General features: G+C 37.0%; 1 protein-coding gene across 3 annotated transcripts; it reads right to left on the bottom strand.

Moving 5' to 3' along the window:
* Positions 1-8,174: 8,174 nt before the first annotated feature.
* RSPO3 (R-spondin 3) lies at positions 8,175-100,924 on the bottom strand. 3 transcript variants are annotated; one of them, XR_008629790.1, is made up of 6 exons: positions 100,285-100,924; positions 65,736-65,927; positions 64,098-64,244; positions 59,255-59,452; positions 8,682-10,080; positions 8,175-8,507 (listed from the first exon to the last, which is right to left on the bottom strand). XR_008629790.1 is itself a non-coding variant. In XM_055135760.1 (6 exons), exons 1-5 carry the CDS (start codon positions 100,379-100,381, stop codon positions 9,887-9,889), a joined length of 828 nt encoding a protein of 275 aa, XP_054991735.1. In that variant the 5' UTR covers positions 100,382-100,924; the 3' UTR covers positions 8,175-8,507; positions 9,884-9,886. The 3 variants fall into 3 exon arrangements, 2 of the variants coding, with proteins under 2 accessions (XP_054991735.1, XP_054991736.1); XM_055135760.1 differs by having other exon boundaries at positions 9,884-10,080; XM_055135761.1 differs by having other exon boundaries at positions 9,911-10,080.
* Between the last annotated feature and the right edge of the window lie 21,168 nt (positions 100,925-122,092).

Raw genomic sequence — 122,092 nt, 5'->3', positions numbered from 1 at the left:
AGACTTGTTGTTACTGTTTTGCCATATTGAATATGCCACGGGTAGTTTGCCAGGCTCTGCCATGCAGGCAGGCTACTCTCGGTAGCTGGCCGGGTTCTCTGAGAGGGATGGAAGAATCGAACCCGGGTTGGCCGCGTGCAAGACAAATGCCCTACCCGTTGTGCTATCGTTCCAGTCTGGATCCCTACACTACTAGACAAATACTTAGATAAAATGTAATAATAGTGCTTGCCTAGCTTTTGTGTTTCTTCTCCTATAGATTCAAATAACTATGACTTGTCGACTTATGTTAGGAGTATTAAAATATTATCTGGCAAACAATGGGTTTATAACTATCATTAATTATATTATTATGTTAAAATTAATTTTTGAGGGATGTGTATTACATATGTTCACATACGTATATATTTGTGTACAACAAGTAAGCCTCTACTTCAGGATAATTTGGAAATCCTGGTTATTTTAAGCAAAGCATGCAAAGATGATTGTAATAGCAACGATCCTCTGATGATTTGGAAATCCTGGTTATTTTAAACAAAGCATGTAAAGCTGGTTGCAATAGCAACAATCCCACCATGTGCCCAGCATGCCACAAACTTTTTTCTCTTAATTTGTACAAATCTGTACAAATTAATCTACAATAATTTCTTCACTTTAGGTTAGAGGATACCAAGATTAAGGAATTGTTTTTCCCAGATTGCACAGTTTCAGTAGGTAGAGAAAATTCATGACAGATTTTCCTCTCTCTAAACCTTGTGCTCTTTCTTTCACCAAATAAGCCTATTCCACTCTTGTTATAAATTCTCCAGTCATTCCATCTATATATTTTGACTCTTATGAATTCAGGTGGATTATGATGCAAGGACATGAAGCTACTGAAAGGGAGAGAGAAAAGAACCAGGAAGCATTGACGAAGGCTGTCAGGGAGTGGATGAAAAGATCTGTATCAAATAATAACACTGGGTTCAAAATTCCTCTGATTTCCTTTTCTTGAGATTATGGAATTTTGGTGGGAATAGGATTGGGATGAATATATTTTACTTTGCTATGCTTGACAGCTAATAAAATAAATATTTTTGAAACTTACCATCTGAATGCATTTTTGGTTTTGTTTAAGTTTTGTTTGTTGAAAGACAGGAAATGGTTAATCACTGAAGTGGAGGATGAGTCTTTTAAATTCATTACAACCTGTAGCCTGACCTACCTACAACCTTTGCATTATCTGATGAAAGATTGGAATTTGCATGAATCTTTATTCACTCTGGCTACAACTGACATTTTATTTAATAAAGAAAGGGGGAAAAGATGTCATGAGATATCTATTATTTTCAAAAGATATATTTTGTGGAGGGCTTGGGGCCACACCCAGCATTTTAAGTCATGTGAGAAATGCAATAAATATTTGCCACTAGCAGGAGACAGCAGCTGAGGCAGATTATTTCTCAGTATTTTTATGGAAAGAGAAACAAATATACTTTAAGAAAATTATAGGAGATCAAAATCCTTACATATTTATTTGGCTAATTTTAAATATTTATCATCTCACTAGTAATAAGTGGATTAAAAAAAATTTAAAGCTAGTTGAGCTAAGAGTTGGAGTATAGTACAGCTGGTAGGACATTTGCCTTGCCTGGGAAGATCCCTATACTCCATATGGTACCCTGAGCAATACCAGAATTGATTCCTGATTACAGAGCCAGGAATAAGCCCCAAGAACTTAACAATGTGTGGTCCCCCCCCCCCCCCCGTTAAGATATACAAACTGGGAACAAGAAACAACCACTGACATATGATTCCGAAGTAAATGCTGATTATTATAATTTACTATAAATAAGGCATAAAGAAATTTTAGGTTGTATTTTTACTATTACAGGAGTACTACAAACTACATAAGTATATAGGTTTTTTTTTGTTTTTTGGGGGCACTTAATACAGAATAATTACAAAGGCACTTGCCAAACCATTATCAGAGGTACACAAAACAAGCAAAGTTACTCTCAGGCAAGCATCTACAAAGAAATCTTTAAATATAGGGGGAGAGACCCAAACATTCCATATAATTATTTTGTTACAGAAAGAAGCCTGACCCATTACAGTAGGCTAAAAAATGTAATGTAATGGGATCAAGTTGAATGCATGTGAAGTACATACGCCTTTTGGTTGTCAATGAGAAATAACAATTAAGTGCAATAATTACTATGATATTCTTTTAGACTACACGTGTTATGTTACATTTCCCTAGTATATTACACTAGACATTTTGGTTTCCCAGACAAAAAAGAATGTAGTCTTCTTGTCTACAAGTACAAATAATAATTAGGATTAAATAGAAAACATTTTCATATTGAAATGAAATAGTGAGTAATGGAACACATTCTGCTAGTTTCAAGTAGAAAAAAAAGAACTAAAAAATTTCAAAAAGATTAACCCAATTTAATAAGGCATTATGAGATAGTATTGCATATTTGTTATTTTAAAGGGAAAGAAAGCATGTGTTTGGTTAATAACGGAGAACATTTCTTAAATTTGAAAAATGAAACCCATCGTGATTAACAGCATTCGAGAGAAGTTAGCACTCCCTCTCACCCCACCCCTCAAAAGTGTTGCCTCCAGATGTTATTTGGTATTTATTTTGCAGTGTTTATTGTGACAGTCCAAGCCGTTTATGTTTTAAAGATAAATTGGTCAGTTTATTTATAGAAACGACAGCTTCTTGAAGTGAGAACGATTTATTTTGGGTTTGGGTTAAACTGCATAGCCTAGAAGGAATGGGTACAGACAATTTCATGCACTTTCTCCACTATTCTTATTATTTTTGGAATTATAAGGTCTCTGTCTCCCCTCTCCCCACCCTTTCCCTTAAATTCTATAAGAGTTTACATGATTTTCCCTCTGGGAAATAGCTGAGCTCCTGGAGTTATTACCTGAGCCTCAATACACTTGCTTACAAATTTGGGCCAGTCAAAGGAGAAATACTGGACTAGTTTGAGATTTTCCCAGGGCAGCTGGTACAGAGTAGCTGGCCATATTTGGATAAATGAGTTGCGCATCTCAAACCAGGTTTCAGATCAGCTAGTGGACTGGAAAGGGGGCTGGCATTTGCACCTAAGGATTCTTTGAAGGTTTTCAAGGCCAATGCCGAAAGATTCCATGATTCCTTTCCTTTTTGTGTTGCGAAATAAAATATGAAACTGCAAAACCAGCATAAGAAACTTTCAAAAAGCTCTCATTTCCCCTTCAACACTACTTCAATTCTACCAAATAGTGTTTCTTCAAAAATCGTTTTGTGATAAAAGACTTGAGGGCTGGAGTGATGGTAGGGCTTTGGCCTCTCCCTCCCTTCCAACAAACCCTCCAGTTTAAAAGAATCTGGAAATAGATTTGTTACCAAAACCCCCTCTTACTTTTGACTTAAAAATGTTGAACCTTTGTAAGGTGTATCAAGTGTTACAAGGATATTAAGAACAATAAAATAGCCTTTCTTTAGAAAACTGAAACAATCTTACTGCTGGCTACTTCTCTGACTGAAACACTCTTCAAATGTATGTATTATTTCTCAAAATCCTTTGAAGCACTGCTTGAATAGCTGGCCAAGAGTTTAGTTTTTTACTAGCTAGTTGAGTCATGATTGTTTTTACAGATAGTGATATTTTCTTTATAGAGATAGACCCCAATTTTTCACATTTTGTTTTTTTTTCCAGAAATGTCACATAGGTTAAAAAAATTTGTTGTATAACTACAAAAGTTATAGGACTAAAATGTAATTTGTATTTTCATATCACTTTTATAAACTAGAAACTTCCAGTTTGTCATGGATACTAGCACTGGTAGAAGAATTATTATAACAAAGGTTTGGATTCCATCCCCACCCCAACCCCGCTCCTCAGCACCACTGGGTGTGGATCTGGTGGTTCCCATTTCTGAGCACTCTGCCTGAGAGTTGCCTTAAGGTTTCTGAGTAGCTCCCACAACCCCAGCACCCCAACAGGAAGAACAGTGCATGGTTTGGTCAAGAATTACCAGCAATGGCCCCAGATCTCAAGCACAAGTCATCAGCCTCCTCCCCCACCCCCAAATAACACAAGACCTAGAGACCTAATTGAATATTTTAGGAGGATATATATGTATAGAGTCTATGCATATGAAAATAATTAGCGCATTTGGGTAGCTCTATTGGTCTCCTCAAAGCACTGTGTGCTATTCAGCTGTGCAGTATCGAGGTGCCAACTGTATGGTTGGATTACTTAATATGTTTGTTTATGTTTGTTTATATAATATCTCCTTAATAGATAGTGTTGAATATGTTCCTCCCTCAGCTACCCAAGCTACATGTCAAAGTGCCTGTAACTCTTGTGATGGTTCTAGAAAATGGGCCCATGGGAAGTGCTAAGATCATGAGGTTGCACCCTATGTTTGGAATTAGCAGGATTCTAAATGAGTCTTGGGAAAGCTCCCTAACCCCTCTCACCATGTGAGGATGGAAAATAGGATACTGATATTGGCCCTTAACTCCAATTGCTTAGGCCTGTGGAATGTCTATGATCAAATAATCTATTTTGATGGTCATGGAAATGATTTTCATAATAAATTTATAAAATCTGGAGATCTTAAAACAGCACATTCTAATGGTCTGTTCCTTTCTATAAATAATACCATTTTGGGCTTAATTGGATCATATGGATATACAAATTAAGCTCTATTCTCTTGACCCTTTCACATGTTGCATATTATGTATGCTTTAAATATCCCACAGTCAACAGGCGGAAATGCTGGTTTACCACAATAATTTATACTTCCCGCCTTCAACCCTTAAAAAAAAAACCAATGTTTAAATAGGGACTAGGATGGCAATCAAGAAAGCTAAATTCATTTGTATGAAAATGACTCACTTTTCTAAACTGACTCTGCTTGTCTTTGTCTTTTTGGAATCATAAATTATTCTCACTGCTGGTTTGGATAAAACTGAAATCTATTTTCTTGTAACATTTTGGTGTGTTCCTAAGGTGAGTCATAGGCTTTTTTACTAAGGGAAAAAAAGATCAGCAGGGGCAAAATTAGTGATAAATAGGACCTGGTTCTAAATAGTTACCACATGAGGACAATCTCTAGTGTGATAAATACCAAGTGTTTCCATTTTTGTTTCTCTGTATTAAAGTGACACTTTAAGAAATGCAAATAATATTTTTCCTTAGTTTTATATTAAAAGTAGCAGAACATGGGACAAACTAAGATACTTTTTCTAACTTAGTCTTGTAATAGTTTTTTTCCCCGTTTTATTGTTTTGTTTTTGTTTTGGGACCACACCCTGCAGTGCTCAGGGGTTACTTCTGACTCTGCATTCAGGAATGGTCCTCCCTGACAGTCCTCAGAGAACCATATGGGGTGTGGGAATTGAATATGGGTCAGCTTCAAGCAAGGCAAAGCCCTAGTTACTGTACTATAGTTCTGCCCCCTCTTACACTGATATTTCAAATGATTCGTTGTATTTTTCTCTCAAATGGACCAATTAAAAACCAAACACACTGGAAATATGGCATGGAAACTATGAAAAAGACCAAATAACGTTGCCACCAGGGACTGTCTAGTTTCTCAAGGCTAGGGGCCTGGCTCTTTTTTTCTTTGCATGACATTCAGCAAGGGAGGTAGTACATGAGTGTCATTGAGTTGTTATGAGGATGAAAGGTTTCTTATTTATAGAAGATGCAAATTTTTCTTCCATTTTTGTTCTTTCTTTTTAATAATCCCCCACCCCTCCATTGAGTCTTTCATGGGCAGCGGGTTGGCAACTGCTGCAGAACTTACCTGTTGTTAAAATTTGAAACTGACCCAGAGTGTGTGTTTGGTGCTTGGTCTGAAGAGAGTCACCCAAAGCTTTATGAGGGCATTCTGACTCAAAGATATCTCCAGTATAGATTTCAGATTTAATGATAGTTTAACCTATTGTGTTTGGACACCACAAAATTTGCTAGGTAAAGTGGTTTCTCCTCTTTTACCTTTGACACTTAACTTAGATGCAAGCAGTTACAGAAAAGTATGCCAGAAGGAAAAGATCACATGTACATTCCATCTTAACTTCAGCAACTAGCCTTGATTGGAATTGGACCGGGGAAAAGCAGAGTTGGAAAGGTGATAGGCCAGTAATGCTGAACTTGTGATTGGACCTTCTTGTGAGCAGAGACCCTCTAAAATATGTGTGTGTTTGGCAATAAAATGCACAGCCATCAGCTTCTCCCAGAGGGTGTTTCTCCGGGCACTGGTGATCCTTCGCCCAACGTCTGCAGGACCTGGTGCGCAACGTGCCTGGGCACGTTGGGGGTAAACTGTTCCCCAACACCATATGGTGGCCCACATCAAACCTGACCTCCCCATTCTCTAGCCCTTTGAGCCAGCTCCGTGGCCCTTGAGTTCTTCATTTTAAAACAATGCAGAGAGGATAGAATTAAACAATAAAAGCTACTCAAAGGGTATGTGGCTGCTCATAGGTTGCATCATCTCTCTTTTTTTATATTTTCTCATACATCTAGAATAATACAAATGATTAGATAAGTGAAAATGAATATTTTTGATTGCTTTGGGGACAGTCTTGATCCAAGTACCAGTTTATCTGTCCAATTCTCTTTTTTTAGAAAAAAATTGATTTTGAGCCATATCCAGCTCAGTAGTTAGTGGTTGCTCCTTAGTCCTACAAGGATTATGTGGTGCTGGGGATTGAAACCAGGGCATCATACATGTCAAATATATGCACTACCACTGAGTCACATACATGCCTGGCCCTTCATTTCATTATTTTAATAACTAGTAATATGAACACATTTTAAATCAGTAACAGACACAGCAGCAAAGTTCACTTTGTATCCATCCGCTAAGAGTCTTTGTATATACACATTTCTACTTTGGACAAAAGCAGGCATGGACAAGCCAAAGGGCACTGCGACTCCTGAGGACTTATTAGGATCATCAACCTAAGCCCAAGAAAGAGTTGCGTACTTTGTGCCTGTGAGCATAGTGATCACCCCCGCCCCTTCTTGCATGTTGCAGGTAAGAAATAGGAATGGAGAGCAGTTAGATGATTTTCTATTGGTCTGTGTGTAACTGGAAGCTAACCTCCAACAGAGCAGGTGTCTGCCCTGAGTTATAAAGTGAAATTTGGCGTCAAAGATGGAGTATGGATCAGAAAGAGCCAGATTTTAGTTGTGCACTCTCTCAATTACTTTTTTAATCAACAACTTAGCAGACATCTATTGTTACCAATAGTGTACCAGAACTTGAAGGTAGAATTGACAGAGAAGGTTAATGCCGCAAAGTTCCCATTTGTTGATATGTGTTTCTGCTCAGAATTTAAAAGGCTTAGTTTGAAGATCATAGTGATTTCATGTGGTAATAGATCTAATAGACGCTGATTGGTGCTGGAGAGATAGTACAGCAGGTAAGGTAGATACCTTACCTTGCATACGGCCAACCCGGGTTCAATCCCTTACATCCCATATGGTCCCCTGAACACCACCAGGAGTGATTCTTGAGTGTAGAGCCAGGAGTAACCCCTGAGCACTGCTGTGCGTGACTCCCTTCCCCCCAAAAAGACCTCGATTTGGGCTTATATTTATCAATAATGCTATCTTTGTTTTTTCACTTATTTTTCACCTTATATATGAATAATAATGGTTGTTTATATTTTTCATTGTTTTAGCTTTCTTCTATTTCAGTGCTGCATGAAGGATTTGGATTGTCTTTAGTGTATGGGGGAAACTCAGGATAAAAAGCTCAAATCTATGGGAACACAGGATAGTCATATGTAACATTGTTGCATCACCCTTTCCCCGTGCTGGGTAGACAGGCTTAGATCTTCCCAGTAATTGCTTATTGAAGGAATGAACACAGCGATAAGCATAGGAAGATAGGAACAAATAATCTGGCCATTGATAATTCACTGGATAAGACTGAGAATGAATATGGTGTTTGAAACCAAAAATTATAGTACATGGGAATGTGCATCCACCCAACATATTTCTATAGGGAACTATTTGATTCTCCTTGGGGACTAATTGTAGCGAGAGGCTGAATTAATTTAAGAAATTGGGAACACATACGTGACATGTTAAATGAAAATAAAAACACTTATCCCATGCAGACAAGGAGAAGAAACACCAAAGGAAGAAACAGGAAGAACAGGAAAACATCATTCAAAATGTTTATATTTGGGAAGAGGAAAAGAGGAGTGGGAAAACTGCTTAAGCTGAGCAGTCGACGTGAGCTGTACAGTTGGAGGAGGAAGAGTGCTCAAAGATGGGGTTCCAGGCTCACTGCAAATTCTTGATAAAACAGTGATCTGCAGAGGGCAAGAAGCATGAACAGAGCAGCCGGGCGTCCTCCCAGTATGACAGAAGGCTAGGGTGGGTCAGGAGAGTCTGTGCTGCTCACATGGAGGTGCCTCGTCCTGCCCTGGGCTGTGTCCTCTGTCGAACACGGGCGAGGCCTTCAGCTAGGTGACTTCAATCCCCAAAAGAGATCTATATATGGAGAAAATACGAACAAGAAGAGGCCAAATGTTCAAGGAGCAAGAGGAAGTGACATACAAGAAAAGATGTTAATTTCTAAGCCATAAAGAACAGTGAAATCATTTAGGGAGGCCCATGCAACCATAGCTAGACTTTAGTATAACAAGAAAAACTCTAAATAAATACCTCCTAATACTCTACAAGGAAATCTCCATGGGTCAATTGAAAAGCAAACAAAAATTCTGAGAAATAAATGCTCTGAATGGCACAGATACACGATCTTCTTCCCAAATTCATGAGTCTCTAAGAGTTGCATTTTTTTCCCAATGAAACAATGAAACAAAATGAGCAAAACTTTAAAAACTATCAACAAATATATTTATTGTGGTGGCTTTCCCCGCTACTAGATACGCCTTGGTAGAAAGTAGTATCCCTTTTAGTTCCAGGTGGGCTTTGAGCACATAATGAAATTGCTTTTCCCTCCTTGAGAAAGGAAATACATGACTTTGCAAACATGTCATTTTCTCCTTGCTCTCACTTTTGTTTTCTACACCAAAAATCGAATTTTCTTCTAAGAAGTATGATTGTTGTTTCTGGAAATAAGAAACAGGTACATGTTTACAGATTCATATAAGCCGAGGGGTAGCAGAGGCTGAACCACACAGCGCTGACACAGATTGGAAAGCTGCTCCAGGTAATCACAACCCTTCACAGTTTTGTAAAACACAAAAGTCCTCTCCAACTCTACGGTTTCTTCCATATTTTCCTTTCATTTCCAATCCCATAAGCGTATTTTACTCTGGTGTGCACTCCCATGCTTCTTGCAGAAGGACAGGATGTGGGCAATAGAACCGATCTTAAAACAGTTGTTTCTGTGACGATAATTTCTATGATTCGAAGTGCCAGCCCCTAACATCTGAGCATTTTCTAGATCTCAGGACAAAACAACACTGTCATTTGAATGATGTGTCTTTCCCCTGATCTCCTATTTGTTTTGAAGGGATACTGAACCTTTGAATTTTCAGAACTATCTTTTGCTTCTTAAAACAATAGCTTGAAAAAATATTCTAATAGGGAAAAGATGCTCCTTATTCAGATGTCATCATTATGTTGTTATATTTTATAGCCTACTGATAATTATGTACAAAATCTCTTGTCTCTTTAAAATGCACAGAAGCTCAATAATAATTCAAAAGCATCCCTTCTTTGAACTTTGGGCTCTTTGTTGTTAACTATGCTTTTATGAAGAATATAGCAACTATTCGGAATGTTGTTTAGACTGAGCAGTAACTGACACGTTGTCCATTTCTGGTCCTAATGACTAGAGCACCTGTCCTGGGCATCTGGTTGAGATAGCAGCATCGTGAGTCTTAAACAATCTCACGGACCCTCTAGTGTACAGTGCTGATTGATACCGATTTCTGTTGTTTATCTTGGACCTTTCGCTTCTTCTGCTGCTGTTTGTCTTTGTTTTCTCGTTGTTCTGGAGTTTCTCTGCTGGGCTCTAGACCCTTGTTTTCAGGAATTGGGTCCTTACTGTCTTCTTTCATAAGTTTTTTTCTTTTCCTCTCTCTTCCTTTCTTTCCTGTAATAAAAGAACATACCTTTTAAATATATACTCAATTATGCTTAGTCTGGTCATTCTAAATTTAAAAAAAATACTAAATTTTGTTTAATACTAATATTTAAATTAAATTTTGTTCAATGTTAATATTTAAATTAAACAAATATGTGGAAATTAATAGATAATCAATAATTCTGAACTCTAGAGGGTTCTATGTTAAAATATTGGTAAATAGTTGTAACCTGTTGATATTTGACAAAATTTTGAATCAGGATTTTAACATATGAGAAATTTATTAATGTGTGTATGTTATCTTGTACCCACTTAAGGGATTATTTTCTATTCAAATTTGCTTTTTTCCCCACTTTGGGCTTCCCAAACAGTGTTCAGGAAGGCTAGGGTGAGGGGGGCGGAGGTGGATGTGGCCTGGGGAACTCCTGAAGATACTCAGCCAATCAGGGTTGAAGGCTTAACAAATGAGACATTAAAATCTAACTCAGCACTGTGTGGGGCCACTAGAGACAGGGACCAAACTTGAAACTTTTGCCCCTCCAAGGCATGTGCTCCTGACCCTCGAGATACTATATCTCTGACCCCAGGTATTCAAAATTTTATCTTTATTTGACAGGGGTAGGGGGTGGGAAAGTGCTCCTCAGAAGGCCCTGGGGACCATTCTCAGCAATACCAGATCAACTGGGCTGACTGTTCAGTAGTTGCACCTAAAGATGCAGTGGTCCACAGTTCCAGCTATTCTAGGGACCTCCAGACCACTCTAGCCATGCTCAGGAGGCCCTCTGGTGCTAGCTATTGGACTTGGGTAGGGCACAAGCAAGGTTGGGCACATGGAAGAGTTAACCTCTGCGCTCTCTCCCCATCTTTACTCAAAGTTTACTAGCACTTACGTACTTGAAATATGTTGATATAGCTAGATGACATATCAGCAGATTTATATTTGCAAAACAAGACTTATTTGAATAAAATATGCAGAAATCTCAAAGGACCCGGGGCAGTACAAAGAGCTGGAGAGCATGCACAGCTTATGAGAGGCCTCGAGTTTGATCACCAGCATCACTTGGGGACCAAGACTCACTTGGTGCAGTCTTGGTGGCCCCTGAACACAGCTGGGGAGGCCCACCTACAATACAACTTAAAAACTCATGAGGTTTGTGGGATATAAAAAAAAAACATAGCATGAGACTAAACCCAAGGACAGTAGAAACAAGGACCAGAAGGATTGATCCACCATTGGAAGCTTGTGTCAAGGGCAGTTGGGCTAGAGAAGACAATGATTGGTTGAAAGGGACTGCACTGGATGGGAGATGTGTGCTGAAAGTGGGTAAAGGATCAAACATGATGATGATGGCCTCTCAGTATCTGTATTACAAGCCATAATGCCCAAAAGGGGAGAGAGAGAGAGAGAGAGAGAGAGAGAGAGAGAGAGAGAGAGAGAGACAGAGACAGAGACAGAGAGAGAGGGAAAGAGAGGGGAAGAAGAGAGAGAGAGGAAGAGAGACAGAGACAGAGACAAAGAGAGGGACAGAGAGAGGGGGAGAGAGAAAGAAAGAGAGAAAGAGAGAGACAGAGATAGAGAAGGAGAGAGGGGAGAAAGAGAGAGAGGGAGAGAGACAGAGACAGAGAGAGGGAGAGAGAGACAGAGAGAGACAGAGAGAGACAGAGAAGTTCCTACCTTCTAGAGGCAGGCTGGGGGTGGGGTTGCAGGAGGGATACGGAGGATATTAGTGGTGGGAAATGTAAGTGGAGGATCAATCCTCCTGGTCCTTGTTTCTATTGCCCTTGGGTGTTAGTCTCATGCTATTTTTTTTTAATATCCAACAAACCTCATCAGCTATTGAGTTATATTGTAGGTGGCAGGATGAGATGGGTGTTGGAACATTGTATGACTAAAACCAAATCATGAAAACTTTGAAATTGTATTTCACATGATTCAATAAAAAATAAATAATATTTTTATAAAGCTCATAAGGTATACCTGGATACATGCAGCTTATTATAATTATTGGCGATTAATATTGAATTTTTTTTATGATTTTGGTTTGGAGCCTCACCTGGCAGTGCAGGGGGCTACTCCTGACTCTGTGCTCTGTGGTTGCTCCTAGCAATGTTCCTGGCCCACCCTGCTAGGGACTGAACCCAGGTCTTCTAGGTAATTGCACTTAATTTTTAATTTTTTTTTATTTTTGGCTTTTTGGGTCACAGCTGGCGATGCTCAGGGCTGACTCCTGGTTCTGCACCCAGGAGTAACTCCTGGCGGTGCTCAGGGACACCATATGGGATGCTGAGAATCAAACCCAGGTCGGTCACACACGAGGCAAACACCCTACCCGCTATACTATCACTCCAGCCCCGTAATTGCACTTTAAAACAAATATTTTGCCACAGAAGTTGGGTGCAGAGGTGGAGGAATGGAGTGGGGGTGGTGGGAGGGATACTGGGAACATTGGTGGAGGAGAATGAGCAGTGGTGGAAGGATGGGTAAACGATCATTGTATGACTGAAATGCAAACACGAAAGTTTGTAAGTTCATGACTATACCCCATGGTGATTCACTAACAAAAAATATTTTAAAAACCAAATATTTATATGCTTAAATTAATTTCTATGGCAGTTTTTCTGTATGCAGAGGTGACGTGACTATAACTTATCAAAAACCCTGTGATAAAATCTTTAAGGGCAGGGGCATTATATTTCTCTGGCAAGCTACCCATGGCATATTCAATATGCCAAAAACAGTAACAAGTCTCACAATGAAGATGTTACTGGTGCCCGCTTGAGCAAATAGATGAGCAAGGGGATAACAGTGATACAGAGATACAGGTGAGCAGATGTTTTTGGGTATGCTTGATTTATACCACGGGAGTCACCGGATTTGAAGTATAGCTTTTAATTCAGATTCACACTACTTGACATTTAAACACGAATCAACAGGACTGCAAAGATTTTTAGGTGGGAATTTATATTACAAGGTAGACTACAGACTACAGTTGGAGAAAGAATTGCATTTCATTCTGGGACCTGAGAATTAGCACAGCAGGTGGGTACTTGCTTCACACTAGGCCAACCCAGATTCTATCCTTAGCATCCTATATGGTTTCCCAAGCACCACTAGTGCAGTAATTCCTGAGTGCAGAGCCAGTAGTAACCCCCGAGCACTGCTAGCTGTCCTCCCTCTGCTCCTTCCAAACTGAAATTTCATTCTGTTGGCTTTAGAGAACTGCTAAGAATTTTTGAGGGAAAAAGCCATTTGATCAAAAATGCATGAACTAGTACCAAATTGAAAGGATTGTTTGTATTTGTTTGTTTATTTATTTATCTATTTATGTTTTGGGGGCCATACTGGTAATGCTCAAGATTTACTTCTGGATTTGTACTCAGGAGCGATCACTCCTTTGGGGGGGCCATATGGGGTGCTGAGAATTGAACCTGATTTGGCTGCATACTGAACTATTGCTCTGGCCCTGCTTTCATTTATTCTTAAATATTAAATGAGCTGGATTTTTACACAAATATTGGGAGGAGTTCTCCCTAGCAAAGCTCAGTGGTTTTGGGGCCACTTCCAGTGACACTCTAGAGATGTGTACCTAAACGTTCAGTGCTTGAGTCTGGCTCAGTGGTGCTGCCTGTCCTGGGGGTATGTGGGGCCACCAAGGGCTGGGTCTGGTGGTGCTTGAGGCTATGTGGTGCTTGGGATTGAACTTGTGACATTCCACATGCAAGTCATATTCTTTAGCTCTTTGAGATATATCTCCAGTTTTATCATGGAAGCACTTCTATTATAAACTCTTTGATTACATGGTTCTATTAATGCCCATTGATATAACTGTCAGTGGAAAAACTACTGATTTAAATGAATATCACAGAAAATGAACGCTTAGTCCCCCACCTTTTTCCCCATTTTTTGGGTCACACCTGGTGATGCACAAGGGTTACTTCTGGCCCCGTTCAGGGGACCATATGGGATGCTGGAAATCAAACCTGGGTCAGCTGAGTGCAAGGCACCCCCCTGTCCGATGTACTATTGCTCCAGCCCCTTAGCCCTTTATTTCTTAATGTAGAACAAATTCTGGTTATGACCTTTCCTATATAATGAAGCATATAATGTTTGAAGTAAGTTCTTATCAATTAAAAGTCACTTTGTGACTCATTTCACTCAAGATGATACTTTCCATGTTGATCCATTTATATGCAAATTTCATGACTTCATGTTTTCTGACGGTTACATAGTATTCCATTGTGTAGATGTACCAGATATTGCACTCATATGTGGAATATAATGTAACTGAGAAGTACAAGTTGGCAACGATGCAAATTCTGTCAGATATCTCTCTGGACTTAGTTACTAAAATACTGAAATACAGAAACCCAAAACCGAGAGGCTGCTAAGTGTGGTCACTCGACCTCATACCTCTTCATCCTCAGCAATGGAAAACAAATTATCTAATGCTTCCTTTTCAGCAGGTCTGACTTTAGGGGAGAGACTCTCCAAACAATAATAGTGAGTTTTGTTGAAATATTGTATGCAATCAAAGTGAAAGTAAAGTGAAATTTATTAGTTACACAGGCGGGAGGGCTAAGGGTGGGGGGGCTAGGGGCGTGGGGGGGTTAGGGGTGTGGGGGTGCGGGGTGGAGCTATACTGGGATTCTTGGTGGTGGAATATGTGCACTGGTGAAGGGATGGGTATTCGAGCATTGTATAACTGAGATTTAAACCTGAAAACTTTGTAACTTTCCACATGGTGACTCAATAAAAAATTTTAAAAAAAATTAACAAATTTCAAAAAAAAAGTCACTTTGGATAAAGGTATGTTGGAGAAACCTTTTGTATGAGAGAACAAAAATATTTTCATGTCCTGAAATAGGCTGTGAATATTGAATTCAGTGGTTTGGCTCTTCTTTGAGCTCTGGTTGTGGAATCCTGGTATGAAATCGTCTTAATACTAAAAATGTATATTCAGCCAATACAGTCTCTTTAGATTAATGATTTTATGCCACAACTACCTTTGTCTGAGCGTATATTTACAGAATCTTCTAGTCTCTTATGAAAACCTGTATTGTCAGACTCAACATAACACATTTCCAAATTCTAGAGTCTAAAATTTCAGTTAATAAAAATAAAAATCCAGACTGCTGTAAAACAAATATCAGTAAAATTGTTTTGGATATCTAGAGATGAATACAAAATATGAAAACTGACCGCTACACTCAAAACTCTTTTTTTGTAAGCTGGTTCACAATTCCATGGAGGCCCTTGACTTTGAAGTGGGGCCTTGTTTTACTTCAAAGAATATTTGCTGGGTTGATAAGATTTCTACAGAAGAAATCTAGGTGTCCCTACCCCCAACTAATGCTAGATTTAATTACTACATGTTTGAAATGTTACATTGAACTTGGTAACTAAACAGAGAAAATTTCTGAATAAAGTTAATCTCTAAACATGTATCATAATAGAATTTTTTTTGCCAAGCTGCACAATATGGACAAGAAAAGTGATGGTTTTTATGGGATGTGCTTGGTTTTTCAGAAGGACATTATTACAAAGGTTAGATTGCATAATATTTCCACTTGGGGGCACATTTTAGAGGTGTTCAAGTTCAGCTCTAAAAAGTTGTCAGTGAAAATCCTTCCAAAGTTCTATAAAAATTACTGACCCCAAACAAAATATTATTTTTATGGAAATCATCCAAAAGTTCAGTGTTTGACATTGTTCTCTTGATGATGATCCAACATCTTACAGCTGTGATCCCAACCATAATGTTTTGGACACATAAGAAATATATTGTTTCTTTCTGGTCACAGCAAGATTTATGTGTTTTTTATCCACTTGTGACAACATACTCAACATGCAGTACATATCTGCTTATTAGCAAATTGATACGATTATTTATAAAGACAGGCAGAAACATTTTTGGAAGTAGATTGAAACTTAGTATTATAGTTTTATTATCCAAGGAATAACTATTTAGTCTGGGCGGTGAGTGAAAAGGGAGGCCCTACTAAAGTAACAGGAAACTAGCACATTGTAGAATGTTGTTGCCCAACAGAGAGCTATTGCACAATAGAAAAATGGGATTATTATTTTTTACAGGCCATGTGTTAGTGGTTGGAAATCCTAACTACCCTTTGCATAAATAATATATTTTCCTCTTGTCCAGGAAATAAAATAGAAATGCAGAAGAGTGGCTGTAATCCATTAAAAATCATGTGCAATTTGGGAAGTTCTGTAAGGTTTCCATTAAATCAGGCTTCTTTGTCTAATTGTTGACGTTTCATTGATGTGGTAAATATTTTTATGGGCTTTTGGGGGTGAAATTTGTAGATTAAGCATCCCAGTTATCAGATTCCAACATACATATTTGTACTTTGTCATTCGTTGTTTATGCATGTACACATGCACATGTGCACGAGAACTGGATTATGCAATGCTCCAGTGATTAAATGAATGCCCGTCTTCCCTCCGTTTTTTGTTTTTTGTTTTGTTTTTTTGGGCCATAACCAGCAGTGCTTAAGGCTTACTCTTGGTTTTGTGCTCTGGGGATCATTCCTGGTGGGCTCAGAGGACCAGATGAGATACAGGGGATTAAATCCAGGTCCACCCTGTGCAGAGGAAATGTCTATCTCTCTGTCTTCTCAGTTTTCCAGCTCTGAAGGTGGTGTTGGAAGAGATCATCAAAGAGAAATTGCTGTTAGTGATCAATACAATCTGAGAGCCCTTGCAAGGAGCACTAAGGTATGTGTCATTTCAGTCTTCTGAGAGGAAAATGGTGTTTAAATTGCAACCCAATATGTTGAATCTCTTGGAAAGTTGATGCCCTCAGGTTTAATTTTCTGATATTTAAAATGTGGATAACCATTGCTTGATAAACAATGTAAGGCTTACAAGAGAAGCTTGTGAAGCACTTAACATTGTGCCTGGCAGACATTAGTCACAGGAAAAATGAAAGCTAATGCTGTAAACTCATTACACAAACATGAATTAAGTCTTCACTCCATGCCGAAAAGTATGCTTGCTAAAACCAAAGGATACAAGTGAGATATAGAAACACAATAATTATAGTCACAAGCTGATGTAAAAAAAAATAGAGGCATGCACAACATCCCATTGAGGAAAGCACTGAGTTTTTTCAATTGCCATTGGAGATAGTTGAGACTTAAAGAATAAGTGTTTTCCATCTGATGAGGGAAAGAGGGCCTGTTGGACAGTGAACAATATGTCAGTGGCATGAAGGCATGCAAGGACATGGTGGATCTGGAGAACTAAAGTATACTTGGGTTTGATCACGGTCTATATATAGGATATTACACAGTGAATCTGGCATGTTATCTGGGACTCAATTACGAAGTTGGGATTATATTCTGAGGACTAGTGTTACTAAAAATTTGAAGACAAGTATCAAAATCTGAGAGAAAGAGAGAGTCTGGATGTTTCTGTGGCTAGTTCAGAAAAGGTCAGAATAAAATTCTGATATATGACCTTAGTTCCTATTTCAGACAATACTTTTTAAGAATCCAGAGATGGAATATAGATAATGACTGACTTTTTTTTTAAACTTAACTTTTAAGATAGTAACTAAAGGTTTTGTGCAGTACGTATGGGCTGTGTTATTTAAGATTATGTTGCAACTGATATTGTACAATTGGATACATGACTAACATTTTTGAGAATCTGAAATTATTTCCTGTTAACACAAAATTAAAGTTATTTATACAAGCACCGCCAAGGACTTGTGCAGACCAGCTTTCTAAGCATAAATGATTTTGAAAAATAGAGATACCCAAGGTTTATTCCTGGAGACTATGATTCAGTGGTACTTGAGATAATTCTAGGAACCTGCAGTTAATAATGAGTTCTGCCTGTTAATTTTCTGTACAGCATATTTAAGAACCATTGCTGGAGGTAAGTAGAAGATTCAATTTTCTAAAGCAAATAATTTTAAAATTTATTCATGTCAGTTGGTTTATAATTTATTATTTTCTCTCTTGGATATCAAATACATGGCTTTTGCTCACTGTAGTTGTGAACTTTTAATAAAAGTTTTTGGCTAGGTATACGTAAAATAGATATCTAGATACAAAATAAAATCTAGTTGCAAATTGTCTTAAAAACCTGTTCAAAAAAAATAAAGCTAAAAAGGACTAAAAAGAATAAATGTGTGCAAAATAACAAAGAGAAGATGATTCTGAGTTAGTTTTCCTAAATTAGATTTTCTATAGTTTAGTCTAAGTAAAAATAGAACTTAAAGAAAATTCTCAATAACCTCATTAAAATGTAATGAGATTATTCATAAAAGTTGCTTTTTCTAGATTCATAAATGATAGTTATTGAGAATTTGCATATTTTGAGTTTATGATTTTGTGGGTATTTTAAAAATGGCTTCTTGGTGAATTTATAGTAAAATACCACTAAGGGGAGCCATTGAGCTTTACACAAAAAGCTGACAATTTTTCACAAAAAAAAATTTCATTGATTCAGTGATGTAAACAAATCGAATAAATATACCATTAAAATATAAAGTTTATTCCCAGCTTTTATCTGCTTGTTAGGTGTGGAATAAAATTCAAGTAGAAACTCATACGTTTAGAAAGCATTAAAAAATGGTGTGAAAATTTGGTTTAATCTGATTTCTGAATCTAGACTTGAACATTATATTTATTTACAGATCATGAAATTCCAAACGTTGTTCCTTTTACTTAAGAGATTACTGAGGAAAACTTGCAATGGAGTGAATATCGCTATTCAGCAATTATGATCGATTATACAGATACATATTTAAAGACCTTTGAACTGTGGTCATATTAACATAGGGCAGCCTGACACAGTGATAGTGAAGAAAACTCAAAGTCAGCAAGACCACCTTTCTCAGTCATATTATTACCAAGTACTTAAGAAATGCATCTAAAACTTTAGTCTTTCATTGGTTTTGATAAAAGAGGAATAGTTGCTTCCTTGATAATATTTTAACCTGGGAGTTTAGAATAATGATGATATAATACAGTGAATAACCTGTAGGGTAAATAGGCAATTTCTCCAAACTGAAACTGAAAAACATTTTTTTTTTTGGTTAAATCATGATGAGATAAAAGTTACAAAGTTGTCCATTATTTGGTTTCAGTCTTACAATGTTCCAACACCCATTCCTTCACCAGTGTACACTTCCAGCTATTTATTATTAATGTCCCAAATTCCCTCCTTTTACACTCCACTCCAGTCAGTCTCTAAAGCTGACACGTCTCTCTCTCTCTCTCTCTCTCTCTCTCTCTCTCTGTCTCCCTCCCTCTCTCTCTCCCTTTCCTTTTGATCATTTTGGTTTACGGTACAGGTATCATAGGGTTATCACCCATATCCCTTAAAAAGACACCCGAATTGTTTACTTTGTAGTTTAATACATGAGTTGAGTCTAGTGCATCTTTATTTAACTTTCAAGTTGCTTCTGAGTTACTATTCAGTGGAAATAATTTGGCAAATCGTTACATACTCTATTAAATGCTGTTAATTTGAGAAAGTAACTTGAACTCATTTTTTTCCAAGGTGCTTCTAATCAAATACATTAAGATTAAAATAACAGTTTATTGCCAATAGGAAAAGCTAAATTTAAGAGATATAGTCTATTTGTGTCACATTCTTCTGGGAATCTTAAAACAAGGATGTCCTGACTATCAGAGACTGTCAATTTGAGGATGTGAACGTGGATAAAACCAAGTTATGTGACTCAGGGCATTCAGGGTCCTTGTCCTCTGTGACCTGGCCCCTCTTACATACACAGGAGAGGCTCTATTTATTCCTGACCTTCACTCACTACAATAATGCTTTCTGATGTCATATATGTGATACATTTACCTAGAATACAGTCTCCGGTTTCTCTCTCTCGAATTCAGTGCCTAATAATCTACCCACATGTTACTGATTCGTGGAAATTTCCTCATTTTTCCAATTTTTCCTGCAGTTAGTCTATTTTTGTTTCTCCGCTCATTGTCTCTTAGAGTCCTACATAGAAACCATTTGTAATAATCATGTCTTAGGCGTTCTCTTTAAAATTAGTAGATAAAGTGGTAGTCAAAGTTCACTGGCCACTTCTATATATCGGGTCTATTCCATCAATGACTGTCACTCACTGTCACTGTCATCCGTTGCTCATCGATTTGTTTGAGCGGGCACCAGTAACGTCTCTCATTGAGAGACTTATTGTTACTGTTTTTGGCATATCCAATACGCATGGGTAGCTTGCCAGGCTGTGCCGTGCGGGCTTGATACTCTCGGTAGCTTGCTGGGCTATCCGAGAGGGGTGGAGGAATCAAACTCGGGTCAGCTGAGTGAAAGGCGACCGCCCAACCGCTGTGCTATGGCTCCAGCCCTGTCAATGACAAGGGCTGTAAATTCTAGTATGAAGCCCTATTTAAAAACAATGTAACCAACAGCTCTTCTGTCTAGACTCTTTTGCCTCCACATTTTATCTCCATAGAATACTCTGTATATCATTTCTTTGATTTACTTTATGCTTAATCTACTGAGTTAAAACAAAGAAGTAGGGAAAGTGTCAGTTGAAACAAACTGACAGGAAAAATATCCAGGCCTGCTTGAACTTATTAAAGCAAGAGTTGAATGAAAAATTAATATTTAGGACATAAATAATTTCTTCAAATTTCATCAGAAAATTGCTTCTCAGAACCTAATTGAGAACCCAATGGTATTTTGAAATGAAATAGCAGTGTTATGTCACCATCATTTACCACATCTTTTACTTGCCTGGTTTTACTGCTACAAATCTATTGATTTTTAAAATGTATTGAGAAATTACCTTGAACTTGTCATTTGAACCAATAATCATACAGGCATTAACTGTATATGACTTTGGAAATTATGTACATATTTATATGTTGAATTTAAGAATGTAGTTATATATTTTCTACCATTTTATTTCTGAAATTTGTATAAACTTTTCAGATTTCTACATTTTGTTGCACTTGCTACGAAAAGGAAAAAAACAAACTATAGATTTTAAAATTTAAATCTCACAGGTTTGCATGTGGTCTTATTATAAATTATTTATAGCAAACATCATCAATATCAATATTGATTATAATCTGCTTTGGTATAATCAACTTGCTTTTGCCAAATCAAATATAAGATGGTTATAAAATGGTTATTGTCAAAAGGCTTTTGTGTATTTTTCTTCTTTGCCTAAGTAATTTCATTACTCACTGGAAACTCAGGATCTGAATTACTTTCTTTTGACTATATGTTCAAATGGCTATATTCAGAGTCTTTTCACCGTATCTTTATTCCACCCCATTTATTTTGTTGCTGAGACTCTTAGTCTGGAACCTTGAATTTAACAAGGACAGAATCCAAAAGAAACTGTTAGGAATTGGATATTACAATCTAGGAAGTCTTCGTGTTTTAAATAATCAGTATTAAAAAACAGTTAAAAGTGTTGAGGGGAGAAAACCACAGACTTTTTACTATTTGCAATATTTATAATTTACTCATTATAAAAGTAAGCAGTATATTGTATTTTATTTTATAATATTTTTAAAATATAACAAGACATTATAATTTATATTGCATCACTATTTTAACTTTACTTTTCCTTTCATGTGGGCTTACTTCTCTTGAATCAACTACCTTTTGGTTATCCATTAATTTGAAATTAGTAGTTTCAATTTCCTTTTTTTTTTTTTTTGCTTCAAAGATCTTAACTTGACTTTGAAATTTTATCTACCATATTAGGTTAAATCACAAAACTCTGGGAAGCTAAATTATATTCATTAATTTGCCTGTTGAAAATTTCTTGAATTAGACCTGTTTGCATAACATGTCTTGAACTAGATCTTGGATCTCATAGAACTGTTATCAGTTGTAAAACATAAATTTATTTTGAGTTTTTCCTTAAATTGTTAAATGGTCTGGTATACTTTGTTATTAAATCCCATCAACTTTTAATTACTTTTGCAGTGAAATTAATGATTAGCTTATGAATGAATAATATTGCACTCTTAAGAGTGTGTAAGTACATATATTATGTATAACACATATTTTGATTGTTATATATTATCTACAAAATTTTAATATGTTATATATTATCTACAAACTTTTAAAACTTTTAAAAAGTTTTTAATAAAACTTTTACTTATATATTGCTTATCTTCAAAAATGTAGGCAATGGCAGGGCTTACTCCTAAGGCTTTGAAAAATGTTTACTCATACTCTGTAACTACAATCAGTACTGTACCCATAATTTTCAGTCTGGAAAACTCAAACTATTAATGCCAATCTCTAAAATAAATTGAGTATTTATCTCTTTTTGTATTGCATACTTTTCTGTGAATCCCTCCTCACTGCCATCTCTTCTTATTCTGGCTGCAACTATAGGACACCATTTTATATCATAAATAAGTAAATATATGACTTTATAGAAGGCTTTGATCTATTTTTACTGTTATTTTGGTTGGCTTGCTCTTTTAGTTGGCTGTTGATTTGGGGATCATACAATTCTAAGGAATGAATTCATGGCATATGAGATGTGTCTCAACCTATTTGAACTATATTCTTGGCCCTATAGAATGTTTATGTCAGATGTTTCTTTTATATTGGCCTTCAAAAATTCAATTTATGCAATTAAGCAGAAAAATAATGGAGTTATTTCATTGGAAAAGTGTCCCATTATATATCCATACTTTAAGTATATAAAGTGTTATAGGTAGGTTTTACTACAAATTATTATTGTCTGTACTTACTTTTTGTTCTGAGGGCTTACTTCTGACTCTGGGGTCACTTTGGTGGCACTCAAGGAAGGAATAAATGTGTTACCAGAGATTGATTAGGGTTTGGCTGTGTGCAAGGCAAGCTTCTTTTTCTTTTTTCCTTTTGGCTTTTTGGGTCACACCTGGCGATACACAGGGGTTAGTCCTGGCTGTTCACTCAGGAATTACTCCTGGTGGTGCTCAGGGGACCACATGGGATGCTGGGAATTGAACCCAGGTGAACTGCATGCAAGGCAAATGCCCTGGCCCCTGTACTATGGCTCCAGCCCCCAAAGGCAAGTTTCTTTACCCTTGTATTATCTTTCTAGCAACTAGTTTTATTTTAAAGCAGAATATACAATTGTCATTAGGACTATTAATCAATTTGAAAAATTATTTAGTACTTTATTATGAGTTATGATTCATAATATGATAATTCATATTAAGACAACATGAATTATCTTTAAACATTTTACAATTTTTGTGAAAAGTGAATTTGTATATTTTGCCAAAAACAGTAATAACAAGTCTCACAAAGGAGATGCTACTGGTCCTGCTCCAGCAAAATCGATGAACAACAGGATGACAGTGCAGTGACAGTGTAGTGTCAATTTAAAATTTAAATGTGGCCTTATTTAATGTCACTAACCAACAATTTTAAGTAGTACAAAAAGTACAGATTGATTTAAAAATTTGAATCTGAAAACTTTTTTTTCACATTTTTAAATTTTTATTTTCTTGTTCTAAATCTTTTATAATTGGTAATCATGATACACCAGCCCAAAGAACACATATCAAAGCAACACAATAAGTAACACTTAAACTAATTGGCCTACTGAATTAATTTATCTTAGAAAAGTGGACAGCTCAATTATATCAATATTTGACCCTAAAGGTTAATAATATTCTTTATCTTTACCCATCCCTCCATATTATTTTCATAGGGAAGTATAGTGAGAATATTTAACATATATAGTTTAGACTAGAAAGGGTATTTGAATTTCTCATTTTTCTTTTATTTAGATGTTCAGGCTAACGATTCATTATTTCATCCTTGAAATATAAATTATGGAATCTGTTTATGGTAAATATCCATCAAGTCCATCCTTTCTTAAAACAAAAAAGACCATTATTACATCAAGAATACTGTCTTCAAATTTGATGAAATATATATAATTAACAGGAAAGTCCTTTATATATATAAATATATATAAAGGAAATATATATAATTAACAGGAAAGTCCCTTATTTCAAAAGGCTGAACAGAATGCTACTTGAAAATTCAGTCCAGCTGGTTAAATGGAAGAACTGAAAGAATTCCAAAGAAAGAATATTCTCTTGGCATTTGTTATTTGACTTTCATTTGGATACATTTCCACTTGCTCCAAGAACTTGTCTCAGAATTTTCAGTTTTTCTGCGACAGGAGAAGTGTTGATAGCCATGTTTGACTGTGCTGTCCTTCTTCCCTGCCCCGAATTGCCTACTCGGGCTTACTGAAAGAAAGGGATGGCCTCATACTTGCTGACACATTTGCAGTGATTGATTGTACAAGAAATGTTGATATTATTCTAGGCTCTTTCATCATTATGCACTACTTTACTGCTGTCTAATTCTCATTTTACCACAACCCACTCTTTCTTTGAAGCTTTTTACTGTTCTTTGGGGGAAAAATGTAACTAAATCTGGAATTACATCACAGGCAGGGGAGAGGGACAACTACCAAGTCTTCTATTTACTGCTCGATGACATTTAGTAAAGATGTCACACACATTTATAGTCATACGTTAATGTTTTGAGCAACATAGTATGTAAAGCCCATTTTTATGCACCTTCAATATATTTGCAAAAGCTTTTACTTAGCTTTAGTATTTTTGGTTACAACTCTATCCTAAGCTATTTCTTAGTTTAAAAAACGTAGAAAACCTTATTATTTCATACTAATATTCATCATGTTACTTATTCACAAATTAAAGATCATATCGTACCTATTTTATCTATGACAGATAATGCAAGTTATTTTAAATTCCTTTTTTCTGTCTATTCTTAATTAGAAATCCTTTGTACAAGCATTTCAATATCCAGTAAAAAAAGCTTCTTACAATTGAGTCATCAAAGTGGTTATATATAAATAATCAGAGTATGGCAAGTTTAATTTCTTTTAAATTTTTTGAAAGTTGGCTGTTAATTAATATAGAAATATCAACTTTATAATTAAGCAAGATTAATAAGATTTTACTGTATCTCATTTTATAGCTTTGCACTGTACTTCCTATGTCATTATCTTGATGGAGGAGGAGAGTTGGGAGGACAAACACATGTGCAGCAAATATGTGCATATGTTTATACACATATATACATACACACATATTTCCCTTTTCACCACAGATAGAAAGTTATATTTTTCTAATGAATTTAAAAATATCAATTGAAAGACATCTTATTTTCTGATTTTATTTTTAATTAATCTGAAGAAAGAATCACCGTTTTTTATGAGTTCTTCAGAAACTTAACATAATAATGTTATAACTGACATCTAATGTAATAATTATTTCAAGTTTTTTCTTATTCAGCATTTGCTAAATGTTACATTTTTAGATGCTACATTAGTGTTATATTTGCTAATTTAAAATGTGGGGAAAGCAAAAATATTTTAATAAGCATATTAAAATATGAGAAATGGTGGAAAGAGGGTGGAAAGGAGGAGTAGAGGAAGGGAGTTTGGATGGTTGTAAAATTGGGATATTTAAAAATGTGGTCATTTTGAAACAACAGTGGCAGAGGTCAAGAAGATTTAGGTACATTGGTGCTGTTAAGGAATGATAGAACTAAATAGTCAAACCATAAAGTCAGCAACACTGAAGTCACAAGACCTGAACTTTAATAACCAAACTTATAAGGTGTCTGTGAAGATGGAAGGCTGGGGCTGGAATGGGGATGGTGGGTGGTTGGGGAGGGAACCAGGGAACACTGGTGGAGAGAACTTGACACTGGTCGTGGGATCGCTGATGGAACATTGCATGTAAAACCCCAACTATGAACTCCGGGTGCTTTAATAAAGTAAAATTTGGGGGGAATGTAAATAAAATGTAGTCATTTTGCCAAAGTAATCCTTTCTTCCTTAAATTATCTTCTACCATACAAGTAAATGGTGCTTTATTTGTTGAAGATGAGAGTCTGGTCTTTTCAAATAATGAAATACAACTCTGGCTCATCTTGGATCAGTTTTGGAGCTTTGAAGTGGCTCTCCACAGTCACCGAAGCCTGATTTCCCCTTGAGTTTTGAGTGACTGTGGCTTTTGTTGTAATCTATTGAATTTTACTCTCAGTGGTAATCCACTAACATGAAGGACTTTTGGGTAGTATGATGAAACTTCTAATTTAAGAGGGTGTAGCAAGGGCAGCAGATGGCATATATAACGCAATTAATGGGAAGGGAAAGTCCTAGAAAAGACTTAAGTAAATGAGCTGAAAATTAAAGAAATTGTGAGTGTTTTTAAAGAAATAAACCCTGTCTTATTCATTCTCTAGGAAAATGAATGTTATTTGAGTGTTTTTTCATTTGAGAATCCAATAAGATAATACTTCACATAAAAAACCAAATGAAACAGGAAAAATTTTCAAAGAGTCAAATAATTTTTAATAACCTAGGCTTTCAAAAATATTTTTTTTTCTGAGAAAGATGAATAATCTTTTTGGAAGATCCTGAGCACTGGATCAAGGTGAAAGGGAATATGTGCTTGATTATACAAGAACCTCAACTTCTAAGACATTTTTTTCTGAGAAAAATAACTGACAGAAAATGATTAAAAATATTGAGGAGTTAAATATTTAAAGATGGCAGGAATAAAAAATGAAATATATATCTCTGTGCTGCTCTATGTGCTAGTAAATAGAAGAGCAGTCTCTGTATCCTATTATATCCTGGTCATCCTTAGTCAAGCAAATTTTGGGGCCTGTAAACTCTGTTGGACATTTTTAGCAACAGAGTCCTTGAGGATTTAAGCACAAAACTTCTGGGCAAACTTCCCTAAGTATGAGCAGGTCTGGATATGAATGTGTGAGCTGACCTAAATAACAGAAAATTGTATGGTGACTTCTACAAAGCAGCAAATATCTCAGTCATCACTGAATAGTCTAATAAATTTCCACTGTCATTTACAACATATAGTGTGGGCTAATATACTTAACATTTTTATTTATACGTGAATTAACATATAACAACAGTAACGTAGTTGACTGTACCAGTTTCTACATATTTAAAAAAAATCACCTCTTGCCTTTATCATCTTGTAGTTACATTTCAAAGACTGATTTCTTTATGAAGTCTTTCTCAGCTCATTCTCCAGCAGGTGAGGAGGGATGCAATAAATATAGCTTTCTGACCTTGGACTTTGAAGTCAGATCTGAGTCTGATTCTCTGCCAAATCATTTAGTCATTGTCTATCCTTGGGGGATGATATTTCAACTCTTAAGCATTTACTTTCTAAAATGTGTGCTTAGAAAATGTGTGACATGAAACTTAATTCAAATTTTTTAATTAAACTTTCCTTATGTTTTAGAATCATGTAAGTTTCAGGTGCGCCTCTTATAAATTGATCTCTTTGGGTAATACCTTAAATTCATGACTGAAATTTTAATTTAAATTTGAAATTAATGTGCGAAACTTAAATTTAAACTCAACTATGTTCATCACCACTAATGTGACCTTAAGTAAAGCACTTTCTGTGCTTCATTTATCAAACTAGACGAGATAATTCCTGTTATTTTCACTATTTGGACTGGGTGCGGAAAGACATGAAATTTATAATCCCTAAAACAATGGTGATGATAAGGTCTCTATGAAAACATAAAGCAGTTGAGTGGGTCAAGTCATCTTGAAAAAAAAAATAGTCTTACCCTGACAAGAGCAAAATCTCAGGACACTTAGTTCTTTTTAAACACTTTGGTAAAAGTCCTTAACCCATGCAAGCTGAACCGCTTTTGCAAAAATTAAAAATTTGAATTTGTTATCTCACATATTTCTCAAGTGTGTTATTCTATCTTTACTTTTATTTAATTGAAGCTTCTATAATCCCTAGAATATAATTTTGATAGGAAAGAGAAATGTTTGCTTTGCTTCCAAATATTTTACACTACCCTGTCAATCAGGTTGCCTTCTTTTATGGGACAGGGTGAGGTTGGATCATAACCGGAAAATATTCATGGCTCTCTGCTCAGGGTTCATACCTGGCAATGCTCAGTAGACCATATGTGGGGATCCAACCAGGGAGCAGTACACAAGACAAGCGTCTTAACCCCTGCACTGTTTTTCTGACCCCTTCCTGTTACTTTCCTAAAGCACAGAAGGGAGAATTGTTTCTCCTGTAGGTCTCATTTTAAATACCATAGTACCAAAATTGGGAGTAAAAGGTTTAGAAGAATTTATAGAATCAAGTCCAGCCTATTTACTTATTTATTTTCTTTTTGGGTCACACCCAGCGATGCACAGGTGTTATTCCTGGCTCTGCACTCAGGATTTACTCCTGGCGGTACTCGGGGGACCATATGGAATGCTGAGAATCGAACCCGTCAGCTGCATGCAAGTCAAATGCCCTACCCGCTGTGCTATTGTTCCAGCCCCAAGTCCAGCCTATTTAATAAATAATTTATTTCCGTTAGCCTTTGCTTCAACTACATTATATGACTCAGTAATTGTTGATTGCATTGTGTTTTGTTTTTGACTATGCTTTAGATGCTGTTCCTCAATGAAAAGCTTTAGCTGAAAAAATATTTACTTGGACTACAGAACCAATAAAAGTTTACCTCCTTTGCTTTCAGAAATCATACTAAAATATTTACTTTTCCATTAGCTATCCTTCCTTCATCCTTCCCTCTCTTCCTTCCTCCCTTTCTTTCTGCCTCAACCAGTGGTGCTCAAGATTTACTCCTGACTGTGCTAAGGGATCATTCCTGGTGGACTCCGGGGACCACATGGGGTGCAGGAGATTGAACCTGGGTCAGCTGAATACAAGACAAGCACCCTACCTGCTGTACTATTGCTCTGTCCTGGTTGTTTACAAAGAACTTTTCCAAGAAATTTTAATTCTCAAATGAATTTCAATGTGTATCTTCCTTGTTTTACTTCCAGCATCTAGCATGTAGAAGTGATGTAATATATAAAGTTAAATGAAAGAGAATAAACAAAAAATTCAATGCCAGACTCTAGCACAGAAATGCGAGTGGTGATAACCACAATGTTTAACCAACCAGTTTAATGTCCATTCTATTCATAAGAACATTTTTTTTGGTAGAACTTCAAGTTATTAGATTACTTTTTCTTTGTCACAATTCCATTGCCTTGCAATTTATACTGTTCTAAGTAAAGGAATTTTTGCTTTGGTGATGATGTGATGTAGTAAATAAAACTGTTCTATATGAGGCAAGGCTGTATTACATCACCCCAGCTGGGAGCAGTAAAGATACAAGGCTTACTCACGGTACCATCACATCCAGCTTCCAATTTCTAAGCTTCAGTATGTCCTCTGATTAATATGCACAACACATGCATGCATGAGGTAGAGATGATAGATTTAGACATATTCATCTATAGTCTTTTTATGAGAAGGATTAACTTTATTTTTTTAATTAGTAAGAGATAGAAGGGAAACACAGAAAATAATGAAAGAAATAAGCAGATTTAACTGTGTTTTGTCGACAATTTCCACTGAAGGAAATAATTTCAGTGAGTGCACCTCCACAAAATGAGCAATGGCAGTTAATGTTTGTTCTTGGCTTGCAGACCATTTTCTTAGGGACCATTAAGAGAGAATTATATAAATGGGACTTCTTTCAAATTTCCAAGAAGTTTGACCTGTTTTTCTAGAAGAGTCTTAGGTAGACTAGTAGCCTTACAAAGATATCTAGTCCTCGTCCTAAAATCAGCGAATAAGTACTTTATATGGTAAAAAGGAATTATGCTTGAAGAAGGAATAAAGATTTCTTCTTCAAAGTCAGCTGATTTTGAAATGAAATTATTATCTAGGATTTTGTAGGTAGCCTTGATGAATTATTCTGTGGGTCTTAACAGTGGAAGAAAGGTCAAAGAGATGTTTAGATACGTTCTGTGAAGAGGATTTAACCTGACATTTGTGGTTTTGAAGACAGAGGAAGAGGCCAAGAGCCATGATATACAGGAAAATTCTACAAGCAGCAAAAGACAAGGAAATAGATAATCAGTGAGAGACTTTAGAAATGAACACAGTCCTTTGGATTCCTTAAGCTTAACCTGGTAACTTTTATTTGGGGTTTCCAATAAATATAATAGTAAGGGGATAAAATTCTGTTGCATAAGATACTAAATTTTGAAAATTTATGGTGGAAAGAGAAAAGAAGTATAAATTCAATATTTGCAATGTTTTAGTTTAAAATTGTGGTTTGTAAACATACTCCAGGCTGGAGGGATAGTACAGCAGGTAGGGCATTTGCCTTGCATGTGGCCCACCTGAGTTCGATTCCTCCGTTCCTCTCGGAGAGCCCGGCAAGCTACCAAGAGTATTGAGCCCACATGGCAGAGCCTGGCAAGCTACCCATGCATATTGGATATGCCAAAAACAGTAACAATAAGTCTCACAATGGAGACATTACTGGTGCCCACTCGAGCAAATTGATGACAGTGCTACAGTGTGAAACATACTCCAAACAGCTTTTAAGAACTCCTCTCCACTATCTAAATGGTCTAAACACTATAAATTGATTCTCTTATTTATGAGTGGCACCTGACTAATCTACACAGACTATTATAACATAAGCATCTCAGTCTTCTTTCCAGAAATTTTATTTCATAAAAATTTAAGAAATTGAATTTATTTATTGCCAGTTGCAGTGTGATGGATCAAAGGTGGTCAAGTGTCAGAGAGAAACCACTTCTAAAAATATTTTTGCATTGCTATTATTTATCCAGTTCTTAAAAGAATTTTAAAAAAGTCTTTTTTATAAGTGCTCTAATTATTCTCCAAATTTTGAAACAGTTTTTCAGAATGCTTAGGATCCCCACCTTATTTTTTACGTAAAATTTGGATACATTTTCAGTGTCAATTTGTGAGCAAGGATTCCTATTAAGCAGAAACTCATCTGGACTATATCATCTGCAAGATCAGCTTTAAGAAAAAAAGAATGTGAAAACAGTGAGATTCTTTAAGAATGAAATTATGCCTTCCTTCTGTGCCCACACCAATGTGATTAGAGAACTGTGGGGAATTTATTCTATGTTTTCTCTACTCTTGGTTTTCACTGCTTCAGTTCTTCCTATCATAACCTCGTGAGGTCAGAAAGTGTTGCCCTTTGCAAGACTTTTTTTAGTTGGTAAAGTCTTTTGAGCTAACCAGAAATTAAAATGGGATGCTGCGTTATGTCAGAACTGCATGTTTAGTCTGCCTTCCTAGAAATAATCAAGAAAAGTTATAATTGAAAAGACACAGATGCTCCTTTCTCCGCAATATTTCCATAGTTTGAAGTATAATATGAAAAACCCAGTCAGAACCTAGAACAATGTCTATGTTGTATATCTACATATTTTATTTATAACAGTACATAAAATATAAACATTGGAAATGCTAGGAGCATATGCACATGAGATGCAATAATATTTTTTATATTGCATATAATAGGTAACATAAGTTAATACATTTTATATCATGTTTATGCTGCCACAGCTCAGTGTTTTTCTTCGAAGAACTCATAGGAAACCAATATTTTGCTATTCATTCTTACTTACAAATCCATATATTTACAGCATGAAGAACCTATTTGTCAGACTTTCTAGCATTTTAGGAAACTGTTCAAAGAGAGACCAAAAGCCAAATTGCTGCAAACTTAACCAATTTACTTAAATTTTGTTTTTTGATGATTATAAAGAAAGGTGGGCTCAGATGAAAGCTTCTTGAGGACACACATTCTGTTGAGTTTAGATATTAAGGAGATGTGTGTATTTTAGAGTTTCTCAATAAATTATCTCTGATATTTACATTTTTATCCAGCTCAAATTCTACAAAATGTCTCCAGTTGCCAACTACAATATATAATGTACTTTCTAAGATTCTATACAGTAAGATGGAATTAGCTAACATTTTTTTGTTTGCCTTCTATCTAACAACAAAGACCTTTTTTGAAGATGCAAATAGAAGAGTGAAATGCCTATTACTTTAAGGTATTTATTACATTTTATTTTTATTTCAGAAATGAGTCAAAACACTGTATCCCAGAGATAAGGAGACTAATACTAGTGCAGTAAGACTAAAAGAGTAATTGTTTGAAAACAAAATTAGTAACAGAACCCTACTTCCCCCTCACAAAAAGAAAAAAAGAAAAAAACTAACCAAAATGTGACCACCACTGTGTGGTTCTCCAGGCCTCCTGGCCTTGGACAGGGTTTGTAATTGGCTTTTGAGGAAAAACAAACTTGAGAGAAAAAATAGTTGCCTTCTTCTAAGTCCTTCCCCCTTTACCTTTCATTTCTTTTGCTCAAGGTATATGGAAACAGTATGTGCAAATCTTTAATATACATTTTAAAATACTTTCAATTATTGGTTCACCACTTTAGTTTTGCAACCTGCTTTGATTTTTTTTTGTTCCTATAGTTGTGACCTTCTCTGTCCATACCTTATCACTTATTACAATAGAAGAAACCATTAGGTTCTTGTGACCAGCACTTATTACTGGCATAATACACTTGGTGCCAAGCTCAGATTGATTCCAGATTGCATTTGCATCCACATATCCTTTCTGGCAGGGCACTGCCCTCTCCTGTGCTTGGGGCAAACTCAATGTCCAGCCATCGGTACAGACAGCTGGGTTTAAGAAGATGGTAGCTTCTCAGAGTTGACAGACACCAGTTAAAGATGGCTCTTCCATGATCTGAGATAAGGAATTGTCATTGGTGAGTATTTGGTACAATTTGATAGCTTGAAACGCTGAAAATTCACATTTGTGATATTTAAGCAGATTTTAGTGTCTGGCTTATTCCCAAGAATTGGGTAACATGTTATAGTTTTTGATGATTTGTTGGTTATTTGTTATTCTTTTAAATTCCCAAGGAATGAGCACAATATCCAGTGGGAACACTGACGTGAGCAAAAGACTTAACAGTTACTTTCATGGCCCATCAGCCGTGGTGCATCACATTAAAAACCCAAAAGGCAGGCCAATCTTGGGTCAGAATTCTCCCCAGTTAGAGGAAAGCCCTATTGTTTGAGACTCTTAGCATAGTGGAAGAAAAATAGGTAATTTTAATTAGAAATCTAGGAAAATCTAGATATTTTCAAAAGATCAACAACAAGGAACCCATGTCTTGCAACCAATGTCACCTGAACTAAATGAAACTTGAATTTGATTTCTACCTGAAATTATAGACAGAGATAAAAACTGCAGGTTAACATGTTTTTTTTTTAAATGTCCTTGAACTTCTTCATTGCCCAAATTTCACTTTGTCAGAAATTCATCCTACATGAGTCTCTGATGTCAAAGTGCCCTTTTTCCTTCTTAGACACTAAAACACATTGTGCTCATTTAAAAGCTTATTCTTTCCATCTGCTTGACCATATTAATAGTAATCACGAAAAATAGCTGACCTAAGCAAGTGGGCTTTTAGGACCCAAAGAAGTGGATGGTAAAGGGTGAGTACTTTAGGTCTACTCACAGAAAAGGAAATAGCAAGTTCCCTGAAGTTGGAGCTCCAAACCTTTTTGCTAGAGGCCTCTACTTCAGTTTCCTTTTCTGCTTAGTCATTGCTTTAACTCCCACTCTGAGATTAATTGCATGACCCTTGGAAATGAATGATCTTCCACTTAATCTTAGCCAATGCAATCTGGACAACCTCAGGGTTGGTGAGGCTCCTCTTGGGTGGTTTTCATTTGTTTTAAGAACATTAAAGTATCCCATAAATCTATATTTATTATATTGGTGAGTAATCTGCTATAATTAAATATGAAATGCTGAAGACAATGTTAAGGTAACATTGGGGTCACAAACCTCTTTTTTTATGGTGGTTTCATGGCTGCGAAAAATACTCTGGAATTTGCTTTTGTCTTTATGTCTGCATCTGTTTAACATTACAAAGCATCCAACAGCATATCATTTTCAGATGGGCACTTTGTCAGTGTTTAAAAATAATAGTGATTTTTAAATGATAAATACACAATTATTATATGAAAAGAGTTTAAGATGTATACTAGAGACAATGTGGTTAATAATATCCTCATTCAGTACAATATGTCCTTACCAATACTAGGAATTTGTTAAACTAGCCTTAAAGTGTACAGCCTTTAAGAGTTATTCATGTTTGATACAAGATCTATTCTTATAGCTTCAGACTGTTGTAGAAATGCAAAAAAAAAAATAGATGAATTTGGGATATATGATTCAGGATAGAAAGTGTGTAAGTAAGTGTGCTAAGACTGACCTTTAAAATGATCACCAACGAGAAAAGAAATTATTGAAAAAATTAATATTGAAATTAAAATTTTAAAGAGATATTTAGATGTAAACAAACATAAAGGTTTCTAACACTTTGTACTAATTTATCATGAAAAATAAATGTTGCAGGTAGTATCAGTCGATCATGAAGCAGTTATTGAGCAATTTTCTCTTAGCAGCAACAGATTAGCCATATATGATCAAAGAAATGAAAATGATTATATATTTTCAAACAAATTCTATAACAGTAGCAAAACTCTTCTTTGGAATTTCTAGGTTTCCAAAACTCTTCTTTGGAATTTCAATATTCAGTAAGAAGCATACTTCCTTACCCCCCACAAATACCATAAGTATTATAGAACTTTATCTTCAATAAAAAACCCTGGTTGTTAAATTTACAAATAAACAAAACAAAAACAAATGGATACAAATGACAAAGAGAAAGACACAGTTTTAAATCAGATAATCTAATCTGTAATTAATTTTTCATTTCTGTACAAATGAATTACAGAAGGCAAAGGGTGAAGACTGAGCGCTTTCAGCAGTAGTCTGGAAAAATCACTTATTTTTAAATGGAAATTATTGTAACATTTAGGAACCAAGAGGTTTTAAAACTGAATAATACTCATACACCTGTATCTAAAGACAAGGAAAGAAGTGAAGGAATATGAAGATTTTACTCATGATTTCATGTCTACTTTAACGAGTAAAGATAAAACAGGGGCTGGAACGACAGCACAGCAGATAGGGCATTTGCCTTACATGTGGCCGGCCTGGGTTCGATTCCCAGCAGTCCCCCATACAGTCCCCCAAGCACTGCCAGGAGTAATTCCTGAGTACATGAGTCAGGAGTAACCCCTGTGCATCGCCGGGTGTCTCCCAAAGACCAAATAAATAAATAAATAAAACAGTCCAAGGTATAAAACTTCTTCATAAATCAAAACACTATTTCTGTCAGACATCTCTGCAAACTGACTTAGGAAAATTTTAATGAGTGATCAAATAAAAAATCTATTCTATGATGAGGACATGTATAAATAATAATATAGACTTAAAATATATTGATAAATATGATTCCAGTTTTCTGACTACATGTTACTATTTTTGTTTACATACACAAACACACTCTTAAACTTTGAGGCATATGAAGTAGACTATACCCATTTTAGCATTTCTAAATAATATGGTAGCAATAAGTTCAATCTGAGTAGCCACAATCTCCATCATAAAACAACAGCAACAAAATTATATTAATCATAGAGTAGTTTCATAATGTATTTGTCACCTAGATGTCTTAACATCCCACGTTTCTCTTGCTCTCTTACACCTCTTGGCCTTTTCCTGATGGGAACATATCCACTATTTCAAAACTAGACTAAATGAAGTGTTTGCAAAAATACACTGGTAATGCCAAAATGGCAACCGCCAATTTGTTCTTATTTCCATTAGGCCATCCTTGAATTTTAAAATCTCTAATTATGTTTCAAGTGCTTAGAAGGTTTAATAGACTGCAAGTATTTTTTTTACCACATCTTAATTTTGAATATTTGCATAAAATTTAAAGAAAACAGCCATGGATTCCTCACTTGCTAGTCAGTTTACTTTGTGAGCTCAATTTCACATCAAGAATACTTAAAATCCTATTTCAATGTCTAGGCCTTTGTCAAAAGCAGGGTACACAAAAAAAATACACTATTATAAATGGACTGGCACTGATATTCCAGACTAAAGGGTGCAAAGACATTTCTAATGATACCACAGAAGGAAATAAATGCTCCCATATTTCTGTAAATGCAAAGCCTACTGCCCTCCATTTACCCACTTGAATTAGAATGCTGTATATTTGTATTATTAGAATGAACCCCTTATTGGGGGCCGGAGCGATAGCACAGTGGGTAGGGCGTTTGCCTTGCATGCGGCCGACCCGGGTTCGATCCCCGGCATCCCATATGGTCCCCCAAGCACCGCCAGGAGTAATTCCTGAGTGCAGAGCCAGGAGTAACCCCTGAGCATCGCTGGGTGTGACCCAAAAAGCAAAAAAAAAAAAAAAGAATGAACCCCTTATTCTGTTAGCAGCCAGTTTTGTTTCTAAAGTTAAGCCACTATATTCTAGGAGGAATTTTGCATCATCACCCTAGCATCAGTCTCACGTGCCTACAGCAGATGTCTACAACAATTGAGAGCAGCATGTGATTTTTCCATATAGGCGTGAGTTCCCAAAGAACAAACCAAGTCATGCTGCATCTGCTTTATTTGCACACTGTGTTCTCTCTTGGAACTCCCTCCATTTACAGCTTGCTTCTCTCTTAGAAGCCTCCTGGGGTGAGAAAATTGTTCCATCTCTGGCATATTCTCTGATTCACACAACACTTAGGAAGTCATATATACTTTGTAAGTCCAATAAAAAAAGCCTTAACCTTTGAAGTGCATTTGAAAGTAAATTTCTCTTTATGTCTTACGTGTGACTTTAAGGTAGTTTGCTAGAATATTAATTTTCATCATCTTCTAAAAAAGATCTTGTAAAAATAAATACATCTTTATTAGAACTCATTTTTAAATATAACCTTGTGAAAGTTCAGTAAGGCACTTAACTCTGAAAGCTACCGATTTTATTGATTGTACTGACAATGTCTGTTTTTTTTAGAAGGCATGAAGCCCACTACATAACCATTTACTGCATTTGAAAATAATGTTGGTAATTTATGATAGTCATTTTGTTTTAAAATATGGTGATTTCTGACAAAGAAAATCCTTGACCAATTTACTTTAAAGTTCATGTTTGGTTTTTGAACAACAAAATGGTATAAACTACTGTTTATAGAAGAAAAAAAAAGACTTGGCAGATGTAGTGATAGAAATAGGACTTTGTCAATTTTATCAACAATAACGACAATACTAAGAACTAACAGCTAACAGCTAATTTCAACCACATGCGTGATGGGTATAATTAGAAAAGTTAGACAAATAGAAACAAATGGTCATCTAGAACATGTGGCATAAGTGTTGAAAGAAGCATCATGGAAAAGCAACTGGGTTAATAGGCAGAAGATCCAGGTTTTAGTCGTGATTCACTTTATTACTGGTTGACATTCTTAAGGTAATTACAAACTTTTCTAAGTTACTTGAAATCTCACTGGACTTCGAATTGGTCTGGGTTTGAGTTCTTGTCTGCCACTTGTTACATGTGATTTTAAGTTAATCACATACTCCAAGTTCCAATTTCCTCGTCTTTTGTTTTCTTTTAAAAACTTAAAAAAAAATATTTCAAACGTTGTGATTCAGAATATAGTTAATGATTTGGTTTCATGTGTACAAAGTTTTAACATCACACCCTCCATCAGTGTCTGCTTCCCTTCAGGGCGGTCTCAAGATCTGCCTCCACATCCATTCCCTGTTTCCTACTCCCTATCTTTGACCATTTCTTATTCCTAGGTATAAATGATCTTTCTTATGTATGGGATATAAAGAAATAATGGTCTCATCTTTATAACATAGTTTGTTAACACCAAAGCAGAGATGCTTGAAATATTTAGACTACCTGAGAAAATTATGGAAAACTTTGCATTTAGATTAAGTCATATTATTCAATCACAATTAGGGAAAATCAATGTCTATAAATAGTGGAGCTGAGTAAAGATACAGAGCCCAAGAAAAATTACTTGCCTGTCTTTGGGCTTATTGCTAGTTGTTTTTGAATTTCTTATTATTATCCTGGAAAAAGAATTCTTACTTCCTTTTCATACTCTAAGTCTCATCTCAATTTTAATCATCATAACAGGTTCCCAGGATAACTAACTGAAATACCGTGTCTGAACTCTCTAGTGTACAGAAATGAGTAGATTTCCTGCTAGTTGTAACAGTTTTTCTAATCCAAAATTCATGGAACATTAGGATTTAAACCAACCCAGGATTTGGGGATATTTTAAATTTTCATTATAAAAGGAGTACACATAATAATGATATCATTTTAGGTTATGAAGTCAGTACTTGGGGCATATTGATGATTCTTAAACGTTCTAGAGCAATGCAGACTTTTGAAATAAGAATTTGAATTTAAGAGCATAGTCTTTGATAGAAACAAAATGTCTAATATGATGAATTAAAGTTTTTTTGGAGGTGTTAGAGCAGTAGTACAGCAGGTAGGGCTCTTGCCTTGCACCCATCTGACACAGGCTTAATGCCCAGTAGTCCCTTTGGTCCCCATAGTCCACCAGGAGCGATCCCTGAGTACAGATCCAGGAATAAGTCTTGAGCATGGTAACATGTGGTCAAAAAACAACAGCAAAATTTTTCATGTTTCCCTGGGAACTTTGGTCTGCTCTTTGAGAATTCTAGATAACATGTTGGTAATTTCATTCTTTTCACTACCATATATACACATACAAAAATATATACACATATTCCTCTGGATCTTATACTTATTTATAAATTTAGTGTTGCAGACATATTTTTAGCTATACAATAAACATCTGTCATCTGCCATTTATCAATATTAATTATAAATGGTCAGTGGCTCACGGATCCAAGTGTAGCAGCTGAAGGTTTTCTAAATCTGACCTCTTTAGGGTTTGTGTAAGTGTGCACAGTCATTTTCCTAAGTGCCTAAACAATCTTCTTTTTGGTTGGGGCCACACCCAGAGGTACAGAAAACTTACTCTTGGCTCTATGCTTAGGCATCACTCCTGTACCCTATCCTCTGTACTACTGCTCTAGCTCAGTGCTTAAACAATTTAAGACCAGACCAGTTTGCAATCTAGTGCTTTGATATGTATTTGGGGGTGGGGAGAATGGGAGAATAGTCTTACAGAAATCCTGAGTAAGCATTGTGCCAGGGGATTAGGTGGGACATATGAAAGAAGAGATAGTGTTCAAAATGATATGATGCCATGCATTTAGTATGAATGCATGTTAAAAGTTATATGTATAGTTATAAGTTAGGAATGTTACAAATTTTATGTCATTATCCCCATAGTGTCACAGCTTCACATGAAAAAAATTGCAGAAGTGAAATTTCCATAAAAGAGTATAAGTAAACACAAATTTATGGAGCAAATTCAGAGTAAAACAAATTTAAGATGCTCTGTGAGTTAATACATCCTGAGAGAGCTACTGGTAACTGTCATTATTTCTTATTTCATACTCTAACTAGAGCAGTATATAATATTATAAGATATCTCTATGTGGCCTGTGAATGGAAGCCATTGAGACATATTTTCCGTTCTCAGATTCAATTTATTTTCTTAAGGAAATATAAAACTGTGCAGTATAGAGTCCATAGGGATATAAGGATTTGTCATGAAAAACATAAAAACAATTTAGAAATCCTCTTATTTAATAATTTGAATATGCAGCAGTTTAGCATAAGGCTATTGGTTGATTAGCCCTTACTTTAAAGCAAACACTTCTAATTTTCTTTATTTTAAATTGTGATAAAATATATTCAGTAATATAAAATTTATTATCTGACAATGTTTAAGTGAGAAGGTCTGTGTCATTAAGGGAATTTACTTTGTTGTGCAACTATGACCATCATTCATCTTCAGAAATATTTCTGTATTGCAAAATTAAAACTGTGTTCACCAAATTACAAATGCCCTTCCCCCATCTCCCCATCTACACCTCACCCTAACCCAGCCCTGGTCACAACCTTTATACTCTCTGAAGTTGGATTTATATAAGTGGAATTATACAGAGCTAATCTATTTTGGTGATAAAATTGTTTCACTTAACATTGTTTTCATAACGTTCATCCATGTTGCATAACATATGCCAAAATATTCTTCCTTTTTAAGGCTGAATAATATTTCATTGTTTGATAAACAAGTCTTATTTATTCATTCATTTACTAATGGGTTGCTTCCAGTTTTTTGTTATTGTGAGTAATGCTGCTGCGGACATGAGTCTAACTAATTCTTGGGAAATAGAAATGTTGAATTATATGGTAGTTACACTCTTGAGAGTTTTTGAGGACCTGTTATTTTGTATTCCATAGTGGCCCCACCACTACACATTTCAATCAATGGTGAACAACATTTCTAATTATTCCACATCATTCTATTTTCCTACTGCGGTCTGCATAAATTCAGTAAGCTAAAGGTTTTGGACCAAATTTTATTATTTTTTTTTCTGGTGAAGCAAGATAGTTTTAACTGACTAAAACTTGCTTAGAAAGATGTGAGAGGAGAGAAAGAACTAAAAGTTAATAAAAAATAAATAAAAATAAATTTAATAAAATTTAAAAATAAAAAACAGGTTTCTCCAGAGTGGAACTAAGCAAGCAAAGAAACACAGAGACAAAATAAAAATAAATAAAAATAAATTTAATAAAATTAAAAAATAAAAAACAGGTTTCTCCAGAGTGGAACTAAGCAAGCAAAGAAACACAGAGACAAGCAAACGAGACATGTGTTCAAGGAGAACATGAGCTTCAAGAGAGAAATGAACCAAATTTTAATTTAATCTTCCTTTCTCTGCAGATAGTTCAGAAATACATTATCAATAGAACCCAAAGTTTAGTAAAATGGCTATTTATAGTTTGTCTTTTCCTCTTTAAGGTACCTCTTACTTGCCTTTGTATTAATTTTTTTTAATTGGTTCCATTCTTTTCGGTTCTCTTTCCCAGATATCTTTCCAGGGACAACTCTCCTAGCCTAAAGCCTGGATCTACTTTCCAGAATATCTGGCTCCAAGCCACCCCAGGCTGAGAACAAGCTTTCTGAAAAAGACCCACAGTTTGCCTCTTTTGATGTGTAAATGATGAGAAGTGACACAAAAATAGAGAAAATTACTGTAGTGATCTATTATTAAATATCTGTATTTGTTAAATAAATTAAAAAACATTAACATAATTATTATAAAAAGACATTAGAATAACACTACAGACAATAGTGTGTTCTCAAAGCAGCATGTTAAAGTGGAAAATACAACATACCAAAAAGCTCATTCTCTGCTGTCAACACCAGCTTTGTGATAAAGTTGCTTGAGTAAAATCACTTCATCTTTTACGATACTGATTTCTTTTATTGCCTAAAAAAATACTGGTGGACTAACCGTTTTAAAAGCCCATTTGAACTATTTAAATATGATTTTTAATATGTTACTATGGACTGGAGTGATAGCATAGCAGGTAGGGTGTTTGCCTTGCACCCGGTCGACCCGGGTTGATTCCTCCGCCCCTCTCAGAGAGCCCTCAGAGAGTATCCCTCCTGCATGGCAAAACCTGGCAAGCTACCCGTGGCATATTTGATATGCCAAAAACGGTAACAAGTCTCACAATGGAGACGTCACTGGTGCCTACTCAAGCAAATCATTGAACAATGGGATGACAGTGCTACAGTGGTACTATTACTTTATAAGAAGAGTAACACTAGTTCTAACACACATACTCTTAGTAATACTACCACAGAAGAAAGTGGGTTTCTTGGATGTTGAAGAAGAAAGCATATATGTATGTATGCATGTATACATATATATAAAAATTGATATATATATGTATGTATATGTAATATGTATAAATGCATACATCACACAAACATGTATGCATTTATATATGGCATATGTATAAATGCATACATCACACAAACATGTGTGATGTATGCATTTATGTATCATTGTACTTACAAACAAGTATTTATTCACTAGAATCCCTAATAAATAATTGCTATTCTATAAAATGTTTGAATACCTACAAATATAAGATTACAATAACTAGCAAGCTTTTAAAAATGAACACACAAGAATAAAAGTTGATTGTTTAAGTGATAGTAAAAGCCTATTTAGAAACATAATCAAATAAATAATAGAAGATAAATAGTTGCTATAAAATGATATAAGGTTAATATTAATACTAAAAAGATTTTTTTATAAATGATTCAGAAATTATTCAACAAAAATAACAAAGCATATAAATAAATAAGTATCCTAGAAATCTAAGGAAGTAATAAACAGTTGTTATTAGTAGTTGGGAAAATACCAGTAATAAAGCAACGTAATACCACTGTTATTCCTTAAGACTAATGTTTCTAGATAACTGATAACATTCAGTTTTCTTTTCTTGTCTTAGATTTTTTAAAATCTTGTTCTTCGGTCACACCTGGCAATGCTCAGGGATGACTTATGGCTTTGCACTCAAGAATCACTCCTTGTAGTGCCCATACTGGACCATATGGGATGATGGGAATAGAACCCAGGTTGGCCACCTGCAAGCAACTCTTCCTGCTATACTATCATTTCAGTCTCACATCCGGTTTTCTTATGTTGGCAAGGATATAAAGAAATAGACATTTATGAAAGCATGAAAATGTACACAGTTGACATTTTGACAAGTAATCTGGCATATTGCAGTAATATTTGGAGTGTGTACACTCCAATTTGTCTATTCAACGTTTGGGATTCTATCTCTTATTCTTTCTCACAATTTAAACATACTCAGTAAATTTTCACCCTGATTACTTATTGTACTCATTTTACAGATGAAGTAAAGGGTATATAATAATTATCATTAGGTTATTAAAGTCACTGAGTTATTAAAAATCACAATAGAGATTTAAGAAGAACAGTTTCTGTGGCTCCATTCTGTATTCTAAATACTCAAATATATTGCCTCTTTTATATCTGATAGTAAGTTTGTCAGTCATTTTATGAACATTATAGATATTACTAAAAAAGTAAAAAAATAAGAAAGAAAATTTGATTATTTAAAATTCTACTATGTCTTACTGATATGGATACCATCATGGTTATTGTTATGGTATCCATGCATAATGTAGCATGTATACCATTCTTAACATTAGAAATGAATTCTTTTGTGAGAACAAAACAAAAAAATGAATTCAGAGTTGAATTGGGATGGTTCAGCCTTTTCAAACTATTATAGTACTTTTTTTTTTAAACTTAAGTATCACTGTCATCCTGTTGCTCATTGATTTGCTCGAGTGGGCACCAGTAAGGTCTCCATTGTGAGGCCTGTTAGCTGGAGCAATAGCACAGCAGGTAGGGTATTTGCCTTGCACTCTGCTGACCCGGGCTCAATTCCTCCAACCCTCTCAGAGAGCTCAGCAAGCTACTGAAAGTATCCCACTTGCACGGCAGAGCCTGGTAAGCTACCCATGGAGTATTCAATACTGCCAAAAACAGTAACAACAAGTCTCACAGTAACAACAAAACTTAAGTAGACATTAAAAATATTAAATATTATTTTAAAGTGATGAACATGAAAAGAAACTTTTTTAGGAGTAGATACTTATCTCAAAATTGAGGAAATTCATGGTGAATAAAGGATGAGAATTCAGTATATGAAACATGAAGAGGAGTATCAAGGGCATAAAATATGAGAGGTGAAATAAAGAAAAATGGCAATAATAGAACAATGGAATCCCATGGCCAATCCATTAAACAGCTTTCTACATATTCAAAACAAAATTCGCAAACCGGATGTGTGTGATTCCATAACAATTTCTAAATAAAAATTTTAATCAAATGTCTTAACTACTTGAAACAAACCAAAATAGAACAAATTAATTAAAACAACCCCCTTTATAATTTGGGGATTTGTTGGAAATCAAATGAAGATCATAGTAGATATATCTATATTCATCTATTATCCTGATGAATATTTGACTATCACATGCTCATATTCTACAAAAATAATTCTTTGTCCAATTAGGATTCTATTAATTGCAATGTGAAAAACTGGTTATTGTTCTGTCAACTAGGATAATACCTTTTGTTCACAATTTGTGACTAATTAGATATTGACCTCTGATCCTAAGTGCACATACATTTCTCTCTGTTTATTTTTGGAAAGAGTAATTATTCATATTTCCTGTTGCAGTTTGGTATGTTGATATTTTGTTGCCTAAAATGTGATGTTATTTAAAATGCCAGTGAAAACAGTGTTGTTTGTTTTTCCAATTACATTAGATTTCATGTGATCTGAAGGCAAAAGAAATATCTTATTTAAAAATGTATGTTATTTTTTTTCATTGATATATAAAATGTAATTGGTCTCTGTTTAGAAACTCTTTTCTAAATCTGATTCTTTTCAAAATAAGAAAACCAAGCTCTCCCAGCAGAAACAACAAATAAACAAAACAACCATTTACAGGCATATTTCTCAATTATGGCAGCCAGGCTCACAGAGGCTAGAGTTATGACCGGGTGGTGTATACACAGTATAAACATAAGAGTTCAGTAATTAGGTTTGAGTTAATTTTAAAGTTTCAGTGGCCTGGTGCCGAATCAAGCAAAAGGTCATTACCCACACTGGTACATTTCACACAGAACATTCGGCAGCTAGAAATGGAAAGGAATATGTCTTTACTTAAGTTTGCGTAAATCAATCCCAGAAGCCATTCATGTGAGCACTGGGTTCTTTTTATATTCGTTTCAGAGCCAGTTTACTCACATAAAAAATATTTTTGACAAATCGAACAAATCAGAAGGACTTGTAAGTTTTGTGAGTTTTAGCTATTTGCGGATGATCATTTTCATAGTTTTATCTTCAGTCACTGAAAATGGCCCCAAATGCCAGGTGTCCTTTGATTTCAATCGTGGGGATGTAAACTAGGCAGACCAATCACAGTCCCCCAGATCCCTTGACACAGTGATTGGTTCAAGAGGTAGACACGTGCCCAAAGTAAAATCAATTGCAGTCTTTCATTCAGAGATTGAATGACTTTTACACTGTCCTTTGGATCCTTTTGGATTAGAGCAGTGTGGATATAGATTTAGGCCTATCCAAAGCCGGATATCCAACTAAGTGAAGAAAAACTCTACAGCAAGAAAGCACAAAGCCAATAAATAAGGAGAAACAGGGAAAACAAGGAAAAGTAAGGCCAATAAATAAAAAGAAAGAACAAATAGTAAAATGGTAGAGAGGAGAAAGTGATGAACTTAACAATAAAGTTTGAATACTTAGAGCAAACTGTGCTAAAGCCAATAGTTTTATTGGATTTTTTCCTTGTTTTTTTTCATTGCCAATTAAAATATCCTAATGTATATAGAGGGGCTAACAGGTTGGTACAAAGAATTGTCAATATGCTATAAAGACTGACATACTGGTTTTGTACTAAAACAGTAATTGCATATATTTGCAAATAATTATTTAGGGAAATTAAGAACAGAAACCATAGAAGAATAGTTTTTATTTAACATATAGGTAATGAATTGCTTGCAATAAAAGCCAAAAAGGACTGAATTTAAAATCAAATAAAAGTTTGCCTGAGAGCAATAGCAGAAAGAATTAGAGAGATTTTGAAATCTTTCCTATTTACAACGGTTTTGTACATGTTAATAATAATAATACATGTTAATAATAATAGCCCACTGTGTCAAAAACTTTGCATTTGTTCTTCAGTAAAAAGATTTTACTTTTTTACAGCTCCTTTCATTAATTGTCTAGTAAAATAGCAATGTATAAGGAGTATACCATTTGACCAGTTTCTTTTTCACTTATGAAGCTAAAAATTACATGGCTTATTAAAATTTTTTCAATTTTTTTTGTTTTGCGCCACACCTGTTGGTGCTAGGAACTACGCATGGTTGTGTGTAGTGAGTCACTGCTGGTAGTTCTAAATTGGGGGATAGAATCCAGAACTGCCCACAAGCAAAGTATGCACTCAGTTCAGTGAGCCACTTTTCATGTTAATGAGTCTGAGAATGTTTCCATTTCAAAGTCAAAAGAATGTAATTGTAAGCCAATTGTAGTGTTTAGTCACACCTCTTGGGAGGCCTAAGAACGAGGTACCTAGTCTTTTCTGTCCAGCTCTAACAATCTACAGTCTTTAAAGCTTCGCTGAAGAAGCTGCTTGGAGTAGATAAAAAGAGAACAAGATAATAATCTATGAAAAGAATAATTCTTTTGTGCCTTCAAATGTAGGGAATCTTCTCTGCCAAAGAGGTTTCAGCAACACCAGCAGTTTTAAAGAGTGACTGGAGTAGGAAAGTGGGAAGGAGGACAAGGAGCTTTGAAAGGAGGAAGTGTCTTTTTGCTGGAAAAATGTTTACTTTGTAATTAGCACAGGACAAGAAGGCCCTTTTGGAAACTGTACTTGGGGGTCCAGAATTTAAATTTATGCTGATGCTCTCTGAGTCTCTCTCTAGGGAGCCCTCCTAATTGGCAGGGATCACTGTTGGCCTGGAGAGGCTGCAAATGGAGCCAAGGTCTTGGGGTCACTCCTCCAAAGGGCCAGTTAATTCAGCTCTGTTCCATAGCCACAAGTTGTACCTTTAACCCTGCTTAGCCATCTTACAAACACAAACAAAAACACATCGTAGCACATCAACATGGTAGTCACGGGAAAAATATATATGTGTATGCTCTAAGGCCAAAGCAAAAAGTAGCTGAGATATTTCATTTTCCCAGTATAAACAAATGCCTCAGTAAATGTGTTAGCAAGCTAATGAAGTCTGCAGTTGTGGTGGGAGCAAACCACAAAGATGGAAACTGTCATCATAGGTATTATGCTACAAGTGAGTCGATCATGCTACTTGGTGAAGTGACATAAACCATTACACCAACATCCAGAATATGAAAATTGGTGATAGCAGAAACTCTCGCTTTCTTGGTCAAGGCTATATTCTCAGCACTGAAGAGGGCTTAGTATAACATTGGTGTTTTTATAAATATTTGCTGATTTTTGATCTGGCATTTTATTATTCTACTCTATGCTTCACAAACTGGTATAAGCAAAGTAATCACTACATACTATTGTCAATGTAAATCTGAGTATTTTTTGTATAGGAAGAGATAGTACTGTAGATGCTGGTATTCTGTAACAAACACACACGCACAGCATAGTGAATGAGCAATTACACTCATCCTCTGGTAAATAAGATGCAATCCCCAGGGGATTGTTAGTCTGTAAGAATGGCTACAAATTTCCAATTATTCATGTGAACTCGTGGTATCTTGCAAAATAACTTTAGCTCTTCTTCCACTGAGGTACAAATATATTTGTTTCAATTCTTGAGTCAGGGCTGACCTTCTAATTTAGTCTAATAGAATGTGTTGGAAGTCAAGTTGTCCTGTGACAGATGAATGGATAAAGGGGTTCACTGTATATATGCAATGGGATATTACTTAGCCATTAGAAAGGATGCAATTCTTCATTTTGCTGCGACAGGGATGGAAGTGGAGGGCATGGATGTATGTGAAAAACAAATACTAGATGATCTCATTAATGTGATATTAAAAAAAAAAAGAAACAAAGGAGATAGATAATAGTCTGTGAAAACAAACCCTGAGTACACAGTTGTGGTTATCAAAGGTGTGGGAAGTAGATAATAAGGTCTATTAGACTGTGGAGGGATAGTGGCATTTGTTGGTGGGTGTGGTATATTAGCACAGTACCCCCTAATATATAAATGTTTGCATATATATTACATATACAATATATAATTATATACATTATAAATATATATGTTTACACTTTTTATACTTTTGTAAATCAATATTACCTCAAGAATAGATGTAAAGAATCCATTTTATGCCAATTAAAAAAAATAGCTCAATATGGGAGATGTGTGCTGAAAGTAGACTATGAACCAAACATGATGGCCACTTAATACCTATATTGCAAACCATAGCATCCACAAGGAGAGAGAGAGCAAGAGGGAATGTGTCTGCCACAGAGACAGGATGGGATGGGGTGGGGGTAGCTAGAGGGATACTGGGGACATTGTGGTGGACAATGGGCATTTGGTGGAGGGATGGGCACTCGATCATTGTATGACTGAACATAATCATGAAAGTTTATAAATCTTTAACTGTATCTCACAGAGATTCATTAAATAAAAAAAATAGAGTCTGCCTGTCTTCTCCCTTGTGAAGTTTAATAGCATCCACTAGTTATGTTGATGATGATAGGGAAACAGTGCAATTCCATCAGACTTCCTTCAGGGATGGAGGTCAAAACTGCAGAGTGTATACAAGTCTAAATTGCTTACCAAGATTTATTGCCAAACAAATGACTGCTCCTTTAAGCCACTATATTTGGGATTATTTGCTATACACCTACGAGATGGTCAGACTTCTTCATCAAGAACCTGAATGAATGCTTTGAGGCTCTTTGTGTTCCTGGAGTGAGCAGACACCATTGGGCTATACTAGCATGCAACAGGGACAAATGGAGACGTTACTGGTGCCCGCCCAAGCAAATTGATGAGCAACTATATGGCAAGTGATACAAGTGATCCACAGAAAGGTAACTGAAACAATGTCCTCTTGTACAGGATCTAAACAAAGGCAAGATAATTATTGACTTTGGGAATGAGAAATTTCCTTTATACTACTGGTACTTGTTTTCACAAGTACTAACCAGGGTGTGTTTTATTACATGTGTCAATGTGTTGAAACTACTACATTCATGAATATAAAAGATAGGAATCTCCCCAAATACAGGTATTTGTAACGGTAATTCATTAGTAAGATTAATTTAGAGTAAGATGCCAAAATATAAAACAATGACACACTCAAATCTAAAAATAGTTTTCTTACTACCTTAGTAAAAGTACATATGGAAATATGGCTTATTTCCCACCATTAAAAACATCAACCATGAATTTTGACCGTGATAAATAGTGTCCTACAAATGTTAGTGATATTAAATAAATGGAATAAAAATGAGATATTTGATTGCTGATTTTTAAAAAATGGTTATAACAAGGATTACTAGATAAAAAATAAAATGTACATAGTTTTTTTATTCAAAACTGAGAAATTTGAGAACACAGGTGTTGAGAAATATGAAGTAACTGAACTGGAAGAAAATAACTATTGTTTCATTTTTAAACACTGAGGTGGGAGGGGGCATTGGTGGAAGAAAGTGGACATTGGTAAAGAGATTGGTATTGGAACAATGTATGCCTGAAGCCCAATCATGAATAACTTTATAATTTCAAGGTGACTAAGTTAAAAAACAATTTAACTTAAAGATATTAGAAATAAAAAAAGATATTAAAATTGAACTATATAAGTAGACTATGTTTCTTCTGCTCCATATTACATAATTATCAAATTATGTGGACTGGAGTGATAGCACAGTGGGTAGGGCATTTACCTTGCACATGGCCGGTCTGGGTTTGATTCCTCCATCCCTCTCAGAGAGCCCGGCAGGCTACCGAGAGTATCCTGCCCCCACGGCAGAACCTGGCAAGCTACCCGTGGCATATTCGATATGCCAAAAACAGTAACAACAAGTCTCACAATGGATGCGTTACTGGTGCCCGCTCGAGCAAATTGATGAACAACGGGAGGACAGAGCTATGACAGACAGTGCTATTAAATTATATATATAAAGGCTCATAAAGTTGTCTTCAACCAAAACACCTGGACAACAGAGATTCTTCATAAAGATCTCGTCATTGAAATTTTGAAGCCAGAGAGAAAAATGAGAGAAGCTGGGGCCAGTCACAGAGGCTATAGCATTCTTTTACTTATACGGATAATAAAATTTATTATATACATATTTAATTAGAAAATTGATTTAATGCTTCACAGATAATATTAGAATTGGTGGGTGAAAAATGAAAAAGTGTATGTGGACAAAGGGCTAAAGATAATTAGTTCCCAAGTTCAGTACTTTATATAGTAAGGTCGCTGAGCACTACAGGTACAGCACTGATGCCCCAGAGGACAACCAGACTGAGTATGACAGAACCGCCCCAGGTTCCTTAAGCATTGTTTGGGACTTTATCTCTAGGCCATGCCAGGAAAAACAAAACCCAAAAGTCCTTACAAGTGAAGTAATAATGCAAAGGAGGGATCATTGGTGGAGGTGAATGGGCACTGGTGGAGGGATGGGGAAACGATCACTGTATGAGTGAAATGCAAACATAAAAGTTCATAAGCTTGTAACTGTACATCACAGTGATTCTCTAATATTATTGTATCACTATCATCCTGTTGATCATCAATTTCCTCGAGCGGGCACTAGTAACGTCCATTCGTCCTAGCCCTGAAATTTTAGCAGCCTCTCTTTACTCGTTCTTCCCAGCAGTGCTGCATTGGAGGCTCTATCGGGTCAGGGGAATGAGACCCATCATTGTTACTGCATTTGGCATATGAATACGCCACGGGGAGCTTGCCAGGCTCTGCCAAGGCCCTCTAGGGGTATTACAGAATCAGAATCAGAGCAGTAAATGAGACGCTGATTCTCTAATAAAAACTTAAAAAAAAACATATAAAGCTGGAGATAGGAGGAGATGAGAGAACATGACTGAAAATAATTTGCAGATGAATCACATATTAATTTGGGTTAGTAGTGCTACCCTCTTCAAAACAGCTAACATATTGTTGTTTTGTTGTTATTTTGTTGTTTTCTGGCCTGTTATTAAAAACCCAATATTTGGATTTGGTTGGTATATATAAACTCTAATTTTTCTAACACCAACAACCAAACTCTAGGCTTGTTTAGAGGATTTATAAAACACAAAGAGAAAAAATAAATTGCTTATATTATGTTGAAAATTTGTGTGAGCTTGAGCTATATGAACTGCAAATATTTAGTCATCAATGACCTACCAAAAAAGATATCTGTGTATTGTTCAGCCTAATAGATGGGAGGGTTATAGTCATGTAATTAGTGGCTGTATCCATGTAATTAGTCTGGCTAAAGAAAAAAAAGTAGTAATTAAACACTGACAAGCATCTCTACTGACAACAAAAAATGCAAAATTGGGCCTAGCTTTTTCTTTCTTTTCTTTTCTTTTTGTGTCACACCTGGTGATGCACAGGAGTTACTCCTGGCTCATGCACTCAGGAATTACTCCTTGCAGTGCTCGGGAGACTATATGAAATGCTGGGAATCGAACCTGGGTCGGCTGTGTGCAAGGCAAATGCCCTGCTGTGCTATCGCTCCAGCCCCTGGGCCTAGCTTTTAAGAGGACATAAGTATATTATATAATTAACATAATATACATGTTATGTTAAACAATATCCTTCTACAAGTGAAAAGTATTTGCTGCAATGGAGTACTAAACATTTTAGACATTGCTATTTTTGATCAGGTATGGACATATTTTAAATGAAAAGAAAATTGATTTCAACAAAATTGATCATTATCCTTTTATTGGGGAGCAAATATCTCTCCTCTGTTATACCATGTTGTTCTTGTTCTCCAGACTTTTGATCAGATTTTCATTGGTGGTGACTGGTCTTCCTCTCCAGAGTTTAAACAAATGACTCATATTAGTAGGAACTGGCTAGACCCCAAGAAGGTGAAAAAAGAGAGATTGTTGAATGTATCCCGAGGACCTTATCCTTAGCACTATTAGCAGATACTTCTGGTTGTTGTCAGTCCTGTGCACTGTGGGATATTTACCACTAGATGCCACTAGTATCTTCTTTATCCAAGTCCTGATAATCTGAAGTGTCCTGTTGGAGCAAAATCATGTTTGGTTGAGAGTAACAGTCTCTAATGCCTTTATTTTTTTCCCTTTTTGGTTGAAATTTTAAAGTACAAGAGAGTTAGTAAGGTACAATGATTTATGACTGTAAATATTTGTATTTCTTCGGGGTACAATGTACACCAAGTCAATATGATCATCCCTGTGACTCCACCTTGCTAAGGCAATGACGGTTCTGTTATCTGAATCTAAGAGTTGTTTTAGAAGGTATTGACTATTCCCTCATCTTGTCTCTTTATATGCCACATATGAGTGGAAATCATCAAGTATTTGTCCTCTGACATTGCTTAACTTGATATCCTTCAGTTTTGTCCATAATATAGCAAAAAGAGCAATTTCATCCGTTTTTTATAGTTGAGTAGCATACCACTGTGTCGATATACTGCAATCTTTTAATCCACTCACTTGAATTGATTATAGATCTTGGCTAGTATAAATAAGGTTACAATAAACATAGGTATGTATGTAGCCTTTTGAATTATTATCTTTGTGTTCTTGGGATATCTAGGAGTGGAATGCTTGATCACATGATATATATTTTTGTGTATGTATCATATTTTTTTGAGAAAGATTGTCCCTATTTTTTTTTAGTTTAATTCCTCTTTTATCTCAGTTCTGTACTTTGTTGAATTTTCTACAATCTGTGTCAAAGTATTGAGTGGGTGTTAGGAAAGAGCAGAGAACTCACAGCTTCCTAAATTTCAACAGGAAGTATTTATATTCTACTTCACAAGAATTGATGGTAGAGAAAAAATACCCTTATTCTATTGGAATTTTAAAATATTGAGCTAATGAATTAATTTGGATATTGATGAATTGTTTAAGATAGCTAGGATATGTGTGTGTTTTGAATTTGAATGAATGTTTGTAGCCTTTTTTTAGAAAACTCAATGATTTATCACCAGAAAGCTATGAAAAATGTTATGAGGCAATTAAAAGAAACAAATCTAGTAAAAAACACTCCTTTATTTGCTTGACTATTGAAAACTGAGTATACTATAAGTTTAAATATAGTAGATTCTGACCCATTATGAATGTTTTTTCCCTTTTCATTTTTATCCCAAGATCATGATTTGGGATTAAAAAAATAATGTATTATGCAAATATTTAGTGTCTTCTTTATGCAATTAGTCAAAGACAAAGATATTCTTTGACACTTGTCTTAAAATCATATTGCTATTAGAAATTCCTCAGAGGAATATACACATGTATGAGAAACATGTTTGGTGGTCTTACTTCCTTAGTCCCACTCCCTCTTTTCAACACACAAAAAAATTCACCCTTTTATCTGATGTGTAGACTGTGTGTAGGCTCCTGTACATGTAACTAACACACAAGTATACGTTTCTCTGTCAAGTTTCACTTTTCCTTATCTAGCATTATTGCACCCAGTGTCAAAAGAGCCAGGGAATATAAGTTGAGAATCATTAGAAGTTCATTTTCTACACTTTCACTTGTTTTTTTCATTGTAAGTATTGTTTTCCTGCTTGGTTTTGCTTTGGGGGCCCATCCTCAGTGGGACTCTAGAAATAGTTTCTATTTTTTTTTAGTTTAATTAGTTTAAAGGGATTTTCTTGGGGTAATTTCTTACAGTGCCCAAGGAATAGATAGGGACCATTCAGTGCTGGCTAAGGTAACAAGGATTTCCACATACAAATCACGCACATTATTTCTTTGAGACATCTCCCAGCCCTCAAATATTATTTGTTTGCATAGGTAATACAAGTCTAACTTGGTGTTTATGATTGATTAAGCTACAAGTTATAGACATTTGATATGCAGAAATTTATGTAAATTTCAGTGGTAATAAATGCTTATATAAGCTATTAATTAATGAGGAAATGTAGACATGTGAAAAAGACTGGCAAAAGAAAATACATAAAATAAAAATTTAGATATGAGGGCCAGAGATTATATTTATTATTCAAAATTTTTACAATATTTGTTGTATGAGATTACTAATAAAGAAAAATCCTCTTCCCTCTTCCCTTTGTTTCTTTGTGTATATTTTAAGAAATCAGTTTTGAATCTTTTCATTATTCCCTGGAAACTTTGCCTTTGGCAGTTATAGCACAGCAAAAATATATTGAAAACATCTTCCATACCTTTAAAAATATGAGTTATCTATCGCCATCAATTTTAACTGCTAGGCAGGGAATGATAGACATAAATTTAGATTCAAGGTCTTTAATTATATTTTTAAAGGCTTACACTCAGCTTTGCTCAGGTTTTATTCTTGGTCCTGCACTCAGAGACCAGGTGCACTCAGAGTGCCAGGGATTTAATCTGGGTCTACAGCATGGAAAGAAGTGCCTTACTTGCTATACTATCACTGTGACCTTGAAAGAGATTCTTTTGTAATCTATCAACATTTGCAAATAACTCTAGAGTATAGAAAAGAGGGATTAATCATGTCTTCATCACTTTATTATATTTATCTTCATACATATATGTTCAAATTGAGTAGCACTGTAGCACTGTCAGCCCGTTGTTCATTGATTTGCTTGAGCAGGCACCAGTAACGTCTCCATTGTGAGACATGTTATTACTGCTTTTGGCATATCGAATATGCCACAAGGAGCTTGCCAGGTTCTGCTGTGTGGGCAGGATAGTCTTGGTAGCTTGCCGGGCTCTCCAAGAGTGATGGAGGAGTCGAACCCGGGTTGGCTGCATGCAAGGCAAATGCCCTACCCTCTGTGCTATCGTTCCAGTCAAAATTGAGTAAGAAGAATAAATAATGTTAATAATTTGATTTGATATTTCACATAACGATATACACAGAGATCTCAATTACTTTTTATTTAGTGCCTTTATTTTCTTTCTTTCCTTTCTTGGGTGGGGGGGCACACCTAGAAGTTCCCAGGGGTTATACCTGGCTGTGTGCTCAGGGGTCATTCTTAGTAGTATTCAGGGGATCATATGGTACAGGTTATCAAATCCTGGTCACCTGCATGCAAAGCATACTCTCAGTCTATTGAGCTACCACTCTGGTCCTCTACATTGTTTCTTTATATTTAAATAAAATATTTGAAAAGCTGCTATAAATAAAAATAAAGAAAAATTATAAAGTTAGAATACTAGAGAATGAAGCAAGAGATGACTTTTCAAAAATGTCCAGGTCTGAAAAAAATTTGTTACATATAGAAATCAAGAAAGAAGATTACATGCAAGTGGGACAAAATCTGGAATTTAATTGTAAGTATTATACACATGTCTTACTTAGCAAGTGTACACATTATCTAATTTGAAAAATAAGTCAACTAAATTTTCCGAATTATTTGTATTTCTCTTTATAGAGTGCCATGTCACTATATTTAACTCTGTTGATAAATAAAAAGATGAGAAATTTTCAAGTCAAAGTTATATCATAGGTAACTATTTTAAATTTAGAATGGCATTATATATCAACCTGCAACTAACTTTAATGTCAGATATTTTCTTTCTTTATTTTTTTTTTTGCTTTTTGGGTCACACCTGACTATGCACAGGGGTTACTCCTGGCTCTGCACTCAGGAATTACTCCTGGCGGTGCTCAGGGGACAATATGGGATGCTGGGATTTGAACCCTGGTCAGCCACGTGCAAGGCAAATGCCCTACCCGCTGTGCTATCGCTCCAGCCCCCTAATGTCAGATATTTTCAATGTTAATATTTAAGTCTCAAAAACACATTAAAAGACTATAATATCAAGTAAAAGAAATAAAATAAAATAAACACAGTAATTTAAATTTTCTATTGAATAATATTTTCTTCACTTGGATTTTAAAAGCAAAATAGGATTCTGATTTACTAATCTCCAAAATTGATATGAATGAAACCACCTGTAAGTCATTAAAAAATAAATAAATAATTATACAGTGCATTCTGGAAAGTTTAGCTGGCGGGTAGTGCCAGGCAAGCCCAGGGCATCGAGTGTTTGCGACTGGAGAGCCAGGCACACATGGGAACAGAGGATGGCTCCTGCTTCTGTGTGGGACCCTCTCACACACGTTGTCTTTATTCCAGTTCTTTGGGTGGATGAGCACTCCTGGGAGAGTCCAGAGGAGGGAGACTGCGTCCTGGTTTCCCTGTCCTTTTAGGACACGGGAGTTGGGAAACTGAAGGGAGTTAAGATCAAACTAAAACTGGCAACTAAACTAAAGGGTGAATTAAATATTTGTCTGTAATAGTTCAGTTAGCAGATGGACCTGACTTTTGATAGAGAATGACTTGGCCTACCCAAAGCAACAAGAGAACATCTGGACCAACGTGCCCCAGCTCTGTGTGGACTCAGTCACTGGTTATTATTTACTGATAAGGCAGGAGTTTTTTGCCCATTATGATTTAGGGTTTGTCATATGGACTCATTTTCAAATAAATTGACCAACAAATCCCTGCTGTTGAGCTAAACAGCCTTACCCAAAGATTTCTCAAATACTGCTTTTCCTTGCTAAAGCAAAAAGTCCCTATTTAAATTAACATCCAAACTAGGTTTGCTGTTTGGAGGACGCCCTGTGCTCTCTGCCAGGATTCTTCTCCTTTGTTATTTTTTCCTGTAATAGTGTACAATGTTAATAATTATGAAATTGTCTCTTGCTGACTAGAAAAAAAGCAAATTTCTTGTAGACCCAGATCCTTTAATATACATATCCTAGTGGCCCATGGATTGCATTTTTTTACTCCTTTAACTCTATTTAAAATTGAAAGACCCTGGAAAAGTAATCAGTTGAGTTATTGTTGAATGAGCTAAGTTTCCAAAGCAAGGTCATGTTTTTCAACTTTTAAACAGCCTTTTTGAAGCATTTTTTTGTGGCGATAATTGGAATAATTCCAACTTCAGATCTCTTGTAGACAATGTCAGTTAGAAAAATCAGGTATTAGCAGGTTTGAAAAACAGATTTCCAAACTCATCTGGCCTGTTTTTAGGGGAAAAAAACCCCACAAAACAAGCACCTCCCTGGAAATCTACCCTTCTCTCATGTTTTATTATTATTATTTTTTTCCTTTGGTCCCACATCCACCTGTGCTCAGGGCTTACTACTGGCTCTGTGCTTAGGGATCACCCTTTAAAATTTTTTTTTAGGGGGGACGACACACTTTGTGATTCTTAGAGGTTTACTCTTGGCTCTGCACTCAGAAATTACCCCTGGCTGTGCCTGGGGGACTTACGAGATGCAGGGATTTCAGTGTGCATGACTGTCCAGCCCCTCTGAGATCACTCTTGATCCTGATCACTTCTGACTGGCACATCATCTGTGGCACCAGGGAGCAAACCAGGCTCAGCCATATGCAAGGCCTTACCCTTTGTACTATTTTTATGGTCCGTGGAAATATACCTTTTATTAAGCAGACAAACAGAAAGTGTCCCCCAGATGACACCTGAGGTTACTATCATCTTCTTGCATTGTTCTAGCCCCAACACTGACACCAGAGTGTGGGAGTGTGGTATTTTCAACTTTGAGAAAGTCTGGCTGAAGGAAAGAGCAAAATGTAAAGATTTGTTCATTGTTTTCATGCTGAAAAGTATACTTTGATATAGGGCTATTCTTTGGATTGGAGCAATAGCACAGCAGGTAGGGCCTTGCACGCGGCCGACCTGGGTTCGATTCCTTTGTTCCTCTCGGAGAGCCCGCCAAGCTACTAAGAGGATCCCGCCCGCACAGCAGAGCCTGGCAAGCTCCCCTTGGCGTATTTGATATGCCAAAAACAGTTACAACAAGTCTCACAATGGAGACATTACTGGTGCCCACTCGAGCAAACCGATGAACAATGGGACGACAGTGCTACAGACAGACAGTACAGTTATGGGAGCTTACCAACAAGCAGAGTGATGAAATAGTTGATTATCAAATCCAACTTTTAAAAATCTAAGATGTTTTAAATTAATTGATAAAAAATGCAGGACATTTTAAACTAGCCAACTTTCATTCTTTAAGTCTAATTTTAACCAAAAACTTCCTCCAAATTTATAGAAGATTTGAAGTCCCCTTCTAAGATGAGCCTTGTCTTCATTTAAATATTTAATATTTACAAAAAAAACTCAGTAATGTGTATAAAGATAGTATACATAAAAAATTGGAAAAGATGTCATAAATACTTATAATAAAATATGACTTTGGACATTTAATTTAAATATAAGATCAATATTAAGAATATGTGTCAAAACATCATGGTTATACTCTTGTATACTAATTTTACCTTAGCAAACAAATAATTAAAACATATATCAGGTTATATATTTAAAAACTTTTGTGTAGTCTTTGAAGTATTTTTAGCTACAAAAGCTTCAATCTATTCACAGTACTTTTTTTTATATGAGGTGCAAAAATCAGTTAGTTGATGGCCAAATGGAAATAGATCCTGTGTTTATAAGGTTTCCCAAGAATTTTCTATACACTGGGAAGGTAGATGATAGGAGCAATATGGCCCCAAAGAAAAAATAAAGTTTAAATGCTTATAACACAGTCTCCTTCATCAGGATTCAATTAGCACTCTTCTTTCATAGTTTAAAATTCTGATATAAGGCTCCATTTAAAAAAGAACCACATCTGTGTTCTGTCATTTGCAGCCAACATATTCTTTGGTATACTTCTTAGGGATTTAGACACAGTAATATTACTAATGATTGCTTCTCCTGGAAGGGACAATAAAACGAGCCCCCAAAACCATGCCACCGGACTCTGCACCGTGGGTGCCTCAGAGGAGGGCGGGTGAGAGCCCTCCCCACCCCAAGTGACCCAGCCCTGGCAGCTGACCTCCACTACTCCACCACTGCCATGCTTCAGGCCACTTTCCACACGCTTAGGCTGAGCCTCACATGAGTGAACATATTTCTGGACCATGCAGCTGTGAATCATCATAAAAGGAAATAAATATATATGCCTCTTGGAGAGCCTGGCAAGTTACTGAGAGTATCCTGCCTGCATGGAAGAACCTGGCAAGTTCCCTGTGGTGTATTCAATACGCCAAATACAGTAACAATAACAGGTCCCATTCCCCTGACCCTGAAAAGAGCCTCTAATCATTGGGAAAAATGAGTAGGAGAGCCTGATAAAATCTCAGGGCTGGGACAAGTGGAGATGTTACTGGCGCCTGCTCGAGTAAATCTTAAGAATGAACACAGCTTGGAAACTGGTCTCACATGCTGGGGGAAAAGGCGGCTGAGATAGAGAAAGGAACACCAAGTAGAAAATGTTGGGAGAACCCATTTGGGTTGAAAGATGCATGTCAAAAGTAGACTATAGACTGAACATGATGGGCACTCAATACCTCTATTGTAAACTACAACACGCAAAAGGAGAGAGAGAACAAAAGGGAATGCCCTGCCACAGAGGCAGGGTGGGTTGGTGTGGGTTGGGGTGGGAGTGGGGGGAGGGATATTGGGAACATTGGTGTAGGAGAATGGGCACTGATGGAGGGATGTAAGCGATCACTGTATGACTGAAATGCAAACATGAAAGTTCATTAAGTTTGTAACTGTACCTCACGGTGATTCACTAATGAAAATAAATAAATGAATAAATAAATAAATAAATAAATAGAAAAAAAGAGATTTGCATCAGAAGACAAAGATTCAGTTGAACACATTGTATTAATATGATTGTACCTCTTTCTCCCTTCTGACACTTCTTTCTTTGCACTGTACACTTTCTTGTCTCACTGGTGGGAGGACACAGGTTACCCTTGGCTGAGGGATGTTGTATTATTTCTCGCACCCGTGTTTCAGTCCCTCTTTTGAAGCCACATGTTTTTCCTTTCTTCATGCATGGACTCCAAGAACTCCATTCACTGGTCTCACAGTGCACTGAAACAGAACATCAGAAACAGCCTCAGCTGGTTCCCCAACGCTGTCACGATTGTTAAATAAACAACAAGGTTTTGCTTCCATCAGTACTTGCCCAAATTCTGAGCAGAAATTCTGCAAAACAAGGATGGGTGAGATGACTTACAAGTAAAACAAACAGATAGGAAAAAACAGGAACATATTGTGTTGAGGTTTTCTTTTTTAAACTCTTATTATCAGGAACACTAATTCTTTCATTAGCTTTAGTTTTTGCTACAAATTTAATTTAGAGGCAGACATATAATTGTTTACCATTAACTGATATTTCACAATTTCTAAAGCACTTTTAAGTGAAAGATAGATACTAATTATGCATAACTTGACAGGATAGTTGTTAATATGTGCTAGAGGACTGACTCACACCAAATCTGGAGGGTTGCTAAAACAGAACGCTGAATCTCACTCCAAAAATTTCTAATTTCATTGTTGAAGACAGGCCTAAGATTTTGCTTTCCTAGTTATATCTGTGATGCTTATTTGCAGGTACCCGGAAATACTTCAAGAACTTTTCCACTAGAGAAGAATTTATCAAATATTAAATTGAGATATTGGGTCTATTCTTAACTGCCATTACTGCATGTGCTTTGGGAGACCTAAATATTGTTGTTTATTAATGGGTCTAGTTCACACATGTAGGATTAGTTCTAAGCAAATTCAAAATCAACTTCAGGTCTTAAATTACTTCAAACTAGTATTGTAGTGAACTGCTTGATATTTTAAGTACTGATGCACATTTTAAAAACATTTTTTTAAGAAGACTTTTTCAACTTTTCTGTATGCACTAATTTCTAATTTCTCTTTAAATTACTTTTTGAGGTCTTAACATAGTTTTTTGCCCTTCTAATGAAAATAAATATATGAAAGGTGTTATTACTTATAGTTACATCCAAAAATACTTCTTAGATTTCCAAGGACAGTTACAGCTGCAACAGCAACTCTTTCAGATAGTATTATTCTATTTGTACACAAGATCCCAATAACTTCCCCACTCACTTATTAATTAAAGATTTCTTATTTTAAGAGCAGTGACTATTTCAGTCAGCTTAATCAATGGATGAAAAAATAGCAGTACTCCTATATTAATTTAAAAAAAAAAAAGCAGTGACTACCTTCTAGTCTAGTAAAAGAAAACATAAGTATTTTAGAAATATAAGTCCACTAAACACATATTTTTCCATACTATTTTTATTCACTTTTAAATATCTTAATGCAATATAGTGAAATGAAATTATTACATAAGTGGATGTAACTTTTTATGAACTTAAATGAACTTTATTGAATCATTTTCTAAATAATCTTCACCCTGAGTTGTGCCATTATTATTTTGGTAAAGACAGAACAGCCAGTCGCTTAATGACTGTTGCCAACTAAAGATTCGTTTCTCAACTTGATATTAATTATTAAACAGCAGTGTATTTTTAGAACATTCAAATAAAAGCACATTCAGGAAATCAAGTAGGAAAATTTAAAAAATTGAGCCATCACTTTGGCTTGTTTTTAATGCTAAAACTAAGAGGACACCATTAGAAATATTTACATAATGTGGATGTTACCAGAAGTTCAGGGTTTCTTTTTATAATAGTAAAGGTCATTTAGGCAAATGAATGCCTAGTTTTCAGAATAAACAGATGAAAAATTTGCAGCATAGGTACCCGTCAGTCTTTAGTGGAGTGACGAGTAAATCTAAGTATAAAACTCTAGTTGCAATCTTTATCAATTTTACTGAGAAAAAAGTAGGCAAAAAAAATCAAAACAAATGAGTTCAAGGTAGTTAGTAAACTATAAAAGATTAGACAGTAAAAATATTTGACAAGAGGAGAACTTCTAGAAACAAAATAATTTAGAATAAGCCCATAATAATGATGATCTTCAAAAAAATTATTGAAAAATGAAACATTGGAAAATAGCCCAGAGAGCCACATATGGTGGTGCTCAGGGCTATTCTCGGCTTGGTGTTCAGGACTTGCTCTCTGATGGTGCTTAGTGAACTATGCAATGCTGAATATCAAACTTAGACCTCCTAGATACAAAGCATATGCCTCATTCACTTGAGCTATCTCTCTATTTGAAAACTTTAATTAAATATTCACGAAGGAAATAAGGTTTAAAAAGGTAATGAGATACCTGTCCCTTGGAAATGCTCATTCTGTGCTTATGCGTCAGTCTAAATACTATAAAAAGAATTTTTGCTTGGGGAAAAAAGTTAAACTAGATCTACCACAACAAAGATCCTTAAATACTTAAGTGCTCTTGAATTCTTGCTGACTAACTGCACGATCCCATAGAGATTAAAACCAGGGCATGTTCCTTGAATCTTAATATTTGTAGTTAGATATCATCCCTCTGTGACTACTTCAGCAAGATCATACATATGCAAGGAGCAATGAGGATAGAAGATGAGGGTTCAGGAAGGAAGAACTTATCTGGCACACAAGATGGAGAAATATATACTACCAAATTGAATTCTGTCACTATTATTAATTTGATAAAATAGATAACCTGCTAGTCTTGGAGCATGGTGGATATATTCTAACAATTTCTTTTACTCCCTTCTATATCAGAATAGATTCCCACTATGTGACATCTTTTCTTAGTAAAATCTGGATAAATAACAAGTCACACAGTGTAGATTTTAACAAAGATAGTAATACAATCTTCAAGCTCTTGGGTGAGCAAAAGAGAACAGAGTCAAGATACTAATTATAGCATTCACTGTAACTCACAGTGCATCCTTGGGATCATCATTTTAGCTCTCATATTTATATCTGTTAAAGGAATAGGCTTTACTGTTTCTTTGTGATAATCAAGCAGGTCATCATTTAAAAAAAAAAAAAAACAACTCTGTGCCAAGCCTGAAGGCATGACTCCCAAAATGTTTGTGGGCTGGACACCACATGATAGCAGACATTCCTTTTGGAGCAAACAAGAGCCTGATCTGAACAAAACTTGGTAATTCGTATTATTACTGTCTTTGAAGTTATTAGTACCTACTGACTCAATTCAAAAGAGCAGATTCACTTCATAACCTTTATTTGCTAGCCCCTATTCTAAATTATTAAGAAGTCTTACACTTGATTGTGTTAAGAAATAGTCTCTCTCTTAGTAGTATAAGTTATCAACATGTTTAAGTAAATAACCAAATAGCATCAGCTGTTGAATAGTTTTCTGGTAGAAAAACATTAACTATTACTAAATATTATTAAAATACATTTGATATGCTCTTTCAAGGATGGAATGTAGTACTTTCAACAGTTAAAAAATATACCTTTATTTCTTGGATGCAGAAATACTATAAACTTCCTGAAGCTCATCAAGACTATCTGTCCTTGTATATTCCACAGAATTGTTTCCTATTTATCCCACAACTTAAGAACTTAAATTGTTTGCCTTTGCTGTCTGCAAAGTGATGAGCTCAAAGTGCTTTCTCCTGTACCTTTTACACTGTTCTTCAGCTGGGTTTTTCTTAACAACAACAAAAAAGAAGTGAACAAAGCTAGCTGTGAACTTTTTGGAGTCTGTTATTTTACAGATGTTTCTAGAACTATCTTTAAAATATCATTTTTTTTTTCCCGACAAACGTAACTAAGAAACAAATGCTCTCTGGTGGACCTGAAATGGTTAAATCTCCATTTAGAGTTGTTCCTCAGGACTGTAGTTTCTAATGGATCTGTCTGCTAGAACCCCAGGGGAGTCCTGGAGACTATCTTGTACTGAATCAGAAGGACATTTGTGTGCATATGCCAACATGAGTGCAGCATCAAAGGTTCTCCTAGCTCTTGCCCAGGGGATTTTGAGATTTAGTATGCTGTTTTCCCTTTTGGTTTAGCATCTGTTAACCAAGTGTTCATCAAACTTGTAGCTGTAGTAGCTGTACAACATTGAAAAGAGGGAAAATGTAGCCTGACAGTGATCTGTTATTTAGACAAACAACTTGTCTGAGGGACCTCCCCCCCAGGAAACTCAGCCTGCAATTAATCAGACCCCAGACTATGTCCTTCTGTCAAATTGAGTAAGTCCAAAATCCTCTCCTTGTTTCTGAATACCTGGGCAGGCAGGGCATTTAGCAAAGCAGTGTTAGAGAAAAATGTGAGATTTTTAACTGTATCAGTTCCAGTTTGGCAGGGTTTTGTTCCTTGGAGGGAATGTTAATAAACTCTAGCAAGAGAACATGTTTTCACACCTTGGAAAATAACTTTAGTCACTGTATAACATTAGATTTTTGGAGTTTTGTGAAACCATCACACTGAGGTATAAATTTAATTCAAGATAAAAGTTATAACTCTATTTCATATAAATATATTTCTAATATAATACTATATGTAAAACATTAAAGGATATAAATAAATCTGTAATGATAAAAAACAGTATTGTTTTTGGCAGTCCCTATGAATAATCCAATGCCAAAAAAAGGCATTGAATTATATTGAGGTACATGATGGGTAAAGGCAAGGCTACCATTAGGAGAGAAGGTTAGAGTCTATTAGAGATTGGCCCCTGGATTTTTGTGATGGAGGACTTTGAAGAGCATTTCCATTGATCCAAACTTTATCATTGAAGGGTTTGCATTTGTCATTGAAGCCTTTTACATTCTAGAGCTTTTCCTCACCAATACTGATGCACTCCATGGTATGGTTATTGGCTTCCAACCCTTCTGGGCAATTGTCAAGGCACTTTCCAAGGTGTAAGTAAAATCCACTTTTACACTTTGTGCAGAAATTTTTGTTGAAACAAGTATCACAGTCAGCTTTGCATTCTGAAAAAGAAAAAAAAGAAAAGAGAAATAAATATGTTTTCATTATTTCTATCTAATGGTTATTGGTTCAATTTCATAGACTTCCAAAATAAGAACATGCAACTTTTTGTCAAATAGTTGGAGTTTAAAATTATTTTGCCTAGCTGAATTAAACATTACCTCCTTAATAATTTGTTTATTGTATACCAGGTATTGATCTCAAAATCACTGTTCTGAGTTCTCTAGAAAAAAAACCCTTGGCAATATATCTACTGCCAAGAATGTTTATAATACTAGTATTTATTTACATCAAATGATACGGAAAATGATGAATCATCAGAACTTTAGCATTGTGTACAAGGTATTACCTTTGTTTTTGAGTTCTATTCACGTATCAACTATTGTCTGACTTCCCATTATGTACCAAACGCTATTGTAGATATTGTGTGATAAAGGAGAAATAAGACCCCAGCTCCACAAAGCTTATATTTTAAAGGGGAAAAACAATAAGAAATAATAATAGTTATATTTTATATGGTTATAATAGTAGGTCTGTCTCCACATATTTTATAAAATTAAATCACGTAACCCATATAATGATCCAATGAAGGAACCCATCTTTTAGACAAGGAAACTAGGTTCTGAATTTATTTTGCTTTTAGTCCAAGATCAAAGAAAAGCTTGGATCCAGAGTAATAAGTGCCCTGGGAAAAAATTACAACAGTAAAACGTAGGTAAAAGCTTTGGATATGATTAGTAAGGAGGGCAGATTTATTATGTTCTATGAGATGGTCATGGAATATCTTTCTGAGAGGATGGAAGAAAGTAGGCTCTTGAATAAAGAGAGAGAGCCAGCAAAAGGTGTGGCAAAAATATTTCCTAATAGTCAGAAGAGGGAGTGTAGACCATAAACGCAAAGGCCTTGAGATGGGAAAATCCTTAAGTGAGGCCAGTGAGGTTGGTGGAAAGCAGCTGAAGAGCAGTTATAGGAGGCAAATGTAGAGACAGGCCAGAAATGATGTTTCCTAAATTGCTATCTTGAAAAGTTACTTAGTCTACCTAATGGGCACTAAACTTTCAGGGTTCAGATGAGAGACAATAGGGGAGTGCCTTCAAGAACAGTTGATGAACGTTTCAACTGCTCTACTGAAATCGTAATTGAAACTAAAATTGCTAATTGATTTTTAAGTTAGTAAATGCCCAGATTTAGGAATGGGGGTGAAAACTCAGATGACATTGAAGTTTGCAATTATAGGCTCCAATGAGAAGTGTCAATGAATGCATGTGCTCTCAGTTTTGCATTAAAAACAATAACAACGATAATGACAAACATTTTTCGTAAGTGTTGAACAATTTTCTGTCCTTGGGGATAACTACAGGTTAGCCTAATTATAAGGTCAATGTTATTTTCCTATCACAGAATTTTGATAATCACAGATCTATAAGAAACCATTTCAAATCTGGAAAGCCCCCGAGGATGAGATAAAAACATAATTTTATGTAGGCACTTACTTGTACACTTATTTATATCTGGATATCGAGTTCCATAATATCCACTTGGACATGAAGAGAGACACACTCCTATCTGCTTCATGCCAATTCTTTCCAGAACAAAAAATAGTCTGGGCTTACATGACAAACATCCGTTGTAATCTGAACACGTTGCACAGCCTCCTTGGCAGCCTTGACTGACGTTAGGATGCACTGAAGGGAGAAATGTAGAACAACAAAGGTTAAATCATTGATATGGAAGTTAAATGTCATTTACTGAGTAGAAAACACATTGTCTTTTATTGCACTTCGATTGGTAGTAATGGTTGAACAAGTTGATATTTTTGCCCATCTTATTCTGTGAACTATTTCTCCTTAACGTACATATGTATTGTTCTTCACTTCAGTGCATTTAAAATTTAAGCATCAAAAATGAAATATATTGCCTCAAACTATCTGCAGATCATGTAGCACTGTAGCACTGTCACTGTCATCCCGTGCTCGTCAATTTGCTCCAGCAGGCACCAGTAACATCTCCATTGTGAGATTTGTTGTTACTGTAACAGGAAAAAATATCTAAGTGCATATGTAGTGAAAATATTCTCATTGAACTAGCAACCAAGGTGAATGAAGAATGGATAATTTTCATGTAATTTAAATCAATACATGTTAATTTTAAGTTTCATTTGTGTAGCAAAAAATACACAGGTCTCATAACCTCCAACAAGATGATATGATAACATATTGTGAGACTCAATGAATAAAGATTTTTCTTTTTTAGCAAGTAAGGGTATTTACCTTCTAGGGTATCTTTTTCCAAATACGGTCTGTTAGAGATTACAATTTTGGTCTCTGATTCTATGCAAACTGATGCTGAAGCTATGTAGTTAATCACATACCTATCTTTTCCTAAAATATTTCTTTTCACTCAAGTTCAATGTTTATCAGTTAAAATGATATAATGGTGAAATCTTAGCATTATCTTATCTCACTAGTATTTCCACGTGGAGTGAGAATACCCATGTGAACATAAAAATTTATGTTCTATATTTTGTCTTTCAGAGAGATAAATGTTATTATTTTGGGGCCCTCATCTTGCATGTCCATAGTTAAATATATATTTAATGAGGAGGTGGCTAGTCCTTAGCAAGGAAAACTGCTATACTTATTTCTCAGCGTTTCAAGGTTTCTAAAGTGTCATGAATGTGTTCTGGAAAGCAACTGACCAGCTGCTGAGGAGGTTTAAGCAAACATTCGGGACATGCTGCTTATTTGAGAGTTACATAATGTTAAAACTTCTTTATAGTGATTCATTTGTCATTGACATCTATGTGTAAGCTGACGGAAAATTGTTAAGGTATATCTCTCACACTGATACCCTTAGAGATGGTTATGATTTCCTTCCTAATGTATTCTTGGTTGAATACATTAGCATTATTTCCTTGCAGGAAACAAAAGGAGGAAACCTCTGACCCCTAGAGAGTAAAGCTTGATGAACAGAAGTACTTCTAAGTCCCAATACATTTATCACTTCGATTTTCTTGTGGTTGGAGGGCAAGGCTCTGATGCATCTTCAGCATGATTAATTCTATCTTTCCATGAATGTTTTGTTATTTCTACTTTTTTTTTCACTGCAAAAATAAATCCCACTAGGCTTAGTCAGAAAGGTAGCTTCTACTCGAACTGCCTTACCAGGGGGTGTATGGGTTAGTTACAGAGAGGTCATTCGGTTGACCAGCATCTTCCGCCTAGAGAAAAGTATCTTTGAATCAGCCACAGGAACCACAAGCAGCTCATTCTCACTCCAAGACGCTTTGTAAATAAACTGAGGAAATGTGCGGGGGGCAGGGAAGTCTGCTTTTCCTGTATATGCTCTTATGTGGGGTGGGGTGGTGATATAAAGTGGCACAGGAGGTTCAGACATTATAGGACCTGGGGGACTTGTAAGTGAAAAATGCTTTCCAAGTTACAAGATTCTATGCCAGTAACAGCATTAGAGACTTACAGAAAATGTGTGCATATTTTTGACATGGAAGGACCCTAAAAAATAGGATGGGGGGCAGCAAAGACAGTTTCATGTCTTCAGAATCTGATTGATCCGTTTTTAAAATGTCATGTATAGGTAAAGGCCTGTAATAAATTTTCATTAGAACTGTCTATAAAAAAAAAGTAGACTTCAACATGAAAGAAAGTCACTCCAAACCAACCCAGGTTCTTCAGTGTAATATACATATAACAGTTTAAATGAAGATGGGTTGAATTGGTTCATGCCAACCTATATTCTCTGAAAGGCAGGTGCTCAAAGTAAATATACAATTTTAACTTAAGAACTCTGACATTTTAAAAATTGTGAGTTCATTTTAAATAGATGAGTTATAAAATTAAATGATTCATATGTTCAGTCTCAAAAACTTAAATTTGTTTTAAAATAATTCTAATTAAAAAAACTGGATTCGATGGTTCTGAAATGTCTAGTGCTCAAGATATTTGTCTATCTGTGTCTTAATGCTCAATGAGTAAAAGTTCCTTGTAAGTATGAAACATGCCAAGACACCTTGTTCAATTTCATTTCTCTGGACCAGAGTGATAGCATAGTGGATAAGGCACTTGCCTTGCATGTAGCCAACCCGAGTCTGATTCCACCCCCATATAGTCCCCTAAACATCAATTTGAGTGACCCCTGAGCACAAAGCTCAGGAAATAGCCCTCAGCATCATCCAAATATGGCCCAAAAACTGAAAAAAATTTCTCTAGAACTTTTACTGATGAAATATATCACAATGATTTTCATGATTGTGCCATAATCATTCCTTTTGCTTGATTTGTTTTCATATTTTGATTTTTTAAACAAGAGCTTTTAACTAAATAAAATTTTGAAATAGTAAAGAAGGCAACATTTCCTTAACTGGCTAAGAAAATTCCTGTTTATTTTTAACAAGATTTTTAAAAATATGGGCATATACAAATGATGTCAAGCTGTACTGCAGAAGGTTCAAGTACTATGCTTAAGTGGAAAGTGAAAAATACTGAGATTCTGAAGTTCAGATTCTGTGATCCCAGATTTTTAAAGTAGTGAAATAAATGCCTTCTTGAGTTTTGTAGAAGGATCACTCAAATTATACAGTGTTACACAACTAAATACAAATTTCCCAAACTTCATCTTAAGGCAAGAGCTTTTACTTTTTATATGAAAACCACAGAAAAGTTTGGTCTGGATTCACTGCTCAAACCCTTTCAGGCTGAAAGTCTTATGATTCTCAGATAGAAAATAGAAGTCATCTTTATCTTTCTTTCTCCTCCCTCCATTCTAATAACTTCATTTTGTACTTCTAATCCTTATTTTCTTAAACGACTGTTTTGTAAAGTGATAGGAAAATTTTATAGAATATCTAATGCTTCAACCTAATCTTAGGAAATCAGCTAAAATCACCAGATAATGGTCAATATGGTGGGGTTAGAGAATGGAAGACCATAATTGCACACATCAAGGATATATGCATGAGATGCAATTAATGCACATACCGTGGTTAAAATAAAAAAAATCTGTGACACACCAAGAAGATTGGAAGCATAAAGAATATCTAAATTATAAAACTCTTTGGGTAAAAGAGGAAACCAAACCTCTCTTGAGCAACTGTTTATCATATCAAGGACCTAAGTTAGTCCACGGCACTACATGACTCTTGAGCACTATCACACTTAAACTTGGTGACCTCAGAACACTGCTATGTCTGATTTTAGGTGTCCACCAAAACCTCACTGTATGCTCAAGTTTTGCTTAGTATACCTTTATAAAAATGAAAACAAATAATGTGACTTTTTATGGGCTATGTCAAGAAAATCATTCTATGGGTATAGTTTTTTCAGCCTGGTGAATATGAATACATTTGTATTAGAAAGGTAATTGTCACGACAGCATGGAATATAGAAGATTAATGTAAGGTCAAGGCAAAATACTGATGATAGCTTGACATATACCCAAGCTAGTGTTATATAGAGAGGGATGTTTATTTCAAGGATGTATAGAAAATACGAACAATCAAATATGGTGACCTGGGGCCAGAGCAATAGCACAGCGGGGAGGGCATTTGCTTTGAACGTGGCTGACCCGGGTTTGATCCCGAGCGTCCCATATGGTCCCCCAAGCACCACCAGAAGAGATTCCTGAGTGCAGCGCCAGGAGTAACCCCTGAACGTTGCCAGGTGTGACCCAAAAAGCCAAAAAAAAACAAACCAAAAATGGTGCTTACTGTTTGTAGAATGAACAAGAAAGATGATTTGACATTGAGTTTCTGGATACAATCAGTAAACAGAGGGGATATCAATATGAGGGGTGTAAAAGTTTTCAGTCAAATAATTGGGGCATGACATATGGAATTAAAAGGTCTAAAACATAAACACAGCTTGAAATAAGATCTTGTAGATTTGATGAGATACTCAGAGAGTAATGTTTAATAGAAGAAGCATAGCATTGGGATGGTAGTTACAGAGCTATGGAAGTATATGAGTGTCTGGTGGTACCTTTGTAGTTAGAAAAAGCATCCTGGAAAGGAGATGTGTTGCAGGATGTCAAAATAAGGAAAGAGAATACAAAATAAGAGGGATTTTATAAGAGACAATAAGTGCACCAGACTACTATTAATAGTACTATAAATCACAAAATATTATCAGTAAAATTGTTTTTAAAAAGCATTATTAGTTAATTTAAAGAATACTGTGTGTGTTTTTGCTTTCAAAGCATACTTATAGAAAGTTAAATTACCTGTGGTAACTGATGCTAGAGAAGGCAGAAGTTATTACAATGATCTGTTCTGAAATGCAAAAACTAAATAAAAAATGTGCTATGAATTACTTAATAGTGAGTTTAGAATAAAGATTAAAACATAGATTATTATTGTTATTAATTTCTCTACACCTAGCTAAAGTTTAGAAAGTTGAAGTGTATAGATAGAAGTTGAAAAATGGAACTTTGACCTTGTGATTATAAGTGTGTTAAAGTTATGGTAAAATTGGTAGCTTTTACCTAAAATGGAGAGTGTAAAATAACTTACTCTAACTTCAAAGTTAAGTGTGAAAATGACTATATATTAATACATAGCATATAAATTTTCTTGTTTACTGTCAACATTCCCTAAGCTACTTTAATTTCTGTAGCTATTAATCAAGCTTTCCTACTATTTGTTAATTTTGTAATTTTTTCCTTTTTTTCTGCCACACCTGGCAATGCTCAGGGCTGATTCCTGATTCTGTGTTCAGGGGTCACCTGAAGGGATTCAGGGCACCATATGTGGTGCCAAGGATTAACCTGGTGCAAGGCAAGCACTTTATCTGTTGTAATACCTCTCCAGTCTTGAGAGTGAATGTTTCTCACTTGTTTATTTGAGAATGGTCAGACTTCTACATCCATTGGAGCAAGGTGAAGGTATTAGATTTAGAAAGAGAAATATATACAATAGCTATCTAAAATGGATGCAATAATTCATTAGTATACAGCACTCCTTTATAGTCTTAAGTGATGCCACTTATGTAAGCATCTACTTGGTCTTCTACTATTATTTTTTACAGTAATTTGTTGAATGTGACATAGGTTAACATATAAAACCATATATGTTATTTCTGTTTTCAACCTTTTATCATTTGTGTTATAATAAACCAATTTTAAACATGAAAATGAGTTAAAATTCACCAATAAAACTTAAATGTATGTATGTGTCCACATACACTTACATGGACATATCACACACATTCTATTTAATATATTATCAAAGAAAATAACATAGAGGTTAATTGATCTGATGCAGTTAATATAACAGAGTGTGCTATTTTTCTGGTCCCATTGAGTCAAATTTTAACAACCTAAAATGTGTGCCCATACCAATAGCCTCACAAAACTCCTAACAATATTAAATAGGAATGTATCCACCAGCTGGTGAATATGACCCAGTTAGGGTCCCACCATTATTATGTGGGGGAAGATACTGTTTTTAATGGAAAGCATTTCCTTGAGAAATTGGAAAATCTATCCCTTCTCTTACTGAATAACAACTTCCTGGAGGGAGTCTAATATTTATATTCTATAAATACTTTAAAATAAAACCACAGCAATAAAACAGGCCTAACATTAAGTAGCAATTAACTAGATTTTCCACTAAACTCAAGCCAGCCCAAAATATTAAGAAAATGGCTAGCAAATGATAGCAGATGCAGAGTTCCTGAAATCTTAGATTGAATATTTGGTAGCTAGAGGTCAACTTGGTTATCAAGGGCTATACTTTAACTATTCACAAACTACAAAATTAGGAGTAGAAATAAAAGATAAAGTAGGCACCATTGTTGCAGCTATGATTGAAGTTCTGAACTCTAGTACGTGCCTAACATTAGACATGGTGTAGAAAATGCAAGCGTTAAAACATTCAGTTCCCGATTTCTTACAATCCACTAATAGTCAACTAAACATAATGAAATGATTAAAGGTTGTGATGAATGTGCAAAGGAAATAAACAGATAGTTAAGACAGAGGTATCTCTGTGAAAATAAACTGTTTCTTTTTTTTTATTTTTGGAGGGGCACACCTGACAATGCTCAGGAATTACTCTTGGTGTGCTCAGTGGACCATGTGGGATTCCAGAAATTCAAACTGCATTGGCCATTCGCAAGGCAAACTCCCTGCTTACTATTACTCTGGCCCCGTGCAGCTCCTCTTTATGCAGAAGGCTCCTTTATGAAGGCTACTTTTTTTTGCTGACAACAGGAGAATAAGGAGGAGTCAGCCTCACTAAGCCATGAAACCTTAGTGAGAGTATTCCAAATGGAGCGTCAGAAAGTGCAAAGTTTTGAAGGTTATGAGAAATAAGCAGTCATGACGAGCAGCAACTGAAGGCTACAGTACTGTAAATGAAAGAGTAAAGGTTAGAGTAGGTTGGAACCTACTCCTAATGATCCTTGAAAATAGCCGAGATTTTATTCCAATTGCACATAGACTACATTGTTAATTAGATATCAGAGGTAAAAAGAGAACATGTTTTGCCTGATAGCTATTCATTTACTTTTAGTTTATCTCGGGGTGGGATGGGTGATGGAACAGATTCCGCATTTTGTATTCCATACATACATGCTCTCTTCTTCATTTTTATAGTAGAGTTTTCTAATTCACCTCTTGGGAATTTACATTCAGAGTTCAATCTTTGAAAAGACTGTGCATGTTAGCCCAGGTTATCTACTTTTCCTTTACCCTTATGCATATTTTATTTATTCCTTCTTTTATCGATGTACTGGAGGCCATTTTTAATTTGCATTGTGGTTTAAAATGTTTATTTCAGGACAGAGATATAGCTCAGAGGGCCAACACACTACACACACTAGCATCCTGTGCATGCTAAAGTTTCAGGTTTCATCCATGACATCACATGATACCCTGGGCATCGCCAGAAGTAACCCCTGAGCATGGAGCCAAAAATGTCCCTTGAGCATTGTGAAATATGGCCCCCAACACAAAAGATAGAAGTAATAAAACAGCTAAAAATTTAATTCTTTTTTTTACTAGTTTCTGTGGGGTTAATGATTTGCTTAAAACAGGAAAGTTTTGAAAGTTTGGTTTTATCAGGTCATAAGAATAGAAAAAGAAAATAAAACATCATGCAATCTGCATTTTTTTTGTATTTTTCTGAATTCTTGCCATTAGCAAAGGATATAGCACTATTGTGTTGGCAGTAATATAACTTTGATTTTAGAACCTCAAAATTAGAGTTTTAGCCTCTTAAAGAAGTTAATAACCTAGGGGTTAATTAAAAATTGATTCTTCATAATCTTAGAAACCATATTTATTTTCCAAGAATGACCTGTTGGTTTTTGACATCAGCACTGTGACAATATGACCTACTGTTGATTCTGGTGCTTAAACTGTAATAGAAATGCACTTATTCAATAAAAACAATTCATCTCCTCATAATCACAAACAGAAAATCTATCACAAAGCAATGCCCTCTGTTATGGGTGTAAAATGAAAGGTGCTTTAAATAAAATAAAAGCATCTCCAGCTGTTGCCAAGTAACAGAAAGGAACACTTCACTTTCTCCAAGTGGCTGGTTTTCCCAAGTGGAGGTGAAAGGGAACAAAAAGTGTGAATAGGGGGTAATGGACACCCACACTCCACAGAAAGCGAAGACCTGTTGATGAGTTAGTGGGTGGTAAAAGCAGTTTTTTTTCATGAGACAGATTCAACCATGTTCGTCCAACAGTTGTGATCATTGCGCTCTGGTTTGGCCTGAAAGAGTCATTCCCTTGCCATCTTTTTAGAGGGAGAATCAATTAGAAATTAATATAAACAGAAAGTATGATCATTTAATGGTAATGAATTTGCATGGTATGATTTTATAACTATTCACTTTACATTTGTGAGTAAAACAAACTTCAGTTTGTGCTTAAAACAAACTCCACTTTGTTATATTCTGAACAAACTGAAATCTTCCTGCCACATAGTATATGGCATACTAAAGTAGTATATGTTCTGGCGAAAGCCTTAGCATAAACAAATAGTAGGTATGGGGCTTGTGGTGGTATTTTAACAGGCACAGAAAGATGTGCAAATAGCGGGTATGCCAGTAAACAACTCCAGCTTTATGTGTCACGTCTAAAATCTTACTCAGAGGAAATAAATGGATTTTTCTTCTAGATTCATAAGATTTTTGACAGAACAGAAGGTACTGACATGCACCTTTGTGAGAAGGATGCATTTTTTGGTTCTTAGGTATACAGCTCTCTTCATCGCTGTCTCTTTCAGAAACAAGCCCCACAGAGCACAGGGACTACACACTGGAGAATGGACTCTGGACGCAATGCAGTGCTCTGATATTTGCTAGCGGACACATGTCTCTCTTCATTCAGCTTTTTCTTTAAACAACTATACTCCTCAGTGTGCAGACACTGTGCATTTACTTGGGAGCCAAGGATGAATAAAAGCAAAGATATGAGTCAAGAAGTTCACAGTCTGATTATATATATTTGCTTAATGTCTTTAAGTCTTAGGCTTTTTGCTCTGCAGCATGGGAATATCTCCTTAATCCTGGGGTAGGGACATTAAGCTAGCTGATATGTAAGTACATAGCACTCTTATAGGCCTGTATTCATTGCAGAGTACTACGTGTAAAACATTTAATTTTATGTTAGAAGTGTTAAATAAACCCTGGTATTATCTCCATACTTAATGGGGAGTTTTAATTGGGAGCTTTACTCAAAAATAGCTCTCTTAAACCTCCCTAGCAAGTGAGCTGGAGAGAGCAGGTGCTGAGACTTCTTTCCAACCCAGATTTAGGAAAGTCCCTTGAGAGTCCAAGGGCTTGCTAAGAGTCACTAAGTAGGGACTTAAGGGAAGCACCTAGAAAAAGGTATCATTGGTGGTATCATATAACAGTCAAAGCAAGAAGTCCTCTGGGAATTTAGAAGATCACTGAAGATATGAAAGTGCCTGAACAAAGGTAAGACACACCATAGAAATGATACCAATCTTGTACAGAGTGCCTGAAAGTCTATCCTAGTGGTTTTAAAACTATACTATGTGTAAAATTACCCGAAGAACTTTTTAATAGTGTATATGAAAAGATTTTACTCCAAAAAATTCTGATTCAGAAATGAAAAGGTGAACCTAGGTAAGTGCTTAATGGGACATTTGTGAGAAACACCCCAGGTATATGTGATGTACATGACACTAAAACCACACATGCGTATCACTTCATTTGCATCATTAGAAGTAACTATAGTGATTACTAAAAATACTCTTCAAGGGACTGAGAGACAAAACATGGTCTCTCACAGAAGAAGCTTTAAAATGTAGTTAGCATAAAAGTTTCTTATAATCTAAGGGCCATAATAGAAGGATCACATATTTAGTTCAACTCATGTTGGATAACATTGGTTTGTCCTTGCTCTCCAAAGGGAGCTTAGGTTTATTGAGTTACTCCCACAACAGTGGTCCTGAGGCACACCCAATAACATCAAGCACTAGTAATCCTATACCGCTTTCCTCTTTCCTTTATGTCACTTGCATGGGTTAACAATCGCCTTTTTGTATAGACAAAGGAAGGCACTTCACATTATGTTTTGTTCCATGGGAGTTAATTGACTCCAAATAATATTTACTCTTGGCATCCATATTTACCTGACTTAAACCTCAGTTTTACTTACTTCCTAACAGCCCCAAAAGGAGGGTCCCAATGAAGGTACTGGATGGACCCAGGGCAAGCAGTAAGCTACCTTGGCATCGGAAAGGGACAAGCTTATAGTATAATAAGTTAAAAGCAAGGTCATGGGACAAATTCTGTCATGAACCAAAAAGAAGTAACCGAATAAAGACCCTGCTGGGATTAGGAAAGACTAAGCTGGCCTGAGAACTGTGATCTGGAGTATATAGCTAGATATCTCCAGGAATGGCAGAAAGTCTCTTGCCTGCGCGCCTGGCTGTCTTCCTCGGAGAGGATGGGCTCCAGCTTCCCTCCCCGCTCCGAGCACAGCTCCTGGTAGCTGAAGACCTTTGGAACCTAGCCACAGCCATGCTCAAGGCCCCTCTCCACATGTTTGGACGAGCGTCACGCATGAAGGAACTGGCAGAGGAACCCAGGTGTGTGGGACCCGGGGCTGAGATCTCCAAGGCTGCTCAGATCGGGACTGGGCCTGCTCCACCCAGATTTTCCATTTCCCAGTAGCTAGGCGGTCACACCCAGGGACTGCCCCCAGTGCCATGTAATCCCATCCATAGCCAGCATCCAGAGACTTAAAAGCAAGCTCCCGATATCTTATAGCCTTCTTCTCCTCTGGGAGTACCTGGCAAACTACTGGGAATTTCCTGCCCACATAGGAGAGCCTCGCAAGGTCCCCATGGTGTACTAATATGCCAAAACTAGTAACAAGCTGGGTCTCATTCTCCTGACCCTGAAAGAGCCTCCAATGCAGCATCGTTGGGAAGGATGAGTAAAGAGAGGCTTCTAAAATCTCAAGGCTAGGACGAATGGAGACATTACTGAGACCGCTCGAGAAATTTGATGATGATGATGATGATGATGATGATGATGATGATGATGATGATGATAATTGATGTCCCCAGGAAGAGCCAAACTTTAAGCTTAATATTTCTGTGTTCATACAAAATGACTAAAAATATTAGTAAGAAGAAAGTTTACTATGATTTTGTAAATGGATTACTAGCTAAGGAAAGGATAAAGCAACCACTCTGGATGGAATCCCACCCTAGAGTGGATCTCCTAGTAATCCGGAGTGCTGAACCCTCAGATGAGATTTTGTCTTTGAGATAATCTCCTAGAATTTCCCCTGAAGGAGGGGCTTTACATCTGTTTGTTGTTATGACAATGTTCAACTCCACCTATTTGTACCCACACTCTTCCCTATTTCTATATAACTATCCTATAAGGGAAAAGAATGGACTATAAAGACTAGACAAGGACTATGAAGACTAGACTAGAAATGGAGGACTATGAGGACGAGAATGCGGGAACTGTGATGTCTAGGACCACGACCAAAATGACAACTATGATTGTGCTGTAAGGAAGAGATCGATCTATGCTGGGGAGAAGAGAGAAATAAACTGTCTACCAGTCAGCCTGGGGCCCAGTCCCTATTTCTCCATTCCCCTGGTCCTTTGTCCATCCATCACCATCAATGGGCCAGGGGACTTCTTGGGCACCGGATGCTTGAGTCCCTCTTGTGCCCATGCCTTCCTTTGGAAACTCACAAACTCATACTAAAAGTCAAGAGGATTACTGACAGATAAGGCTATTGAAGCTAAGGGAGGGAAGTAGGAATAGTTTAAATATAATATTGAATGTTTATTTCTTGATATGTAATTTGAAATGCATGGCACAATTGGTACAAGACATTGATAAAGGAAATCCTGGGGATTTGAGCTTATTTTATAGCCCCTTTGCACAGTATTATATAGCCAGGATTTGGCATACTAACAGATTCAGAATCATCTTTTTAGAATTCTTTATATATAAACTCTGAAGAAATCACGTAAAATTTGGGAGTCTTGGTATCTTTTCTAAGATCACCTATTGTGAACAAAATTTCTTGGTGTTTTCGTTTGATTTAAATGCAAAATTTATGCTGAGGAATAGAGAACTAAAATCTTAAGACTATATATAAGTTAGCAAAATGGTGAGCGTTAATATCAGGGTAGCAGTGTAGCACTGTTGCACTGTGGTCCTGTTGTTCATCGATTTGCTTGAGCGAGCACCAGTAACATCTCCATTGTGAGACTTGCTGTTACTGTTTTCAGTATCTGCATTGCAAACAATAATGCCCAAAAGTACAGAGAGAGAATGGGGAATATTGTCTGCCATGGAGGCAGTGGGAGGGTGGGAAAAGTTTGGGTATGCTGGGAATATTGGTGGTGGGTAATGTGCACTGGTGGAGAGATGGATGTTTGATCATTGTGTGACTGTAACTCAGACATGAAAGCTCATAACTATATCTCACGGTGAATCAATAAATTTTTTTTAAAAAGATGCTCTTAACCAAAGAGTTCAACCATCACAACTGCACATGCATGCTTTTAAGTACAGATTCTGAGTTTCCCAAAGATACCTAGTATAATAAAACTAAGCTTAATTTTTTATGGTATCAATGTTCCCTAATGATTTCTATTTCTGATTCTTTTCTGATGTGCATTTTGGGTCAGCAGTCATTGTGGAGCCAGGTCCTAGAAAGCTAGTTATGAAAATTGTCAAAACAGGGGCAGAGACATCTGAGAGTTATTTCTCTGGTTTTCTTTATTTCCAGCTGACTAAAACTAAGTTTTCTACAGTCCTTTGTAAATGACCACCGTAAATAGAAACCACAGAACTGAAACATTTTTTTTTAATTTTACAAAAAGCAATCTTGCACAGTTCATTTCTGTGCATAGTGTTTTGGATTTTTATCACCTGATGTTTTACTGACTCATCTCTAAGTAAGGAGTTAGTTGCTGGATTTAACTTAGTGATCTTACAGATATAGTTACCTTATACATAATGTATATGGTTTGTATAAATGTATGTATATGTATGTATGTATATGTGTGTACATATGTGTATATATGTATACATATATGTATATATATATCTGCATATATATGTATATATGAGAACCCAGCCACAGCCATGCTAAAGGCCCCTCTTCATACGTTCGGATGAGCCTCGCACATGAACGGACCAGCAGAGGAACCCAGGTGTGCGGGACCCGGGGCTGAGGTCTCCAAGCCTGCTTGGATTGGGACTGGGCCTTCTCCACCCAGACCCCCCATTTTCCAGTAGCTTGGCAGCCACACCCACAAACTGGCCCCAGCGCCATGTAATCCCACCAATGACCAACATCCAGAGACTATAAGACCAAGCTCCCGGAATCAACATCAAATAGCCTTGTTCTCCCTCTTGGAGAACCTTACAAGATACCAAGAGTTTATTGTCTGCACAGGAGAGCCTTGCAAGCTCACCCATGGTGTAATTATATCCAAAATACAGTAAAAGATGTATACATACCTCTTGGAGAGCATGGCAAGCTACGGAGAGTATCCCGCCCGCATGGCAGAGCCAGGCAAGCTACCTGTGGCATATTCAATATACCAAAAACAGTAACGAAAGATCTCATTCCCCTGACCCTGAAAGAGCCTACAATCGTTGGGAAAGTTGAGTAAGGAGAAGCTGCTAAAATCTAAGGGCTGAGTGTAATAGAGACTTTACTGGTGCCCGCTCAAGTAAATCGACGAACAGCAGGATGACAGTGATACATAATGTATAATGATTATATGCAGTGAAACAACAAATGGTAATGTGTTTTTTTATTCATTTTATATAATAATATATCATTATCAGTCTCTTTTTAATTTCTTTTAACTTCTACGGCTTATTAGGGTGGTTGCGGACTTGGAATTTTGTCCTTCTACTTGAAAGTTTTGTTCAGTGTTTGAAATAAATTATTTGGCCCCCTCTTCCCTTAGTCCCTCTTCCTCCAGAGAAAGACGCAAGTTGAAACTCCAAAAATGAAAAACCTTAAGTTTTGATTCATACAAATATTTTCTCTATTATACATGCCATTATTGCTCTGCCAAAGGAAAAATTATACCCATAGTAAAAACTTCATGGGAGATATATAAACATATATGAAAAATAACTGTTCATAGCAAAAGCAAACAATTACATCTCAACCAGAAATTTGAAGGTGGATTGTGCCACTTACTAGTTTGTGCTATTATACAAAGATATGCAAAGTGAGAAAAAAATACTGTTCTGACTATTTAACTGGCCCTTTAAAAGTAAAATTGCATTGGGAACATGAATATAAACTGTATGAACTATATGAATATGTTTTTGTTAATAATGAGTGATTTTGCATCAGCTCAGAGCTAGATTGAGTCTAACCATTTCCAGGAGTATAATAAGAATAGATTTGATGAGAAAATAGGCAAGTGTACTCAATAAGAGTCTGTGTAATTGGTTTTTATATTTTAAAAATTGTGCTCTATTGTCATGTTATATTAGGTTGTAGTAACTTTTTAAGATTAGGATCTCATGGAGCAGGAACAGAAGATATTGTGAAACAAAGTTTCAGCCAGTGAACAGATATTTCTCTTTGGAATGATCATTATTTCAGCATGTATGAAATCAGATTGCCAGAAGATCCAAAGAGTACTTCTCTGGAATGTCAGGCCTTGGAGCATCTGTGTGTGACATTTGGTATTATAGAATGGTCATAGGAGTTGTATCCACTCTTGGCTCTATTGCAAAGAGACTTTGGTAAAGTCACATATGCATTTACTTCTCTTTTCCTCTTCACTAATGGGAACAGGGAGCAATGCATAGATTATTTTGAGAAATCTACCTAATGATTAAACTATGTAATCCTTACAATGCTCTTTCTCTAATATTTTCTATTTTAGTAAATGGCAACAATCACTAAAGTCAAAACAGAGGAGATCTTTTCATTCCTATCTCCAATCACTCTTTCTCTTGGCTTCCGTCATCTTTCCATTTCCTACCACTACGACTGCCTCATTTCCCAATGAAAATGTTCTTTTAAGAGCAATGGTTATGATCTTATCAGGCTCCTGTTTTAAAAATAGTTTAAGATCCTCTCAACCCACTTTCCAAGTAACCACTTCTGTAAATTTCTTCAAGCTTTCGCTCACCCTCAGTTTTTGTCTAAGAAGGAGAGCATAATGCCATCTCAGCTCTCTCATTTAAACCCCCTCCTTTTAATAGGCTTAATGACTAGCCACAAAAGGCAAAGTTGTACTTTAGGGAAGAAGATACAGGACACACTTACTTCTCACACTCCTGCCTTTATTAATTTTGTCTATTCTTTAATTGTATGAAACTTTACTTTCTTCATGTATAAAGAGGCTATTATGAAAATGCTATGAGGGTTACAAGGGTTAATCATATAAAAATACCTCATAAATTTTATTCTTTTTCTTAAAATTCTTTTACTAGCTAGTAATGATGTCCACAAAAAAGACTGAATTCTGGAAAATTACATTTTTAAAGCTATCAATTGATGTCAGAAAAAGTCATCAAGAGACTTACGTAAGAAATCTAAATAACTTGTTGACAAGTGTTTGCCAAGCTGGTGCTTTTAGTAGATTGAATTCTATGTTCTGTGGTCAAGGGGTTACCATAAAAGGTTTGAAAAATGACTCTAGGAGATGAACAAAGATGTACTATTTTTAAACATACGATATTTTAATGTTTGTTTGGTAAAAGTAATTCCAGTTAATGAACTAGTGTGAAAGTTCAGATATAGAAAAATTAGTCATTGTACTGAAAATGGAAATTTTCTTCGCCAAACTATGCCACTCTATTACAAACTCTACCTAACAATGACAACTAAGTTTATTGTGCACTTGATATACACCCTCTGATTGCCACAAATGTCATGCTAAGTGATTGCTCCTATTTATTGCTCATAAATTTTCATAGTGAGGGAACTATTAAATTTCAGTGTTTTAAGTTGATCTTCAACCTTCTTGATACATTCCTCTACACTGTCTACTATCCTTGTTTCAGAGAAAACTCTGAATTAGGCTTATTTGTAAACTAATTTCCAATTCCATTTAATCAAAGCTTGTGAACATATGTATATATCTCAGGAGAAGGAACAGTTATATTTTATCTTAAGCAAAATTGTTTAATACTGGCTTCATTTTATTCTTTCCTACTATGATATGCTATAAGTATGGGTTTTGTGTATCTTTTGTTCACCTTTATAACATTAGCACAAACTGAAAAAATAATGTTCAATTAATAGTTCCTTTAATTAGGGATAAGTTTAATTTCAATTTACTTTCATAATTTTCCTTGAACAAAAGCTGTATTTATCTTGCTAGCTTTCTAAAATTATAGTGTATGCAAATTATTAATTGCACCAGTTAGTACAATAGCTGGGATACATAATCAACCCAGATGTTCAACAACAAATGAAAGGATAATGAAGGTGTGGTATTTATACTCAATGGAATACTATAGGCCATAAGGAATGATTAATTCATGCATTTTACTGGAACTGAAAAATATATTCAGGAGAGTAATTCAGAAGAAGGAAAAAATGCCAGATGATTTCACTTATCTGTGTTATATAGCATACTGGGACAAGGGAATGCAAGGTATCAAAGGGAGGGTACCTAGATTATCCTGGGCCTAGGTGTAGAAATGTGGCATAGATACATATATATTATATGTACATGCACATGTATACATACATATAAATCATAAAATCAACAACACGGTAAACAAGAGAGCCAAACTATAATAACTTAAACATAAAAGTGTGTCCGTCAAGGAGGAAGGCTGGGGTGAGAGTGAACCTGGGGACATTGGTGGAGGGAAGGTCACAGTGGTGTTAGGATTCATGCTGGAAACTCCATACTTGAAACTCTATAATAAACAACATTGCAAATCATGGTGCCTTACATTGAAAGTAAATAAATATTTAAAAAGTATTGTGTGAACACATTATAAAAGTACGGAGAAATGGATATGTTAGAATTTAAGTTTTAACTCCACATTCTTGAAATTTTGATACACTCAGACAAGTAAGTTTCCAGCACCCAGTCAGAAGGAAAGGTGAAAGGCCTTTGATGTTATTTCTGGAAAAACTCTGGATCCATCTTTAGCATTCAGAAAAACGAAAGTTGATATATCCCATCTTATAGTGGATGAAACTGAATCTCAGACAAACTTACATGTGTAAATTGTACAACAGAGTTAGTTTTAATTAGAAAGAATGGGCCTGGAGTAATAATGAAGGGGCATAGAATATCTGCTTTGAAAATGCATGGTCACAAGCTCAACCTCCTGGTGTTTTCCATGCACAGAGAAGCTCTGTAGTTTAAGCCTGGCATCTAAGCACTTTGTGATCTCTGGATCCACAAGTATTTTATGTCTGTGTCACAGACATGTGTGTGTGTGTGTGTGTGTGCACATGTGTGCATGTGCATGTGTGTGTGCAGCACAGAAAAAGATGTAACTCTTGGCAAGCACCACATAGCTTTTGTACCTAAAGTAAGTGTGTGCCCTGGTATGTAGATGTGCAAGTTCCGCAACTAAAGTGCAAACATGCTAAGCACTTGTGAGCACTGCAACCTGAAATGTAATTCCAGTGAGTACTCAGGTTTCAAATGTGTGACTGCCACAGCTAGAAATGTGTACATCCCCATCTATCACAACAGCAATGTCAATAACAATAAAGTTGGAAAGAGGGAATGGAGAGGAAATTAACAACAACAAAAGAAACAAATGGAATGATCTACCCACTAATGTGGATTTCTCTAACTGTAGTCAAAACTCAAGGAAATGGAGATCCTAAGAAGGCATTAGAAAGATGTGATTTCCCCATGAAGGAATTGGTGATCAAAGATTGTGTTCCTGAAACTCAATCAATTATAATAACTAATGGCCTGCCTGAAAGTCAATCATGATTCAGTTTGTAATCTACATTACATAAAAAGATGAAAGATGTGATTCTCCTAAAATGAAATGTATAAAGCTTCCATTTCATCTCACTTGAATATTTTTTTTGAATTGTTTTCTTTGCTAAATAATGAACAAACACAGAATTTGAATGATATTTAACTGGAGACTCAGTAGTTATTATATATGACTGTCATTATATATTTTAAAACAAAACAGGAAAAAAAGTTGTATTTTAACACTATTTTCAAACTTTTTTTCCCTGAAATGGTTTTCCACAGGACAAAAATAAATCTGCGATTAAAAATAATTCTACCCCTTCTATAAAGAAGAAAAAGCTGTAGATACTAATGAGAAACCTTAGAGATTGTGACACCATTAAAGGCATTGAATTAATGGGCTGGACAGATAGTTCAAGGGGCTGAGGATGTGCTTCGCTTACAGGAGTCCTGAATTCCATCTCTGGCAGTACATAGCCCTCCAAACACTGCTGGGAGTAGCCGCAAGCATTGCTGGGTGTGGCTCAGAACACAATACCAAAGAACACTCAAATAAAATTCACTTGCTTGCAGTATTTTAAATAGGGCTGGAGGGATAGCCCAGGGGTAGGGCTTGCATGTGGCCAACCCGGTTCGATTCCTCCACCCCTCTGGGAGAGCCCCGCAAGCTACCTTTGGTGTATTTGATATGCCAAAAACAGTAACAATAAGTCTCACAATGGAGACGTTACTGGTGTCTGATGGAGCAAATCGATGAGCAAGGGGATGACTGTGACTGTGACTGAATGTAGGCTTTAAATCTATGAAAGGAGGAAACAGTAACTAGTCTAAAAGCATGCATATGTTTTCTCATCAATCATCTCAGTACTAAGTACTACAGGATTAATTTGAAACTTACTCACTATAAGTTACTTGCTGATATGATCTCCTCAAACATCATACACATAGCAAGTGCCATGAAAACAGGAAAGCAGGAAAGTGGAATTTTGATAAACTTCCCTCCCTTGAGCTTGCTAGCCTAAGGTACACCCTATTTTAGCAAGTGATATTTGATATAGGCATCCCTACTAATTCATTATCCCTTTCAATAGTGCTTAAATAATATACAGAAACTAGAGCTCATATCAGATAGTATCTTGAAAGTATTTCTTTATTTTTGCTCGAAATGTGGAGAAATTGCTAAGAACTGCATTTGAACTGGCATGGTGATGAAAAGCTCAGGAACTGCACTGGACATATACATCCACTTTCTAAAAACCATTATAGCAGTAGTAATTTTTTTTTTGTTATTTTCAATTTAAATTAACTCCTGGAACATGTGAATTTTTAAACATGTCATCTACAAAGTGCTATCTTAAAATAACATTTTGCAGTTCAGATTACATGCAATTCTATCTAATTCTTGTCTTGATTCTTTCCCCTTTAGTCTTTTCTCCAGTGTACAGAATTGGAATCTGCATCAGATAACATAAAGCCTCCTGTTGCAAACATTAATAAGATCTATCATTTAGGAACAGTTACTTACACTTTGTTTAATCTCTAATGGAAAGGATTTATCTAAATATTTATGCCAGAACAGTTGTTAGAATGAATCCTGCAAAATTGCTGGCATACTCCCAGGAGCAGGGGGCTGGTGAAGGGGGGGCGGTGGAGATATCTAGTCTCTGGTCTTATATTTTAGGCAGCCCTAGAATTTCAGGGAGCTGTTTACGGGTATAAAGGGTCTGTATTAACAAAAATGTATTCTAGTGTGCAAAACAGACTGGAGCGATGGCACAGTGGGTAGGGTGTTTGCCATGCACGCGGCCAACCTGGGTTCAATTCTTCTGTCCCTCCAGGAGAGCCCAGCAAGCTACTGAGAGTATCCCGCCCAAACAACAGAGCCTGGCAAGCTACCCATGGTGCATTTGATATGCCATAAACAGTAACATTAGTCTCACAACAGAGATGTTATTGGTGCTCGCTCAATGGGCAAATTGATGAACAATGGGAGGACAGTGCTACAGTGCTACAGTGTGCATAACAATTCAAGAAAAGTATCCAAATAGCTACTTTTGTTTATTGCTCTTGTGAAAAGACTTCTTTTGCCTTAGGTTTAAAGTTAAGGGATTATTTAGGTTTCAAACACCCAGTAAATTAATTATACTTACTGTACAAAATACATTGTAAATTTTTATCTCTCTAAATAAATTGTACTTATTTAGGAAGACAGGAACTTGTACAAGATGCATGAAGAAATGCCAAATTTATTCAGTACAAAAGCTCTCTAGGTGCTTAATATATAGAAATGACTTGTTCCTTCCATGAGTTGCTGAGTGAGAGTAAGCATGCAAGGTTTAGACAGGGGAGAACTGAAACCTGCCAAGATAAATGCAGCAGTGTTTTATAAATTAACTCAGCTGTCTCTGTGTTTGTTTTTTCTTGGGGAAATTCTAAAATTAAGACTGTTCACTTTATCTTAGTAGTGGTTTAGAATTTGGGGAGTGGAGTAGGAAGTGAGTTTGGGCTGGGTAATACAGAGAAAATATTCTGTACTGGAATATTGTCGCAATTTTCATTTGGAACTTGTTCTTGTCTAATGAACTATTGCACTTCTACCACGCAGCCTATGGTTAAAAGCTATTACATAAAGATTTCTCAGATTATAAACTCTTCATTTACATAGTAGGGACATGTATTAAAATATCAGAGGTGTCCGGGGAAGGTCAATGTGGGTGTGAAATATGGAAGCCATAGTCTGAAATGGCTTGGGGTTCCTTTTACTGGAGTTCTGGTTTTACTAGAAATGATAATTTGAGGTACAGGGTCTTAATCTCACTGGTTTAACAACAGACATGGATCAGGGCTAGATCCTTGAGGTACAGCGTTGAGTGGATTAGTTCACACCATTGCCATGTATGAGGCTAAGTATGAATCAACATAATCCTCTAAAACCTAATTGGCCTTTAAGGAATCCTACTGATGTGTTGGAAACTGGAGTTTACATCACATACTGAGGAAAGTGGGAAAGTGGATGACTGTCTTAGAAATGCACTACTGGGAAGAGAGACAACATCCCTTTTAAATGATAATAATTGAAGAATTAGCATCTGGAGGATGAAATTAAATGAGTCGGCAAGTTTAGGTTTGGGAGTGGTAAGGATATCATTCGTGACTAAATAAATAATGAGGATCCTTTTGGATTCTAGGTGAACAACCTGGTGATAAACTGAAAAATAGTAGTGCAATCCATAAAACGAACATTCTGATACTCAAGGTGTGATAATTTAGTTTGTGACCCACTGGCATTTGTCTATACATTTGACTTCAAGTTAGAAACTGATTGTCATCAGAAGGGAATGATACAAATAAATACAGGATGCAATTTTGAAAAGTTTCCAAAAGTTAGGAGTCGGAGTTGATAGTATAGATCTAGAGTTCATGCAAGGCATGTGTCTGACCCCGGTTCCACCTCCAGCACCACATGCCCCATCCCCCTCCAAATCACGGGGTGAAGCCCTGGAGATCTTAGACTACTGTCAAGATGTCTCTGGAACACCTCAGGGCCCAAGCAGTTCCAGCTCCTAAGGCTCTTGCACCGAAGCCCCAGCTAGGTTGGCTAAAAATTGCTAGGAACAGCCCATAGACCCCGAACACCACTTGGGAGATTTCACATTTATTCCCCTCTCCTTACAAAAGATAAGGTCTCAAAGTTAGTTATCTTCTATGTTCAGGAGCTCTCTTTGTCAAAGATCAAAGATAATCAACCAAATATATTCATAGTACACATAGTACATAGTACACAGAAACCATATTATCTTTGAAATATCTATCTATATACATGCACTACATAGATTATATCCATAGCATGTTGTTATAACTATCAAGTGTTCAGAATAAACAAGGTCACTATTTATTAGCTAAATTTTATCTGGAGATGGTTATTTGACAAAAATAACCCCTAAGAGAATCGAACTGCTTGCTTCTCTGCAGTTTGAAAATAAGCAGTATTACATAGTTAAGCAAAGAGAGTAGTCTTAAGCTCTGAAATTATTGAAATATCCTGTCGTTATTCTGAGTCATGAAGATGTAAAACTTTCCACATTAAGGACAGAGACCTGTGGAAGCCGTGAGTCTCCGTTCAGCTTATGATCCATCACATGAAATGAAGAAGTATCCTTTCTGGGTATGTGAATCAATGCCAATAGTTTTAAAGGCAAACTTCCACTTTGGTTATTAAGCACAGATATATTTGTGCTGCTTGAATATTTTCCTAAATTTTGAATTTTACAGTCCATTGAAAAATCTAACTTCTAATATATCAAAAGCTTAAAATTAAAGGACCCATATAGTTATTGTTTATTTCTAATAATCTATTTATAATACCATACATCTATATGGTATTCTTTCCAGTATAAAATATCTTAGGTTTTCACTTGATCATTTTCTAGTTCTAGAGGTTTTATAACTCCTCTCCTAATGTAATGCACAACTAAGTTTCTTATTTCTCAATGTTACTTTAATAAACATTAAATCTGTTTGCAAGGATATTTCCCTTTCCCTTTCCATCTTAATTGGGTACCCCTGTTGCAAAAGACTCAGACTAAACTCCTTGGCTTCTCTACCCAGGAAGGGAGGGGGGTGGAATTTGCAACAAGGATAGCAGGAGTTCTATGTTTATCATTATGCATTCACAAAGGTTTATAAAATGATAGGGACTTGACCTACGTGTGTAAGCTAGTGGCATATTTCAATCTTTTGTCTGTTTAGGCTGAATAATCTATGGAGGATAAAATTAATGAAAAAGCATTGTTTTCTGGTGGCTTTAGTTCCTGCTCTCTATAACTCAAGATTGCTCCCAATCCTTAGAGACCAAGAACTGGGGCTGACCACAGAGCAATGGCTCAAGCGTGCTGTGATGACCCTCCCCCACAAGAGCCTGGTTTTCCTCAATCTAATTACTTTTGGCAATTGTGGTAATTGGGATTTGGTCTAGTGACTCACTAGAACCCAAATTCTCCCAAGGAACCCCCGCCCCCACCCTGCCCTTCAGAGGCAGAATTAGGACTGACAGGAAACCCAGACGTCGATCTCACTTCAACGGGGAGCTTTCCCTGGTTTATGGCGAGGTTTGAAAATGTTTCATGGACTAGAAAAGAATAAACAACAAGATTGAATGAAGATAACCACTCAGAGAAGAGCACATTATGAGGGAAATAAAAACAAAGTTCACGAATAAACAACCAGCCACAGAACAGCCCGTTAAAATAATTAAAGCTATGCTATTTATAGTAGTTCTTACTGATCACCAGTAGTCAATCTAAAGTTAGTTCAGGAATTATAGAAAGTAAAAATGAAGAGGGTGTTTATTATTTCTTTTTAGTAGTTTCATAGCGCTTATGCTTTTTCCAAAAACAAAGAGGATTTTTAGGCCATGATATTATTTGCCTGCTTCAGATAATTCAAAGGACTAAGCAGCTTATTTATCTATTTATTTTTTTGGCATGACCGAGAGTCCATCTTCTCCACTGAACCCAATTTAACCCGTCTCTATTTTCATGCATAGTGAAGCAGTAAGAACAATCATACCTTTCGCATCAGCAGTATTCTTACAAAACCAGTATCTGCTAAACTTACTCACTGTCCTGTCCTGCGCCTTGCTCCTTTCTTAAATTCTCAGAACATTCTGTCAGTCTGGTCTGTACTAGTTAGTGCTACGAGTTTAACAATGCTCTGTTGATAAACAATATGAGGTCTTCAGATTGCCATAGTATTTTAATTTACTATCCATAATGATGTCATATATTATCTCTTCTCAGACTCCACACACATTTTGCCACTTAACGCTCATGAAATTGCTGTTTTCAGTAGTTGTCCAATGGTAACAGTTATAGCTGAGTTAAGGGTCATAGACCTTTAATCTTTAGATTAACTAGAACTGCTTTAGAAAATACAGAGGCCCACCTGAGACTGTTTCATTAGGCCTAGGGTGCAGTCTATTATGTTTTTTCATTTTAAGCTACTCAATTGATTCTAATTTGAATTTATTGTTAAAAATTCTTTGACCAAGGAGCTTGAGTGATAGCGTAGCAGGTAGGGAGTTTGATTTGCATGCAACTGACCTGGTTTGATCCCGGGCACCCCAAATGAGGCTCTGAGCCCTGCCAGTAGCGATCCATGAGCTCAGAGCCAGAAGTACCCTGAGCACTGCTGGATGTGAACCAAAAAACAAACCAACAATTCTTATACCAAGGTTAATAAAGCAAGAGTTTGGAGTGGAGTTTACTGCTAATGCACATGGTAAAAGTAGTATAAGTAACAGATTTCATGAAGCACTATAAGGATAAAACTTTTCACTACAACAAAAACTAGCCAGTGAAATATCTATTGTGGTGTGTAAATTACATACAAGGATTCTGATATTTAACTGCAAAATTATAGACTTTGCCCATATCCTCATGCCTAAGTTAATCTTCTTTGGATGTACTCACCAGAGATGGGAAAACTAATCTGAAAGTACTTTAAATAAACTCTGCTATTCTATTGCTTTTAATTAAAAAAAAAGTTTTGTTTCATGCCATAAATAGGATTAGAGTTATAGTACAGTGGATGGGGAACTTGCCTTGCACGCAACTCATCCAAGTTCAATCCCTAACATTACATATGGCCCCAAAGACCCACCTTAAATGATCCCTGAGCAGAGAGCCAGGGTGTGGTCCTCCCAAACAAACAAACAAAAAAATCAACAGGTAAAATTCTATAAGTAAGAATGATGGGTAGACTCAAGAAAGAGGCTAGGAAAAGAGTACTATTACACAGAGAGCAATCTGTATAGCAAATATTCAAAAAAGACTTTTAATTTGTTCAGTGAGAAGGAAGAGATAATGAGCAAACAGACAATAAGAAAATAAATAAGAAAGTGGGGCTTGAGGGAACATCTCCATGACTGCTAATCTTAATAGTTGACATGGAGTGAAGCAATCAAGGGTATCCATAGGCTTTGGAGTTAGACTTTGGCCTGGAATCCCACAGTCCCCACATATTCCTTGAGTGACCTCAGACAAAGAGCATAGGACTACTGGCACCTTCCTTTCAAGGAAGTGTGAAGCCCAAATAAGAAAATATTTGCAAAAAATATCAAACATAGAATCTGTTCTTAAAGGCATGAACATTTAATAGCTATCTTATCGCATCATAACACCTTAGCAAATAAACACACATGTAAAAGCAAAACGTATTGAATATAACAGTGGCTCTGACAATGTGAAGGTACAGTTTATACAATGAGACATTTACAAACTTTGGTATAGCCTTTCCTTCTTAATTTTCATCAAACTATGACTGAAAGTTCCCCTGCATATATAACTTTGTGGGATGACTAGATTCACTCTGTGAGGCCTCTTTGTATGAGTACAACATAACCGTGAGAAACTAACTAGATGCTTCTTTTCTTACCAACTTATCAAGCCTATGTTAAGAAAACAGTGTTCTAAAATAAGCAGCTCACAAATTCTGTTATTTTATATTGTGTGGTGGTTTGTATTTTGTGGTTATAAAATGGGGCTACTTTACCACTTACTCTCAGGAATGTGCTTTGTATTGGGGTATAATTATAAATATGCTTACCAGTTACTTTCCTGAGGACAAAATTTGGAAGTGACTATAGAGCAGCACATTATCACATATTCATTTAGAAAGATGTTTTAAGGTAACTCAACCTAAACCTGGGCCCATGCCATGTACCCTAAGAGAAAATAAGTAGACTAGATACATTGAAGTAGATAAAATATAAAAAATAAAAATATAAAAACCATTAAAAGGAAAATATAATATGATGTACTTCAGAGATGATACCAAAGTGTGAGCGTTATTTGTTACTGAGGCAAGGCAATTAGTAAATCACAATTGTGGGAATGTTTCAAAGGTAGTCACAGGTTGTACTGATGGATAGGTGTCCTTCAACTTTTATCCTATCTTAATGTTCTCCTGTTTTAAGATAGCAAACCTTTCAGACTAATCTGCTTGAAAATAAATGCCACAGTTGTTAGTAGATGATACATATATTAGTATAAATAAAATGATATATAGGACAGAAAAGTAAAAGGAGCCATACTTGTGCCTTAAAGAAAATCTGTCTTTCATATCCATAAATTTTTCAAGTTTTCTATAATTGTGGCAAAGTAATACATTTGCACAAAAGATGACAATTCATATGTTCTTCAACTGGAAGATTTGGCAATCTAAAATTGCAGCTTACTACCCCAAAGACAATTCTTTTCCCTAAATCAGAGCGTACTGTAAAAAACGAGAAACCACAATTGAGAATGATATAAAAGACTCTTTAGAACAAAGTGCCCTTGTGCAATTAATCTTGCTTTGATGGTATTCAAAAAAATAAAAGCGAATTTCTACTCCAGCACTGCAAACACTTTTGATACCAATACACAAGTTACCACTAGATTTTTATCTCATACATTCAACTATTCACTTTATATGAATTACTCTAAAAATAGTTATCTTCTGACTGGAGTAGAGCACTTGCCCTCTATATGTGAAACTTTCACTTCCATCCTTCACACCACAAAAATAAACAAATAAACATTTAAAAAATTATCTTTGTTTCTGAACCTCTGACACCTTCTAAAAATTTGGTGTTATTACTCCCTCAAAGTAAAGATAGCTCAAAAGTTGCCCAACAAATATAATTCTCCTACTTCCCAGTTGTATTTGTTTTTTTAAAAAAAACTCTAGGGGCTGGAGTGATAGTACAGTGGGTAGGGCGGTCAATCTGGGTTTGATTCCAGCATCCCATATGGTCCCCTGAGTACTGCCAGGAGTAACCCCTGTTCATCGGAAGGTGTGATCCAAAAAGAAAAAAAAAATCTAGTTTTTTTTTCATTAATATAGACCTAATTCTCCAAACTCTAAAGTTTAGTAGAAAATTTGATTCTACTTTCTTATCTTTTATATCCACTATATTTAAGACCTGTTGATTTATGTGGCACCATTGGGAAGGATGAGTAACGAGTAACAAGAAGCTTCTAAAATCTCAGGGCTAGGATGAATGGAGATGTTACCGAGACTGCTAGAGAAAATCGACGATCAACAGGATGATGATGATGATGATTTAGTTAACAAAAATAATCTTTTGGGTGTAGACCCTTGCTTATTGAGTAACTGGCAAAGCATAGGGCCAGCCCTGTAACTGCTGCTATTTACAATATAGACCACACCTGAAAGAGACTGACAGATCTCTTAGAGTTGATATTCTAAACCAGATTCAAGGTCAAAGGCAGGAGGAGGTTGTCAAAGAATGACTCTGAGCTGATGCTATCATCATGGTTTTGGGTCACTGGAAATTGTGAAATGTGGGTAATTTCATAGTAAATTCATTCTCAACTTTGGTAGATTACAGAATAATCTTGATATGACTAATTCAATAATCATCATATCTAATTCACTCATGTCATTACAAGTAAATGGATAGTTACATTGGTTTTCATTTTCAACCCTCATCTGCTAAACATAGTTGAATATGATAAGTGAATGTAAGGGGAGAGTTTAATGCCCTTGTCATGACTTATGTTATATTAAAAATCAAAGACACTAGGTTCGGTCTCAGGTTCAATCCCAGGCTTGATCCTCGGCATCCCCAAGTACTTCCAGGAGTAATTCCTGAGTGCAGAGCCTGTATATCGCCGGGTGTGACCCCCCAAAAAGCAAAAAAAATATCAAACATTTTAAATCTAAATTTTTGACCAATCACCTCATCTTCTAGATGAGGAACTGCAACTTAGCATGAGAAAGAGACTAGTTTGTCTTAGATACATATTAGTAACACTGCCGGATCTATAGCTCAAAACTTCTACCTCCCAGCCTACTATAGATCCCAGAATACATTGGAGATTTTCCACGAGTTCCAAGGCTTCAATATCAACCAGGAGCTTACGATGCTTGCTCTTCAAATTCTTAAAGGTCAGATGAAACCCTAATAAAGTAGTTAGTGTTTAGAAGGCTAGGCCAGACTTTTGCATGAAGCATAATGATAGGTTAAAGTGTTCTATAAATTATCTGGAAATTATATTTTCTAGTACCATTAGGTTTTCTCTAAATAACTTCCATAAGAATTCCAGTGACAGTACATGGTCACTAAGACCTCTGCCACGATTACATGCAAAGCTCTTATAGGAAGAGACTGCAATCACATATTTAAAATAAAAAACTTGAAATTATCATACTTTTTACATGCGAAAGAACAAGGTATTTTACTTCAAAGTTTACATGTTATTTGTAGAAACATAGGAGTAGAAAGTGAAAGTTCTTAGTACTTATTGGAACTTATATGGTAAATCTCAATCCATCCACTAATTCTTGAGATGGAATATTCCATTCCTTTCAGTATTGCAGGATAAGTATTCCAATCAGAATGTTAGCAACATTCCTGAATGGAGACATCTGATGGTCAGAATTAAATAGTAGAAAAATGGGCAATGTCTTTTATAGATGTATATTTTATAGCTTTGTTACTCTTACAAAATATTATAAAACTCATAATAAAAAGTGATTATTATCAAGCTATAAAAATGTAAACATTAGTAGAAAGTTTACCTCATTAAGAAGAGATGACATAGGAACAGTGGTAAAAAGACATGGGCACTTTGGTGGATAGTGGGTAAGTACCTTTGCATATCATACCATAAACTTTAACACTATTATAACTAGGATACCTAATCTATATCTAAAAACAATCTACATTTTCCTTTAAAATACAAAACAAGGCACTATATACACATATAATTTATGATACAGCATGTTTTCAAATCAGCATTCTCCAAAGAATGTCAGTGTGCAGTGCACTGTTAGGAGAAGAAATAATCCTAACCAAGTAAAACATATAATTTCAACACACTGTCTTGCATGATCCTTACCATGCTCTCAAAGCTGAATGATGTTTTCCTAATGGTAACCAAAGTTGATTCTTACATTTCATGAAACACAATACCCACTCTGATGGTATTTCAAGAATTCACTACTTGGAAAAAGATTTTGGGGGTGGGGTGGGGGAATGAATTGTGAGGAAGTGGGAAGAGAGGTTAGGACAATATCCAAAATGAAACATTTGGCTAGAGATAAAGAGAGAAATGATGATTGAGTAAATAACTCCACATAGACTAGTTTTTCACCCCAGTAGTTCATTTTTATAATTAAAGAGTGATCATTGGTCTAAACTCTACATAGAGCTGTTTAGAATTTGATCAATAGTACATAAGATTTAGAAGAACTATTTCATTAAAAATTTTAACCGCTGAATGTATTTTAGAAGCTTAGCAGCAATTTGAAGGTCTCTGTCCATGTTTAAATAGTCTAAAATGATCAGATGACTAATAGCTTTGTTTTGTTATAGTGTGGCAAGGGTTACCCCATAATAATTTGAAAATCAAATTTAACTGCATGTTGTAATTTTCATTCATTGCCTTCTTGGGATCTAATTTGTAAAGTATTAAATTCCAGGGAAAATTTTAATGGATAAATGATTTTAAATCATTTTAAAATGATTTAAAATGATCTATTTACAAGTTGCAATATTGTTCACATTTTATGCTTAAAGGGCTACTAAATCATAACAATAACTCAATCTTACACTCATTCTTTTATTTTCATTAATTTTATAGTGAATAGTTTATAAGTTGTGACTAAAAGATATTTAAGAAAATATTTTAGAATCATTCTTAATGTTCTCAGTAAATCATCCTACTGAAGTAATAGAGAACTGAATAAACAGCGTCACTAGTATTTTAAGAAGCAGCTTTGATAGTATAATGATAATTCAATTTGAATTCACAAGATTAAATGGTTTTTACTTGTATGTAGATGGTTGTTGCTTATACTGCCTCAGTATTTGAATCTGTGGCTTTGACTTCCACAAGCATCATATTGATATGTTTCCAAATAGACTTTTCCCACAAAATTCCCACATGTCTCTGTCTATTAAACAATGCTTCTTTCATGCAGCCACAGAGATAGTACAGCAGGCAAGGCACTTGCCTTACATGTGAATGTGGCTGACCCTGGTTTAATCCCCAACACTGCACAAGGTCCTACAAGGATTGTCAAATATGGTCTTTTCCCTCCAATTAACCTGACAAGGTAGGCTGGTGATAAAAGTAGATTAAAAACTATTTGCTTTTTCCTACTACATTGTAATAGGTACCACAACATTCATTTATTCAAAATTAATATTACAAAATTAATATGAGTGAAAGATCTTACTATCTGATAGTTAAATTGTTATTTTCCATGACTAGCAAAAGAATACCAGAATATTGAAAGAATGGGTCAACTGAATGCTGAAAGGAGGCAAAGTGATATGCATGATACTCTTTCACTAGCAGTACTACAAACCACAGTGCCTAAAAGAGGAGAGAGAGAGAGAGAGAGAGAGAGAGAGAGAGAGAGAGAGAGAGAGAGAGAGGTGTGTCTGCAATAGAGGTGGGGAGGTGGGGTGGGGTAGGGGAGGGAAGGAAATTGGAGACATTCTATTGGTGGCTGGAAATGTGCATTGGTGAAGGGATGGGTGTTGGAACATTGTATGACTGAAGATCAATCATGAACCAAATTAACTGTATACCTCTCTGTAATTAAATTAAATTTTTTTAAAAAAGAAAATGGGTCAGCTGCTTGACCATTGTTAGTTGTGTAATGACCAATAAATTTCAATAAATCATATATTTTATTTTATTGTCATTAAAATGATTATCTATTATTAATCTTTTCAGATATTTGTAAAAGACATGCAAGTTTTGTAGATTGACGCAAAGGATGTGTTTTAACGATGCATATGATTTAAAAATTTACATTAATCTAGAATTCAAATAATTCAAACTCAATACATGACTTCACATAAAAAGGATACTATAATAGTATTTGATGTTTTAACAATAGTCTTCAGACATAATGAACCCACAATGTGTTTTGAATTAATTATAGAATATTATATTATGTCTAGCATGCCACATACCACACTAGTACTATTACTTGTTTAATTATTTGACAGTAGTCTCTTATATATAATGTAAGTATCAGTTCAAAAAATTCTAGTCACCAGAAAAGTTTAGTCTTAATTTTTTTTAAATAAATCATGATCTGGGCATCATAAAATATATTAGCATTACCTCATTATTTCTCTATGAAATGGGTGTGCAGTACTTAGTTTATTTTGTCTCTATTTCTTAGCAGAATTAATACCTGCCTCTATACCTAGGGTGGCTCTTTCATGCCAAGTTTGTAATTCAAATGAAAATTAGCAAAGTTGTAAGGCATTGTGGTTATAATTACTATGACCAATATTCTATTAGCAGGTAATCTAATCAGGAATTCAGAAATTGAATATAGTAGTAAGTTGTGAAAACTACACTGGAAATGAGCATAAAACTGAGTTTGGGTTCTTGATTTAGGGTCTTGTACTTAAGTCAAAGTTTACATCTTACTGCTTTCTTTCCTTCAAATTGTTTGCTGCATATTTTTTGGTAAGGACTGTACTTCATGTTATTTCTATGAGCAGTACAGGAATTCATGACACTGAAAAAAAAAGTTGTATATTCATTCACCTGTAACTCAATGTATGTACATGAGTATGTTTAAAACATACTCTCATTTGAAACTCTCATTTAAAATGCTGTTCCTTTTATTAGGGGAAACAAGACCTGTAGTCTGCAACTAAGTAGAAGCATGTGTTATAATAGTTATTTTTGAGAAACAGGAGAATTATTTAGTTGAGAGTGTTGGTTTTTATCTGCTCTTTCTGAGGATTTACCGCAGCTCCTTATATTTGACAATACTGAGCAGTAAAAATAAATAACTCTCAAGAGACATTTCTGCTAAAATATTCAAGTGAAGATTAAAAAAACTTTGATAGCTACTTCCTATTCCTCATTTTCACTCATATTTGTAATTTTAAATTTACAAGTTGAAGAAAAAAGGAAGATATTTAACTATAGGTCCAAAAGAATACTCTTACATATTCATTTCATTGTCTTTTAAAGGAAAAAAACAGGAAAGGTGGCTTTTTTTATAAAATACCATTGACCTTATTTTAATTTTTTAAAAAAGCACCTTTATTAAGCCCTGATTCTTTCTATTTAGTTCAGAGATTTCCAAAGAAATGAGTGTGCCCATTCAATTTGACCTTGAGGTTTTAGACATTTAATAAGTCTTTTAGTAGCCGCCCCCTACCCCATTGACCAAAAAAAGAAAAAAAGAAAATAAAAAAGAAGAAAGAAAAAAGAAACACCCCAACTGCACCTGCCAAGAGCGTTTCGTCTGTCCCCCTGAAGAACGCAAGGGGTCGCCCCTCTCCCAAGATTGCACCAGCAAACTCATTCGCAAATCCAGACTCAAGTGCGGAGTCCGGAGAGTCTCAAAGTACAGGAGCTCCCACCCGCTGAATAATTGGAATTTCCACCCAATCCCCCCCACCGCTCCCTCTCTCATCTGCACCAAACAACCAGAGGGCGCTTTAGCCTTGGCTTTGAGACGACTGCGGCAGGTCGAAAAAGCAGTTTGCCTTTGGACTCCGGGATTCCTCCCCAGTCCAAAAACCAGAGTTGCACCCCGCCACCCCACCCCCTGCCCCCCGCAGCTTCCAGTTAGTTTCCCTGACCGCTGTTCTAGCTGGGGGAGGTGGAAGCGAACCGACAGCGAAAGTTTTCTTTCTCGTGTCTTCCTTCAGAAACAGGGTCTTGAACATTTCAACCGAGACAACCTCTAACCCCGACAGTCAGGACCCTACCCCGTGCCAGCAATTAAGTGATTTCTGCACCCCCCCCCCCCGCCCCCGGGCATCTCCAGAGATTGAAGGTGGGTGTGGGGCGCGAGCTTGGAAGCCTGTTAAGCAGCAGCAGGCGACGCTGGAGTCCCGCATCCCCGTGCCGACCGACCACCTCGATTCCCTGGCGGGATAGTGCCAGGGGCGCAGGCGGGGTCCGCCCCCACCTAGGTCGAGGCGGCCCCTTGGGGTGGGTGGGTGGGGCGGTCGCCGCACTGCTGAAGCAAACGAGTCGTGGAGAAGTTAGAAAGAAGACAACCCTTTCGGAGGCCCAGGAGAAGTAATCGGATGCTCTGACGGCCAGTTTAGGCCCTCCTGCCCCGCTGCTAAGCTCCATCCCAGCCGGCGGTGTGGCCGCGCGAGAGCCCCCGGGGCGCTGGCCCAGCTAGGATTCTCAAAAAGGCAATTTTCAGGTGAATCAAACCTTGTCTGCCTGAGAAGTAAGGCACAAAGGCAGCTTTCAGGGCACCCTCGCGTCCGAGGCAGGGCAGAAACAAACAGCACTGGACCAGCGGTTGCTAAATCTCCATCTCACACAACCCAGTACTGTGTCCTCGGGGCTGCGCCCGCGCCTGCCCGCAGGGTCTTCGCGGCGGGCGCTCCGAGAGGGCTCAGCGGGCAGAGTCGCAGGCTCCGCGGCCGCTTAGGTTCGAGGGGGGTCGAAGCATTCCCTCAGCCCCCGCGAGCGCCAAGATTTCTCCTCCCCCGACCCCTGCCAGGGCCCCCCACGCTGGATCGAGGGTCTCCCCCACCTCTCCTCCCCCGTCTCTGTTTGCAACGGAACTCCTGGGACAGTCACAGCCGCCAGGCCGGCGAGCGCTCCCTGCTATCTCGCTGCAGAAAGAGGTCCATGCGTCAGAGGGTCCGTTCATCCCTGGGAAGCCCAGTCTGGTCAGGGTTCACCCTGGGGTGCCCCTTCCATCCTAGCTAGAACGCTGTCTGAGCGACTTCCCCAGCCCACCGTGCAAGGAACAGAAGTCAGCCAGCGAAGGATGCGAGCGTTAGGTCTGTGGGGGGGACCCCACCCATGTGTTTGCCCCAGGGGACCCATTTGGAAGGGCCTGAGATCGTAAAAGCGCTCACGCGTGACAGGCAAGATTGTAACTGGAAACCCGGCCCCTGCAGCTCTCAGTGGCGGGCTTCGGCACTCCTGGACCCCCGGGAACGCTCTTGGAGCGGGTCTGCATGCGTGTGGACACGCGACCTTGCTGCTCCGCTTGTGCGTGGCCCAGGGCAGGGGGGTCGCACAGGAGGCTGGATCGTGGGGTCCCGGACGGGACGCGAGCTCTGTGCCCGGCAGCTGCAGAGGAGCCAGGGAGGTCTTCCCACTCCAGGTGTCGCGCAGAAACCAGCGGGTACCGCTGCTGAGCACCCCCACCCCCGCCCCCCGCCCCCCGCCCCGACGTTTTCTCAGCCATCAGGGGGCAACCTCGCGGGCTGCGCATCTGGGGCGTTTGGGGGCTCGAGGCCCTAGTCCGAGCTTCGGAAGGAACGCACGAACCCATGGAGCGAGTCTGGCAAAGCAGCGAACTTCTCAGCGAACCTAAAGTTGCGAGGGGGGCGGGAGTCGCAGAGCGCTGGGTCCTCCCGAGTCCCGCACCCTGGAGGACTTGGGGAGGAGTGAGGGGCGCACAGAGGAAGGCATGCAAGATGCCTCCAATGCAAACACTGAGTTCTGATCTCCTGGCGGGGTGGGGGGGGGGGGGAGTCCTGGGTGCAGGGCGGGAGGACCAGCCGCCCCGGGTCCGGAGAGGCAAAGCGACCCGACAGGTGAACGCGGCGGGAGGGAGCAAATGCGTAAAGACCACTGCACTTACTTCTTCGCTGGCGCCTTCCCCGGGAGGCGTTTTGGCTGCCGATGTATTCCATAAAGTTCAAAATGATAAAAAACCAAGAAATCAGTCGCAAGTGCATAGTAACCCAGTAATAGTTCCCTTCCTTTTCTCCTTTTTTTTTTCCTTTGGATTGTTAATGGTATTGAATGTTTTAGAAATAGACGTAGGTGTTAGGCGTTTAAAGAGAGCGAGCGGGCGGGCGCGAGAGCACCCAAGCAGCGGACTCCTCCACTCAAATCCGAGAGGCTTGCTGGGATGGCAAACGAAGCGGGTCGGGTGAACTGGGAAAACAACTATAGTGCTTTCAAATGCTCCAAGCCCCGGAGGTTGGAGGCTCCGCTAGGGTGGCTGTCAGTGCCGCGAGCGAGGGTTCTCGGAGCAGCGAGCGGCCTCGCCGGGGCGGCCGCAGGTAGCATGGTGCGCGGCGGCGGCGGCGGGTGCGATCCGGGCGGGCGGGCGGGTGGCGGCGGCCCGCGGGGCTCAGAGGTGGCGGCGGCTGCGGCGGCAGCGGCGGGAGCCCCGGGAGCGCAGGGGAGCGGGCGCCGTGGGCACCGCGGCCATGGCCAAGGGGCGGCGGAGAGACCCCGAGATGCTTCTGCCGTGCGCGAAGTAGGAGCCGCTTCAGTGTCGGGCAGGGCTGGCGAGAGCACCCCAGAGGGGAGGAGGGAGCGAGGGAGGGGGCGAGGGAGGGGGAGAGGAGTGGATGGCTGCGGGGGGGGGTGGGGGGAGGCGGGGGAGCTCGGGGGGCGGGGAAGGAAACGGCTGGAGCAACAACCCCGAGCGACCTCAATAACTTTCAATTTCAAGAGGGAAAGAGGGAGCTGGAAAAGTACAGGCGCCGCGATTTGGCAGAGGGACGGGAAGAGGCGCCTAAGGGGTCCCGGGTCTGCAGCGGAGCATCTCTGGACACCGCGAGGGAGGCGGTAGAACCCCAGCCGCCCCGCGTGCGGAGAGGACGGCAGCTCCCGGGGCAGCGGCTGGCGCGCGGGGGCTCGGAGGGTGGAGACCCCCGGGCAGGCCCCCGCGGCCCCCTCCCCACCTCGCCGATCCGCGGGTCTCGGCCGTCTGGGCCAGGGCGCACCCGGCTCTCTCGGCGACCGAGCGCCCCGCGTCCCCACCTCCAGCGCCCGCGCGCACCCTGGCCGGGTCCGCAGGGGTCTGCAGGGGTCGCTGGCAGCGGGCTTCCTGCCCCCACTCCGCCCCCCCCGTCCCAGTACTTGAGTCCCTTCTCCGTTGCTTTCCCGGCTTTGCTTTTCTCTCTTTCTTGTTTTTTTGTTTTCCCAATAAAAGTAGCTTCAGCCGGGCGTCGGGAGGTTGGTCCTGGGAAAGCTCCGGGGCGGTTAGCGGTCAGCTCGGCCTCGGGTTACCTGCCCCGAGTGCCCCAGGACCCAGAGGTGCGCGCGGCCAGACCGACGCTGGGGAAATGCAGCTGTGCCGCGGCTCCCTCCCCAACTCAGTCTTTGAAGCCACTCTGGAAGATTCCTCCCCCAACTCCAGCAGTTCGCTCAGCAGCTCGCCGTTAGAAGCTCGTTTGCCCTTCCTCCGTGCCTCGTCCCTCCCTCCCGTCCCCTCTCTCCCTCTCTCTGTCTCTCCCCTCTCTTCTTTCTCTCCTTTGCTCTACTCTCCCGCTACCCCCTGGCTCTTCCCCCTCTGGTCTCTGTCACCCTCCTTGTCTTCCTCTCCCCTACTTTCCTTTTCTCTCTTTTCTTCTCCTCTCCTGTCTCCTCTCCTTTCAAATTTTCTTCAGAGGATATTTTGTGCAATTTGCTCATCTGGGGGATTGGAATGATTGTCAAGATCTTCACCAATCTTGGGGTGGAACGGGAGGGTTCATGCCTTCCTCGGCTTCCCAGAACAAGTAGGGCCCCAGCGGCTGTGAAGAAATAAGCTTCCTTGGTTCACCAAGGGCTGGGAGAATTGAGGACAGGCTCTTTGGATCTGAATATTATTGGTGGTCAGTGGCAAGCTTTCCAACTCTTTTCTTCAGTGGCACACTGGATGAGCTTTAAGAAGCTGCTGAAATATTCCGTTGAAAATCAAAGTTCTCCCCCCCCCGCCCCCGCCCCGCAGTTATTTTATAATAAACCTGTTCTCTATTGCACTAAGGGACTGTACTTGGTATTACTACTTCTTTGCACAGCACAAAACTTTGCACAGCACTTTGAAAGAGTTCTTGGACACTATAGCTAAATAAAATACCAAAAATCTTGAGGGGGGGGGAGACAAGATTGCAGTTCTTTTCCTTTCATTTGTAATCCCCATTACTGGTTTGCCTTCAATTTATGTGTTGATAACTGAGAGAAGAAAGAAGAAACCAAATAGGACACTGATACCCATTCCATCCCATTTTGCAAGCTTGTAGTACTTCAGTTTGTTCTATTTCTCTGAAGCCTTCTGTGGTGAAGTTGTTCCACATTCCAGAAAAGAGAATGGAAGAGGCTATGAGATGCTCTGGAAGCCAAAGGAAGAAAACATCAAATCTGCATTCTTGTCAAAATGCTTGAAGTTAGAATCTGTCAGACGGATCAGTCCATTGCTAATTCCTTAATTTAATTAAATATCATCTCTTACCTTGCAATCCTGTTCTTTTATTTGTCTTTTGTTTTTAAAGGGCTTGGTATTTTGGAGAAGACAGCAATTCCATCAAGACTATTATTTGGCTTATTTTTAAGGAATTTCTATTTGAAGTATTTTCTTTTTCTGTGGTCTTCTCTGTAGCACACCACACACACACACACACACACACACACACACACACACACACACACACACACACACACACACACCCCTCTTTTATGGAGCTGCATGAGGTCTCCCTGCAAATGACTGAATTTATCTCTCTGAATCAGAATAGTAAGAGACAGCAGGGCAATTCCAATAATGATTATCCAAAAAAGAAGCTACTCTCTTTTTCTGTTTCTGTCTGTTAGCTTTGCTTTCCTTCTTACTTAATACCTCAGATCCTGAATATCTGCACCATAAAACGTGGGGGATTTAAAGGCTGTGGGAGGCTCCCTTTGAAAAGGACTCCAGAGACAGCCTTTCTAATCCAGGACACTTGAGCCGGATGGGCTGAGATTGCAAAAGGGATGTAAAAAAGCAATTTGGTGAACAACTTCAGGGAAATAAACATGAAGAAAGACATTTACTTTTCACTGTGTGTTGTGTAGACATATGTTAGCTTGGATGAGAACAGGGATGGCAGTGTAAATAAATAAACAAATAGTGAGAAGCTGCAGTTCTCGAGCCATCCTAGAAAAGAAGTACTAGAAGCAAAGGCCAGGAAAAGCTTGTCAAGTGCTGTTCTGAGTGAACATAAGGAAAACATTAAATAAACGGCGAGTGTATTCTTTCTCTCTTGACATTATGCTTTAGAATAACTTTTTCCTGATCCATGTTACCGTGCTATTAAATGCATGTTTACTTGCCTGGCTGAGGCTTACATTCCCTCAATTGTGCTAGCAGCTTGTGGAAAGCATGCCTTGGCTTATTTTATACAACACAGTTGCCCCCTCCCACCTTTTTTTTTTTTAATCAAGAAAGCAGCACTCACAGAAGCCTGTGCCTGCCAGTGAATTCTAGGGTCCAAGCCTAAAGCAAATTAAAAACCATAAGCTCAGCGTGGAAGGCAACATTTGCTTGTTATTTTTCACTAGAAATCATTAAAGTCCCAGGGAGTTTAAGAGAATCAGACCAGAAGAACAGAGATTAGTTTAAACTCTGAGACTAGTTCCTCTCTTCTTCACTACCTCCCTTACTTCCCCGTGACAAAAGTTACTGTTACATTATTTTTTATCCATTGTAGCAGTGGCACTTTAAGGAAAGAATATGAATGTCATATTGTTGAATCCATACTGAAAATATGTGGAAGGGGGGTGTGTTTGAGAAAGAAAGAACAAGCCCAATAGTTTGGAATGGGATATAACTAGTAGTGCTGAGAGATGTTTGGCAAAGTTTGGGCTGACATCAGTCATTCTACCACAGAGCTGACATGCAGATCCTGAAAATGCTCAGTTCTCCAGTTACTCAGGTCTGGAGGCATCTGAGTGAGTAAATCAACAGGGCATTGCTGGCTGGGGCTGTGTAACTGACAGAACTAGAAGACATCTCTGAAATATAGAGCAGCCAACAACGTGTAAACGTCATTGAAATGAGTAGGTGAAGGACAACTACTATTTTTAGAGAGAGAAATAACGGAGACAGAATTATTACAGCAATTGAAGAATGATAAAATGTTTATGTAGCATTAAGGCAATGAGAAAATCAAGACCTGTGATGGATTACTTTCTTTCAACAAGAATTCTTCTTCCCAGATGAAGTTATGGGTCACTTATAAACCTGTGCTAAGCCTAGTCTGCAGTGCTTATGTAAAAAAATATCCTTTCACAAGTCAGCTAATTGGACTTTTTAAAAGTGTATATCCGGGGCTGGAGTGATAGCATAGCGGGTAGGGCGTTTGCCTTGCACGCGGCCGACCCGGGTTCAAATCCCAGCATCCCATATGGTCCCCTGAGCACCGCCAGGAGTAATTCCTGAGTGCAGAGCCAGGAGTAACCCCTGTGCATCGCCAGGTGTGACCCAAAAACCAAAAAAAAAAAAGTGTATATCCAAATATACTTAATATAAATAATTTGATGCCTCCCAAAAATTGGATGATGGAATTAAAGTATGAAAGAACTGAGTATTGTAATAAAGGGGACACTAGACTAACAATGTGGAGATCAAGGTGAATCCTTGGTCTGTTCTGTATTTATTGTATTTCAGCTTTTTTCTTCTGAAAATGAGAAAGTTCAACAAAAATTGACCTCCCTTTCAGTTCTGAAGAAAAATGGCAATAGGTCCAAAAAAGAAAGACAGACTTGTGATTGCAAATGTCAAAGCTATTTCTAGTAATGTGACATCACAACTTTCATTTACGGAATTGTGTTTAATTGAATGGGCCCAGATTTAGAAATCTGCTTTCAAACTTGTTGTTTTTCTGGAAATGCCTAACCCATTACAAGAATCCTAGATGACTCTTGTCTAGCAAAATAAGTCCAGGACTAGTATAATTTTTCTAGATGTTTATAGACTTCGAGCCAAGGATGAACAGATTTTAAACCTCAAATTCTGGGCAGGCTTTTAGAATGAATAGGGAAAAGAACTTTTCCACCTCAGGGAAATTCACTCAATCTCATCTTGATGTCAGGGATTGAAATCCTAGGTGAGGAAGGAAGATGTATTTTATGGAATGAAGACTTTTCTTTGTTATTTATTGCATTTTTCGTGTCATATATTTGGATTAAGATTTATGTCCATGTCTGCTTTGTTCTAGAAACTTCTTCAGACAGTCATCAATGAATTGAGTAGCTGTGGTCACAGCTGGAGGTTGAGGGATTACTCTCAAACACATAAAAGAACTATAAGATGTAGAGTGCAAGGCTAAACAAAGTGTAACTTAACCAAGCAGAGCAACATTTTTGTTGTTGTTTGCAATGGCTTTTACGTGCATTATCTTAATACAGCCTTGAAAGACATTATTTTATAAATGAGGCAACTGAAGCAGGGCTGACTAGGCCATTTCTATAAAAGTATAACCTGCTTATTATCTCAAACTGTTATTGTCCTTGCTCTCCATGCTCCCTAGGATGTTGGCTTCCAAGGACAAATCATCAGAACTTTTCTTTGGTTTCTGTTGGGTTGAGTCAATTAGGGAAATAGCAGGAAATCAGAACATGGTGGAGATCAATTCTGTTCCCTCTTTGCTTTGTTGAGAGTCTGGAGTGACTTTACCCCTTAAGTGACTGCAGCTTTGACAAACAGCCCTGTTTTTAAAGATCTTGGATTGAACCTAGTTCACCGTTTACTCTTTATGCTCTTTGCTCTTTAGGCACTAGAGTGAAAAATCATTTCCCGTTGTTTCAGGTCTCTGGATGCCTCAATATTTTCTGTTGTTTCCTTTCAATCAGCTGTTTCATTATAAATAGTGCTTTTATAGAATAAAATCTTTAAAAATTCTTTCTGGATCCACAGGTAATGCTATAAGTGTAAGAACTGGACTTGAAATGAGGTTCTCAGATACAAAAGTAAAAGAAGATATAGACATTAAGGCCTATTTTGTCTAAGTCACTTTTTATATATTTTTACTGTTAGGTTGAAAATCAAGAGTGCCTTATGGGAAAAAGAAAGTGAAAAGTGGCAGCTAAAATAAATGAACCATTCTTCTATGAATCACACGAATGTTTGTTGATTGAGTTCAGTGTGTGATTCAAGAAACAGTTTAGTCATGATCTCTAAGAAAAAGACTGTTGAAGGAATGATTTAGTCATGATCTCTAAGAAAAAGACTGTTGAAGGAATGACTTTGAAGTAGTAAGGGTACTCTTGTTAAATGCAGTCATATAGTGGGGACAGGAGAGAAAAAAATGCAGTGGTGTAGTTTGCAACAGAAAATGCAGCAGAATGTCTAATAACAAGCATTAGGAAACATATCTTCAAAAGCAGCTACATGTATGTAGGTCTGTATCTATACATATACTCATACATATATAGCATATAAGATGAGGGAAAGTGGAATGTAACTATTGTGCATCTAAGTCTGTTGGTTTTCTTACATGTTTTCATCAAAATACTAGGAGATTTTCCAGTCTAAGAAACAGTCAATGTAGAACATAATAACTAAAGAAGGCAGGCAAGCTAACCCCACATTAAATAAGAAGGTGGATAAAAAGCTTCGCTTTAATAAGCCAACTATTACATAAATTTTTACATGAGCTAATGGACAATTCTACAAACAACTGATGGATTTGGGTAACTACTTTATGTAAGTTGGTGACACTTTATATAACATGGGCATAAAGAGGTATGAAACTGAAGAGTAGACACTTGTCCTTATGTAGAACACTGTGGGTAAGCAAGATAGACCTGTAACCATAAAAAGAATTCCTCAGATAAAGGCTCTGTAGTTTTGTGTGGGAAGAAGACAGAGAAACAGTAACTTTTTGGGGGGCTGGGGCAGGGTGGGAGGGTTGCTGGGTAAGGTGGATAAACTGTCTAGTTTGAGACTTTTTTTTGTAAGTAAAGAAATGTAATTTTTTTTGAATGAGATTTTCTTAGATGTGAGGAGAGAGGAAAAGGAGAAAATATGTTTTCAAGATGGAAACAAAAAAGAAAAGCAGAAGGAAAAAGGTGTTTAAGGGAGAATTAGAGTTGGAAGAGCAGGCTAACACAGACACATACATACAGTAAGATGTTTGAAAGACTGATTTAAAGTGTTTAAAGGACTGATGGTAAAATCTTCACATGGAGAGGGCACAGACAATTTCTTCATGTTAAACTGATCCAGATTCAGAGGTGGAGGAATAAACTAGCCCATCTTGCTCTGTGGAGGTTAGTGGTCACGGTCGGCTGCCTGCTTGCTAGGGAGGCAGCCCCTCTCCAAGAGTGGCATCGCTTCTCCTGAGGCAATTCAATGTGACTGAGTATGGGCGATGTGGGAGTGTTGTTAATGGCTGATACCTATGCGGGGGTCTATGTCGGTTAATGATTTGACCAGCGCACTGTAGTTAGAGTGTCAGTGGATTTCTCTCAAGTGAGCAAAATGACATTTCATTTCTATTTTTTCCCTAGAAGTGCTCGGTTATATTTAGGGTAACCCAAGGAAAGAGAAGAAAGTCCGTTTTCCTAGGTGTCTGGCTCTCTCAGGCACTTGCTCGACCTCCATGCTACCCTCACGTATTCTAGCATTGCTTTCCACATCATCTTTCCAGACAGTGTTTTGTGCATTCAACCCTGATAAAAGTCCCCTGCTGAGTCTCATACATTCAATCTTCTAGTCCTCTTCACATCACTAGTTCCCTAGCCTGCAACCAAACCCTAACTCACATAATAGTGATAAAGGATTAACTTAGCATTTTCCTTTATGCATCTCCACATTTTTGTCTATATAATCTTTTTTTTCTAGAGCCATATTTTCATTTCACATTGCCTTTGAGGGCATGCCTCAGGTAATATAGGGTTTAGAAAAGACTCTGGGGCTGGAGCAATAGCACAGTGGGTAGGGCATTAGCCTTGCAAGCGGCTGACCCAGGTTCGATTCCCAGCATCCCAGGTTCGATTCCCAGCATCCCATATGGTCCCCTGAGCACCGCCAGGAGTAATTCCTGAGTGCAGAGCCAGGAGTAACCCCTGTGCATCGCCAGGTGTGACCCAAAAAGCAAAAAAAAAAAAAAAAGGAAAGAAAAGAAAAGACTCTGGTGAGTGAGGCTCAAAAAACTGTTCCAAGGGGAGGGTATCATTAACCTCTGTATAAATGTTGATCTCTGACCACTACCAGGAAGTGATCCCTGAGCACCAGTTGTAGCCCTCAAACAAAAAACAAAGAACCCCCCCTCCAAAATATAAGATAAAGAAAAGAAAGAAAAAAAATCTCTGGTTTATTGGTGGTCCTGATATTTAAATTTTGCTTGCACTTTTTCCAGTTCTGCAGGTGATATTCTGTGTTTATAGTGAGATGGCCACAATAGAGTATTCTGAAAAAAAAAAGGAGGGAAGTTTCTGTGAGGACTTTACTCACAGAAACATAATATCTGTTATATACTATATGCAAAAAATCCCTTTAAATTCAGTGGCTTAAAATGTCACTACTTAAGGCTCTTGATAATTTTGGGAGTTGACTGGCTGCTGCTGATCTCTGGTCTCATTCACAAGCTACATTTAGCTATAAAGTTACTTGGGACCTGGGTTCAATTGAGATGGGGGAGATACTAGAATTCTTCCTCTGTTCATCAGATTTCTGGGTTCTAGGTACATGCAGGGCAAGTTGTAGAGACCTGATGTTTTTCAATGTCCTTCCACTAAATTTTGTTATCAAAGTAACAAAAGTTACAGAGTAAGATCAGTTTCTGGGTTCACCCATGATTTGATATAAGAGAAATATGAAAAGAATTGTTGTCTACTTATATCCACTATATAGTTTATAAATAGGTAATCAATTAACCTCTATATACAGTGAGGCATTTGAATCCTTTGGCTGATCAGAATACTGACATTGAATTGAAATAAGAAAGTAAAATTGAAGCTTGTCATATTTACAATTTGCCGAGTGTACTAATTGTAGAATAGTTGCTTCTCCTCTCTCTCACAAACACACACACACAGAAACACACACACAGAGTCCATTGGATTTAGTTCTAATATTAAGGGAGACCTCAGAAAAGTTAGTTCTGTTCAAAGTTCCAGGCCTCTTCAAGGATGACTTTTTGGACTACATATAAAGTTATTATGGTTTGGAACACACAGCAAAGGGAGAAAAAAAAAGCTGGCCCATTCTGACCTTGAGTGAGGTCATGAGGGCTTCCCTCATGAAGAGGTAACTTTATCCTGTTATTTTTCTTTCTTTCTCTCTTGTCTGAAGAGTTAAGACAGCATTACTTAGGATTTGTGAATACAACACAGAAGCGATCTCATTAGGGAGGACCACTAAATAAGAAGGCTTTCTCTTGCTGGGAAGCCTTCTTTTTAATCTACAAAAGTTGACTAAAGGACATCATTTTAGAACACAGGAATATGAAGTGGCATAATTCTAAGATTAATAATATAGATGCTATTGTTTTGCTTATAAAATAGATTTATCTTCAGGATTTAGAAAATAAGGCAAGTAAATTAGTGAATTTTCTTTTTTTAAAATCAAATTAGTGACTTTGAACCTCTTGGCTTACTTAAGAATTAGACATTGTCATGGGCTGGAGTGATAGTACAGCGGGTAGGGCGTTTGCCTTGCACGAGGCCTACCCAAGTTCGATTCCCAGCATCCCATATGGTCCCCCGAGTACTGCCAGGAGTAATTCATGAGTGCAGAGCCAGGAGTAACCCCTGTGCATCGCTGGGTGTGACCCAAAAGCAAAAAAAAAAAAATTAGACACTGTCTCCTGCAAGGCACAGAACTGGGTATAGGCCTTGAGTACCACTTAGTCTGACCCAACCATCCCCCAAAATAATTAAAATAAAGAAACAGTTTTATACTGATTTTTCATGAGTTTATGCTAAATAATTGTTACTGTGATCAAAAGGATTGACACATCATTTTATACATTATAAGTTGTATAAAATATGATATCTTTCGGGGGCTGGAGTGATAGCATAGCGGGTAGGGCGTTTGCCTTGCACAGGGCCGACTCGGGTTTGAATCCCAGCATCCTATATGGTCCCCTAAGCACCGCCAGGGGCGGTTCCTGAGTGCACGACCAGGAGTAACCCCTGTGCATCGCCAGGTGCGACCCAAAAAGCAAAAAAAAAAAAAAATGATATCTTTCATTTTTTTGTTAAAGATGATTGGAATAATAGAAACGCAAAGATAACCTGGCTTTTAGTAGATGAGTTGAGGATGTTTTCTAACAACAACTGGGGATGTTTCATTAAAATAATTATAGGGGCCGGAGCGATAGCACGGTGGATAGGGCGTTTGCTTTGCACGTGGCTGACCAGGTTTAATCCCTGGCATCCCATATGGTTCCCCAAGCACCGCCAGAAGTAATTCCTGAGTGCAGAGCCAGGAGTAACCCCTGAGCATCACTGGGTGTGACCCAAAAAACAAAACAAAACAAAACAACAGAAAAAAGTTATAATTATATGTATAGTTTTCTCTCTATTTTTATATACTTTATCTATTATCACAAAGGAATTCACACAATTTTATACATACTACTTAAATTTCATTATTATATATTCATTTATTTATTTTATTTTTAATTTTAGGCACTGTGATTTCCAATACTGTTACTGGTAGGATTCCATACATACAACATTCTAACAACAGCTTCCATCAGAGTCTCCACTTCTCTCCACCATTGTCTCAGCTCAGGGCGACCAACACCCCTGACCTCTACCCCTTGCTTTTGGCCATTTGTTATTGCCCTTTCTACCACAAACTTATTTTAGATGCAAATAATCCCAAGAAAAGTAAGAACAGATTAATTATTTAAATCACATTGTTTTCTCTTGGGAGTGGATTTTTGGTCACACCTAGACTATTCCTGTCTCCATTCATTGTGACTCTGGACAGTTCTTAGGGACCACATGTGGTACCAGGGATTCAAATTGCGGTTGGCTGCATGCAAGGCCAGTGCTTCCGTCTCTGGTACTATATATCCAGAGACATAGATTGTTTTCTGTATAAATTTATATTCAGGAAGATTGTTTCTATAAAAATTTATATTCAAAAAGATTATTTAGCTTATAAATAGCATAATGAAATATGAGAGTGTGAGAGAATGTATGTCTGATAAGAATTCTGAGTGACTGTGGAGGAACAAAAGTAAAAGCAGAAAAAGACATTGCAAGAAAATTCAGCAATAGAAGAGGATGCGTGAGTATTTAAAGATGACTTGGTTTTTAGGGGTGACCTTACTAAGCATTAATAAAAAATAAATTAGGCACTTCTATGACACCTAACTTCTATAACACTAGGAGGAGATTGTGTCAAATATTATTTAATACGTAGCACTGTAGCACTGTCGTCCCGTTGTTCATCGATTTGCTCAAGCGGGAAACAGTAATGTCTCTGTTGTGAGACTTGTTGTTACTGTTTTTGGCATATCGAATACACCACGGGTAGCTTGCCAGGCTCTGCCGTGTGGGCCGGATACTCTCAGTAGCTTGATGGGCTCTCTGAGAGGGACGGAGGAATCGAACCTGGGTCTGCCATATGTAAGGCAAACGTGCTACCTGCTGAGCTATCGCTCAGTGGTGAGACAGTATTTGACAATTCAGGTTTTGGGTGCCTAAGCTTCTGTTGTATGTGTGTGTTTCTAAATAGCTCATTTGGTAATTCAATTTGTGTCTGTCTATCAGAAGACGGTAATGAGATTTCAGAGGCAGACAACAAGGGCAAGGAGCTTTAGTGCTATAATTTCTTCATAAGACACACACACACACACACACACAGAGCAGTAGCTGCTGCAGCAGCCTTTTTTGTAAGAGACTTACTCATCTTTTTCTAGAAGTGAAAGTATTTTTGCATTATTTCTGCAGCATACTTAATAGCTGTGCATCCCTTGGCAGAACCATGTCCTTAACAGGAACAGTAGCACAACTCTGCTTTCTCATATATAAATGCTTGAAATCGGTGTCTTTATTTGTGTTGGTTATTGGGGTCTTCCCAGAAACACCAAAGTCCCCCCAGAGCTGCTCCTGGTATTAACTAGATAAAATAAATTTTCCTGACATAGATAAACTTGAGAGTTGCTATATCCCATGACAAAGAAATAAAGTAAACTCATCCAGAAATATGCACTGATGACTGAAAATTAGATCAGATGATAACCTGACAAATGAGTAAAGTGAGAGACATATAAGTTCTTTTAATTCTTACTCATTTGGTTTCACCTGTCAAAATTGCTACTGTTATGATACATGGTAGCGAAGATTCTGTGAAGGAATTTTCTCTGATACAATCTACTTCTAAATACCTCAAAGTGGAGCTGGAGAGATAGTACAGTGAGTAGGGTGTTTGCCCGCAGCTGACCTGGGTTTGATCTCCAGCATCCGATATGTTCCCCTAAGCTTGCCAGGAGTGATCCATAAATGCAGAACCAGGAAGAAGCCCTGAACATTGCTGGGTGTGGTCCTCAGACAAACAAACAAACAAACAAACAAACAAAATTTCACTAAGAACCCTCATTGACAACAAAGATTTCTGATTGACTACTAGTATCCATATTATGATTTAAAGATTGCTCCTCTTAGGGATTTTTTTTAAAATTATGGTCCTAACTTCTAATATTCTTTAGTGCTTAATTTCAGCGCAACATTTTAAAAAGTGTTTAACAGACAGAATTGGCATTACTCAAAATGAAATATATAGCTACAGCTATTCTATCCATTTAATCCAAAACATTTATTATTTGGGACAGATAGCTCCATATCACAGGGGGATAGTTCTACTTTGAGTATGTTCAGGTAATTTTTCTTGAATCCCTAGTAAGTTTGTTCTTGCCGTGAATGTATGAAGATAGTATACATTTCTACATTCTAAAACTTGTTGATAATTCACAAGGAAAATTGGAGATCCAAATATAGAACCTTGTGGAAAGTCATCTTGTAGCAGAACATCAGTACCTGAAATACATCATTGTTAGAAGGAGAGAGTGGAGAGCACAATTGGAATGGGAAGAAAAAGGGTTGATGAGTTAAAGAAAAATGCCATAGTCCAGTTCCCTGAAAAGTGATCATTCATAATCTTTCTCATCTTTTAAGAGTGGTAGAATTATTACAGATACATAAAGATCCAATGTAAAATGTTAAAATGTTCATAAGGAACATAAGGGGAAGGTCAGAGGATATACTAATATTGCTCTTTGTGTTTGTAGCACTGTAGCATTGTCATCCTGTTGCTCATCGGTTTGCTCGAGCAAGCACCAGTCATGTCTCCATTGTGAGACTTGTTGTTACTGTTTTTGGCATATTGAATACACCGAGGGTAGCTTGCCAGACTCTGCCGTGCAAGCGGGATACTCCCGGTAGCTTGCTGGGTTCTCCGAGAGGGACGGAGTAATCGAACCTGGGTCGGCTATGTGCAAGGCAAACGCCCTACCTGCTGTGCTATCTCTCCAGCCCCCATACAATCTAAAAAGGAAATATTCAAACATCCATTAGCTGATAAAGCAAACAAAAATTGGTCATATTAACCAGCAATTAAAGTGAACTACTGATATATGTTATTAAACCGGATGAACTTTGAAAACATACTAAATGAAAGAAGCCAGTCACATGTACCTTTTCTTGAATGACTTCACTTATGTCAACCATTTAGAATAAGCAATTCTTGGAGAAAGTGTTTGTAGGACCTAACATAATATTTATACTCATGTCTTCTTGGGGGACCAGAGGCATCTTGACAGTGCTACTGTAAGTATAAAACATCATAATGTGTATTTCTCTATAATACTGACCCTGGCATGGGCATATGTGATAATCGTGCAGCTCTTAAACAAATAGTCTATTACTCACTGTGCCTTCTGAACATATGTGGAGATTTTATTTTCTCACTGCTCCCCCCTTTATAATTAGGCAGTAAATGTATAAATAAAAAGTGTTGAGAGCTGAAGTGATACGATTCACTTCAAGGTAGAAGTTAAAGAACCAAGGTCAGATTTCTCTTACTCCCTTTTTAAGATTGCTCTGGAAATGCATAGAATAATAAAAGTTTCTGGCTAGATTACTGTGCAGCTATGGTGAACAATCTTCTCACTTCAGATCTCCACTGATTATGTTGGATATACAGACATGAAACTTCATAGTAATTGGGTTACTAACATTTCCCTTTACTCATATTCTGATTCTTAGAGTCAGCATAGGAATTAGAAGATATAAGCCAACATAATTGTTTAGGAAGGGAATAAATAAAGAAATAAAACCAGACAATTTCCATCAAACTAATCAAGAGGGGTGTTGATTATAGCTTATGGGGTAAAATCCAGTAAGCTCTGACTGGAGCAATAGTATAGAAGGTAGGGTGTTTGTGATTGCCTTGCATGCAGCTGTCACAGGTTTGACACCACCCTGACACCACCACGTGTGATCTCAAAGCAAAACCAACCAGCCAAACAAACAAAAATTCAAACAATTCCCTCCCCCCACCCAAATCATAGAAATTTTGAATCTTCTGGAATATGATGCATTTAAGCTGCTAACTTAGTGAAAACAGAAATAAACAGATGGCACTATCTTAAACTAAGAAGCTTCTGCACCTCAAAAGAAACAGTGACCAAAATACAAAGACAATCTACAGAATGGGAAAGGATATTCACCCAATATCCATCTGAGAAGGGGTTGATATCAAGGATATACAAGGCTCCTCAAGAAGAAAACATCCAACCCCATCAAAAAATGGGGTGATGAAATGAACAGAAATTTTTCTCTAAGAAGAAATCCAAATGGCTAAAAGGCACATGAGAAAATGCTCTACATCACTAATCATCAGAGAGATGCAGATCAAAATGACAATGGAATGTAAAAGTTCAATAAAATAATTCACTTTTTTCTTTCTGAAATGGAAAAATTTATTTGTATTCTAATAAAGACATTTATTTCAGTTATTTCTCTTGCTCGGCTTAGACTAGTAATTCTTTTTTTTTTTTTTGCTTTTTGGGTCACACCCGGCAATGCACAGGGGTCATTCCTGGCTCATGCACTCAGGAATTACCCCTGGCGGTGCTCAGGGGACCATATGGGATGCTGGGATTCGAACCCGGGTCGGGTCGGCCGCGTGCAAGGCAAACGCCCTACCCGCTGTGCTATCACTCCAGCCCCTAGACTAGTAATTCATTTGAGTCAAAAAACATTTAACAGAGGGATGTTATTTTAACAAACAGTGAAATGGACACAAAAAACAAAGTTTGTCTACATTAAAACAAGAAAAATTCATGAATCTTAATAAACTCTGCAAAATGGTTCTCTATATTTTTTCATTTTTAAAATGTCCATTGTTAAAGAAAGATTGCCTTTAATATTAAGTTGAAGAACACATTGTGGAAAACTTAAAATAACTAATAGTTTATCTAGTTTTTTATACTTGGCAAATATTTCAAGCTTATGCCACAGCTTCTTTCCTTTGAGGTACATGTGACTGATTTGCTATCAGAAGTTTTAATAACCAAGTACTAAAAATAGCGAGGACACAATTCTTTGTGCCCTAATAGCAAGGGGGGCAGAAATTTGACAATAGGAAAATCTGTTTGCCACCAGACTTGAGAGGTTGGAGCACCTTAAAGCATCCTTGAGAGAGGTAAAACTATATACTGCATTTAAACACCTCTGTATCACTGTATCACTGTCATCCCATTGATCATCAATTTGCTTGAGCAAGCGCCAGTAACGTCTCTATTCGTCCTGGATCTGGGTGGAGGAGGCCCAGTCCCGATCGGAGCAGGCTTGGAGGTCTCAACCCCCGGCCCCAAATACCTGGGTTCCTCTGCTGGTTCCTTCATGTGTGAGGCTCTTCAGAACATGTGGAGAGGAGCCTTGAGCATGGCTATGGCTGGGTTCTGGAGGTCTCCTGCTGCCCCCTGGGGCGGGAGGGAAACTCAACCAGCTCTGCTCCGAAGTTCCCTGGTGAAGAGAGCCAGGCATGGGGACAAGAGACTCTAGGGAAGGAAATTTCCAATCCATTTTGCAAGGTTGTTTGTTTGTTTTGTTTTTGAGCCACACCTGGTAATTCTCAGGACTTACTACTTGCTCCACACTTAGAGATCATTCCTGGTAGTGCTTCGTGCGCCAAATGATGTCAGGGATTGAACTTGGGTCTGCCATATGCAGGGTAAGAATCTTACCTGCTGCAGCATTGCTCAGGCCCTTGTTTTTTGCCAGTTTTTAAAATACAGATCAAGTTTAATTTTGTTCTAACAGTAAGTTATGTCAACAAAAAAATTATGTGCTGAATTGAAATTTTGAAAGTAAATCAGAACCTTTGCCTAGCAACTGGTAAACTCCCAATTCTTAATGAACATTTTAACTTAACTTGATTTAAAATTTTTATGAAGTTGAATTCTATAACAGAGAACTCTTAAGATCATCTGGAATGTATTACTTTATTTTATACATGAAGGAACTAAGACTCAAAAGGTTACAAGACTTTTTTAAGGGCATACTGGCACAGCTGAGATTAACACCCACTCACTCCTTCTTGTGACTAGTATCATTTTGACCACACAAAGACTCTAGATAGTCTTTTGTCCAGAATTCACTGTTTAATCACTCATACTCTTCTTTTTTTCCCCATCAATGGAGTGCAAGAACAGCTCATTCATTTATCAGTAAAATAATTCTTTTGCTCACATATATTCAATATTGCCCTAATTTTTTTTGTATTGTCATTTAACTCCAATACCATTAGCAAAGGAAGAATTCTTCTGTAGTTAAAAATAAATATGGCTCTATCAGTTTTTATATACCTTCATTTGGCTACAAATTTGAAATGATTCTTCATTGACTTTTTGTTTTTGGACCACACCTGGCAATGCTCAGGGGTTACTCCTGGCTCTGCACTCCAGAATGACTCCTGATACTGCACAGGGGACCATATGGGGTGCTGCAGATTGAACCTGCATCATCCACGCACAAGGCAAGAATTCTTCTACTATTTTTAATAGGTGTACTGTTTCTCTAGGTCCTCTTCATTGATTTTTTTTTCTTTTTGGGTCACACCCGGCAATTCACAGGGGTTACTCCTGGCTCTGCACTCAGGAATTACCCCTGGTGGTGCTCAGGGGACCATATAGGATGCTGGAAATCGAACCCGGGTTGGCCGTGTGCAAGGTAAATGCCCTACCCACTGTGCTATCGCTCCAGCCCTCTTCATTGATTTTTAATGATTTTATTTTCAAAGTTTAGAATTAGACTAATTCCGAATATAATTATGAGGTGTAGATGAAAATTCCTTAGCTCTGATTTTTTTTAGGAGAAGCAAAGGAATGGATATCAGAAACATGAATTGGAAAAAATATCATATTTAATTAAGTAGCAATGGATAATTTACACGGTTATGAGTTCTAAGGTAAATAAGACAAATGGGGGTTTAGATCTTAATCTAAGTACGTCAAACAGTGGTTCTCAGATTAAGAGGGTGGTAACTTCCTATGACAAAACCTTGCCTCCAAATGTTTGTCTTGCCTTAATATAAATGTCTCTGATAAAAATGTACTTTTGTGAGTAGCCTCAAATTTAGGTAGTAAACAAGATAAGTTTATGACAATGGAGTCTCACTAAGCCTACAGGGCTTTTATAAATGAAAACTTCTTGTCAGATTGAAAGAAATCAATAGAAAAAAATCAGCTCTAGACACCTTGGAAAATGACTGGACATTTTGGGGGAACTGCTTCTATGTAGTATAAGAAAGATATAACAATTTCATATTTGCATTTATTACAGAAGTGAACTTTTTAAAAAGGGAAGGTCATACCAGCAGTACTTCTGGGCTAATGCTGACTCTGTTCTCAGTGAATGCCAGGCATGTGTTAATTCCTGTACCATATTTCTGGTTCCCATTTTTTAAAAAAAAAGATGTTTAATATAATTTTTTAAAAAATATGGCTTTCTTTCAGTCATATTTAGGAAAAAATGATCAAATTATTAGAATGGTGTACTGGAGAGATAGTACAGTGGGTAAGGTGCTTTTCTTGCATGCGGCTGAGCTGTATTTTATCCTCAGGACCACATATGGTCCCCCCAAAACTGCCAGGCATGATCTCTGAGCAGAGAAAGGAGTAAGATCAAAACACTATAAGGTTTGGTTTCAAACTCAAAACAGATAAATGAATAAATAGAAAAAATAGGCAAAATTTATCCATTTATTATTTGATCACAACATGATAAAAATCAGTTGCATTCTACTTCCATAAAGCCAACCAGTGAGAGTACTATGTATGTGAAATATGAGCAATAAACATAAGTTTATGAAACATTATGAGTCAAAAACAAAGAAATGAGGAACACGTTCTTTGAAGGTCATAGTTTAGTTATGCAGAGCATATAGCAAAATGCAGTATTCCTAGTAAGAGATTATTCTTGTACCAGAGTCTTAACATTTTCCTGACCGTGGTCCCCTTCCTAGATTATTTCCTTACTGTGATTTCCTTGTCCTAACAGATGACCTGCATTTTCATGCTGTGATGCCTCTTTTATGCTACTTTCACCTGTGGCTCCCTTGGAATATCCGGGGTATTTCAAGTCATTCAAGTCAAGGTACTTGTCTTCAAAGGGTTCTTTGATGGTGCCAGTCTTTGATGACTTGAGTATTAAAAATAGTTTTGAAGCAAATCTGATGAAGATAGAGGGAAAAGATAATTCATGTATTGAAGTTATTACTGTTCAAAGGAAAAACTTGGATTTAAATATGAGATGAATTGCATGACCCACTCTATGTAGATGATCCTTAAAAATGCTCAGATTCATTCAACTTTTGAGAGCTTGTGTTCCAGGTCTGATGGAATCAGGACTTATTGGTCCATTATGGTGCCTAACTGTTCTATCTGAGCAGATTGGCAAATTACTCTCAATTTTCTCTTTCATGTTGTTTTCTTACTCACCCCTGAAACCCAAAATATATAAATAATGTGCATTTGGGGGAGGTGAAGGAAAGGAAATATGAGTGAGTGAGTGAGTGCTCATGCTCTGGCTCTATTCCCAGAGATATCAGATTAATCTTCATTGCTCTTCACATGTGGTTCACAGAGAAGCAGCACTAATATTATGTTGTTAGAAATGGGCTGAATTGAAGCACAATTAGGTCAAAATATCTGGGATTGGGAGGAGATATCTATGATTTAGCATTTCTTAGGAGATTCTAATGTATACCAGAAGAGAACCAGAAAATACCAGTAAATCTGTACTTTCTCCCAAAAGTCTCTTATCTTCAAATAACTAAAGGAAAAGAAGGGCTCCCCTTGTTAACGAAACAGATTCCAGATATTAGGTTTAGTACATACTGAATTAGAAATTAGAATTTCCTTGAAGATACTGTTTATCTATATATTTAACAAGCAATCTCACTGACATTTATTACATTTATTTATTATATAAATAATCTCAGACCAGACTGAGAAACATCAGTAATCCATATGTAATTCCATTTCTTCCATCTGGTGACCTCATAGGAGTTCAGTTATGTTTCAGAACACCTACATTCTTTTAACAGATCAGGAGATGGAATGGTCTCACAAAGTGTGGTACACATAGAAAGAAGAGAATGTGGTAAGATACAAATACCCAAATATCTGATGGGGTGGGATCAGAAGTGAAGATGAAATTGGAATCACCTGCACCCTTTTTAACAGTCTCAGGAATCACTACTGAACCAAAATTAGTAAATTATTCTCACTAATTCTCGTGTATCCATAATCCTATTTATAGGCTTGTTTGTACTTGTATTTGTCTAACTTTTGCCATATTGACAAGGAAAACCAGGTTGGTCCAACTGATTATTCCAAAGTATGTTAGTTACATCAGGGCTGGAGCAATAGCACAGTGGGTAGGGCGTTTGCCTTGCACACGGCAGACCCAAATTTGATTCCTTCGTCCCTCTGGGAGAGCCCGGCAAGCTACTGAAAGTATCCCATGCGCACGGCAGAGCCTGGCAAGCTACCCATGGCGTATTCGATATGCCAAAAACAGTAACAACAAGTCTCACATTGAAGACCTTACTGGTGCCCGCTCAAGCAGATTGATGAAGAATGGGACAACAGTACTATGTTAGTTACATTAAAGACCTGTACTTTTTAAAAACTTTCAGTGACTTATAGAACCATTTACAAAATAATCTTATTTTTTTTAGCATGGAAGGTATTTTAAAGCATTTACACAAAGAAGTATGTAGAAAATTTTGAAGTTGGGGACAATTTTCATCTTATCAGATCATTTATAACATTAACTATTATTTAGCTTCTTTGAAAATTACTCAAGAGAATGTAAATGCGTATTGAATTTCCCATAGTGCTAAACTAAAGATACTTCAGAGACACAAGGAGTTATCTCACCTAGTTTGCATAGCTAGGGAAATTACAAAATGCTAAGATAATTAGCCTTTGTTACATGCACCCAAACTGGACATTTGTTGAATAGTATTGTCCTTTCTTCTCATTTAGTAAGGGGGTTGTGATTTCCCAACAAAGGCAGGAGAGTTGCAAAACAGCAGGACTTTGCTAGAGTTAGTAATTAATGAGGTGCTAAAAGTGCCAGAGCAGAGACTCTTAGACACAGTATGTGACTCAAAGGATAAGAAGCACCCAGAATTTCAAACAAGAGTGTCACTTAAATAAACAGAAAGTCAAGTGAGTTTGGTCTGTGGGATGGGAAATAGTCTATTGACATCAGGAGCATTCACACAACTGTGTAATACAATATAATAAGAATTAGTCACTAAATTTTGCAACCTGTGAAAAAATGGGATTCCCCCCCCCCCCCCCCGCAATTCTGCAGAATGAGAGTAATTATCCTGTTTTCAGTATTGAAGGAAGTCAGATGAATTCCTAATGCACTGCAGTCTTCAATCTGTTTCAGGTTCCCACCAGCAGGACTTTCCTCTGTTGCCCTTAAGGCGTTTTTAATCAATCAAGTTGATTATTAATTATTAGGAGACAAGTCAAAGTATTTTCCTAATCAGCTAATAGCTGAAGACTTAACATCTCATAAGAGCTTTCTTAGCTGGGAGGGGAATCACTGAGAAAGAATGAGAATACCATAAGGGGTAATTTTGCACCAAGGAGCTTTCTAAAAGCAAAATTTTATTCCTGCAAAGTAGAACTTCTGCATAAATTCAGATGAGTGTTAAAATATTCTCTGAGAAAGTTTATGTATATCATTTCTTTATCTACACTATAAAAAATTATCATAGGTACTAGCATGACACTGTAATAGGGTCTACCAATATAGGATAGCAGAAGTTCATGAAATAAAGATATCTTCATATATCCATAATTCTATTTATATGGTTGTGATATATTTAAAAATGCGTATGCTTTCTATAGGTTCATTGCTATAAAAATAAAAGATAAAAAAGCAACTTAATATGATCTGATTACCCCGACCTTGAAAAAAGTTTTATTCTGAGTAATTGAGAATTCAAAAGAAGAAAAAAAGTCTTATTCAAATATCAAGATTTTTTTTTTTGTTATTTTTATGGCCACAGTAAACAGTATTCAGGGCTTATTTCTGACTCTTTGCTCAGGTATCACTCCTGGTTGTTCTCAGGGACTGTATGTGGTGCGGGCTACCAAATCTGAGTTGACTGCATGCATGGCAAGTCTCTTACCTGCTCTACT

The sequence above is a fragment of the Sorex araneus genome, chromosome 4 (assembly GCF_027595985.1).
Source record: "Sorex araneus isolate mSorAra2 chromosome 4, mSorAra2.pri, whole genome shotgun sequence".
Taxonomy (NCBI): Eukaryota; Metazoa; Chordata; class Mammalia; order Eulipotyphla; family Soricidae; genus Sorex; species Sorex araneus.
The sequence above is the reverse complement of the archived record's forward strand: the minus strand, read 5'-3'. Positions and strand labels throughout refer to the sequence as shown.

What these genes read in the sequence shown, in the direction of transcription:
- RSPO3 (XM_055135760.1), bottom strand. Translation starts at nt 100,381, where the DNA reads ATGCACTTGCGACTGATTTCTTGGTTTTTTATCATTTTGAACTTTATG. An exon ending in CATGGAGTGCATCAGTATTG is followed by an intron (nt 59,453 to 64,097) that starts GTGAGGAAAAGC and finishes GTTCTGTTTCAG; the next exon opens with TGCACTGTGAGACCAGTGAA. An exon ending in GTGTCAGAAGGGAGAAAGAG is followed by an intron (nt 10,081 to 59,254) that starts GTACAATCATAT and finishes CTTTTATTACAG; the next exon opens with GAAAGAAAGGAAGAGAGAGG.